This window comes from Heteronotia binoei, chromosome 3 (assembly GCF_032191835.1).
Source record: "Heteronotia binoei isolate CCM8104 ecotype False Entrance Well chromosome 3, APGP_CSIRO_Hbin_v1, whole genome shotgun sequence".
Taxonomy (NCBI): Eukaryota; Metazoa; Chordata; class Lepidosauria; order Squamata; family Gekkonidae; genus Heteronotia; species Heteronotia binoei.
In genome coordinates this window covers 38,266,147-38,410,325 of record NC_083225.1, presented here as the reverse complement: position 1 = coordinate 38,410,325, position 144,179 = coordinate 38,266,147, and the positions used below count along the sequence as shown (strand labels likewise).

The 144,179-nt window shown below is 44.7% G+C and overlaps 1 protein-coding gene across 2 annotated transcripts; it reads left to right on the top strand.

Moving 5' to 3' along the window:
- The first annotated feature begins 28,828 nt into the window (after positions 1-28,828).
- On the top strand, positions 28,829-74,928 carry NDFIP2 (Nedd4 family interacting protein 2). 2 transcript variants are annotated; one of them, XM_060233630.1, is made up of 9 exons: positions 29,046-29,196; positions 46,713-46,872; positions 48,295-48,431; positions 50,041-50,100; positions 55,415-55,502; positions 66,345-66,469; positions 69,018-69,084; positions 72,745-72,850; positions 74,630-74,928. In XM_060233630.1, the coding sequence occupies exons 1-8, from the start codon at positions 29,158-29,160 to the stop codon at positions 72,846-72,848; spliced, it is 780 nt and encodes a 259-aa protein (XP_060089613.1). In that variant the 5' UTR covers positions 29,046-29,157; the 3' UTR covers positions 72,849-72,850; positions 74,630-74,928. The 2 variants fall into 2 exon arrangements, with proteins under 2 accessions (XP_060089614.1, XP_060089613.1); XM_060233631.1 differs by lacking the exon at positions 50,041-50,100 and having other exon boundaries at positions 28,829-29,196.
- The last annotated feature ends 69,251 nt before the right edge of the window (positions 74,929-144,179 follow it).

The following is a 144,179-nucleotide window of genomic DNA, read 5'->3' as shown; positions in this document are numbered from 1 at the left end:
AAAGCTTAACCTGTAAACAATCATAATGGCGAAATGTGTGGGGAGTCCCTCACTAGATACCTAGACACATAATTTAGTCCAAAAGGGTAGCAAGAGCAGGGAGGGGAAGAGGGGGTTTAAATCTCATTCCTGATAGCTACCATAACTGTTCCCACCTGCAGCTGCTATTTTTGCTCCAATGAAGAAAAAAAGGACCCATATCATGTCTATCTCCCCCCCCCCCCCCCCCACAACCATAAAAACAGCCAGGACAATGTGTACATGGAAGAAAAGGTACTTTATCTCTTTCTAAGATCCTCTCCCCTGATCTGGAGGAGGAATGAGGATACTGGATTTATATCCTGCCCTATACTCTGAATCGCAGAGCGGTCACAATCTCTTTTACCTTCTCCCCTCCCACACAACAGACACCCTGTGAGGTGGGTGAAGCTGAGAGAGCTCTTGCAGCAGCTGCCCTTCCAAGGACAACTCCTACGTGAGCTATGGCTGACCCCAGGCCATTCCAGCAGGTGCAAGTGGAGTAGTGGAGAATCAAATCCATTCTCCCAGATAAGAGTCCGCACACTTAACCACTACACCAAACTGGCTCTCAACATCTGTGGCTAAATCAGATGTTGGGAGACTTGCATGTCATTGGCCCTAAGAATCTCCCCAAACCAGTATTTTGTACAGAACAGAAGAAATGTCCTCTTTCTTTCAATATATGAGACCTACCAGCCTAAATCCAGAAATTTATGGTGAACAGATGGCATGAACAGAGACGATGTCTTTCAGGTCTCCATTATCCTAAATCCTCATTGGGCAGGGCCCAGTGATGTCATAGGAGAGGCCCAGCAATCTCATTGGGTGGGGCCTGTTGATGTCACATTAACTAGTATTAACACTGGTACTTCCACACTCTGGTAGGTATATGCCATACTGGCATCTGTGGTTGGTCACAGGCATGTGCCTTTGAACAGATGGACTAGTTACAAGACTAAAGTAAAAACAATATGGACATTTAACTGTGCTAGACAGGGCTTTTTTTAGTAGGAATGCACAGGAACACAGTTCTGGCTGGCTCGGCATCAGGGTGTGTGGCCTAATATGCAAATAAGTTCCTGCTGGACTTTTTGTGCAAAAAAAAAAAAAAAACCAACCCTGGTGCTAGATGTAAAATGTAGTTGAGCTCCTATATAAATGAGCAGCAGTTTTCACATAGAAATCTTGAAAAAGATGCAATACAGCATGTCATCAGCCATCCAGAGAAATGAAGGAGCTTGGTGGAGATGTGATGCCATAGAGTCCACTCTCCAAACCTGCCATTGCCTCCAGGGGAACAAATCTCTGTAACCTGAAAACTGTTGATTCCAGGAGAATTCCAGGCCCTGCCTTAGGGTAGGTAACCCTAAACTATGATGTCATCAGGTCCAAGCAGGGGCCTAGAAGGTTTTTTATAGCATCCCAGTTCTTGTGAATACTTTAGCCTAGGGTTTCCAGACCCCCGCCCCACCCCCGGCCATCAACAGGGGATGGGGGGGTAGAGTTGCCAGATTCAGGTTGAGAAACGGACCTCAGTGGGGTACAGCTCCATAGAGACCACCCTCCAAAGCAGCTGTTTTCTCCAGGGGAACTGATTTCCATAATCTGGAGATAAACTGTAATTCCAGGAGATCCCTAGCTCCCACCTGGAGGCTGGCTTGGGCCACCTGTTGATGGCAAACAGATGCTCAGAAGTGGTTTTTGCAAATGATTGGACATTTTAAAAATTCTGTTTAGCCAGAGTTTCCCAGCAAAGCTCATCTTCCAGCTTCCAAATCTCATTGCTTTCCCAAGCATCTGAGTGCGCCAGAACTGCTTGGAGACAGCAATCTTCTTTCAAGACAGTGCTGTGTGTATATTATACCATGTAGACATGACATTCTCAGAAGAGATAGGAGTGACTCCTGAGACTGTAGCTATGACTTTCCTTAGTAGTCCTTGAGCCTGCCTTAATCTTCTTGTTCCTGATTCAAAACAGTTATCTTTGGAGACAAAGATAGGTGGCTTCTGCAGTCATCACAGTCTCTTATTTACACTGACTGAATATTAAATCATTCACCATTGGTGGTATATAGCATGTACTGTCCTGGTTTGGAGTGCAGTTTCAAGTTTTGAAGCACTCCTACCCCTCAGAAGACATGTGCCAGCCTCAGTACAAAGTTACTTAGCCCTGACAAAAGGTGTTCAGGACAAATTTTGAAGCAACTTTCATTTTATCTTTGCCTTTTAGGCTTGCCAGTCCCCAGATCCGGGTGGGGGTTTGCCTGGTTTTTCCAGCTCCTTCCCACCACCAGCCAACTGGCCAGCAGGGGGAAGCCCCACCCCAACAGCCACCATGTGCTTTCAAACCTTGGTAAGTTTAGAAGAGGCTTGCAACTGTTTATATTTCTGAATCTGTGTGTGCCCTTAAATCTAACAAGAGGAAAGCTGCAAGGCGGTGGGGTGAGCAGACAGAGCCACATCATTCTCAGTCCCTCAGTTTGTTTGGAGAGAACTCCACCCCTCTGCTGTTCTTTTGTTTTCCTAGTAGTCTAAAGAAGTTGGTTGAAATACAACAGATGGTTATATTCAGCAGTGTGAGTAAATTGCCTCAGTGAGATTACAAAAGAGTGTGCTTGCTAACTGTGTTTATTTTGGCTGCAACGTGAGAATGTGTATGTGCATTTTCATTTAGTGGAAGTTTAGCAGCTGGGGAACGAGGAAATGAAGATTGTATTCAGGGGAACTACACTGTTGTACCTTTATTTATTTATTTTATGGAACGGGAAAGTCTCCTGGCTCCACCCCCAAAGTGTTCTGGCTCCATCCCCAAAGTCCCCAGATATTTTCTGTTGGACCTGACAATGCTGTTCCTCCTCTATGTCAGTGCTTTTAACCTTGTATTTTTGATCTTATGGTGTGCTCACTAGGGTTGCCAGGTCTGTGTTGGAACATACCTGAGACTTTGGGGGTGGAGCCAGGAGAGGGTGAGGGTTGGGGAGATGAGGAGCCTCAGCATGGTACAATGCCATACACTATCACTTCCAGCACTTTCTTTCTGCCTAGGGTTATCGGGTTTCAAGGTTGGGCCTGGAGATCCCCCAGAATTATAACTGATATCCAGATTACAGAGGCTGGGTTTTTTTCTGAAGATAATGACTCCTTTGGAGGGTGGGCTTTATGGCAGGGGTCCGCAACATGATGCTCACGTACGTCATGGCACCTGCATACACCTTTCATGGTGTCCACCAAGTGTTTTTAAAAAGCATACAGGGCGATGTGGGGCTTTGGCTTAGCAAGGCTCTTGATTGGCCACTGGAGATTACATTGCTTGTTCAGATTTTTAAAAACATTGCTTTGGCAGCAGCTGCTCCTGTAACACAAGGATCTTCACTATGTGACTTAGGGTAAGCTGCATGTAGCAGCCATTGTATGACAAGCTCCTAGGTCCGGGCAATGGATCCCCCAGTTTTGCAGGCTCTACTCCACCCCCAGCCAGCTGGCTGGCAGGGAAACTCTGCCCCAACCGCTATGATGTGCCTTTTAAATCTTGGCAGGTTTAAAAGAAGCTTGCAAATTCTTTGTGTTTTTGAATGTGTGTGTGTTTTAAATCTCAGCAGGGTTTGAAAGCTGCATGGGGCACGAACAGCCAGAGCCACATGGCTGTCCCTAGTGAATATGTGAGAGAGGAACAGTGCATAGTTCTTCAGTTTGTTTTGCATTCCTTTCAGAAGTTGTTTGTATAGCAAAATGGATAGTAAAGAGATAACTAGAACCTGATTATGGGATGGAGGAAAACTCTGCTCCCTGGACCTCTTTTTCCCTTACATTCATTTTCCTCTGTTAGCTTGAAAAAGCTGGTTGAAATACAGCAGATTGTTACATTCAGCAGCTCCCATGAGTAAAGCGATTGATCATTGTCCCAGTGAGCTCACCATAGTGTGGGCTTGCAAACTGTTTATTTTGGCTGCTTTTTGTGTATGTGTTTACTTTCATTTAGTGGAAGGGTAGCTGCTGGGGAACCCTTTGAAGGGAAAAAAAAGGAGGAAATGAAGACTGTATTCAGGGAAACCACACTGCTGTATTTTGTTTATTTATCTTGGGGAATGGGAAAGTCTCCAGACTCAATCCCCAAAGTCCCCAGGTATTTCCTGAGTTGGACCGGGGAACTCTACAAGCTCTTCCTTTTGTTGCATCCAATTTGTGGCAGCCATTTTGTGGCTTTGCCCACCATGCTGTGTCAGAATTCCACCAGTTCCCACAGGCTTTAAAAGTTTGGAGACCCTTGTTTTATGGTATTATACCTGCTGAGGTCCCTCCCCAGGTCATTTTTCCTGGGGGAATGTGGTGGAACAGAGTTCTAGAACCTCTTCATGGAAACAAGATTCTAAAAAAAAAAAAAAAAGTATAAAAGTTCATGAGGGGCCTATGAACATCTCCTTCATTTCCCTCTTGAGACTTCCAGCACCTCTTAAAAAAAAAGCCCTGTCCCTTCTCTCCCAGAACCCCACCCTTCCCAGGCTCCAACCCCAAATATCCAGGAATTTCACATCCCAAAGTTGGCAAACCTAGTACTGGCCCATACCAGCTTCCTCTCACCCCCATTCCTATCCATCTTATATCCCATGGCAATACCTCAAGCCCTCCCCGCCCCAATGAATAAAGTCTCTGTGTATGAAGGACACTTATCTGGCTATTCTTCAAAACAAACCAAGCCTGCCCACAGAAGTATAAGGGAAGGAAGTGTGTGTACTGTAAACTGACACAATGTACAAATAATATGAAGCATTTGGCAAGGGTCCAACATGGAACAACGCTATACTGAGAAATACTATGAAGGATTGCATTGGAAGCGCATGGAACCAAGCGTGAATTTATGCAAATAGTTGTTTGGTAGAAACCTGTTTTTCTTGCTTACCTGAAAACTGTCTGTGTGGACATCAAGGACAGATCTGACTGGTAATCAGATGCCCACCCAGCTGTCTGCTGTCAACCAAAGAGCTCTGCTAGACTAGATTGGAGGGTGTTCGATTTGCCCTTTCAAGTAATCCTGCTGTGGAGATCCTTGGAAGCGGATAGTCTTCCCCCAAGGAATGTCCTGGCTTAAGAGTGGGTATCAGGCTTTCTGTGTGTTGCTTTTAAGGTTTGAAAAATTCTGCTTGTTAAAAAAAATATCTAATTGACAAAAGTGATATAACACTATAGTAGGGAAACAGCTATATTGTATGCATGTCTCTTTAGCTCATAGTAGCAAAGCTTTTATTTTCATACAATTAAAATAATGGAACTGGTACTTTCAGGACCCGCCCTGTCACTAGGCAAACTAGATGATTGCCTAGGGCGCTGGCCTTCTGGGGGTGCCACCCATGTGACTCAGTGATATTATCAGTGTGGGGGAAGGGGCACCAGAAGTTAGTCTTATCTAGGGTGTCAGACGGTCTAGGGACGGCCCTGGGTACTTTGCTTTCTGCTGTAGTAGACACATTCTTAGCTGGGAAATGTTTAGTTCTTAGTAGGAAATCTTATGCATATTTGCTTTAGGTTCTGTCTCCCGGCATTCAGTGGGATGTCCTGTGAAAATATGCATAGGGTTGTTAGATTATGTTCATTGTAATCAATATGTTATTTATTAATCTATTAATCTTATATTAATACTGACGATTAATTAAGACAATTGTGCTGCATCTGCAGAACAGGCTGAAGAGAATCCATGACATCCGAGAATAAATAATTACATTTCAAATAATAAGCAGAGTTTTTTAAAAAACGAAAATGTGGTCCAATTAATTGGCATACTTTCAAAGTATTTTTATTAGCTAATTAACCAATTAATTTACTAACTTTTGTAGCACCATGATTTTCCTTTGAGATTCGGGTACTTAATTAGCCATGTAGTTCTTTAGCCCAGCCTCTGCAAACAGATGGCAAATAGCTCCTAAATTTTGTTATGTTGAGATGAGGAAAGAGGCTGCATTAGAATTGGGGGACTTGGAAGGTTCCTTGCCTACCCCTGAGGAACAATACATGGCCTTCTGGATCTGGAATATAATTTCTCATGTTTCTTATTTATCATATTCTTAGCTAGCTATCAGGTTGGACGTCCGAACCTATCAGGTTATGTGCCATCTCACAATGTATCCTTGTTGTAACATGTTCCTGTAATATATTTCAGAATACAGTTTTGCTAAACAAATGTTTCTAGCTTGTCCATCAAGGAAGTCTAACCATTTTTGGAATGCACTGATGCAGGGTGTGTTTTTTTTGTTGTTGTTGCAGGAACTCCTTTGCATATTAGGCCACACACCACTAATATAGCCAGTCCTCCTGGAGTTTACATTAGGCCCTGTACTAAGAACCTTGAAAGCTCCAGGAAGATTGGCTACATCGGGTGTGTAGCCTAATATGTAAAGGAGTTCCTGCTACAAAAAAGCCCTGCACTGATGTATATTCACTGACATAAAACAATTATTTTTGAACATATTTTGTCAGGCAGTAGTATGAAACGAATTTTAACAAATCTAAGAGGCGCATTTTGAACGGAGTTCTCTCCTATCCTCACGAAGCTTGAGACAACCACATTGTTGTTATTAACACATTATCCCATCTGCTTCTCTAACTCAGGCAACCAAATGATGTGGCGCAGGGGGAGGAAATGCACCACGTGATGATGTCTCAACACAGCAAAGTGATCTTAAACGTTATAGACAAGATATACAGAGGATGCCCTGCTACCTTTCCCCAACTACAGGACAGCTAATTGGCCATTGTGTAAAAAGGGATGCAGCCACATGGGATAAGGATTAGACTATAGAGTTGCCAGATACCACCCCTCCAATGAGGGATGAGGGGGCAGAGTTGCCAGATGCAGGTTGGGAAATTCCTGGAGATTTGGGGGTAGAGCCTGGGGAGGACAGAGACCTCAGTGGGGTACAAGGCCACAAAATCCACCCTCCAAAGCATTCATTCTCTCCAGGGGAACTGGTCTCTAGTAGGGTTGCCAATCCCTAGGTGGGGGCAGGGGATCCCTCGGTTTGGAGACCCTCCCCCCGCTTCAGGGTCATCAGAAAGCAGGGGGAGGGGAGGGAAATGTCTGCTGGGAACTCTATTATTCCCTATGGAGATTTATTCCCATAGAAAATCATGGAGAATTGATCTGCGGGTATCTGGGGCTCTGGGGGGGGGCTGTTTTTTGAGGTACATGCACCAAATTTTCAGTATAGCATCTAGTGCCTCTCCCCAAAATCCCCCCCCCCAAGTTTCAAAAAGATTGGACCAGGGGGTCCAATTCTATGAGCCCCAAAAGAAGGTGCCCCTATCCTTCATTATTTCCTATGGAAGGAAGGAATTGAAAAGGTGGGCCGTCCCTTTAAATGTGATGGCCAGAACTCCCTTTGGAGTTCAATTATGCTTGTCACAGCCTTGATCTTGGCTCCACCCCCAAAGTCTCCTGGATCCACCCCCAAAGTCCCCAGATATTTCTTGAATTGGATTTGGCAACGCTAGTCTCTTGTCTGGAGATGAGCTGTAATTCCAGTGGATCCCCAGGATCCACTAGGAGACTGGCATTCCTACATTGGAATGTTTGACATTGTTCCTACTCAACCTTCATGGTACTTAAGTCTATATAATGATTATACACTGGAGAAGTTCTGGAGTAGCTGCAACGGCAAGAAACTGTTGGCTGAGACTTGCCGTGGTACTTGGAGGCTGTTATTGAGTGGATGAGGATAAAAGATGAAGACTGAATCTATAAAATCACAATGCTGGTGGCAGATCTAGAGGAGTGGATCTTATGAGAAGGCCATGCAACCCGGGAAGGATCAGACATACAACTGGCAGATACATCAGTATCTATTGCCTGCAATACTTCTCATCATCTTCATCTGATACCCAGCAGGCCTTGAATTCAACAGGAGTTCACAGGAGCGCAGCTCCTGAACCTTTCTGAGGGTTCCACCTCTTCCTCCCCACCTACCTTATCCATTGAATAGTAGGTGCAACTGCATAACAACTCCTGGATTAGGAGAGCAGGCAGCCAGTCAGCCACCAGGAGCTTTGCCACGCCCCCAGCAGCCCTCATTAACCCCTGGATAAATTCACGCCACCTTTCCCCACTTCTAATGTGATTTTGGGTGGCAGGTGGCTTGCTGGCTTTTTGACTGGGGGGGGGGGATGGCCAAGGAGAGCCCCAGGTGAGTGAGGCCTGTTTGGGCTGGCTGGCTCTCTAGCCAGCCCAAGTAGGCCTTGCTCATCTGGGGCTCTCCTTTCTTATATCAGGTTGCTTTTGGCTGGTGGGGGGACCAGCATATGCTAATGAGTTATGCTAATGAGCTCCACCACCTATTTTTCTGTACCCTAGCCATTCTTTCCCCTAGAGGACAGAGTTCAGGCTCTGTTTACCCAAAACATGGGACTGTCATAAGAAAACTAGTCCAGTCAGTAGCTTCCCTTCCTCTAGTAATGAAAACATATATTCACACTGTGTGTTTCTGCGCCTTCCTGCCTGCAGTGGTTGATGATGAAGAACAAAAGCAGAAAAAAACAGTAGCTTGGTCCATTCCCACATGTTATTGGGAGATGGAAGAAGAAGGAATCTGACACAAGCCTGAGGTTTTGAGTAAAAGCCTGAAAAGCAGTTCCCTTTTCTCTCATGCTTTTGCAGACTTTATAATTGACTAGGTATTAAAATAATGACCTCACCTCTCAGTTTTGTTATTAAAGTAAATAAGGGCCTATTAAAAGCCATGTAAAAGCAGAATAGCTGCCACGTACATATTAATAAACCCACAGAGGAGAACTGAAGCCAGCAAGAAAAGTGGGTGTGGCGGGAGAAGCAAAATCTATCTAGTCATCAAAAGCTATCCGAAAAGGCCTTGCCTTTTCTGGATACTGACAGCACAGTAAGGGAGTGAGGGGAACTTCCCTTAGAGCAGTGGTTCCTCACCATATTGTATATTGAAAAACCTGGATCCCACCATGATAGAAACAAAAAACCCTTCCTTTCCAAGAAGGGCTTTTATATATTTAGGAGCATTCAGTTATTAGTGTTCTTTATTATTTATCATATGGCAAAGTTACACCAAGAAATATACAGCAATATATAGGTGTTAGTTACTAGTATGCCACAAAGTCACAGATGGATAATCGGTGGCAAGTAGAGTCAGAAAGAGGCAGCACATCACCCTTACAGGTATACATGGAGACTGAAGGAGAGTGAATTCTGCAGACCCGGGGAACGCAAAAGCAGCTGGGTGGCATGTGTGCTCCAAGGAGCCTGCATTCCCTTGTGGAAGGCAGGCTCTGAGGAGTGCACTTAGCTGTAGGGCACCCCCATAGGTCAGGTGGTGCCCTAGGCAGCCGCCTATCTGGCCTACTCCCAAGGGATCTAAAGGGATCTGTTGAGGCTGGGTGAGTGGGTGTCAACGTGGCAGATGAGGTTCAATGTGGCCAAGTGCAAAGTAATGCACATTGGGGCCAAGAATCCCAGCTACAAATACAAGTTGATGGGGTGTGAACTGGCAGAGACTGGCCAAGAGAGAGATCTTGGGGTCATGGTAAATAGCTCACTGAAAATGTCAAGACAGTGTGCAATTGCAATAAAAAAGGCCAACGCCATGCTGGGAATTATTAGGAAGATAATTGAAAACAAATCAGCCAGTATCATAATGCCCCTGTATAAATCGATGGTGCGGTCTCATTTGGAATACTGTGTGCAATTCTGGTCACCGCACTTCAAAAAGGATATTATAGCATTGGAAAAAGTGCAGAAAAGGGCAACTAGAATGATTAAAGGTTTGGAACACTTTCCCTATGAAGAAAGGTTAAAACGCTTGGGGCTCTTTAGCTTGGAGAAAGATCAACTGCGGGATGACATGATAGAGGTTTACAATATTATGCATGAGATGGAGAAAGTAGAGAAAGAAGTACTTTTCTCCCTTTCTCACAATACAAGAATTCGTGGGCATTCGATGAAATTGCTGAGCAGTCAGGTTAGAACGGATAAAAGGAAGTACTTCTTCACCCAAAGGATGATTAACATGTGGAATTCACTGCCACAGGAGGTGGTAGCAGCTACAAGCATAGCCAGTTTCAAGAGGGGGTTAGATAAAAATATGGAGCAGAGGTCCATCAGTGGCTATTAGCCACAGTGTGTATATGTGTGTGTGTGTATATATATATATATATATATATATATATATATATATATATATATATATATATATATATATATATAATTATATATATATAATTATATATATATAATTTTTTTGGCCACTGTGTGACACAGAGTGTTGGACTGGAAGGGCCATTGGCCTGATCTAACATGGCTTCTCTTATGTTCTTATGTGTGCTCCGAGAAAGGCTTTGAGGAGTGTGCTTCCCTTTGTGGAAGGCAGGCTTTGAGGAGTGCACTTAGCCGTAGGGCACCCCCATAGATCAGGGGGTGCCCTAGGAAGCCGCATATCTGGCCTACTCCCACACACCACCTGTAGTCAAACAAGCTGGCTTAAAACATCAACCATTTATTTGCAAGGGGACTCTTGCAACTAACAACTACAGCTAATATACAAAACTGGAAACTGAAACGAGCTCCATTCCCTAGAACCAAACTAAATCACACGGATATTAAGGGGAGGGGGAGGGCAGACCTATATACCCATATACCAGGGGTGGCCAATGGTAGCTTTCCAGATTTTTTTTGCCTACAACTCCCATCAGCCCCAGCCATTGGCCATGCTGGCTGGGACTGATGGGAGTTTTAGGCAGAAAACATCTGGAGAGCTACCGTTGGCCACCCCTGCTATATGCAATAAATATACCACACGCATAAGACAAAAATTTCGGTTCCTTAATTTTGATGTAAGCAGAGAGTTGATAACGGGGGCCAGATGAGCTTATCTAGGGAGGGCCACAGCTGGTGAAATGTCTGAAGCTGCTTAAGTTCAAACCATGGACAACACCGTGGCATGTATTTTCAGGGACAGACAGGAGTGGCCCTAGATCAAGGGCGGCCAAACTTGCTTAACATAAGAGCCACATAGAATAAATGTCAGATGTTTAAGAGCTGCAAGATGTTAGATGTTTGAGGGCAGGCAGGCAGGCAGGCAGGCAGGAAACAAGGAAGGAAGGAAAATAGATGGGGCTGTGTGGAGGGAGGAGAGGTGGAAAGAAAGCGACTTTAATTTTAAATGCATCCTGCAATCCTCTGGCTGGCATGGCTTGGAGAAGTGATTTAAAGAGAGAATGCCTTCTCCAAGCTGGTTGATGGGGCAGCGGGAGCTTCGAGAGCCACACAATATGTGTGAAAGAGCCTCATGTGGCTCCCGAGCCACAGTTTGGCCACCCCTAGACTGTCTGGCACCCTAGGCAAGGCTAACTTCTGGCACCCCTCCCCCTGCACTGATAACGTCACTGAGTCACAGAAGGCCGGCACCTGACCCCAGGCGATAGCCTAGTTTGCCTAGTGGCAGGGCCGGCCCTGGGTACAGATCAAGCAACACGACCACAAAGATATAAAACGTTAGATGCCCAGAAACCAATTAGCAGACAGGGCAGTTGTTGTGAAATTGGCATAATAATGAGTTCCAAGTAACAATATGGCAATCACAATCTACTCTAATTGGGGATTGCCTTTGAAGCTGGTTTGGAAGCTTTAGCTAGCAGAGCTATGTTGTGGCTTGTTCCTGGCAAAAAAGCAAAAGCATATTCAACTTGTTGTGTTGTTGAGCACGGTATTATGAATGGCGACAGAGTTCCATAATTGCAGTGCTCTCTGTACTGGATATCGGTGCAGTTGCCGTATCTGGAGTTCTTTTTGACATGATTGGGGCCGCCTTGTAAGACTAGGAGCTGGACCAAAGTGTTTGGCTGCCCATCTGCAAATCTCACCCTGACACAGAGATTGCCTCTTTTTCTCAACAAGAATGGACATTTATTTCGTGACAGAATGTATTTCATGACAGCGCCTTATCATCATGGTGCTCAAGTTGTGTTGACAGCTACCGGCCTACATGCTGTTGCTTGGTTTGTTGCAAGGTCTGAGCTACGGTTTACCGTTTGTTGCCTCTGATCTGAAAATACCTGTTTTATGATGTTGTTTTAATCCTTGATATGTGGTTTTAATCTTAATGTTGTTTTTAATGTTGTAAGCTGCCCTGAGCCCACTTGCGGGATAGGGTGGGGTATAAATTGAAAAATTAAATTTCACAGGATAGCTGTAGCTCTTATGCAGGGCGCTTTTTTTTTTAGCAGGAACGCACAGGAACGAAGTTCAGGCCGGCTTGGTGCCAGGGGGTGTGGCCTAATATGCAAATATGTTCCTGCTGGGCTTTTCCCACAAAAAAGGCCATGCACAAAACAGAGGTGACATCAGGGGGTGTGGCCTAATATGCAAATGAGTTTCTGCTGGTCTTTTTCTACAAAAAAGCTCTGCTCTTATGCATTGATATGGTCCCCCTCCTCCCCCCCCCAGTTTTGCTCCAACTGTAATGTGCAGTGCATATGAATTTCACAGGCTGGTTATTATCCTAGGTGCTGTGATGCTACCACAGCATCATCTGAGAGCCTGTGTGGTATAGCGGTTAGGGTGTTGGACTAAGACTTGGAAGACCCTGGGTTCAAGTCCCTACTCTGCCTGAAAGCTTGTTGAGTGACTTTGGGCTAGCCACCCTTTCTCTAGCCCAAACAGGTCTTAGAATGAAGCAGAGGGGGCAAAATCCCATGAGCTCTTTGGAGGAAGGACAGGATAGAATGGTGACAGATAGATTACATCACATTCCTAGAGTATATTGGCAACAAGGTGGAAATGGGGTTATTTGTTTTGGTCACATTGTGTGTGGTTTGCTTGTGGCTGGGCTTATATAATCAATACAGATAGACATAGTCATTACAGATAGACGGTGAGTGGACGATGCCATTCTGTAGCACAGACTTGTAAGGTTGTTGTCTTTTTAACGGGTTTTGTACACAGTCCTCATACCAGAAATAACTTTGTCTGCTTTAATGTTTGTTTTCAAAGCTTCTGTAAAGGTATTTATTTAATTAAAATATTTATATCCTGCTTTTTTTCCCTCATGGCTCAAGGCAGCTTACAGTAATAGTTGAAAACATTTTCAGTTTAAACCAAAATAAAATAGCAAATCCCAAATCTCTCCTCTCCCCACCCCCTTAAAAGATACCTGGGCTGCAATCACACACATTACATATTGCACTTTCGATCCACTTTCAGTGCACTTTCTAACTGGATTGTACTGTGTGAACTGGCAAAATCCAGTCTGCTTGCGGAGTGGGTGGCATATAAATTTAAAGTAAATAAATAAATTTTAAAAAATATATTCAGGGAGAATTGGAGGCCACTGGGCTTTTTTTGAGCATGAACACACAGGAACACAGTTTTGACTGGCTTGAAGTCTGGGGAGGTGCCCTAATATGAGTTCCTGCTGGGCCTTTTCTACAAAAAAAGCCCTGTGTGAAACAATGGTGACAGCAGGGGGTGTGGCCTAACATGCATACTAACATCAGCCAGAACCCCAGAGGGCACTGAGGTCAGTGGGTAAAAACAAAATGACCATCCCTGGGCCGAGAGAGGTCAAACTCCAACATACTAGAGTACGGGCCTTTTCAGCGGCTGCACCGGCATTGTGGAACCAGCTTCCGGAGGAGGTGCGGGCCCTGCGGGACCTCGGCCAGTTCCGCAGGGCCTGCAAGACCGCCCTTTTTAGGCAAGCTTATAACGACACTGACTGCTGAGTTGCCTGGTGTAAGAACCGCCATCTATAAGACTACCTAAACTGGCAGAACCAGCGCCATAACAGCTCAATCGCTGCCAGATACACTCATATATATCTAGGCTAACGGAAATCATGTATTTTAACTTAACTGACTGGTTTTTATGCTTAATTTTAATTGTTAAATTTAAAGTTTTATCATTTATGTTAATGTCTAAGTTGTTGTTAGCCGCCCTGAGCCGCCTAGGCGGGGAGGGCGGGATAGAAATAAAAGTTATTATTATTATTATTATCATAATGCCCCTGTATAAATAAATGGTGCGGTCTCATTTGGAGTACGGTGTGCAATTCTGGTCACCGCACCTCAAAAAGGATATAGCTTTGAAAAAAGTGCAGAAAAGGGCAACTAGAATGATTAAAGGTTTGGAACACTTTCCCTATGAAGAAAGGTTAAAACACTTGGGGCTCTTTAGCTTGGAGAAACGTCGACTGCGGGGCGTCATGATAGAGTTTTACAAGATTATGCATGGGATGGAGAAAGTAGAGAAAGAAGTACTTTTCTCCCTTTCTCGCAATACAAGAACTCGTGAGCATTCAATGAAATTGCTGAGCAGTCGGGTTAGAACGGATAAAAGGAAGTACTTCTTCACCCAAAGGGTGATTAACATGTGGAATTCACTGCCACAGAATGTGGTAGCGGCTACAAGCCTAGCCAGCTTCAAGAGGGGATTGGATACAAATATGGAGCAGAGGTCCATCAGTGGCTATTAGCCACAGCATATTGTTGGAACTGTCTGGGGCAGTGATGCTATGTATTCTTGGTCCTTGGAGGAGGCAAAGTGAAAGGGCTTCTAGCCTCACTTGTGATCCTCCTGATGGCACTTTTTTTTTTTTTGCCACTGTGCAACACAGAGTGTTGGACTGGATGGGCCATTGGCCTGATCCAACATGGCTTCACATATGTTCTTATGGAAATGAGTTCCTGCTGGGCTTCTTTCTGCAACCCCCCCCCCCGAGGCCACATATTGTAGTATGTTGTGTCTTTTTAAAAAAATGGTTAAAATTATTTTCCCATAAACCTTTTCTAACCTAACAAATGACTATTTTCCAACACCCCCCCTCCCCAAAAAAAAGCTCTCTCCCAGACCGCACCAGTGATCATTATGGAATTGACTTTCCATACATCAGATGTTATGACTCAGTATTGCTAAGGCCAGCAACCAATCATGACTGTAAACAAAACTGAGGGGAAAGCAGTGCCTACAGTATAAGTAAGAACGAAATGAATGTGCCCAATGGCCTTGAACAAAGCAAATGTGTGGGACGGTACAGTGGGCGGCGAGAGAACTTTTGTCTTCAGAGGTGGCCTAACTTCATTTTCCACTGCCTCCCCCCTCATGCAGTCATTTGCACAGTATGGCAAAAGTGCGTATGAAAAGGTAGCTGCATGCATGAGAAAAGACCTCTGTTGCTATGGTATTTAAGGCAACTGTATGGTATTTAAGGCAACTGCATCCCTGTAGTGGGATGCAGAAGAGGGTCCAGAAACCCCTTAAAAGGAGTATCAGCAGATAAACAGCCCCCAACTCCCAAGCATTATTCTGTCAGACTAATAAAAGCAAGGCTGCCAAGGTGGGATGGAGCAGGAGCTAAGGGTACAACATGGGGGTGGGGGCTGAGTCCTCCCGGGGGCCCCAGAAGACAGGCACAGTTCTGTTGTAGTAGTAGGAGTACATCTTTTCAGGGCTTTTTTTTTTGTAGATTGGGGTGGGGGTGGAGCCTGGAGATTGTAGGGCTTGGGGGAGGAGAGGAACCTCAACAGGGAGGGACCTCAATACCATAGAGCGGGGGTGGCCACACTTGCTTAATGTAAGAGCCACGTAGAATAAACATCAGACGTTTGAGAGCCACAAGGAAGGAAGGAGGGAAGGAAGGAAGGAATCCGAATAGATGGGGGAGGGAGAGATGGAAAGAAAGCAACTTTAACTTTAAATGCATTCCCCAAGCGGCTGGCTGGCTGGCTGGCTTGGCTTGGCGAAGTGATTTAAAGAAACAAATGCCTTCTCCAAGCAGGCCAATGGGGCAGTGGGGGCTGCAAAAGCCACATAATATGTGTGAAAGAGCCACATGTGGCTCCCGAGTCACAGTTTGGCTACCCCTGCCATAGAGTCTGCCCACCAAAGCAACCACTTTCTCCTGGACAAATGATTTCTGTCCATCCCCACATGGAGGTTGGCATACAGGTCCGTCTGGGGGCCTGTGGGGGGTCTGAGATTATAAATCTAGTTAGTGCAGGGCCCCGCATACTAGAAAGGGCTGGACTCCAGCCTTTTAGCAAGTTTAACTTTTGCTTTTGCTAGCAGCCTGTTCACAGCTAGGTTTCCACCTGATGTAATCTTTGTGGTTAAGATTACGTTCCTGTTGGTTCTGCATAGTCTGCTCTTCATGATACACAACTCTGGCATTGAGGATCGGAATGGAACCCTTATCAGGCACACAGGGTGGTTTGTTGTGAACAAGAGAAAGCACAAGTTCAGGAGTTTTGTCTAAACCAGGGGTGTCAAACATGCAGTTCAGGGGCCGAATCAGGCCCCAGGAGGGCGCCTATCAGGCCCCTGAGCAAGTGGCTGTCATCTGCTTCCTTCTTCCTATATCTTGCTTCATCCTGCATAACAGCTTGCTTTGCCAGGCTTGCTCAATTGTACAGGAGCTACAGAACAAAGCCTCGGTTTTCTCCATTGGCTGAGGCTCCTCCTTTGGGGAAGGAAGGAAAGGGCCAGAACTTCCTTTGCCCAGTTCCCTGGATCCCCTTGGAGAAATACAAGTAAAGCATCTTTAAGACCAATGAGTGCTAATGTTTTAAGCATGTTTTACTTTAAAAAAAATATATTTGTGTTTGTCTGTGTTCTGTATAAAATTTATATCTCTGCTACCTAATCTTAAATAGGTACACACGTGACCCGGCCTGACATGGCTTGGCCCAACCCAACATGGTTTGGCCCAACAAGGTCTCATTTATGTCAGATCCATCCCTCATAACAAATGAGTTTGACACTGCTGGTCTAAACAGTGTCCCGAGATGTGTGGGAATGACTTCAGAGCAAGTCTGGAGCTTTATATTGTGACCAATGGTATCATGGGCCCAAACAGGGAGCTTTTTGTATTTACTCAATGCTTCTTAGCCCAGGTTCTCCAAGCACCAGTAGCTTGCTAGCAAGCCATGTGGGGATATCTTGTCTATCTTAAAAGAGCCTTTCTTTATGGCAGCCCTGAGAAAGTGCAATGTAATGTGTTTTCAAGCATAATCAGAGTTCAAAAGAAAGTGTTTCTGCATATATTCTTGAACTACGGTGTGTGTTGCAATTTCCCCATCTCGGAGGAGATCCTGCATGTTTGCTTGGTTTGTGATCTGCATGATGAAGCACTCCAGACTTATCAGTTTGGACAAAGAAAAGGAGCTCATATTCCAAAAGCACAGGAGGAAGTACTGGCTGCTGAGACCACACTTTCAAGGATCCGTGAAGTGCATCTGGCAAGAAATCTACTCTGCCCGATCAGACATCCCAACCACAATCCACCTTGCTGAGTGCCTGTCCTGTCATTGAACGATCAGACGGCCTGGTCTTTGCCCATGCAAATAAATGCATGTGCATAGACAATGCCATTGATTGGCTCACCCTTGTAGGGACTGTTTTCTAGGAGCATGGACTAAATAATGATTGTGTTACTCAGGAGATTCAACCTAATTTTTTTTTTAAGCATTTGCGGTTGTTTGGAACGCATCATTTGCAGCGCTTAAGGCACTCACAAGCTCCTGCTGCCAGTTTGGTGTAGTGCTTAAGTGTGCGGACTCTTATCTGGGAGAACCGGGTTTGATTCCCCACTCCTCCACTTGCACCTGCTGGAATGGCCTTGGGTCAGCCAGAGCTCTGGCAGAGGTTGTCCTTGAAAGGGCAGCTGCTGTGAGAGCCCTCTCCAGCCCCACCCACCTCACAGGGTGTCTGTTGTGGGGGAGGAAGGTAAAGGAGATTGTGAGCCGCTCTGAGACTCTTCGGAGTGGAGGGCGGGATATAAATCCAATATCTTCTTCATCTTCTTTCACTGATTATGCGGTTATGCGTGTACTGCTAAGATTTGTGTTTTTTTTTTAAAAATGGCACTGATCTAGGATGTATATTATTATTATTATTAGTTTATTTATATTCCACCCATTGGGGGCTCCGGGGGCTCAGGGTAGAGTACATCAATATAGATAAAATCACAATAAAATCAGTTACAATAGCGTGTTAGTAGTACAGCAGGATGGCCCAACAGAAAGATATAGTAGGATAGTACAGTAGTGTGGTAGCACAGTGTGGTACTGCAGGGGAGGCCAACTGATCTAACAAGTAGATGCCCGCCGCCTCATCCAAAAGCCTGGCAGAACAGCTGTTTTACAGTACCTACGAAAGGCTATCAAGCTATGTAGGGCCTGGATCTCCATAGGGAGCTGATTCCACCAGGCTGGAGCCAGAACCGAGAAAGTCCTGGCCCTGGTGGGGCAAGACGGGCATCTCTTGGGCCGGGGTTGTGATGATTTGCTAACGCTGATGCGATCAGACGGGGAAAACCCATTTGTGGCCCATTGTCATGTGTTTAGGGATCGGATTTTTTCCGCTATCAAAAAAGTCCAACTGTAAGTCATGGCACGATGGGTTACCCCACAGCTCCCTGACTATCCCCCAATGTTGTCGTCTGGATGTGCACTTTAAATCTGAAGGGCATCAGCTGCTGTGTCAGATAAAAATGGATGTCTGATGGCAGCCAAGGTATCCTTGGAAGTTAAGTCTCATTGTATTCAATAGACTGTACTCTAGGGACAGTATTTTTAGGATGACAGCTCACGAGAGCCAAGGAGAAGACTGTAGTGTATTAGCCCCTCTTATCTTACTGTACTAGGAAGTGCTGGAATTCAGCCTCTTGGCAAGAGTTGTTCATCCGGTCAGTTTAGTTCTTGCTGACAGCTAGGGAAGCCAGACTCTAGGTGGGAGCTGGGGAATGTGGGGATTCCCTGGAATTATAGCTCATCTCCAGAATACAGAGATCAGTTCCCTTGGAGAAAATGGATGCATTGGAGGGTGAACTCTATGGCATTGTATCTCACCGAGGCCCCTGTCCTCTCCAGGCTCTATCCCCAAATCTCCAGGAATTTCCTAACCCGGATCTGGCAACCAATGTTCCTTCTAAGCTGCAGAGTCTTGTGGGCAAAAATTCTACTTTGTGAGCTGTTGGCATTAAAGTTGTGAGCTACTGCATCAATTAGTGTGCCCTGGGGCCATTTTTCCTGAGCTAAGACGAAAACGTGTGAGCTGGAGGCTCGAAATCTGTGAGCTAGCACATTCTAATTCAGCTTAGAGGGAACACTGCTGGCAATCCTCCCCCGCCAGTGGCCAAGGGGAACATGGCAACCATCCTGACAGCCCCTTCAGTTTATACCTGCTGTACCTTTATGCACCTGTACCTTTATAAAGTTTATACCTGCTGTACTTTTGTGGTCAGAATAAATTTCCTGTCGTTTATGCACTGTCTGTGTGGCCTCCTTTTTCTGATATATAACAAGGAGCAATTATTTATTCAGCCAGAAATAAAAGATTAGACATTTTGTTACTAGTATCCTTTCAAAAGCCGGCTTAACAGAGCAGCTGAAAGTCAGTACAGACATTGCTGCAACCCATTTATTTGTTCATAGGGGCACTCAGGAGGAGAAAATGACTTTTTCATGATTGCAGTTTTTGCTCACAGAAAAAGAGAAGCAAATTGTATTATGCAAGCCTCCTCTGTATAATTATTAGCCTATGGAACCACAACCTGAACTTCCATTGATCCTCGAGATTTCTGTGCATGCACAATCCGTGATGCAAAGGTGGAGATGAGCAAAAAGCAGTGTGGAAAATACCTCCTTTTATCTCAGGAGAAATCTCCAGACATGGCTGTTTTGCTGCTTGGGAATGAGCAAGCTGCCAGATAAACCAGGCTGCCTCTCTCGTGGTGAATGTAGTTGCATCTTCTTGCAAGTTGCCATGGCTAAGGGTCTGTTCACTCATTACTCGACCAGTCTTATAACAGGTAGATCTACCTAGGCTTGCCAGGACCTTCCTGGCTAATGCCAGTTAATGGGAGGTGTGGGAGGGAAGTTTGCCAGCTGCAAGCTGGGAAACGCCTGGAGATTTAGAGATGGAGTCTGGGGAGGATAGGGCCTTACAGGTAAAACACCATAGAATCCACCTTCCAAAGCATCCATTTTCTCCATGGAAACTGCTCTCCAGAGTCTGGAGATATCCTGTAATTCTGGGGGAAATCCAGATCTCATCTGGAGGTTGGAATCCCTGACTAACAGAGGTGGTGGATTTTGGATGCTGGCAGGGCTTTTTTTTTTTGAGCAGGAACGCACAGGAACACTGTCCTGGCTGGCTTGGCATCAGGGGGTATGGCCTAATATGCAAATGAGTTCTTGCTGGTTTTTTCTATACAAAAGCCCTGGATACTGGCTGCAAACAGGCAGTTATTTAATTATTATTTCATTGATGGGATGATGATGCTTGAGCCTTATTATTATTATTATTATTTAAAAAAAACATGACGTGTAAAGACCTGAGAAAGGTTTGCAAAACTAAGAAAGGTGGAGACCAGGAAATTTCCTTTCTTGTGGAACTCAGGCTTGTTTTAAACCATTCTTAGCTTGGAATTCTAATCCCTTAAAGTGCATGGAAGATGGGTGTCAGAAAGAAAACACACACTGATTGTTGAGGAAATGGGGGTGCATTTCTTCATGGGTGTGCTTTCTTCATGGATAGGTTGCCAGTCTCCAGGTGGTGGTTGAAAATCTCCCAGAATTACAACTGGTTTCCAGATGACACAGATGAGTTCCACCCTAGAGAAAATGGCTGGTTTGGAAGGTGGACTAATAAATGACATTGTGCCCCACTGGTGTCCCTCCCCTTCCCTCCAAGACGCTGTCTTCCCTAGACTCCACCCGCCCCCCCCCCAATTCTCCAGGAATTTCCCAATCCAAAATTGGCAACCCTATTTGTGGATATCTTCCAAGAGCACACATTCCAGAAATGAGACTGCAACTAAAAAAAATGCTTTCCTGGGAGTAAGCCCCTATTTCTGAGTAAACTTGCTTAGGCTCAGGGGTGGAATTCTAGCAGGAGCTCCTTTGCATATTAGGCCACACACCCCTGATGTAGCCAATACTCCAAGAGCTTACAAAAAAGAACCTTGTAAGCTCTTGGAGGATTGGCTACATCAGGGGTGTGTGGCCTAATATGCAAAGGAGCTCCTGCTAGAATTCCATCCCTGTTTAGGCTTAACAGTGTGTGTATATTGGGAAGCACAAGAAGCGTGCTAGTAATTTCACGGCTTGAAACAAACAAAAGATACTGTCCCAACAACAAATAAATTGCAAACAATCCCAGTAAAGTATAACAATTTCTGAATGTCCTGATAACAAATAAATTCCAGGAAAGTATAATTAAAACATAACAGTTGCAAATAAATTCCAGTGAAGTACAACAACCTGCTGGCTAATGAAGGCACTGTGTCAATAGCTTTTTCAGATTTTTTTTTTTCTGTCGCAGTCCTGTTTTTCACTCGGTTTCACTGTTTGTGCATAGATGTCTGTGGTGGATAAGGCTTTTATGACACTTGCAATCGTGAAAGAGCACACTGCAACAAATGAATCTAAAGGGCACAGCTCTCTTGGTCTGCTTGGTTTCTGAAGAACACAATTCTAGAATCTATTACTTAGATCCATTTAAAATGAAACAAACATGAGATGGTTTGCTTCACAAAGGAAATGCATTCTGCATTGATTCCTTCTGTTCTTTTTTTAAAAGCAGGGATTGGATGCACTCTCAGGGGAAATGCACTCAGCAGTTATCCCTAGGTTCTTTTCTTGAGATCCGTCTTTGCTCTCTTAAATGGGAAGGCCCTCTCTGAACAATATGAGACTAGCTTCCTTGTACGGAGTCAAATCATTGGTCTCTCTGGCTCAGCGAGGTCTACTCTGATTGGCAGTGGCTGGCTATGGCCTCAGGTAGGCAATGGTCTTTCACATTTCCTGAGCCCTGGTTGGCACATGCAGCAGCATGAAGAGGTAGAGAGCCAAAATGTTGGACATCAGGGGAAGGAATACATTTTTTTCCCCAGCGTTCTCCAATATTGATACTTCCTTGAAACTGGAATATTAGCATAGCATGGGAAGGTCAAGGCTAGATCTTTTCTCCTTAATGAGCAAATGTTTCTTATTTGCAGGGAAACGAGACAAGAGTTAAAACTGTGCGTTTTGCCTCTTGCCGTTTGAATGATACAGCCCATCCCACCCCTTGATTCTGTGGGCTGGCCACATATTTGGGCAGAGTTCAGCAGGGCTGGCCCTGCCACTAGACAAACTAGGCAATTGCCTAGGGTGCTGGCCTTCTGGGGGCACCGAATTGGGTGCCCCCCCATGTGATGCAGTGTGGGGGAGAGCACCAGAAGTTAGCCTTGCCTAGGGTGCCAGACAGTCTAGGGCCGGCCCTGTTCTTCAGTATACTCTGGCCCTTTCCTGTGCAGATGCTTAAGCCCTAGACCTGTAAATTGAAATTTGTGTGCCAAAATTGTGGAATCTTGCCGTGCTCTGATATGGTTTGAAAAGCTGGCTAAAGCTTCTATCAAAACAGAGGAAGATAAAAGTACTACCTCGTCGCTGTGTTTTTGAGACTACTGTACGGGTGTTTAAACGTTGGAAGAAACTTTACCTCCACATGGTCCCTACAGGAACTGAACCGGGGACTTTTGCTTCAAGTTACAGGACTTTTCTTCTGCACTCCGGAATTGGACTGTATATATGAGTATTCAGGTCCTTTTTTTGCACACTTGAAAGTGTTTGTTGTCAGGGTATGACTCGTGAACTATATTGTGTATGAGAGGGAATAGATTATATCAACTTTAATGTAAGTATTTGTATCAGTTTTCTTTCTTTGAGAGGCTGGTTGTCATGGGGCTTGTATCTTTCTACTCTCAGCTCTGATTCTCTGCTTGGATTGCACAATCCCCAGGTGGGGGCAGGGGATCCCCTGGTTTGGAGGCCCTCCCCCTGCTTCAGGGTCATCAGAAAGTGGGGGGAGGGGAATGTCTCCTGGGCAGTCCATTATTCCCTATGGAGACCGATTCCCATGGGGAATAATGGAGAATTGATCCACAGGTATCTGGAGCTCTGGGGGAGTGGTTTTTGAAGTAGAGGCACCACATTTTCAGCATAGCATCCGATGCCTCTCCTCAAAACACCCTCCAAGTTTCAAAAAGTTTGGACCAGGGGTTCCAATTCTATGAGCTCCCAAAGAAGGTGCCCCTATCCATTATTTCCAATGGAGGGAAGGCATTTACAAGGTATGCTGTCCCTTTAAATGTGATGGCCAAAACTCCCTTTGGAGTTCCATGATGCTTGTCACACCCTTGCTTCTGGCTCCACACCCAATGTCTCCTGGCTCCACCCCAAAGTTCCCAGATATTTCTTAAATTGCACTCGGCAATTCTACGTTTTAGGATTCCAGAGTTGGCAGTTTCGTAGGTTAACAAGGGCTGATATTAAGACTTTTATGAGAGCCAGTGTATTGTAGTGGTAGAGGTGTTTCTGCATGGATCTTCCTCAGGCTCAGTGCTGTTGGTGTGTTTCCCCCCACTTCCCTACAACATTGTGGTGCATTTGTGTACCTCCCAGGGCTTACCCCGGCTTTTGTCTGATCTTTCTCATCCTGTGTCTCTGCAAAGTTTTCTGAAAGATCTCAGCAAAGCCTGGATAGCTGCCCTGTGGGTAGAAAGTTTGGATTTCCTGGTCCCACCCACATGACAGCCATTTCCTCTTTCTGCTGCAAAGGGTTTAAAAAAAAAAAAATCACCAGGCTAAGACTGTTATATTAATACAACATGATACTATAATATGCATCAGGTTCTCTGAATTCCCAGCTTTCATTCTTTTTGGGTTTTTTGCCTCTAGTCCCTTTCCTAGTGGAGATACGGTATATGGAAAAAAACCTTTGCAACAAAATTGGCTAGAGACTCATTTTTTTTTTTAAAGAAAGCTTGGTCCCCACGCGCCTTCCCCGACAGCGCCCGCGATGCCTGACCGGCGCTCCTCCAGCCACCGAAGGCGAGGGCAAGGCAGGAGGCAGGGCCCCAGGGAAGCGCTGCGGCTCGCCTCTAGCTCCAGCCACGCTTTCGGAAGCAGCAGCAGCGGGCAGCCAGCCGGGAGTGAGGCGCGCCCGGTGCCGCCGCCAGCTCTGGAGCCACTGGCTGGGCTGCCCTCAAGGGTGGGAAGGGAAGGGGTGAGGAGAAGCTGCTGGGTGGGAAGGGCCGCCATTCCCCCCGCTTTCCAGATTTTTGGCGAGCGGGAGGAGAAGGCTCCAAATCAGGGGTCCCCTGCCCAGGCGGGGGATTTGGGAAGCCTAAAACTGATGCATATTTTAGTGTAACATATCAATATAATGCAATTAAATTGCTGATTAAAAAAATAAGCTACAAGGGAGTAGGGCCGGATTAACAAATAGGCCGAGTAGGCAGCAGCCTATAGCCCCCACGCCATTAGGGACCCTGGGCTGGCTTCCCTCTCGGTTTTGCCTGGTTGTTAATGTTTGTTTTGTGTAATAAAACTAATACCTTGCAACAAATTTTGTTAGTCTTTAAGGTGTTACTGGACTCTTGCTCTTTTCTACTGCTTCAGACAGACTAATGTAGCTACCCATCTTGATCTATCTCCATAGAGATGAGTTCTGATTTCAGGCGATCGCCAGGTCCCACTTGGAGTTTGGCAACTCCTGTGCACTGCCTTGAACTCGGAGAAAGGGATGAGATTAAAAATGCCTTAGAAAGATAGATTGTAGATATGAGGAGAGGCATTCAGCAAGATTTAAAGATTTGTTTTTAGAGATATTTGAAGGTGAACTGCAAAAAAAAAAACAATTTAAAAAGTGCAGTTAGGGAGCATTCATTGTTGTTTTCTTTATGCTGTGTAATTGCAGCATGGATACCAACTTTTTAAAGTGTGCAAGGGTGCATATAGAACTACATGGTTGTTTTGTGATAGCCTCCCAAGTCCAAAGCTCCTGCCGTAAAGGCACATTAATTGGTGCATTTACATAACAGACTCGTTTTGGCTAGAATGGAGGCCCAGAGCTATACTAGCAGCTGCCTAAGCCATCACCCTCAACTATGCTCATAGTTTTAGAAGGGCAACTTGGTGGGATATAGCCTCTGTAACTTCTTTTTACTTTTTGTTAGTGCCTGACCTCTAGTTGCCTGGGAGGATGGCTGGCAGGCTACCCCCACGAGTTTTGGCTATGTGTCTCATCTAGGACTGCTGATGAACTGTCCATGTTTGCGTTTTGTCACAGAGTGTGATTATGTCACCCAGAAGTGATGTAATACACACTGGGCACATTGTGCAGGGACACACTAGCATTTGGGTAAAAAGCTCTATGGTGCCATAGAGTATTTTTTTCCCAAATGCTAGAGCATCCCTGCTCAATGTTCCTGGCACTATTAAGTCTCTTCCAGATGATGGAATTGTGCTGGGCATGTTGTGTGCCAATGGAGCTCTTGGGGGTGGGGCTTAGGGTTTCCAGGTCTATCTTGGAAAATACCTGGAGACTTGGGGGTGGATCCGGGAGAGGGCGGGGTTTGGGGAGGGTCCTCAGCATGGTATAATGCCATAGAGTTCACCCTTCAAAGCAGCCATTTTCTCCAGGGGAGCTGATCTCTGCCAGCTGGAGATCAGTTGTAAAAGCAGATTCCCAGGTCTCACTTGGGAGGCTGGAAACCCTAGAGGGGCTCTCCCACTGACCAATCCTGTGCTGGCGAGTTGGAGGATCCAAAATCAGGGAAAACCTTGCCCTCAGTGGGAGGATGGGAACCCTAAGCTGGTAGGGGACCAGGGGTGGGCTTACCAGAAGTTTATCCCATGTTTTAGCCATGTGCCCACATGACTTCAGCATGACCCAGAAATGATGTAGGCATGTCAGAGTGATGCTCTGTTGTTGTTTTTTTTTTTGGGGGGGGGGGAAATCTCTATGATAGAATTAGCTTCTACCATAGAGTTTTTGCCCCAAAACCAGAGCATTGCCCTGATGTGCTCCTCCCCTTTTGGAAGGGTAAGTCCCCCCTGCCAGCCACCTGATCAGCAGCAGGTGGCAGTCGGGGGCCCCTCGCTCCCACCGAGGGTTTGGCATCTCTAGTCTCATCTTGAGTTTGGCTAGCTTCACTGTGTGTTGAAGGCCTAGTGGATGGGCGTTAGCCTGCTCTTGCTGTAAGTTCTGATCATGTATTAAAATCTCCTTGTAAGCTAACCTGAATCTTACCTATCATTTTCTTGGGATTGTTGCAAACCTCAGAGCTTCTGGTCAAGGCTCCAAACAGGCAGCATGTGATATTTCTGGAGCACCAACCATAAATCTTCTGATCTCTGTCCTGATCATTTGCGAAGAGGAAGCGTGCTAGTCATTTGCAGCAAAAATAAAAAAAGGAGTCCAGCGGTTTCTTAAAGACTAAGATCCCTCCCATCATACTTCTTCAGAGGTAATGGTTTATTCATGTCACTTCTTCCACTCTCCCCCCCTTTTTTCTGTTGCTTGGACTATTGAGCATAAATTTAGCTGCCTTGGATGGACATTGTGTGTCTGACAAAGTGAGCGCTGACTCGCAAAAGCTTATGCAGGAATAAATTTTGATAGGCTTTAAGGTGCTGCTGAACAGCTGTTCAAAGATGCACTGGAAGTCTCTCACTGGACACACCTTTGGTTCAGGAAGCATGCAAAAGACTCAGCAGTGGAGTCAAAGAGCCCTGAAATATAGGAAATACAGGGAGAAATATGATTATGTATAATTCAAATCTATTCACTAGTTATGTTTCACTAATGTGGTAAAAAGATACTCATGACCCTGAGCTTCCTTGGTGGTCTTCCATCCAAGTACTAACCAGGGCTAACCCTGCTCAGCAGCATTTTTGTGATGAGATCGGGCTAGCCTGGGCCATCCAGGCTGGGGCAAACTAGTTAACACTGCCTCACACCAAAGGGGTTGTTTTCACTCCCAGCATCCAAGGAGGTTAGAATTTCATCTCATATTCCGACTTTTCAGTGGCATATAGAAAAGGTCATCCCTGGTTATGTTGAGAGGAAGAGCCAAGTTTAGAAGAACCTTTGGAAGTGAACCTGTTGTGCTGTCTGATAATCTGACGATTTTTTAACAAAACCTTTCCTATCTGTATAGACGAAAATGGCTTTGAGCCTACAGTACGAAAACGAGGAAGCGCATTTAAATAAACAGTTGGTCTGAAGCAACAGAACGAAGTTTGAGTCCAGCGGCACCTTTAAGACCAACAAAGTTTAATTCTGGGTATAAGCTTTGGTGTGCATGCACACTTCTTCAGATATACAAACAAGACTTCTTCGGCCATTTTATAGTGTTCGTTGCCAGGAAGTGCTAGTTAAGAGTCAAGTGGCCAAACTTGCTTAACATAAGAGCCACATAGAATAAATGTCAGATGTTTGAGAGCCACAAGAGAGAGGGAGGGAGGGAGGGAGGGAGGGAGGGAGGGAGGGAGGGAGGAAGGAAGGAAGGAAGGAAGGAAGGAAGGAAGGAAGGAAGGAAGGAAGGAAGGAAGGAAGGAAGGAAGGAAGGAAGGAAGGAAGGAAGGAAGGAAGGAAGATGGGGGATGGAGAGAGAAGATGAGGTGAAATGGTAAATCACTTCACCAAGCAGCCGGCTGGCTTGGTGAAGTGACTTAAAGACAGGAATACCTTCTCCAGTCTGGCTGACGGGGTGGGGTGAGGGGCTTCGAGAGCCAGTATGTGTGAAAGAACCACATGTGGCTCCCGAGCCACAGTTTGGTCACCCCTGGTCAAGAGGTATAAGCAGGGGTTGTTTTGTAGAAAAATAGGTAACTCATTAGCATATGCCACCCCCGCCCCCAGCCGAAAGCAACCCAATGCAAGAAAGGAGAGCTCCGGGGCAAGCAAGGCCTGATTAGACTGGCTAGAGATCCAGTCAGCCCAAGCAGGCCTTCCTTGCCTGGGGTTCTCCTTGGCCGCCTCCCCACCCGCCCACCCCCATCAAAAGGCCAGCAAGCCACCCAAAATCACATAAGAAGTGGGAAAAGGGTGGCACGGGCTTCTCCAGGGGTTAATGAGGGCTGTTGGGTGTGTGGAAAAGCTCCTGGTGGCTGGCTGGCTGCCTGCTCTCCTAATCTAGGGATTGTTATGCAGCTGCATATTAAGAACATAAGCGAAGCCATGTTGGATCAGGCCAGTGGCCCATCCAGTCCAACACGCTGTATAACACAGTGGCCAAAATTTCTGATAGATGATGATAGATAGATAGATAGATAGATAGATAGATAGATAGATAGATAGATAGATAGATAGATAGATAGATAGATAGATAGATAGATAGATAGATAGATACACACTGTGGCTAATAGCCACTGATGGACCTCTGCTCCATATGTTTATCCAACCCCCTCTTGAAGCTGTCTATGCTTGTAGCTGCCACCACCTCCTGTGGCAGTGAATTCCACACGTTAATCACCCTTTGGGTGAAGAAGTACCTCCTTTTATCCATTCTAACCCGACTGCTCAGCAATTTCATTGAATGCCCACGAGTTCTTGTATTGTGAGAAAGGGAGAAAAGTACTTCTTTCTTTACCTTCTCCATCCCATGCATAATCTTGTAAACCTCTATCATATTACTATTTAATGGACAAGGTAGGTGGGGAGGAGGAGGGGGAACCCTCAGAAAGGTTCTGGAGCTGTGCTCCTGTGAGCTCCCGCTGAATCCAAGGCCTGGGCATAAGCAACTGGGTGATACGCACAGCTGAGACTGCATCAAAGCAGTAAATAAGAGCTGTGAACAGTATTAAATTGAGTAAAGAGTGCGAAATCCCGATCCTTTGTCCAAGCTCTGGAGGGGAGGCGGCGAGGAATTCACGGGCATTGTCGCCTGCTATAACGCTTGACCAGGACAGCACTGCCTCGCAGCACCGTGGCAACCCGCAAGAAGTGCAGGTGTGAGCTGAAGGGCGTGTCGTGCGTGCGTGTCTCGGGGAAGGGGCTCCTCGCGCGTCCCTTCGCAGCCCGGCCGCCCTCCCTCCCTCCCTCTTGCCCTGCGGCTTCTCCAGCCTGCCTGGCTGAGGCAACAGAGAGCGGGGCGGGCCTGGCAGAAGGCGGGCGCGAAGGAGAGGAGGAGCCGCCGAGGTTCGCCCGAGAGAGAGAGAGAGAGGAGGAGGAGGAGGAAGCGAAGAAGAGGGAAAAAAGCGAGCGGGCAAAAGCAGGGCGGCCGCGGGGAAGAGCGCCGCAAAGCCACCGAGCTGAGGGAGGGAAGCCAAGCCGCCGCCGCCGGGCCGGAGTCGGCCGCCGCCATGGAGCACCACCACCAGCCCGCCAGTCGGTACCAAGTGGTGAGTGGAGACGGCGGGGCGAAGAAGAAGCGCAGGCCTCGGAGCCGCCCAGGCCCGGCCGGTTGGCGACGGAGGGGGGGGGGGGGAGGAGGAAGGAGCAGCCGCCTCAGCCTGCCCCCCCCCCATCAGCCCCACTCGGGGCGCCCAGGCCTCTCCCGCCGTCGCCGGGGGACGAAGGAGAGGAGCCCTTTCCCTCTCGACAATGCCCAGAGGCGAGGTCGGGCCGAGCGCTTTCGGCGTGTGAATGGGCAGCAGGCAGTCATCCGGGTTCTTCTTCTTCTTCCTCCTGAAGGGAAAGGAGGCTGGGCGACCCTCTCAAGGACTAGAGGCGCGACGTGTCCTCTATGTGGAGAGACCCCGGGTGAAACCCGCGGGGGCGAGCCTGGCCTTTCCCCCCTCCCGGTTCCTGGGCCGAGATTGAGGCACTCAGCCTGGGGATTGCACTGTAAACACAGGGGGGGGGGGGGGGGACAGAGGCGCTTGCTTCCCCGTCGCTGTCACTCTCCATTTTCCTCCTTTCCTCCCCTTCAGTAATAAATAGATGCCTTCTTGTGGACGTTGATTTGGGAAGGGAGCCGCGATGGACACAGCGGAATCATGAATAGGAGCGGGGTGTGTGTGTGTGTGTGTGTATGGGTCATTTTGTAGAGAAATAGGTGGTGGAGCTCATCCAGGGATTGTTATGCAGCTGCACCTACTATTCAATGGACAAGGTGAGGAGGAGGAGGGGGAACCCTCAGAAAGGTCCAGGAGCACAGCTCCTGCTGAATTCAAGGCCTGTTGTGTGTGTGTATATATATGCATACAGTGTGTGTGTATATCTGTGTCTGTCTCCTTCAAAACCGGGCCCCTCTCTGATGAGTTGAGGCGAGTTTAGTCCCCAGTGTATGTGTGTAGGATTGCTGAATAATTGGCTTGGTTGATTTTTAAGTAATTGATTAGTCATGCAAGATGTGTTTTAAATTGAATTAATAGCCCCCCCTCCCCTCTCTCTCTCCCCGAGTTACTGAAGGAAGAGAGAAAGGAGACTAGCAGTGACACTGAAAGGAGATTTTATTCCAGCATAAATTAACGTGGCCCACTTCTTCAGGTGCAGTTAGTCGATCCTGACTGTGCAGGACTTTTAAGCGGAAAGTAACCTATTAACCCCCCCCCCCCCGCAAATCCTAAACAGAGGGTGTGAAATGCTGCTGCTTCATTCTTCTGAGCAATATCTGTGTGTTCTGCTATTCTACCATCCTGTAAAACGCTATGAAAACAGATGTTTTTATTCAAAGCGGCATTTACAGTTTGGAACATCGGATACCAGTGTTCTGATACTCAAAATGATCAATTCACTGTGATTGTGTTATGATTATTCTGCCCCCCCCCTCGGCCCGGCAACATTAAGAGCTTTGAGGGGGGACCGTAAATCTCAAGGATATAAATTTTTAAATTCTCTTAAAAGCCTTCTGGCAACTCTTTGTGGATGTTATTAGTCATTTTTCTTTGCTAATATATGTTTGCTTCTTCTGGTGGATGTATGGGGTGACTAAAGTATGATTGTATACTAAATCTGCTTAAAGGAGATTCTTTAAAACAAATTAAGCAATTTCTGTCCATGTTGAAGATAAAAATATGTTGGAACATTTCACCCCTTCACAAACCTGTCCTGTGAGCAGATCAGGGGTTTTTTTTGGCAGGAACGCGCAGGAATGCAGTTCTGACTGGTTTGGCATCAGGGGGTTTGCAAATTAGTTAATGCTGTACTCAGAGGTCATTTTGTAGAAAAATAGATAGGGGAGCTCATCCAGGGATTGTTATGCAGCTGTACCTACTATTCAATGGACAAGGTAGGTAGGTGGGGGGGAGGAGGGGAGCCCTCCGAAAGGTTCAGGAGTTGCACCCCTGTGAGCTCCTGCTGAATTCAAGGCCTGGCTGTACTTTTCCTACAAAAAATCCTGTGTGAAACAATAATGATGTCAGGGGTGTGGCCTAATATGCAAATGAGTTTCTGCTGGACTTTTTCTACAAAAAAAGAGAAAGCCTTGGAGCAGATAATAGCATATACTAATGTTGGAAAGCTGTAGGTGGTTACTTCCTTGGGGGAGGGAGTTGTGGTTATATCATAGGTGCTTCTGTGAACTGGCTGCTTATGAGGCTTAAGGAAATAACTTCATCTCACTTAACTTGCTTGTCTGCTTGATGACTGGCAGTTTCAGAATTTGGTAATGGTATTTATAGTGAACTTGTTCACCTGCATTGTTACTGTTGTATTTTTGTTCATCAGGTGTCTGGGAAGAAAAAGTGTTCACATAAATGTATTTAAAGTGTCTTGGCAGGATTTTCACTTGCACTCAAAACGTTGAAAGAACGTATGAGCACTTCTCCGTATGTCTAACTTTATATGTTGTGTTTTTGTTGCCGAGTACTTATCTTAGGGGCATAGTTCAGGATACGTAGTGTGAGATAAATTTATCGGTGATTGCAGTTATGTCAGTTAAGAGCGCATGATTGGTGCATGCTATATAAAATTAAAGAAATTATATGCTAGGGAGCAAACTGTATCTCAGGGTGCTTGTATAGTGAGAGTGGTGAGACTTTTGTGTGTTTACATCTGCCCCTCTTAGACCAGATGTTTGCCTTGCTCTCAAAAAATCAAGAATAAGAGTAACTGGTTTTTATTTTCAGCTGAAACCAGCTGTGCAGCGTGCCAGTTATGTTTGTATGTTCTTGCGCATATGATTGTCACAAGGGCTTGTTAATCATTTTAAGCTGTTAAAAAAGGCAATGAATTATTTTTTTAAGGGTCCAGTAAATGTTTTACTGTATAAAATGTGTCAAAAGATGAAGTTGCCCAAGTACAGCAAAAGAGGAGTAGGTAAAAGATTAGTGCTGGGTTTGAATTTAAGTACTTGTGTTATTAGAAAAGTACAGTTGTGGGAAGAGATCACTATGTATCAGAAACCCCCCCAAAAATATCTGTGCTGCCTTCTCCAGGAAGGTATGGCCTTTGCATTGTCATGTTAGTTTTATATTTTATGTTTGTGTCAGAAGCAAATAGGGCTTAATATGGTTAAAGTTTATATAAGAATTATGCATCTTTCAACAAGTCAGTTAAAACCAGCTGAAACCATCCTGTATCATTTGGATCACTTCTGCACAAGCTGCCTTCCTGCTAAGTGGTAAATGGGAACATTCCAGTGCAAAAGCTTAAAGCATAGTATTACCTTTGGGCGCAAAGTCTTAAACATTTTGTTGTGCCCACAAAGCTTGTGCCCCCAAATGGTATCTTTGATGTTTTCTGAGTTTAGGAAGGGGGGGAAAGTTACCTTGATGTTACAGCAAGAAATTTGACTTTTTGCCATCCAGTTTGTGTACCAAATTTGGGTACACACACTGAAAGAGCTGAGTGCAGTTGATTATTGTGAAGGTCAGTAGGAATTGTATTAACAAATCATGCCTTCAGAACTATTTGAATATAGCCATCTGAAATCTCAGTGTCCTTGCCTTTATAAATATGGCAACATTTTTTATGGTGTGTGTGTGTCTGAAAGAAGTGTCTAATTGCTTTCTTAAAATTCTCTGCCAGGACATTGGAAAATCCTGTGGTTAAAGTGAAGCTTATGAACCCAGAGTCTGTCTTGGAAAGAATAAATATATTGTCACCTTAATTCTCAATGTGTTTTTCTTGGAAATAAGCCCCAGTATAATTACTGTTGTTTACTTACATTTTGATCTTCAGGACACAGTTAAGATGCAATAGTACATGTACAAGTCATGACTGGTTTGCTGTTCTCGGCTTTCCAAGGAACTCCATCTCCACCTGTACTGTGAGCTACATCTTTTAAAACGTTACGCCAGCCCCTGTGTGTGCATATAATGGGCTAAAAATGTGTTAGATGCTTCAGAAGGAAGTCTTTGATACTTCCTTTTTCAGAACTGCACAGAAGATGCCTTTTGCACAGCACAGCAGCTGGGATGCGCAGCAGGATTCTTGTGGTGGCTCCTGAGAACTGCTTCTGTATACAAGCTCGTAAACACTGTCATTAGCTGTGTTTATGATTACCACAAATGTATAAAGCTGCAAGTCGGGATTCTTAACCCAGCTGATGGTGCATTTTCATGCCACCAAAAATGAGGCAAGCAAAATGTGTCATAATCCTGCATACAGGTTGGTGCACAGTTAGGTGCAGTAGTTGGAACTCCCTGGCTCAAATCTCAGTAGACCTGTGAATTTCCTGGGTGATCTTAGACCAGGGGTGGGGAACCTCAAGGGCTGTATGAAGCCCTTGAGGTCACTTGGTGTGGCCCTCGGGGGTTGCTGGGCCGAACCAAGCCATGTGGCAGCCTCCCTGGGGCTTGGCTGGCCAGCAAGGATCGTGGGGCCCAGCTGCACTGTGTAGCAGCCTCCCTGGGGCCAGGCAGGGATCACAGGGCCCAGATGTACTGTGTGGCAGCCTCCCTGGGGCCTGGCCGACCGGCCAGAATTGCTGCAGGGCCTGGAAAAGTTACTGTCACAGTTCAGTTTGCACTTGATAATCCCAGATGGTGTGGCCTAATATGCTAATGTGTGTGTGGCCTAATATGCTAATATTAAGGGACGTGGTCTAATATGCTACTGAGTTCCTGCTGGGCTTTTTGTACAAAAAAAGCCCTGGACCTATGCATTTGCCTAGGGCAGCGGGCCGGGTGTGTGCGTGCCAGATTAGGCTCTCCCCACATGACTTCAAATAGAAAAACAATTATTTGCATATAATTTTGCTGGCCTGAATCATTCTCCCTCGGCAGAGCACTGTTTTTAAAGTTGATAATTTTTTTATGGCCCGCAAATGTTATAAATATCCATATGGCCCTTGGCAGAAAAAAGGTTCCCCACCCCTATCTTAGACCACACCTGTCTCTTCACCTTAGCTGCTACAGTGATAATATCTATCTACTGAGAGATTGTTAATTAGCACTGTACATACACTGTTGTACAAAATCCAGGACATTTTTTGAACAGGAATGCAGTTCCAGATGGCTTGGCATCAGGGGATGTGGCCTAATATGCAAATATTCCTGCTGGACTTTTTTTTACAAAAAACCCCTGTGTGAAACAATGGTGATGTCAGGGGGTGAGACTTAATATGCAAAGGAGTTGCTGGGCTTTTTCTAAAAAAAAAAAAAAGCCCTGACAAAATTGTTATTTTACTTTTGTAAACTTGTCTTTTACTGTTGTAAGTCTTTTTCCCCCCTGTTCTTGAAATGTCTGCTTACTGCTGCCTCCTCTAGGGATTATATCTCCAGGTATCTTTGTTCCAGGTAACCCAGTAATTTTCCTTCTCTCTTTTTCTATAGTAATGTTTCATGTACTGAACTAGTTTTCCGGGCATTTATTGAAGAAATGAGTTGGCTGCTACTGCACTAATTTGTGGTGACCTTAGAAATGAATTGGGTAATCAGTTGTTGATAAAACAAGGAAACAATGCAGAAGACTATATCCTGTTCTTCCAAGCTCACATACAAAACAAAAGAAGCGTAACTGTGAGAGACATTGCTTCTACATTCCAATGCTTTAAAACAGAACTCCCCCCCCCCTATGTATAAGTCTGTAAAGCTGAGTACTAAGTCCACCATTTTGTTTTTTGACATAGCCCCCACCTGCATAGCATAACATTACGTGGTAAGTCACATAATGGAATTGGGAGCTGCAGCTAGTGCATAGTATAATATATAGCTATGTTAATAATGGCATTTTCCTCACATAAATCTGTACTGAATTTTGGTTATTGCCATGAATTCAGAAACTTCCATAATTTTTCTGGTAAACACAAGCAGTCATGCCATGTTTGGCATTTATAATAAAAAGGGAAGCAGTCCCAAGAAAGTCTACTGAGAAGTAAGCACCCTTTCATTGAATATCTAATAAGTGTAGCCAAGATTACCTATTTTTGTCCTTTTAGTAGCAGTGTTTCTTACTGTCTTTTGGGGAATCCTACGTTCCTTGGAAGCATATTGGAAATTTTCACAATAAAAAAGATCTGTAATAGTATAAAGGCTTCCCTGCAAGTCAGCTTTTCTGGTGCTTCTGATGTTCCCACAAGGGAGTTCATGTGTGTGTACTGGAAGTAATCTCTTTCGCATTGAGCCAGCAAGATTGACCCAGTAACATGAGTATGTCCTAAAGCAGGAGAGGCTGGATGTCAATCATGTTGAGGGTCTGGTGTTTGTTAGTTTATGTTAACTGGGCTGAAACACAGTTAACATAAACTAACTAACATAACATAAACTAACAAACACCAGAACCAAACTAACAAACACCAGACCCCAATTTGTGACTCTTTTAATCTGCTAAAAAAACATTTCCATGACTCTGCTTACTAACTCACTGCCCACTACTTCTATATTTAGGGCAGCTTGCCAATCCATGCTTTTGTCTGATGAAGTGTGCTTCTAGCACACGAAAGCTTATATTCTGAATAAAACGTTGTGGGTCTTAAAGATGCAACTTGACTCTTGCTTTGTTCTACTGCTTCAGACCAACACGACTGCCCACCTGGATCTATTCCAGACCTAGTCAGCAGACTGGTACTAGATGTCCTTCTCTATTGACAAAATTGTGCATGCCCTGACTTGACTTCCAAGGATGGTATTCCCATGTGGTTGTACTAAATGTATATGTGTGTAGCTCTCCTGGCTTGATTCTAAAATAGGCCTTCCCCCCGCCCCCACATGTCGTACTGTCATCTGGAAATTCAAAGTGCTTCCCCATTCCTAATCTCTTATGTACTGCAGTCTTCATAGTCAGGAGGATGTTGCAGAATTCCGGTTCCACTGTATTGCCTGTTTCCCTTGAACAAAGCAGGACTCAAGGAGCACCTTTAAGATCAACAAAGTTTTATTCAGAATGTAAGCTTTCGTGTGGGTCTCTAAGCACACTTCCATCAGACGAGAGGATCAGGTATTCAGAACGTAAGCTTTCGTGTGCTCTCTTTGTTGGTCTTAAAGGTGCAGGTTGACTCCTGCTTTGTTCAACGGCTTCAAACCAACCCGGCTGCCCTCTTGGATCTGCCTGTTTCCTTGTTCTCCCTCCCCCTGCCCCTGTCTTCACCTAGGCAATTTTCATTGGTAAACACAATAATTAATAGTTGCGAATTCTTGTTTAGCGATCACTTTTTTTCTTTTTTTTTATTGGCAGGGTATATTCTTTTTCTCCCAAATAACCGTTTGGTTTAATTAACTTCCATAATCACAGGAGTAGAAGGTTGTGATTTGAGGCACGCTTCGCCTGACTGTGGCATAGGAATTAACCGCATAGATAATTACAGGGACAGCAAAGCATGCGACGCTCAGTTTGCATGCTTGGAAAAAGTTCACTTTGCATATTATTATTGTCTGTGTCGCACTGGTTAGACTGGATGGCTTTGGAGCTGTATTCTGATTAAGAGCTGGGGTCAGATGGACAACATGGCTGCCATTTGGGGGTGTAGCTATAAAGCACCTACAAAATTCACACCTAGCATTATGCGGGTGTGAATCTTTCTCTCAAACTAATTTGTCCCATAGACCTATATAATTATTTTCCTGTTAATATACATATGCAGTATATGAACAAGAACATGAGTCACCTTTAAGTCATCACCAACTGGGCCAGGCTTATGTTCATATACGTTTGCTTAGCGATAACGTCTCTTTTTTCTCCTCTCCTCCCAATCTATATTTTCCCTACTGTGTATAAGCAGGTGATGTAACAAAGTCTAGAAATAGCACTGATATTTTTAAACAGGTTGGGCTTACTGTTTGTCTACGGGCTGGAACCTCTGCATTTGATGCCTTGATGTTATTTCATTAAGACAGTAGAAGTGACGGCTTCTTGTAAGAGACAAAATCCAGGATGTTTATTTTAGCTGTGATTTGGAAGTATAGTGGTACTAGATGCTTCCCTGCCATACACCCCCTGCCCCTTCAATTATAGAAGCAAAGGCAGAAGTTTGTGTTCTTTTACATTACATACATATATTTTTTTTTAAAAAATTAAAAATCCTGCAAGCATTTCTCTTACTGGGCAGTGTGAGCAGGGCCGGCCCTGGCACTAGGCAAGTTAGGCAATTGCCTAGGGTGCTGGCCTTCTGGGGGTGCCAAATTGGGCACCCCCATGTGACTCGGTGACATTATTGGTGCGGGCACCAGAATTTAGCTTGGCCTAGGGTGCCAGACAGTCTAGTGTGAGCCCTGAGTGTGAGTAGGAATGACCAGTATTATTTTCTTCCACACTGCAGATGTGAAGGGAAGAAGAGGCTGAGAGAAAGATTATTTTGACATTGAATGTCAGGTCCAGAGATTGCAGATATATTAGAGGATGATACTGAGGTAGTATGACAAATTTATGATGTAATCCAACATAATTTTTTTTGAGGGGGAGGGGAAGGGAATTTCAACCTCCCTGTATTTAAGTCTTCATAGTCCAGACAAATAAGGTACGGTATATAGATTTTTGAAATACACAACATCAACCAAAAAATCCTTACCTAAATCAACTGAAATCTTTGTTCATTCATCTTGAAAATGGACAGTGTAGCAAAAATAAAAATAAAAATCTTCCCCTCAAAAATATCTCTTTAAGTTTCATCAGCAATGCTAAATTTAATAGAAACCTCCATATATACCACTGCTGGCAGTCAGCACTAGATGGGCGGCAGATCCGTTGTACTCTGTTTGCCTGTGCTTTTGTTATACTTGTAGTGTAATATGGAATTCCGGATAAAACAGGAAGCTAGGATATACGTGTTGTTCTAGTTTTTGGCTATTTCTGTTATAGTGAGGCAATGTCTCAACAGGCTAGAAATCTGTAAGACCGAACTAATATCAAATTGGGCAACACCAGTGGAACTCTGGCTAATTGGGTTTTTATTTGGCTGAACTTTCAACATGCTGGTATTAACACACATTGAAAGCATTTGTGCTTATTTATTATGCTCATTTGAAAAACAGTTATTTCCCTCTTTTGCTACGTTGAGGCTGAAAGTGGTTTATTGCATAATTCTCCCCCTTCTACCATATCCTCACAACAACCACCGAACTGCGAAGAAAGATGGACTGAGAAAGTGGGACAGGCCCACAGTCACCTGATGAAATTCCATGGCAGAGCAGGTGTTTGAACCGGATTGTCCCAGGTCCTAGTCCAACACTATAACCACTACGCCATACCAGAGTTTAACATGCTTGAGAGAATTGTACTATCTTGGGTTTTAACCCAGAAGAATGTCTGTTTCTCCTTGTGAGTGCTTCAGAATTTCAAGGCTGCCTGGTAATACCCAGGTCTATGTGAAGAAGGCTGCAGATTTATACCCAGCCCTCTCTTAATCAGAGACTCAGAGTGCCTTACAATCTCCTATATCTTCTCCCCCCACAACAGATGCCCTATGAGGACAGCTTTGTGAGAGCTGTGGCTAACCCAGGGCCATTCCAGCAGCTGCAAGCGGAGGAGTGGGGAATCAAACCCGGTTCTCCCAGTTAAGAATCCACACACTTAACCACTACACCAAACTGGCTCTCTGTTATAGTGAAGATCCCAGACATCCCCAGCCCTTCTCCCTAGCTTGTGTGAACACTACAAATTCAGAATGAAAGAACTGCAAAGACTACTGGAAAATGGTGGAATGTGTCTCGATCATAGAATATTGACAAGAACGTAAATATCTGAGGGTGAACAAGGTGAAATTGAATTCTGACAAGACAGAGGTAATGCTTGTTGGGAATGCCAAGATCTTGAAGCACACTTTTGCTTTCTGTGTTTGATGGTGTCCTGCTGATGTTGGCTGACTTGATTCAGAGCCTAGAGATTATTAGTAGAGAAACGAAGTTAATGTAGCTGCAAAAAATGCTTCTATCTTCTTTTGGCCCAGAATGTGCTCCCGACTTTATTTCAGCAATGGCAAAGAGGAAGGGCTGTGGCCTAGTGGCAGAGCATCTGCTTGGCATGCAGGAGATCCGAGGTTCAATTCCTGGCATCTCCACCTAAAAGGACCAGGCTGTAGGTGATTTGAAAGACCTGGACCTGATACCCTGGAGAGTCCTGTTGCATTGTTACTGGAGGGTTTGTGGTATCTGATTGTTTTCTGTATTTTGTCATTTGCCTTGAATCTCAGTGACATAGGCACACTGATAAATAAAAGGGAAAAAAAATTCCAGCAGTCAGTAATCTTTGCTGACCCTTTTGTTGTGGACCCTTTTGTTGTATTTTTGGCTTTTTAGTACATTTGAATTAAATCATATGATTTTGTGATTACAGTAATTTATTGATTTTATTTTTTTTTTTTTTAAATGAAGATAAATGTGCTGTTTGTAATTCCTATGGCCCAGTCTTTAGGGGAATAGCTTTTCTAAACAAGTTTAATTTTAAATATTGTGTTGGCTTAAAAAAAACATGCTTCCAGAACTTCTTAAGCTTTTTGTTCATTCATAATCACTGAAAAAATTTTCCTAGTCATAAGGCTTAGGAAAATGTTAAAATGCGTTTTATTCCCCCTGTAATGATATGACTGTGATAGATAGCTTAATTCTTGTGACTTGTGCACATTGGTCCATAAACATTTGCCGTTACTGGTATTCTTTGTGTTCTTATGTTGATGTTTTGATACCTTGATTTGTTAGATCAAGTTTGGCAGTTATTGCTGACAATAAGTCCTGTGGAGCAAATACCCCTGACTCAATCCAGCATATATTGCTTGATTGTTCTTTATACCATAACCTCCGTAAAGATTTATTTGGCAAGCTTTCTTTTTCTCCAGATTTGTCCATTCTGCCACCCTGTTATTATTTATTGAGTGATACTGAGGGGGTGGTTAGTGAGGCTGTGGCAAAATTTCTGGCTGACATCCTTAAATTTAATTCTGACCATATTTGAATGCATCTGTAAGCTCGGTTTTATCTTGATTTTATCTCCAATGTTTAAATTTTTATATTCTGTGTATTTTTATCTGAATCTATTATGCCATTAAAGGTTTGGTATGGTATGGTAATAAGTTTGGAAGGGACAAAAAAAGTCCCAAAAATTCAGAAACAAAATTATCTATATTAAAGTAGAAAATCTAAACATATAGCAGAAGATCCATAAAGTAGAATATAATGCCGCAGTCCACCACAAGTCCAGTAAACAAAATCTGAAACAAAGCTGACATAGATGACTTGCACAATGTGCAAAGAATTCCAGCAACTTGTCTTCCACAGTTAATTCAGTGTCTATGAAGATATCCATAATCAATAGAGACTGATTCCAAGGCAAAGCACCTATTATAATTTACTCCATCTCCTGTGTAAAATCTCTCTACTGCGGTTTGATAGCAACCATTTTGGATTATTCCTTTTTCAAGAGGTTATAATACAACTTCAAAAAATGGAATCAGAAATATGGTCAGTAACCACTGAATATAAGCAATTTTCATATGGAGCACAAACACCTATGCAGACTTATAAGGCACAATAGCAATGTTTATGAACATATGAAGCTCTTTTATACTGAATCAGACCCTCGTTCCATCAAAGTCAGTATTGTCTACTCAGACTGGCAGTGGCTCTCCAGGGTCCCAAGCTGAGGTTTTCACGCCTATATGCCTGGAGCCTCTTTAGTTTGAGATGCCGGGGATTGAACCTGGGACCTTCTGCTTATCTAGCAGATGATCTACCACTGAGCCATCATTCCTCCCCGAGCCACTGTCCCTCCCCAGACTTGTGGTGGGCTGTGGTGTTCTACTTTATGAAACTTTTGCTATATGTTTTGACTTTCTATTTAAATATAGATTATTTTATTGCTGAATTTTTGGGAGTATTTTTGGTCTTTCTGTACTGTTAACCTCCCCACCCTGTTTTTTTTTTAAATTCACAGTAAGTTTGGAGCTGATCTCTTCTCCATATGGATATTTTTAAATATATGTGCATTTGTGCATGTATGTGTTTGTTCGTGTGTTTGTGTGGCACTTGGAAGTCATGACAGTCCCTGGTGACTGACCTGTTCAGGGAGGTGGCTGAATAAAGCCTGCCCTGCCTCCCAACTCCTGATATTCCAAGGAGGTCTCCCATCCAAGCACTTGCCAGGGTCCACCCTGCTTAGCTTCTGAGATCTAATGAGATCGGGCTTGCCTGGGCTATCCAGGTCACGGCCCATAGACCCATTTTTAACTTTCAGATGCAGAAGTAAATCTCATTGTATCCGGTTTCAGAGGGTAGTTGTGTTGGAGTGTGGTAGAACAATTAGATTCAAGTCCAGTCTTAACTTGAAGAGCCAGTTTGGTGTAGTGGTTTAGTCTGCGGGCTCTTATCTGGGAGAATCAGGTTTGATTCCCCACTCCTCCACTTGCAGCTGTTGGAATGGCCTTGGGTCAGCCATAGTTTTTGCAGGACTTGTCCTTGAAAGGGCAGCTGCTGTGAGAGCCCTCTCAGCCCCACCTACCTCACAGGGTGTCTGTTGTGTGTGGGGGGAGAAGATATAGGAGATTGTAAGCTGCTCTGAGTCTCTGATTCAGAGAGAAGGGCGGGGTATGAATTTGCAGTCTTCTTCTATTCAGATAGATCCAAGTGGGCAGCCATTTGAATAAAACTTCGTTGGTCTTAAAGGTGCACCTTGGCTCCCTACTGTGTCCCTATTCAGTTGAACTCAAATTCAGCAATCTCTATGTTGTAATTTCCCCTTGAAGTTTCTTTGTTTGAGAATGGCCACCTTAAGTCATCAGTGGAATGATGGGGAAGATTAAAAAGTTTTCCCACTGATTTGCATGTTGTGGTTTTTTATGTCAGTTTTATGTCAGTTTTATGTCCATTTATTCTTTTTTTATAGAGACTGACTTGTTCTTTCAATGCAGAAAGTGGAAGGGCATTGCTGACATTTGATGGTGTATATAATGTTGGAAGATGAACAAGTGAATGAACCAGAGATGGTGTACCTGGTGGTCTTAAGTCTGATGATTGTGCTGTCAGAATGGATACAGTGACAGAATTGGCATCTTGGTTTGTTGCAGGCCCTAGTCCCAGAGTCTGTCCATCTATTGCTATGGGTGAGAAGTTGTTTAAGGTTAGGAGGCTGTCTGTGGGCCAGAAATGGTTTGCCTCCCAATGCCTGTGAGTGGAGAGTATTGTTGTCCAGCATAGACTGTAGGTTGTTAATGATGTGGTGAACTGGATTGAGCTGAGAGCTGTATGCGACTGTGGTGTTCTGTTGTTGTTTCATTTGGGCCTGTTTTGTAGCAGATTATCCCTTATCATTCTTGTTGTGTTGATCTGTTTCCTTACTACATCAGGTGGGTATTGTAATTCCAAGAATGTCTGATGTAGATCCTGCAGGTGAGAATCTCGGTCTGAGGGATTGGAACAGATGCTGCTGTAGCACAGAACTTGAGTATAGACAATGGATTGTTCGGTGTGTTTAGGCTGGGTGACTGGAGGCATGTAGGGGTGTTTGGTGATAAGGAGGTTTCTAGTATAAGGTGGTTCTATGCTACCATTATGTATTTGTACAGTGGTGTCCAGAAAGTGCATTTTTTTGGCTTCAATTGGTTCATGGTCCAAATGATAAACATCTAAGTCTCAGGTAAAAAATGGTTCATGGTCCAAATGATCAACATGCCATCAGTAAGTCTCAGGTAAAAATGTAGTGTTAAACGGATGGGAACTGAGGAAGTGCTGTTCCAGATTAGCCATGAAAATTAGCCATGAAAATGTTGGCATATTGTTGTGCCATGTGGGTGCCCTTGGCTGTACTATTGACCTGAAGAAATAAATCTTTACCAAAACTGAAGTAGCAGCAAGCAGAATGGATAAAAATCAATGGGGGGTTGTTGTTTTTTTAATTAAATTGTATTTTTAATTTTAAATTGGATTTTGTTTGATAAAATGTTTTAAGATACATTATAGCCCATTATGAAATGATTATTTTTTTGTTTATGCAGTGTGAGATTTGTGCAAGAGAAGTGATCCCTGCCAAGTGAAAAGAAGGATAGCTCTTAAAAGAGGAGTGATCCTTGGTCTGTGCATATAGAAGGATTTGGGGAACTTGATTGTATGTTCCTGCAGGCTAGACTTTAAGAGTCAGTGAAACTAAGAAACCTGTTCTTGCAGGCTAGACTTTAAGAGTCAGTGAAACTAAGAAACCTGTGCTTGTGTGTTTAAGCAGAAACTGAAAAGAAAGCTTCTCTAAAAGTTTTAAAAAAGCTTTCTGAATAGCAGAAACACTTAACTTGTTGGCAACAAATTATTTGGATTTAGTGTGATTGCAAAGTTCCCTTAGTTTCATTATAGGCTCACCTCATACATCCTAGCCCTGATTCCACCTTACTTTTCCCCCTCTAAGTTAAATAAAACTCATTTATTTTGAACTTTCAAAAGCCTCTCACATGCTGTTTCAGAAGCTGAATATGATAAGGGGATTGTATTTCTTCCCTCGGTTCCCTGGGCTGGGCAAGCATCAAAATACATATATTAAAGTGACTAGGTGGGACAGCCCGTAGACACAAACAGATATAGTCCCAAACAGATGAGAAGAAAATAGATGTAGGGGCTGCTCAGCAAGAAGGAAGGTTGAGGGGAAAGAGAAAATCCTGTGTGTAAGCAAGGGAAGAGGGCAAGATCACCACAGCCTTTATGTAGAAAACCGGAATATAAATAAAACCTTAATGACTAGTGATTTAAATCACAATTTGATTTAAATCAAATCCACCCTGGTTGTGGATAAGGACAAACTAGCAGTGCTTGGTAGCAAGGTTGGCTCTGGTTTGAGGGTTGGTGTTCCTAATAGATTATAGTCCATCATTGTGGGGGTGTTGATGTATAGAGTGTCATCATCCATGATGTCAAAATAGTGTTTCCTGGACAATTGTTAACTGAGATTGTACTTTTCTCAGGAAGTCTGTGGTGTCTTGCGCATAACTAGGGGCTTTGATGGCATAGGGTCTGAGAATAGCATGGTGACTGTGTCTCACAATTGGGCACCCTAGGTGGCTGGGCTTCTGTATTTTGGCCAGAAGATGTCTGGTCAAGGTTCTTGTGGCGTGTCCATGTATGTGTGTGGATAATTCCTTCACAATTCCTGTTACGCAGGAGACCCACTTATTTTAAATGATTCCAATGTACTTGTGATTAATTTACTTATTATGCATTTACTTGTTAAATTTTGCTGAGTTTTTAGTGGCGAGGGGGAGGGAAATCTTGCAAAAAGAACGTGCAGTTTGATGAAAGTTCAGAATACAATTCAGAAATTTTCCAACTGGCTGCATTTTTTTGGTGTTTACATATAGCAAATTACCTTTTTGAGTTGGACATCATTAACAAGAGGAACCTAGACTGCATAAGTAAAAAATAGAATCTGAACAGAAAGAACATGAGAGTCAGAAAGACCAGTTTATATAACTCTCCATGCCTGTACATCTTCAGAGTTTGCTGACTTAGAAATGGAGAAACTAGAACTCAGAAATTCCCTTATTCAGATAATCCCACAATTCCAGACCTCTACTTCTTAACTCGTACACATCCTAGTCTTATTTTTGCTTTTGTTTGCTCAGATCTACACTTTGCATGGTTATTATGTTTCTCTACAAAGGTTGCAGAATTATTTTGAATTCAGAATTGAGTTTAATCTGCATGCAGCTATTTTTTCCAAGGGACAGGTTCTTGGAGTTTGATACATTTTGGGCAAAATCTACTTGAAATCTGTCATCGCACCTAACATTCTCTGAAAGTTGAAAAGCATAACAGATATACAGATATCAACAACAATGTATAAACATTTATAAAATCCCCAGGGCAAATAAATAGGCTGGATATATTTTCTTTTATTTATTTCTTTTATATATTTCCCGCAGCTGCTGGTTGGGTGGACAACTATGGGTCAGAAAACAAGTTGAAGTTTATTATTCTGCAACAGCTTGGTATTTGTGTTGTGTTTGTGTTGAGCTTTTGGAAAGTCTGGAGGCGTTGGATAGTTTCTCACATTGTATTCACAGCAAGGTAATTGTTTTGTGAGCCTTTAGCGCATAACTTTTGTAACTAGTTATAGAGGATGGTGGAGGAATTTTTTTCCTCTGTTGAAGCAAAAGTTTATTTATAAACCATCAGCCTGTGACCGGACATTAGTTATTGCAAGATCACCCTTGGCTCATAGTGTAAGTGATAAGTAGTTGCTGTTAATGAACCCAATAGGGGGTGAAACCATCTTTTCTGATCACCATTCTTTCCGCTGTCACCTGTTCCCAGATAATTTTTCTCCTCCTTGAACGTACTGTTATCCTGGCTGCCATTGACATTCATTTCCTCCTAACCCCTAGAACTCGCTTAGATGTTTTTATTACATTTGCTGTTTCCTGAGGGACCTTAGTGTATGTGGGGCTATCCAATTTTATCCTCAGCGGTTTTTGAAGTAGGGTAGGTTGAGGCATAGACGATCTCAAAATCACCTGAATAGAAGTTTGCACCCAGATCACATATGTCCAGATCAGATATGTTTCCAGTATAACACAGTGACTGCTCAGAAAGCCAGTACATGAATACGCTGTGCAGTTGTTCCTGTAAAAATTCTAACTAGGGAAGAATCTCTGAATTGGGAAAAAGAAGCCCAGGAAGTAATTTGGAGTCATAGTCTGACATCCTTCCTAACTATAGCTGGTGGAGTGAAACCTGCCATGTGGTGTTTGCCACCCCCATTCCTATTCCTTTACTGAGTGATTGTAGTTAGATTTAAGTTTTGTTTGTTCCCTGGACCTAAAAACTGGAGGGTTATGGTTATGGAACTGAGCTATATCTTGGCAGAACTAGTACATTTTATGATGTAATGGTGTATGCAGATACTGGCATGTTATAAAATGTAAGGCATTGTTTGTGCAAGTGAAGAGATGAAGGTCTGAAGGCCCCTTTCAGATTATGTTGGTGATGTGACTCCTCCCCGCACTGTTCAGATAGCAACAGAATCATGGAGTTGGAAGGGACCTCCAGGGTCATCTAATCCAGCCTCTTGCACAATGCAGGAAATTCACAGCTATCTCATGCCCACACCCCCAGTGACCCTGCTCCATGCCCAGAAGATAGCAACCCCCCCCCCCCTCCAGGATCCCTAGCCAAACTGGCCTAGAAAATTGCTTCCTGACCCCAAACCCATAAGACCCTGATCAGCCGCAAGAACTGAGCACTGATGCAGCCCTGGCTCTCATGGGAGATAGCCACATTGTGGTTCTTTCCTACATCAGTGTTGCTTCAGTCTACAGAGAGAGAGGAGGGGCACTTTTGCATGTGCTAAATAAAGCACTTTTAATCCACTTTCAGTGCACTTTCCAAATGAATTTTGCCAGTTTGCACAGTAAAATCAAGTTGCAAAGTGCATTGAAAGTGGATTGAAAGTGCATTATTTAGAGAGAGAGAGCGCACAGTACAGGGAGGTGGTGATTCCTAAGAGAGAGAGTCCCAGATTTCCTTTGCCCATGCTGAGAAAAACCCTATGCCGTGGCATTTCAAAGGACGTGTTGTGTTAGAGTACAAGAGCATTCTCTGACTGAATTTGTTTCTTCTGTCTCTTAAAGCTTCATAATGAAGATGATCCCTCAGAATCATCAGTGGCTGAACAGCCATCCACCTCTACAGAAACTGCACCTGCAGCGCAAACAGAGGCAGCATTACCTGAAGCAGATGCTTCACCTCCACCTTACTGTAGTATTGCTGTTGAAGCAGCTGCAACATCAGGTATTTCCTGTCGGTGACATAATCCCTTTAGTTATTTTTACCATTTATAACCTTAATAGGTATTTTTAGCATCGTCGGAGGAGTAAATGGGGCTTGAATAATCTCAGCCGGAAGTGCATGGTGTTGCCATCTCGTTATGTCTCCTGTCTTTGTCCTGTTTTAAAAGATGACCTGCAAAACGTCTTTTGTGCAGGAGCTCAGATGGCTTCCAAAACAGTGCTTTATATGCTTAATGGCTACACTCAAATAGCATTCGTGACTTTTCTTCATACAAGTGAAACTGCTAGTCCTAGTGAAATCCAAACCATAGTCTTGTCACTTGAACTTAGTCGATCGATTGCATAAATTCTGAATTTGTATAGGATGGAAAGCAGTTGATCTAAAAAAAAGAAGCATGCTTTCTTTGGCTCGAGAGGATACATGTATGTGTCATAACAAGCACCAATTTGCAACAGAAGGGACAGAAGGAAAACACACAGCAGGCATAGCTTCATTTGTAAACTAAGGTCTGAAGTCCCAGTTTGTTTTGAACCTCTGTGCTCTTCTTCATGAGAGCTGAAAGTCATGTGCTGTGTAGAGAGTCAGTATGGTGTAGTAATTAGCAACGCTTTTTTTGAGCAGGAGCACAGTTTTGGCTGGCTTGGTGTCAGGGGGTGTGGCCTAATATGCAAATGAGTTTCTGCTGGGCTTTTCCTGCAGAAAAACCCTCTGTGAAACAATGGTGACATCAGGGGACATGACCTAAGGCGTTCCTGCTGGGCTTTTTCTACAAAAAAAGCCCTAGGCATTAGAGTGTTAGACTAGGATCTAAGAGACTTGGGTTTGGATCCCCCCTCTGCCATAGCAGCTCACTTGGTAATCTTGGACCAGTCACGTACTCTCAGTCCAACCTCCCTCACAGGATTGTTGTGGGGATTAAATGGAGGAGACAAGATGGATGTAAGCTGTTTCATTTCCCCATGGGGTAAAAAGGCAGGATATAAATGAAATATATCGATGTGCAATTTATAGAAGAAATGATCGGCTCACATATAGAAATTAAAATACAGAGTGTATCTTTATATAAAGGCAATGATAAGCTTACAAACAAGCTCTTGAAAAAAAGCTATATTAATTACGAATGCTATTATGCCTTGTAACTGGAAATTTTGATGTTGGTTCTCTGAAGCCTTCCTCTGTTTTGTGCCAGTCAGCAAATCTGTGATTCCTCCAAACTCTTACAAAGTGAGGAGTCACAGACATGGTAATTTACACAAAGCAGATTATAATGAGAATGTAAAACCACACATTGGAATTTCCCATGAGAGCACTCAATAGCATTTGTGATGAATACTGCTTTTTCCAGAGCATTATGAATTGTGATTCTCCAGGTAATTGAATATTTGGCCTGCAAAAAGTGAACCTCTTTGTCTTCTCTTCTAGAAATGGAATCGCCTAATGACTTTTACCCAGTGCCACCTCCGTACAGTGTAGCTACCTCTCTTCCCACTTACGATGAAGCAGAAAAGGCCAAAGCCGCAGCAATGGCGGCTGTTGCAGCGGAAGCAGCGGCCCAAAGAGTGAGTGAACCATTTGTGAAAAGCACACATACCTATGGACATGTAGTTAAGGCTGGCTTCAGGATTTGCATGTTGGCCGCATTAAGATGTTATGGAGAATCTCTATTGTGGCAGGAATAAAAAGGCTTGTTTGCTCCACTCTCTTCTCCTGTTGCATACGGAGCATGATTGAACACTTCCTGCCTCAGACAGCTTTTCAGTCCCAGTTTAGAAATCTCAGTTGGTGAAGGAAACCCAACTCCCCTACACCCAAATACATCCTGGCAACTTGGAGTGTATCCAAAGCTTCCTGAAGCAGGAACCGTTTAGTTGTGTTCTGCATGCACAGGGGCAAAGGAAGGAGTGTTTGAATGCAACAAACAACTTGCATTTGTGCTCCTCGTGAACAAGCCGAGGTTTGCTTTGCCTGAATGTGGCCATTACCTCATCATTCTTGCCGTTTGTTAAGACATGTGTTGGTTATCCAGAATAATAAAGGCTGAACTTGTTTTTAATAAATCTGTGTGGAGAACACCTTGAAAATGAAGTATGACCATTAAGTGCTTTCTGTTAATTAAAACTGGCCAGCTGGACAGCCTTGAGGTTATCTTCATGTTGTATATATTTGTTAGCCCTGACATGTGCAGTGAGAGATCAAATAAATCACATACTTCTGCCAACCACCTATTATGGTGAAGAACAAACCCAGGAAGTCTCCCTGCTTTTCCAGTCCTTTGAGTTCCTGCTGGACCACAATATACTATGTAGTTTATGTTTTGGTTGACAACAGTTGCTCAGCATAAGTGGCAGAGCAATATTGCAGGTGCTTTGCAGTCCAGACTAGAACCTAAGCTGTTAAAATGTGCATTCTAGCTTTATATGCAGCTGGCACCCAAAAACCTGTTATTGGCACCTAAAAATAGCAGTGCTAGTGCTCAAGCAGAGATTTGGTGGGTTGTTTTTTTTTTTTAGCGTTGGTGATGCCCATGGTATGGACTAAAGAATTTTTGTGGGAAGACTTTTCCAGTTTGGGGGATCCCCATGATGTTTTAAAAGAAGTGTTTACTCTGAATGAAAGCCCATTTCAAGTATAAGTTTCTTAATTGGGCTAATATTTGAAAAGTGCAAAAGAGAAGCTATGCAATCATCTAAATTTAATGTAGACCCTCTACTTTCTAGTAACAATTGAATTGTAACCTTACCCTGACTAGTTCTCTATTTTTCAGCTTCTGTTTCCCATCTATAAAAGAGCTGTTGTATGTTGCATAGCAATATTAATGAGGCATGGAGGCCAGTATACATTTGGGGATATATTTAGAATTACATGGGACAGTGTTAGAAAACTCGTTTAAGTTTGCAATAGATATAATGTACCAGCAAATTCTTAAATATGGGATTCTTTGGAACATGGTGACAATTTATTTTACGATCCCCCGTATATATTAAATACAAATAGATTATTGTCACGCTTGCTTTTCGGGATCTGGATACTTCAGTTTCAAGGTTTCTCTTTTAATTCATATTTGAACTATAGTTTTAGCTGAGTAGAAACAATGTTTGAATGTTTGTCTTTAACTGAATGGCTTAACACTTCTTCAGTTCTTCTGTCTTATTTTCTTTACATGCTTAGCACGGCCAATTTAGGGAGTCTAGGAGTCTGTTTGATGAAATATTCCTGAGCCCACCAGAGGTATGGTACAGTTCTACCAAGTTTAGATTTTTGCAGTGAATTTCTTGGCTCGCAAAAACCAATGAGATCCTCGATCACTTTTTGCTCTCAATGAACCACCACTATCCAGATCCTAAAATGATAAACCAAAAGCCTGATTTCTTTCCTAAAACCCCCTGACTTAGAAAAATATTCTTTAAACTTCATCATGGTGGAGCTATGTTTGAAAACACATAGGCCTTTTACCTGCAAGGCATGAAACTACTTTCCAGTAAGAGAGGCCACCATTTGGAATGAGGACCTGAGGCCTCCCAATTCAGGAAGCTGACCAGAGCAGTTCTCCTTACTGGAACAAGCCTTAGAATTGGTCAACCGATATAATCTTCTGCTGTTCGTGGGAGATGAAACGCCCCCCCCCCCCCCAATTCCTTGTGAAACAGAAACCTATGGTAGGAATGAGGGAAGGAAATTTTATATTGGATGCAGGATTTGCCTTCAGTGTGTTAACTTCCTGGTTACAAGACTAGCCTCATCAAGCCTGAATTGCATTTTGTGCTTTTAATCTGGCAAAGCTTAAAGTCTTTGGCAGGGCTCACAGTTCAGTGCCAACACTTCGCATGATGCATTAGTCAGGCGGTTGCACCATTTTACCTTTGCACCTTACAGCTGCTGTTTTCTAAAATACTGAAGAATGTGTTTTAAGCTAATTTGTGGCAAGTGTTCATTCATGATGCATTCCCCCCCCCCCCCACACACCTGGAATGCTAAACAGAAATATACGTAATGGTAGAACATCATATAAAAAATATCTAAAGTAGGTACCTTTCACTTTTCTTTAATGCTCAAGGTACATACTGAAATGGAATGTCAGAGCAATAATGGGTGAAGATCCTGTCCATGCAGATTGTGTGGTGTATTGCTGACTAAAATACAAAATCTTACATAGATTTCATTTGTTCTATAAATGAAGTCTGCAGACAAGCCAAATCACACTTGGGACTGGGAATGCACGGGGAAAACCCGCATGCTATGACAGTGGGTTTAGACTTCAGTTTCATAAGAATCCAATCTTATTCAGTCTTGAGAGCCAGTTTGGTGCAGTGGTTAAGTGTGCGGACTCTGATCAGGGAGAACTGGGTTTGATTCCCTACTCTTCCACCTGCACCGGCTGTTATGACCCTGGGTTAGTCATAATTCTCTCAAGAACAGTTCTCGAAGAGCTCTCTCAGCCCCTGTTGTGAGGAGAGGATGGGAAAGGAAAGGAGATCGTAAGCTGTTCTGAGATTCCAAGTGAAGGGCAGGGTATAAATCCAATCTTTTCTTATTGTTCCCATCCCCCGCATACACCCCCGACAAATAAGAATCAAGTTTCTAGCCCTTATGGCGGTATAGACACGCTTCGAAAACATGCATGTAGTGCCTATTAATATTTCACAGGTTGGAGAGGCAAATGAAGATATTTAGTAGACCAGGGCTTCTATGTCCTTCCATGCTTATTCATGCCAGAATAAAGTATAACAAAAATTGTAAAGGTGCAAATCATTCATTTGGCGTAATTTGTAGGGATTGCAAAAGTGAATAATGTATACCTTTTGCTTGTACATATGTGTGCAAAGATGGGGAAAACTCCCATGAATTAAGGCAGTGCAAGGTGTAGTGTACATCAGAGTTTGAAGATAGATCCAAGCGGGCAGCCGTGTTGGTCTGAAGCAGTTGAACAATGCAGGAGTCAAGTTCACCTTTAAGACCAACCAATTATTATTTAGAACGTAAGCTTTTTTGTGCTCTTAAGCATACTTAATCAGACGAGGAATCTAGCACTGTGAGCAAAGCCATACATAGCTGAGCAGAGCCATACACAGCTGGTAGGCAGTGGCCCAGAATGCAACATGGTACAGATTTAAGAACCAATGACAGTGAAATAAAATTATCTGGTAGGCAGTGGTTTAGAATGTAAAATGGTACAATGACAGTAAAATTAACAAATTGAGCAAACCTTTGATCTGAGTAGCATGAGCATGCGAAAGCAACAAAACAGTAGTATGTAAAAATGTGAGATTGTCTGTCAATGACAATGGGAGATGGGTTCAATATATGTAATGGGATAAGCAGCCAAAGTCTCTGTTTGAATGTGTCAATACAGATAAAAGAAATACATTGGATAGTGATGTTCTTGTACACATAATTTACTTTTTAACATGTAAACATAATTCTAGTTTGCCATAGGAAAAAGGAATACAATAAAATATAGTAAAAAAGGGTAAAGCATATGTAATGAGATATACGGCCAATATCCCTATTTTGAGTATGTCAGTACGAATAATTCTAATACACACATTCTAAAAGATTACAGATGCTAAATCCACTCTCAGTGAGTATAGCTATACATCCATAGTATTCCAGTGTGTTTCTCTTTTAGAATTGTGTATCAGTATAATTATTTGTATTGACGTACTCAGAATAGGGATATTGGCCGTATATCTCATTACATATGCTTTACCCATTTTCACTATATTTTATTGTATTCCTTTTTCCTATGGCAAACTAGAATTATGTTTACATGTTAAAAACTAAATTACGTGGACAAGAACATCAGTATCCAATGTATTTCTCTTTTAGCTGTATTGACTCACTCAAACAGGGACTCTGGTTGCTTATCCCATTACATATATTGAACCCATCTCCCATTGTCATTGACAATCTGACATTTTGACATACTACTGTTTTGTTGCTTTCGCATGCTCATGCTACTCAGATCAAAGGTTTGCTCAATTTGTTCATTTTACTATTCTGTCATTGTACTATTTTACATTCTAAACCACTGCCTACCAGATAATTCTACTTCACTGTCATTGGTTCTTAAATCTGTACCATGTTGCATTCTGGGCCACTGCCTACCAGCTATGTATGGCTCTGCTCAGCTATGTATGGCTTTGCTCACAGTGCTGGATTCCTCATCTGATGAAGTGTGCTTAAGAGACACGAAAGCTTACATTATAAATAAAAATTGGTTGGTCTTAAAGGTGCGCCTGACTCCTGCTTTGTTCATCGGAGTTTGAAAACAGCTGAGAATTTTCATTTTCCTACTGTTAACATCCTCCCATATGATTAATAGCTTAGCTTCATGATTCACTTAATATTCTGTTTTGAAAATTGGATAAATATGAAATGCACACATCTGTCTACCCATACACATATAGGTTCCACTGATACCTTTATTTTTAGATATTGAAAGTTAAGAGCCAGTCTCATTAAAAAACACTGTGCAAGTCCGTGTCTTCAAATTAATGTAGGTATAAAATCAGGCTGGAACTGGTGCACCAGCTACCTTGGGAAAGCGCACGTTCTCTGGATTGGCTTGTGTACCTTTGCGGAGCACATGTTCTATTTGAGTCCTGTCTTCAGGTGCACCTCTTTCGGCCTTTTAGTTGCAGTGAAACACAGCCCCAAGATAAGTTGTTGCAGAAGAGTGATGCCCTCTGTGGCACATTGCTGATTTTAGCCCTCTGAAACTACTTGCCTGTGAACATGGCATTTGTGATTCTGTAAGTGAAAGCCCCTTCCTCAGCTATAGCACTTTAGTTGGCAGAATATGGTTCGTTTGAGGAATTTTAGTGCATGAGCACCCTCTGGTGTCCAACCAATGGCAATACATTTGGCTTGGAGCATTTCTTGGGAGTCCTGCTGCTGAACTGCTCTGTCTTTGGACTTGGTAGATGTTTATAATTTCACTGGAACACTATTACAACTAATACAACATGGATGTTGTCCCAGTGTGTACCACCAGATTAAGAAGTAGCCCTTTCAAAAATCTACCAGCACCAAGGATTCTCTTTTCTGGATGAGGCTTCTACATAAACAGAAATATTATTAGGATCTCTTCAAGAGCCTGTGTGGGCCGTTAAAGCATCTGATTATGCAGATCCTGTTTAGGATTCCATTTTAAGCGTATTATGTGAACAAAATATGGCCTCTTGGTTATCACCTAAATATTGATTTGTGGCAATTATATGCTACCTTTCTCCCAGAAAAGATTAAAAAATGACTCACGATCCCTTCCTGCTCTGAAGCAGAGTACAATAATACTGTAAAACAAGAGAAACAAGCCCAGAGGATGGCTAGTGCTGATGGGTGAGGCTGGCAAATGCCAGTCCTGGGTAAAGAGCTAAGCAAATAGGGCTAGGGGGGAATTGCAGCCAAACCTTAACCTTTTGTTGGTTTGTGTTAAAACATGCAAGTACCTATAATTGTTAGGACCATGTTTGTTTTGCACTGTTATCCAAACGTGTATCTAGACAAACGTGTATCTAGCTACATTTAGGATGGTGCTGTAGGTCAGGTACAAGTGCTTCAGGCTTTTGCTGTCCAGGTAATTATCTCATCAGTCTATGCCTGATACCCACTCCAAATGCAGCTATAACTATTTGTGTGGGGGTGGGGGGACCTGAGGCATAGTCTGTGAGCACTGGATACAGCCTCCTTTGCTGGTTTAGGTCCAATCAGGATCTGAATGGAAAGACCACGTGGGGAGCCCTTTCTACCCCTGTGAGCTCCCCAAAGGAAAGGCCAAAGTTTTTAGAGATATAATCTGAGCATGTGGCTAGTCTTTCCTGCTGCATTCTGCCACGTGAGACAGGCTTGAGCAAGTGGCATTGTAAGTTCCGAATGAATTTGAACGCTTTGAGTCTTGCTTGCTTCTAACCACCACCTAGCTTGAGTTCAGTCATGTGAATTATGAAGAAAGCCATCCCCCTGCAGGTTTTCATAAAGACGCTGTGGCCGACAGTTGTTTCAGTAACTTCCACAGGCACAGTAGCATCTCTTCTGATGAACAGCTTTTCCATCCGCAGAGGAGGGGAAGAGTTTTAATGATCCGCCCTCCCCCACTCACCTAATACAGGCTTCTGGTTTTCCCCCCACACTGTTTCCTTTGGGCCCACTGAGCTGCAGGAGCTACAATTTCAGGGGACAGAAGGATGCTGGGAAGGGGGGCGGGGCTTGCAGCTGGGATCTCAGTCTGGGATCTGAGCCATTGAAGCTCTGAGAGGGACAACAGCACTGATTGTTTTTCCTCATTTCCCAGCCCCTCCACCCCAGAACAAAACTTCGCTAGCCGCTCCGTCTGCGTAAACTTTGGCTGGACTGAGTTTGCTGATAAATACCAGTTATTACTGAACCCTGTTACAGTCAAGCAGTTTGAATGGCAGAAGTGTGCATGTGTTCTCTTTACTCTTGTGCTGTAGTTGTGTTCTCCTTATGTGTTGCTTAACCTGGTAGCTTGCGAGATCCTAATCTTATGCACGGTGTGTTAAGTACAATTGCCATCACCTTAAAGGAAGAAGAATATCCCCCAAGGGATGACTTCAGCGATGCAGACCAGCTTCGTGTGGGCAATGATGGCGTCTTCATGTTGGCCTTTTTCAGTAAGTAGCGCTTGGTCACAGTCTCTCTAAACTGCACTGGTTTAGTGTGTGTGCGGTTGGGTGCTACATAGAACTGGGAGAGAGGGTGGGCAAATCTATTCTGTTAAGAGGAGTGCTTACTTCTAACACATGTGCGTTAGTTTTTGTTTCCCATGGCTAGATCTTATGGAAGTTAAAGTGATAATGTCCACAAACCATTTGTTCTGTGGCCTGATGCTGTAAAGGGATTCAGGTTTCCTGTTGTTGACTCTTAATAGCTTCAAGGATTGAGAGAATGCCTTCAAGAGAAACCGTCTCCCCCTGCTTTCTGTATTGCATTTGCTGAAACTCACAATCCTCATCCTATTTTTAAAGGCATCTTCTATGTTTATGTATCGGTGGTTATAAATTCTTCATCATCCCATAACTCTATGTTCAGGCTGCTAATAGTGGACCAGTATTTGTTGTTCCTACCTGGTGGAACTCTCTGCCAAACAACACACACCCTGCAGGGACCTTGTGCAGTTCCGCACGGCATGCAAGGCAGAGATGTTCTACCAGGTCTTTGTTGGAGGATAGCCAGGTTTGTTTTTTTTTAGCAGGAACACACAGGAACGCAGTTCCAGCTGGCTTGGTGTCAGGGTGTGTGGCCTAATATGCAAATGAGTTCCTACTGGGCTTTTTCTACAAAAAAGGCCCCGAGGATAGGAATGGGTACCACCTTATTTGGCACTCTCTTCCCCTCCTCCAGCATGCCAAATTTGATTTGATGTCATCCGATGTTGTTCTAGCTATTTTAATTGTTCTGGATTTTAATTTCTTTAGTCTTTTGTTGTTAACCAGCTCTGTGAATTCAGAGAAGGGTGGTATATAAGTCTAAATTATAAATAAATAAATAAAGGGCATAGAAAGCGCTTCTGTATCCTCCATATGTCCCGCATGGAATAAATGTTGCTTTTTGTGTAAGAGGCCTGAATTTAGGAAACTGATACACAAGTGTTTGCGTTCTTTCTGTGCTAAAGAAGATGCTCATGAAGGCCGTGAGGGTGATGCTGATATCAGGAGGGCAAAGCAGATCAAAAGGCTGCAGAAGTCAGTACTGAGTGCTAAGCAGGCTATGCAGTTGTTACCTGTTTTGGATCCATATGCCTGCCTTACTTTTTTGCTTCATCCATTTGCACCAGTTTTCTTTCCCCCTCCTATGCTGCATGTTTCGCACATTTCACTTTGGACCATTTTATTTATATCGTCAGATATTTTGTTAATAGTATGCATTATTCAAGCTCATCTCATCTCAAACTTCCCTGATTTTTCACTTCTGCCACTTCCTCTTTGTGATCTTATATGTAGTTTATATCCAATACAATATAGTGGTTAGAATAGTGGGACCTAAGAGACCCAGGTTCGAATCCCCACTCTGCTATGGAAGCTTGCTAGGTAAACTTGGCCCAGTCATTCTCTCTCAGCCTAACCTACCTTACAGGGCTGTTGTGAGGATAACAGGGGGGGAGACAACTGTTAGGTCTTCATTGGGGAGAAAGGCAAGGTTAAAATTAAGTTAATAAATAGTTTGTTTTGCCTTTTCACCCTGTGCGTATGCTGATAGTGGCCATCACTTGTTGGCCTACGTAGATATGTAATAGGAGAGACTCTTCAGCTTTGCAGGAAAATAAAGAACAGCCTCTAGCACACATATGTCCTGCTAATCCTTATTAGGATAGGGTCCCTGGGATGGATTCCCTTGCATCTCCACCTGACGGTTTGTTGGAATATAATGGTGGGCAGGGGTCGTTTTGTAGAAAAATAAGTGGTGGAGCTCATCCAGGGGTTGTTTTGCAGCTGCACCTACTGTTCAGTGGGAAGGAGGAGGGGAAACCCTCAGAAAGGTTCAGGAGCTGCTCTCCTGTGAGCTCCTGCTGAATTCAAGGCCTTGTGTTGGGCACCCAGAGTGAGGCATCCTTCGTCTCCCCCAGTAGAGATCTTCTGCAATGACATCATATAGTTTTGAATTTGCAGCAGTGAAATCATTGTACTTCCAAGTCCAGCACACTACCTGTGGACAGGGAGCTGTTATTTCTTTGTTTCCCGGAGGTTGAATTTGTGTCTGAACTTGGGTTGCAGAGCTGATTTATAGATCTGCCCATGATCTGTTTGTGATGCATGGCTGCCACCTCGTGGCAGATCTCTATATTGCAACAGCTGGTGTTTAATGTTTGAGTCATGTGGAGCAGATGGCGTTTTGCAAGTATCCATGCTGGTACCTGAAATTAGCTTCAATGAATCTGAAATTCGATATAAAGATATTCTGATTTTTAAAACAACCCCTGAATATTACAGATGTGCTATTGGTGTGGGTGTGGGTATTATTCAAAGACAGAAACCACTTTGGAAGCTGTAACATTAACTGGACAGTGGCTTCATGTGGCTGGCACAGTAGCCTGTGACACACCAGCCAAGCAGAGCCTACTAGCTGTATGTTGATATTGCCAAGTGATTCACCACTTCTTTTTACAGGCCAGGACAACAGAAATGGGACGTTTATTGAGCTCCTAGCAGAGGATCTGGCATGACACTTGTCATAGGTTCAGTTTGTGCAATTCAGGTGTAAATGAAATACTATTTGAAGAGTAAAATCAGTACAAAGTAGCATTTAGTGCTGCTGAATTTTCCTACCAAAGTAGAAATTTAGAATAGGGAAAGTTGCCTCTTTTGGACGAGGAAAGTGTGTGTACCTGCTTTGGAGCAATATAGAAAGCCTGCTGCTGTTTCCAGTAGTCAGCAGATTTTGGGGGCAGTGTTTGAGCAAAGCTTGAATAGACAGAAATGCAGGGACTGATCCTGGTGAACTAGCCCTCTGTTGTCGGACCGTAGTCAAACTGATTAGATTTATAACTCACCTTTGGGAGATACGGTCATATTTATGTTGCTTACAGAATGGCAATGGGACCTACTGGAACTGCGGGCAGAACTGAGTTATTAAACATTTGGAAGTTCAAGCAACTTGAAATGCAGAAGATAAGAAAGGATTTCTGTAATTTTTCCTTCCAAGAGCTCAGTACTTAGTAACTGAAGACAAAACGATAAGCTTCTGTGTGCATTACAGAAATCCTGAAAGCACTGAACAGTCCTATTACTAAGCCTGATTTTCTAATAGCCCTTCGAAGAGAGAGAGAGCGGCTGACTAGTTAAAATAGTATGGAAGCTTATGAAATCATCACTACCCGGGTCAGATTTTGAAATTATTTCTTCTCTTTGATGCCTGGCCAGGCTGAGTCTAACAAAAAGGGGAAAAAATGAAAGAATTTATTAAGGTACAAGAACTGTCTAGAATTTAGGTTTGCTTTGTGTATACAGACTCGCTGTGCACTGTTAGATCTTCATCGTGGTCTCTGTGCAGTCACACACATGGGTTATCCGCCAGGATCGATCCCAACCTCGGAGAATTCAAAGCAATCTTAGAACGTTAATTTTGGCACGCACTTCCTCTCATCCCGGGGAGGAGGCATCCACTGCTCATGCCTAGATGAGAGGGAGGCGCTTCACCCACCCAGTTTCTTCTTTACCGCCGCCCGGGATACACCTACCTCACTGAGTCTCCTCTATTCACTGCGATCTTCACCTGTTTTTCCTGCATTTTTCTCCTCATCGTTTGTCTTCGTCTTCTTCTCCAACTTCACCGGTATCGTTATACAAAAAAAGAAAAATTATCTTTCTACCCTCTTTCTACCTTCTTCCCTTCCCTTCCCCCCTCCCCTGGGCGGATGGAAGGGAAAGACAAAATCACTTTTAAGAAGTGTGTTCGGTGCACCTCAAAAATCCCATCCACAGACGGACATTCTTTATGCCTTTTTTGTCTGGGTGAGGCCCATCGTACCGACATTTGCCTGCATTGTAGTCAATTTGGAAAGCAAGCAAGAAAAAACTGTGCGGCTAGACTCAGAAGCCATTTGTTGGAGTCGTCACTGCGCCCTACTATGTCCCATACTTCGGGATCCCAAACCTCGCCATCTTCCCTATCTACTCAAAAGGAAGTGGCTCGACCGACAGCTTCCGTGGCTTCGGTTCCCGGCAAGCTTAAGTCCGGGAAACACTCAAAAAAGTCTGACGATTCTAGAAAAAAACATCGCACAGAATCGACTTCTAAAGATCCTTCGATTTCAACATCACCGAAAACCAAATCTAAGATGGGCCATAGGTCCTCGGATTCGAAGTCTCCCACCTTCTACATCGCACCCGATTGTCAGCACCTCGGCCTCGATATAGACAGCATCGACTTCATCAGAGGTCTCGGCGCCCATTGATACCGTACCTCTCGAGGTCGTCCATATCCATTCTCGGTCCCCATCACTTCATGGGTCTTTGCCAGAAAATATCCTCAACACCGAATCTCCAGAATCACACAGAAGTCAGCGTGCTAACTTTCTCGGCGCACACTCCTTCTGGGAAGTTTCGATACCTAGTAGACAGACACCTAGCAAACAACAGACGGCGACACCCGCATCTGCACTCTTAAGAGAACCCTCAACACCGAGAGAACCATCCACTCGAGTCCGAGTCGAGAGATCTCGACGTCATCATAGGGAACACTATTGCTATTATAGCCCATCGCGGTCCAGATCACCATCTCCTCGCAGGTACCGACAATATTATAGATCACCTTTCTTGGATTCCCATCGGTATCATGAAGACTGTCGGTACCGTGAGGTGCTTTATCATCCTACACATCGGGAGCACGCATACCATGAGGATCGTCCTCGGTACCGTGAGAACGTGTCTTATCGACCCCATGAAAGTCCCTATCGACGCCCTAAGCATTACACTATGGTATCAAAACCATTGTCTCCAGCTAGATCAACTTCGATGTGCTCGGTCTCTCCTAAGCAACAGGCAGAACAGCCTCTCCTGCTGACCAAACAGATATCAATGCCTACCAAGTCCATTGATACACTCATTGAAACTCAGAAAGAATCTGAAGCGGAACAATTGGATTCCTTCCATTCTACAGCCTCAGCTCCTCCTTCACCAGCCTCCGACATCATCAAACCTGCTGACCTCTCACCCTCAGAGGGTTCTAAATCTTACCTAGATTTACTATCCAACATGGCATATTCACTCAATATTAACTGACTACTGACACACCTAGAGTTTTGGATGTAGTCCACGATTTAATACATGCAGACCTGCCGGCAGGCTCTTTTCTCCCGATGCTTCCAGTTCACTTGGAAGCCTTGAAAGAGGCATGGGTCAAACCCATTTCAGTGCCACCGACATCTAAACGAGTTGAATCCCTCATCAAAATTCATGCTCCTGAATCAAAATTTCTCTTCAATCATCCAGCACCAAATTCCATGATCATGCATTCGTCCTCAAAATCCAAACAAACACAACACCCGGTCCCACCTGAAAAGGAAGGGAAGAAATTGGACACTTTAGGAAGAAAGATCTATTCACTTACCACTGCTACTTCCAAAATTATTTGGCCTATTTCTCGGCATATGCTTTCAATCTGACCTCCCAACTTAATACCTTGGTCCGTTCCCTACCAGATGCAGCACAGAAGCAGGCTTCGCACATTCTTCAGGAGCTCTCTCATGTCAGCAAGCAACAAATTTATACAGTGTGTTATGCTGTGGCATGCTCATCTAGGACTATGACTACATCAGTTGCTCTACGGCGTCATGCCTGGCTCAGGTCCTCGTCACTGCAACCTGACATCAAATTCAAGATAGAGGACTTACCTTTCAACGGACAGGGTCTCTTTAATGCCACCACAGATGATATTTTAACCACTGTTGATGACAGTAGGAAAAGGACCAAAAGATTGGGAGTTACTCAACAGCAATCCCAACCTAATCGGCAGAGAACCTGGAAACCGTCATACTACAAACGTTCCCGATCTCCCCAATAAGCTGAATTCTGGAAACGTAAGGCTCCTCCGGCTCAACAACCATTTCAGCAAAGAGCACGTCCACAAACCTCAAAGAAGACAACACCGGCTCCAAAGCAGTCTCTTTGACTCCTCTCTTCTACCTCTCAATCAGTTACAACACCATTCAGACACCACCAGACTATGACCATTCTACCCCATGTGGGAATCCATAACATCGGATTCATGGGTCCTGGCGATCATCCGCAGGGGCTACATCATAGAGTTTGATTCAATTCCAAAACTCCACAGGTTCATACCTACACCCCCATCTATTCCGCTTCAAACGGAAATCGCCGCCTTGTTGAACAAGGGAGCTATATAACTAGTTCAATCGCAGTTCCATCACATGGGATTTTACTCCCGCTATTTTCTAGTTCCAAAGAGGAACGGGGGGCAGCGCCCTATACTGGATCTTCAAAAACTCAACCTCCATATTCGCTACAAAAAATTCTGCATGATTACTCTGCAATGTGTCCTACCACTGATTCCAGAGCAGGCCTGGATGGCGTCGATAGACCTACAAGATGCCTACTTCCATCTCTCCATCAATCGCCATCACAGAAGATTCCTCAGGTTTGCTATCGGAGATCAACACTATCAATTCTGTGTTCTCCCCTTCGGTCTTTCGACAGCACCGAGAGTTTTCATGAAATGTATGGCAGTGGTGGCAGCCATACTCCGGCAACAACAGATCTCCATTTACCCTTATATAGACGATTGGCTGGTCGTATCTCAAACAAAAGAACAACTTCAGAAGGACATTTCGTCTACTCTGTCCCTCCTGTCTGCACTAGGTCTTCAGGTCAATCATGCAAAATCCAACCTGAATCCCACTCAGAACATACAATTTATAGGGGCACATCTGTCGACGATATCACACAAGGCCTACCTTCCAGCAGACAGAGTGCATCATATCCCATCCCTGGCCAATACCATAATCACGCACCGTACCCAAACAGCCTTCATTTTCCAACGGATGTTAGGTCTCATGGCGGCCACCACTGCCATTCTGTTTTGCAAGACTTCATATGCGCACTCTTCAACTGTGGTTTGTCCGGACATTTCATCCACACCAGCAACACCAAATGACTTTACTTACGGTCCCATCTCACATTATCCCATCTCTAAAATAGTGGACGGTGGATCGTCATCTCCTGGCAGGAATGCTGTTCGTACGAACACCGCCCTCTGTGATTGTCACGACCGATGCCTCCAAGTGGGGATGGGTAGCCCACTTGGGAACGTTGACAGTTCAGGGACAGTGGACCGATTACAAGAGATCCCTTCTCATCAATTGCCTAGAACTCCTGGTGGTCCACAGAGCTCTGAGATCCTTTCTACCGTCTCTTCACAATCGCCACATTCAGGTCACCTCCGACAATGTAGCCACTGTTTTCTACATCAATTGGCAGGGAGGCACAGCCTCTGTTTGCTTGTGCAAACGAGCCCTATCCTTATGGCACTGTCGTTCACGGCATTTTCCTGACAGCGGTGCATCTGCCAGGAGTCCAAATCGTCCAAGCAGACACACTGATCGGACCAATTGCATCCTGATTACACTGTGGTGGCCCCATCAACCCTGGTTCACCACTCTCCTCCTCCTCTCGGACAGCACGTGCCTCAGACTTCCTCAAGTTCAGGACTTGATTTCCCAACAAGAAGGCAAGGTTTTGCACCACAATCTGGGATTTCTACGACTGACTGCCTGGAAAATCAGTTTCTGAATTTTCCTTTGGACGTTCGTCATGTCTTACTCAACGCCAAAAAACCTGCCACCAGAAAATCTTATTCTTTAAAATGGAAACGTTTTTTGGCGTATGCTGTTCTATATAACTTCAAGCCTGAACTCTCCACTGTAGCTCAGATCCTGACCTACACCTTATCCCTCTCTAACTCAGGTATGTCGTACTCTTTTCTGAAGGTCCACTTAGCGGCCATCTCTGCATTCCATCCACATATCGAAGGGTGCACTATTTTCTCCCACTATGCTACTAAAGCCTTTATGAAAGGGATCCTCCACTTTCATCCTCCAATCCGCCAGCTTCACCCCACCTGGAGCTTGTCTCTTGTGCTGAGCCAACTAATGAAGCCATCTTTTGAGCCCATGGCATCCATTCCTATGCATCTCCTGTCCTGGAAGACAGCTTTACTGGTAGCGCTTACTTCTGGCAGAAGAGCCAGCGACATCTGCGCTTTCAGAGTAGACTCGCCATACACTATTTTCCATTATGACAGAGTTATTTTACGGCCTGACCCTTCTTTTCTACCCAAGGTAGTCTCACCGTTTCATCTAGGAAAGTCGTCTACTTTACCTGCCTTTTTTCAACGTCCTGCCGACGCAGGTCAACGGACTTTACACAATCTGGACGTACATAGGGCCCTTGCTTTTTACATTGAGAGGACACGTCCATTTCGAAAAGACACTAGACTCTTTGTAGCATATGCAACCCACAACCAAGGCACTAAAATCTCAATGCAGAGATTTTCAGAATGGATTGTGACTGCTATTACATTATGCTATCGACTGGCTAAACAGCATATACCTGAACATTTACGAGCTCATTCTACTAGAGCCGTTGCCACTTCATCAGCCTTCTGTAAGGGCGTTCCGATGGAAGACATCTGTGCTGCTGCGGTCTGGTTGTCTCCATCTATGTTTGTCTTGCACCACGTTTTAGACGTCCGTGCTCGGCGTGACGCATCCTTCAGGCAGGCTGTATTACGATCCATTTTCGACTGATATCTCCAATCGTCTACACTGTAAGTACACTATTGCTTCTTATATGCATACCTAACCTTGTCCTTTGGTTACAGATCCAGCACCCGCCTCTGGACAGATTAGCTTGCCAGTCACCCATGTGTGGGACTGCACAGAGACCACGATGAAGATAAACAGGTTTCTTACCTGTAACTGATGATCTTCGAGTGGTCATCTGTGCTGTCACACACGCCCACCCAAGCTTCCCCGCTGCTGGTTCCTTGTTCCTAATTCAAAAATTTTCCTCCTGTATGGTGGCGGGAAGAAACTGGGTGGGTGAAGCGCCTCCCTCTCGTCTAGGCATGTGCAGTGGATGCCTCCTCCCCGGGACGAGAGGAAGTACGCTCCAAAATTAACTCTCTAAGATTGCTTTGAATTCTCCGAGGTCGGGATCGATCCTGGCAGATGATCCATGTGTGTGACTGCGCAGATGACCACTCAAAGATCATCAGTTACAGGTAAGAAACCTGGGGTTTTTTTTAGCTTGTAACACATTTTTTAAAAATATATATTATTGCAGGGCTCAACAAATCCCAGGTGCCATGGTACCTAGAAATTTCATTGAGGTGCTTGGTATTTTCAGCAGTCATTTATTGTATGTGCCCTTTGGTGTTTCTCTGTAGAAGGACAAAACTTATTTAGGTTCCAGATAGATGTTAGCTTTTTTGTCATGATGACAGCCAGGGTTATCCCATATGTATTTATAGGCCTCAACACTTGGGCTGTAGCTTTTTTTAAAAAAAATGACAAGGAACTGTGGAGCATTTAGGATTAGGGGTTTTTGGCAGCAATAATTACAAAGTATGGTCATTAAAATACAAATCCATGAAGGCTGAAAAATAAAGTCTGGTTCCTAAATTTTCAGGGTGCCATGTAAAGTCCAAGAGCATTTGGCAAGGCCTGAATTAGAATACATTTTTGAAATTGTATGTAGGTTCTTTTTTTTGTATGTGTGCCTCTTACGAAAAAGTACTGCAGTATTTTTAACCAAATAAAGGCACTGGAGGTCACCAAATAATCTAGAGTACCTAGCTGTCTCCCTTATGAATATTCCCAGATATACGGTATGTTATTTAACCTAGGTGCAAAAAAAAAAAAAAAAGTAGGAATTCTCAGAGCTGCAATGAAATCCCTGTTCCACCCTTGGAACACAGCTAGACTTTGTTGGTGATGGTACCATGGAATGCTCTCCTGAAATCCCATGCAATCTGATTTCTTCAGACTGGCTAAGCTGTGTTTGGTCACGTTTGCAATTCACTGAGTTAAATGGGAGACTAAAGCATCCATAGTAAGATGGGTATTTTATTGCTTAGGAGTTGGGTACCTGCCCTTCCTTTTCTTTGGTAGCTTATTTGCCATCTCCTTTATGGGCAGTAGGGTTTTGCTCCCGTGTTTCACAGCAGACGTAAGCAGTACAATGAGTCGATCTGGTATAAAGGACTTGCACTAGCTAAAATGAAGCGCTTTCAAATTCCATAATGTTAAAATACATGCTTAAATCTCTCCATATTATTATCAGTGAGGTTCAGAAGTGCTTTGGCTGGGTCCCATCCCAAGTGATTTGATAAGTATGCTTCTGTTGACAGGACACTTCATTCATGTGGTGATAAAAACTGTTTCATACGGGTGAGGCTAGGATGTGATACTTGCAGTTTAGCAAGCGATACGCCTGGCTGCGTAAATTACTCCACAGTGAGTGTTGAAAGTGAGAAATGGAATCCTGTCCCTTTGGGTATTAAAATACTGCTTACCTTTATGCCCCCTTTCACATGGGACTCTTGCTATATGAGATGTGTGGCTGTGTCCTTAACAACAAGATCTTTATGTCCAGGCATTTCTCCCCCTGTATATAGAATTAGATAATGGTTACATCACAGCTTTACCCATTGCATGTACATCAAAACTGTGTCTGTTAGGCTTTGGGATATCTCCATCTTTTACTGCAGTTCAGTAATAACTTTCCAAGGACTGTGGCCTACTTTGCACCATACTGATGAATCCTTTTTAAGTTGTGTCATTTTTCATGCCCGCTGATGGGAAAACCTGAAGTTTGGAAGGCCCTTTCTCACATGCTAGTTTGAAAGTGTCTGAAATAAAACTGAGTAAGTGCAGTACATCTTCAGCTTAACTGGAACCCAAATGAATCTTAACCCAAAGTTTGTTTCTTTTGTTTCAGTGGCATTCATTTTCAACTGGATTGGGTTTTGCTTATCGTTCTGCATAACTAACACCATAGCAGGAAGATATGGCGCTATCTGTGGATTTGGGCTGTCCCTCATCAAATGGATTCTTATTGTTCGAGTAAGTAGTTTAGTGTGGCTTTTAAAAAAAACAAAAACCTTTCAGGTTTGTTTAGAATGAGATTCTGTAAAGTGCATTATGTATGGTCTTGAATCCAAGGGTGGTCTGGCCTTTTAATTTACTGGGGAAGTTCCAAACGGGCCGCTAGCAGTCAGAAGCAAGCCAAGCCAGCTGCTGTGATTATTGTACTGCAGGGTATACTTGGATTAGATCCAAGATCTGACAAGGGTGGTAGAGACCACCACACCCATTGCTATCATTGCCATAGCCTGGGACTAAGCCAAAGTGTCCCCCGTGGCATCACCAATACAAAGTGAGTGGTTTGGTTTGGCCAAGCTGTCAACATCCCAATTTTCTCCTCTTTCAGATACATAGAAATGGAGGTTAATGTTTCTCATATATTGCCAGATGCCTCTACATAGGTGAACAGCAAATTGGCATGCAGCTTCATGAAAATGTTTTGACATATTCACGTAGCACATGAAAGCTGTTACCTCGAATAAACTTTTGTTGGTCTTAAAGGTGCCCCTGGACTCCAAATTTGTTCTGCTGCTTCAGACTACCACAGCTGCCCATCCGGTTCCATAAAATGGGTTGTGCGTGTGTGTGATGCCGGTATGCCTGCTTTTCATCCGTTTGCTCTGTTGGCCTAGGTGTAGTGATCAGATCCCCACCTTAATACCTGCTGCAGGTTCAAGCCACTGTTCTCTTGGTGTGCTGTTGTCACAGAAGCCAGTTTAATTTAATTTAATTTTAATTTTGCAATTTATACCCCGTCCTATCCCGCAAGCGGGCTCAGAGCAGCTTACAACATTAAAACAACATTAAAAGGAATCATTTCAAAAACATCACCTGCCCTTCAATCAGATGCGATCAGAATTGTCGATCAGTTGCGAGAGCAGTAATCAGTAGTACAACAAACCACACAACATCGTGTAGGCTGTAAGCTTTCAACACAGCACGAACACCTTGATAGTAGGGTGCTGAGTGCTGGGGAGCGATGACTTCATAGGACGCCCGCTGGATCAAGTTAAAACCTGATGGAAGAGCTACGTCTTACAGGCCCTGTGAAATTTGGATAGGTGTTGCAGGGCCTGAATTTCCAACGGGAGTTCATTCCACTAGGTAGGGGCCTGGACCGAAAAGGCCATGGCCCTCGTCAAAGCCAGACGGGCGTCTTTAGGCCAAGGGATCGCAAGAAGATGTTGTGTAGCTGACTGCAGTGCCCGGGGGGGGGGGGGGTGCTGATATGGCTCAGCTTCTTGGGGAAGACAGGTGGAGCTACCCAAAGATAAGAGGTAGTCACAAGACTGTTGTACTCCTAGGCTGCAGTCAATGGAACTAGGAGATGGTTGTTTTGTAGAGCTACCAACTTCTCATTAATATGCAGCAGTACTGAAGAAGCTTGTCTTGTGTCTGTTGAATTACGTACCCTAATTTTTTTTTTTTGCGGATGTCACGAACTACCAAACTTTTTAAAAATGCCCCATTAAATACTGTCAGTTATTAATGTGCAAACTTATCTAATCCTTGATCACCTGTGGGCCCTACGTTGTGTATTAATGTAAATGTAACATGATACGGTACTTTCCCCAGGCATGCCAGCTAGTTGTGGGTATCAGAATTGACTGATGTGTTGAGCCAGTCATACTGGCGTTGGAGAAGAAACGGTGAAGCAGTTTGACTGGATTGTTTAGACACACACACAACCCTTTGCAAAACTGCCGTGAGGGCTCTGTGGTTTTGGAAGCGCAAGTCTGTATCTGTGCTGAGTTCTTGGATCCATTTGATTAGGCCCCCCCCCCCCCTTTTTCTTTTTATCAGTGAAGCATGCAGTCTGGAGTCTGCTCCAGGCAAGATACCTGTCTCCGAAATCCTCACGCCCTGCTCTCCAGCTGCCTGTTCGAATTCCCACATCACAAGAGAGGACAACAAAAACTGTCTGCCATGGTCACTAACAGGGAACAACCGAATCAGCCCTTCAAGGTTCATTTAGCCCCCCGTTCAGCTCTCTGCTTGGGAACTGAATGCAGGAGCATCTAGTTTGAAAATGAAAAGAGTTTAATGAATTGGGAGCCTTTATGGGACTGGTATTCCTGGCAGCGATTATCGGTAGGGGGTATACAGAAGGTCAAAAGCTCTCCTTTTGTGGGGTCAACCAAACATCCCCATCTGATAAGATTAAACTAATGTGACTTTTGGTGTTAATATCGAAAGCAGCAGGCTGCTGTAATGCATTTGGGATGGCAGGCTTGGGGGGGGTTTTACCCCAACAGAGGATTCTTTATGATGTTGAGTGCCGGATGGTTCTAATGAGTAAATGCTTAATACGCTTTTTTAAAAAACAGGTTGGCTGAGACTTTATTTAGGAAGCACAAAAAACAATTTTTTTCCCATAGTTGTACATTTCAGAGTATATGTTTTCCAAAATGCGTTCACTGTGCTTTCTTCTTTATCATTCTGTATTTTTGTATTGGCTTAAATGTGCACTTGCACGGAGTCTTTTAAGATGTTTTGATGCTTTTTTCCCCCCTCCCTTTTCTCCCAGTTCTCAGATTATTTTACTGGCTATTTCAATGGGCAGTACTGGCTTTGGTGGATATTTCTTGTGCTTGGTAAGTCCTAATCCAAAACTGTTTTCAGTTTTGATATTATAGTAACTTGATGGCTATAGAGAAATTTTTTTAACTCAGATTTAAAAAGGCTGAGGGTGAATTTCCACCTCAACAGTACGTTCGTATGTCTGAAAGAAACAATCATGGATCAAAAAAACCAAAAGATGGATAATGCTTCATGCCATGTAGTTTTGAAAAGAGGCATTTGGTGTATTTATCTGTGAGTCATTAGTGGTATACCTGAAATCAGTTCTCAAGATAGAAAAGCACGAGCAGCGAAATATTTGTGTCCACACTATAAAACCCTGCTAAGATACCTCAGCACTTAAAAGGATTCTGTGATATTTTTTCTTCAAAAGTTCTAACCCTTTTTTTTAAATTTCAAAGTCAGAAAAATAAAGTTCTCTGTTTATACACCTGCAGGCTTTCTGAACATTTTTACTACATCCTTGCTATTTTTTTGAATTGTTCTCATTGCATATAAAATGCATCGCCACGGCCACACCGAGATCATGCCAGTATAAAGGCTTAAAGTTAAAACGTGTAAGCCTGAATTTATGATTAGAAATCATTTGCAGCGGCGCTGTGAGGCAAACCTCAAATGATTCTGAATGCGAGCACGTCTGTCGCTTTGCATTCGCCTTAGAAATGCACCATGCATTAATCATTCTTCACTCTGGCAAAGGGGAAGGGCTTTATGCTTACTGAACACAGTGCTTCTGTTCCCTCGGTTTTCTTTTGAAAAGCCTGGCTGCTGAGCCTGCAGGCTTGGGGAACAGGCTTCTAAATGTATTCAAGTAACTGTGTAACCACCGCTTAGCTGGCTGGCTTGGCCAGCCAGATGGAGTTCTGCCTTGTGGGTAGGAATACTCTCTGGTCTGAGGATTCCGATATTATTGCTCGGTGTTGAACACACAGTTGTCTCAGTCATTCTGATGATTTTTTGTCTTTAAAACTGGTTTGGCTTTTTTGGGGGGGAGGGAGTGTAACTGTGGACATTCACAAATTAATTAAAACAATGTAAAATGAAAGCAAAAGTAAGCAGCAATTTTACACTGCCAAATAGCAGCAATGTGTTTTTAATAGCTGAAAAGGTGAATGTCTTTGGCGCAGGTAAACAGACACTAAAGCAAAAAAGCCAAAAACCATCCCACTGCAATATTAAAACCTGGTTTTAAGGAATGTTTAGATGATTTAGAAGAAGAAGAAGAAGAAGAAGAAGATATTGGATTTATATCCCGCCCTCCACTCCAAAGAGTCTCAGAGCGGCTCACAATCTCCTTTGCCTTCCTCCCCCACAACAGACACCCTGTGAGGTGGGTGGGGCTGAGAGGGCTCTCACAGCAGCTGCCCTTTCAAGGACAACCTCTGCCAGAGCTATGGCTGACCCAAGGCCATTCCAGAAGGTGCAAGTAGAGGAGTGGGGAATCAAACCCGGTTCTCCCAGATAAGAGTCCACACACTTAACCACTACACCAAACTGGCTCATGGGGCTCATTTATCATCTGCCCTTTAAACCAGGGGTCCCAGGGCCACAGACCGGTCCCAGTCTGTGGCCTGTTAGCAACTGGGCCATGAGTTGTATAATTATTTCATTATATATTGTAATCTAATAATAGAAATACAGTGCACAATTGTGTCATCCCGAAACCATCACCCTCCCCCGGTCCGCAGAAAAATTGTCTTCCACAAAACCGGTCCCTGATGCCAAAAAGGTTGGGGACCGCTGCTTTAAACTGATCATTCAGTTAAATTCCATGAACCCTTTGTTCTGAAGAAGAGTGGGAACTTACCGCTGGGTGAACCAAAACTGCTGCTTAGCACTAGAAGGAAAGGCTATCATCAGTGATTTCTTCTCTTTTACATTAATGGGAGTGTGCCTTTAACTTTTAGCCCCATGAGTTAAAATTGGCCCCAGCCAATTAATCAAACTGAAGCTCTAGTTACTGATCTGTCAGTCAAAAGGATTAAAGCATTCACCCCTACTGAAGAAAAAGGAGCTAAAGGGGGAAAGATCAAAGGCTGTAAATTTAGGAACAAGGTGTAAAGTACTTACACAGTGTTTTGAAGGCACATAATTATTACTTGCTGTCAGTGGAAGGCCATCTAGAAGTGTGTCCATAAGAGATCATTTTTCTTCCAGGCAGCTACAGAGAGAAAAACTTTATAAGAGGATACTTTGGTCTTTTCCTCTCTTGTCACACTTGGATGGTCTGTGCTTGTCATTGGCGGGGGTGGAATTCTAGCAGGAGCTCCTTTGCATATTAGGCCACACGCCCCTGATGTAGCCAATCCTCCAAGAGCTTACAAAAAAGAACCTTGTAAGCACTTGGAGGATTGGCTACATCTGGGGGTGTGGCCTAAAATGCAAAGGAGCTCCTGCTAGAATTCCACCCCTGGTCATCAGCCTATGAAAATGTGTCCCTCCTCTGTTTGAGATGAGAAACACTGATGGCGGCGGAACAAAGTTCGACTCCAGCAGCACCTTTTAAGACCAAAAACGTTTTATTCAAGGTATAAGCTTTCGTGTGCTTGCACGCTTCTTCAGGTTGGCCTTAAAGGTGCCGCTGGACTCGAACTTTGTTCAGCTGCTTCAGGCCAACACAGCGACCCACCTGAATCCATTGGGGGTGGTGGAAAATGCTGTCAAGTCACAGCCGATTTATGGCGACCCCATAAGATTTAGAGGCAGACAACGGCAAACCACTGCTGTTTTCCTTAATAGGTAATATTACGTAACTTATGAAGAGGAATTGTAATATGATTCCCCTGTGCCTTATTTGGTTGCTCTGTAGAACACAGGACCATCACCCAGGCACATTTTACTGGATGCCTTGGCTTTTGCCCATCACGGTGCTGTTGTGCATGACATTTTCTACCTTGTATAATCTTTCAGCCAGCTCTTTGTTTTGTTTTGTAAAACAATGAAGGAGCAGCTTGCATTTAAGGGCGGGGCGTCCCCTGCAAGGGAGGAAGTGATGTGTATATAGTTCATGCATGATGAGAGCTGCAGGACTATGTGTTGGCAGGGCTTTTTTTGTAGCAGGAACTCCTTTGCATATTAGGCCACACACCCCTGATGTAGCCAATCCTCCAAGGGCTTACAGGGCTCTTAGCACAGGGCCTACTGTAAGCTCCAGGAGGATTGGCTACATCAGGGTCGTGTGGCCTGATATACAAAGGAGTTCTTGCTACAAAAAAAGCCATGTGTGTTGGAATATGCAAGGAGGTAAATATGCCTCATCCATTACAAGTTTTGTTTGTACCTGGCCCATTAAATATATTTAGGTTGCTAGAAAGTGACACAGGCATAGCAGTCCGGCCCAGATGTCTGCATAAGTTCCTTGCCCGCAGAAATCTATTAACCTGTTTGCCCACTGATATCTTTTGGGGCACAGTGATGCCTCCAGATGAACTGTGTTCCTGCTCAAAAATAGCTCTGCTTAAAGGTGCTACTTGACTTCTACTTTCATGGTATGTGGATGTGACTTTGACTAAATACTAGCTGTTTGTATCTGTGGAATACCAGATCACTGAAGACTTACTGCCTTATGATCAGTTCCAGATTGGTAACCAGGGTAAGTCCGTTGCAGCAGAAACAATGACGAATCTGACGGCAGATTCTAATAGATACGTTCTGTATTACCTCTCTGCTTTTAGGCCTCCTGCTATTTTTCCGAGGTTTTTTCAATTACCTGAAAGTCAGAAATATGTCTGAAAGTATGGCAGCCACTCATAGAACAAGATTTTTCTTTTTGTACTAGAGGTAAGTCAGCTCCTTCCCATTGCAGGTAACTACTTAAGATGTATCTCCAAGGAAAATGCTAGCCGTTAATCCACTAAAAGAGACTTCAGAGGCATCAGAGAATATTTTCAGCAAATAATAATAATAAAGGAGATGGTGCATTAATACTGTGTTCCATCAGCTGTGGAATTTCAGATTATTTATTTTGGGTGGTAATTAATGAAATCACTTTTGAAAAGAACTGAGGTCTCTGCAGTATGGGTGTAGGAGGTCCCCCCCCCTCCCTTTTAAAACTACATCTCTAATTCTCAGATGTCATGGGCAGTACTGACATACATTGTTGCAAGGCTGTGCTTGGTGAATCTAGCAGGATTACGAGCTAATGCTAAATTTCCATTTTCCCCTGTCAGATATCATGGGCTGTCCTTCACCAGTAGACCCCATACCTTGAGCAGCTTCAGAGAGCAGCATCTGCTGAATGCTTTCCATTATCTTTAGTAGTAACAAAAAAACCCCCACTCCTATGGAAAACTGAGTTTGCAATATGTGTGATGTGTTGCTTTTCCAGCTTTTGCAAGGGCATATAAGAAGGAGGTTTGAACCTTCCATTAGACATCACTAGATGTTACAAATACTCCTGTAGGTTGCAAGGTGTTTCTGATTATTTTGCAATTGGATTAAAGCAGGCTTTTCTTTCCATAACTGACAAGCTTAACCAGCATGTATCTCACTGTGCCTATGTATAGCACCTGAGATTTGACCCAGGGACTTCCCAGCTCACAACTGGAGAGACGCTAGTTCCTGTCTTTGTCTCAAAGTATGCTCTAAACATACATGAAAAAACTCTTGCCTCCCCAAGAATATATTTAAATGTAACCAGGTGGGGGAAAAAACCCACACATTTAAAATGTTACTGCCTGTTGTAATTATATTTCATTTAGAGTGGTAAAGCTGCAGTACTGCAGTCCGAGCTCTCTGCTCACGACCTGAGTTCAGTCTCAGCGGAAGCTAGGTTCAGGTAGCTGGCTCCAGGTTGACTCAGCCTTCCATCCTTCTGATGTCGGTAAAATGAGTACCCAGCTTGCTGGGGGGGAAGTGTAGATGACTGGGGAAGGCAATAGCAATCCACCCTGTAAAAAGTCTGCCATGAAAACGTCATGATGCAACGTCGCCCCAGAGTCGGAAATGACTGGTGCTTGCACAAGGGACTACCTTTACCTTTCTTTTTTTTTTTACCTTATAAGAAGATAGATTTACTGTGGTTTAGTGGTTAGAGTGTCAGGAGATCTAGATTTTGACCGATTTCCCACTAGCCTTATGCCGCACTCACACTCCTCTTCTCCGTGGGGCTTCCGTCGGATTTCACACTATCTGCCCCAGGGCTGCAACTAGCTTTGCCTTTTTCATGCGGAAAACAGAAACTGGGTTTTAGAGGATCTTGTTTGCTGCGTGAAAAAGGCGGAGTGAGTTGCAGCCCGGGGCAGATAGTGTGAAATCCGACGGAAGCCCCGCAGAGAAGAGGAGTGTGAGAGCGGTGTAAGGCTAGTGGGAAATATGTCTCAGTTCCCCACTCTGCTGTGGAAACTCCCTGGGTGACCTTGGGCCTGTCACACACAGTCTAACCCTACCTTTCAAGATTGTTGTGAGGTTAAAATGGAAGAGAGGGGCACAACGTAAGCTCCTTTGTGCCCCCACTGGAAAGAAAAGAGAGGTATAAATGAAGTAAATAATTTAGTTTAGTCTACTACTGCTTGATGTCAAGTATGGGAAATGAACTAATTGCATGCTCTTTATTTCTAGACTGCATCGCCCAGGCATTCCTTTCTTGTACCAATGTGAACTTCCAGCCAATCTGTAACCTTCCAATTGAATAAGGAAAGACGACTACTAAAAACCGAAGACAGATAGCGAAGCAGGATCTTTCCGGCGCTTAGTGAATGGCAGGGTGGTTTTATGCTTAAAAGTGCCATTTCTGTTCATTCTAGTAAATATTTATATAAAGCATTGCCTTTTGTCTTGCACATATGCATATGTGCTCGTTAACAAGAACTTTGACAAGAATAAATCCATGCATATAGTCTGCTAAGCAGTTGAATACAGCCGGACTTGACTAATCTGTGTTTGTATCTGAAAGACTTTTTCAAGTGGTAGTTCCGCCCCCTACCCGCATTGCCCTCTCCTAGTCAGTATGTACATACTGTCGACATTCTGCTCTGAAGTTTTGTCAAGTACAGATGGTAGATACTGGATGGTTGCTACAAAACTGCTCAGACTCTGCTAGCAAGTATGCAAATTATACTTATTATGCACAGATGACTTTTTTTCTCACCTGATTAATGATTTCGATAAGTGCACATTGGTAAGTATCCTCTGAGGACTGAGCCCAGGTGTTCCAGTGCATTCCTCTTACGTTGTTTTCATAGGTATGTGCAGGGCTCTTTATAGCAGGAGCTCCTCTGCATATTAGGCCATGACCCCCTGATGTAGCCAATCCTCCTGGAGCTTACAGAAGGCCCTGTACTAAGAGCTCTCTAAGCTCTTGGAGGATTGGCTACATCAGGGGTGTGTGGCCTAATATGCAGAGTAGCTCCTGCTAGTAGAAGAGCCCTGGGTATGCATTTTCTTACATAAAGAAGCAGGCAATGACTGCAGCGGCCTCTTTGCCTGGTAGAAGCTGCATACTCTGCTACTCAGCAGCCTCCATCTAAATTCAATTTCACTTGTTGGAGGAAGTTGGTATCTCTGTCTCAGCTGAGCATAATCCTGTGATTATGCTCAGCTGAGACAGAGATACCAACTTCCTCCATCCTGTGATTATGCTGAGGTAGTTTGCTTAGCAGAGAACTGTGAGACCAGACCTCAAGGGCGTAACATTGGCATCAGCCCTTGAATTCGTGACAGACGTCTACGCAAGGTACCGGTTTATACAAATAGTCCGATGTGCACATGTCTCTCTTCAGTCATCCAATTTGTAAAAACCCTGTAGAAATCTTTGGGCCTAAAGCTGTAAGCATCCAAAAGTATTAAAAACGCACATCCAAACAATAATATTGCCTAACGACATGAGTCTGGAGAATGGATTTGAATCCCATTTCTGTGGAACAACCTTAATCCCAGCAGTCATTTGTTCTCACATTCATCATCTCATCTGGAAGGTCTAGCCTCGAGAGTTGCTAGCCTGATCCTGCACTTTTCTAGGTGGGCGTCATTTCTGCCTTGCCCTTCCGTTATCCCTCCCAATCCTAGAATGATTAGGTGTGATTATAGTTCGAGAGTGTACATTATCAAAGCACTTAAGCTGCATAGGCTTCAATTTTTTTAGTCAAGTTGGCGAGGGAAACTCTTTTGGTTCCTTCTGGATCGAACAAAAGTCGCATAGCACTGGTGGATCGACGTGGCAGTTTAGAGCATCAGTTTTCACGGTTACGATGTCATGCACTTAAGGAGTATCCCTAATGGTGCTTCGCTGTGCTTCTCTGCAGGAGCGGAACTGAGATCGGATATGTTCTAATAGGCGTGTTTTCGTGTGTCCCCTTCCCTGAGGCTCTGATAGCAACATATAAGCAATGCACTATTAATGGTATTCACACAATAGTAACGATGTTCCTTCTGAGTAACCAAATACATCTGGGGCTTTGTGGGGATGCAAGTATTCTCTTGCCTCAAGCACATAGCATTCCTTCCCTAAACATCTCTGGGACCGCACATTCTGGCGTGAAGAGAGATGCGATCTCTCAGACATCTGCAACAATGCTCATCTCAGTTGCTGCCAATCACCAGTGCACACTGCATTGGGGAAGGGGCAAGGGGTGGGTGGGCAGGGGAAGAATGCACAGTTACTCTTATTTCTTCTTAATTTGAGCTCTTGCGTTTTTAATACTAACACATAAAGGAAATTATATGTTGTCTCATTTAGTGCTGTATCCGATTTTGTATCTATTGTACGCATAAGGTCGATGGTTTATATTCTTTAATATTTCAGGATTACTAAAAGATTGCTTAACACTTTGAGGACAAATGCCCATTCCTGCTTTTTATGCAAACAAAATTCTCTGTTCTGAGTTCCCATGTGTTTTCCCTCTGAATTCATCAGTATTTTTTTCTATGTTTTTTCTTCTCTTTTTTTCTTTTTTTTCCTCATGAGAGAAAGAGAGAGAAGTGAATAAAATTTTGTTTTTGAATAAAGGCTACTGTTTTTTTAATTGTATGCTGGAGGAAACTGGGCTTCGGTCTCTGTTCCATTTCTGCCGACTGTGTTATACTATTTATTTATGAAGCGGGCTCAGAGCAGCTTGCGGTATAAAACAATACAATAAGTACATTATATAATACATTATCTCTAAAAACAAAAATTAAAAAGGCAAAGGTAGTCCCCTGCACAAGCACTGAGTCGTTACCAACCCATGGGGTGATGTCGCATCATGACATTTTCTTGGCAGACTTTTTACGGGGTGGTTTGTCATTGTCTTCCTCAGTCATCTACACTTTACCCCCAGCAAGCTGACAAACTGGATTCGTTTTAAATAAAAGGTAATTCACCCATGAGGAAAAACCTCCTGCTTGCCAATGTGGTGTAGTGGTTAAGAACAGTGGACTCTAATCTGAAGAATCAAGTTTGATTTCCTGCTCCTCCACGTGGAGTCTTCTGGGTGACCTTGGCCAGTCACAGTTTCCTCAGAGCTCTTTCAGACCCACCTACTTCACAGAGTGTCTGTTGTGTGGAGCAGAAGGGAAGGTGATTGTAAGTCACTTTGAGATACCTTGAAGTAGAGAAAAGTGGGAAATAAAAACCAAATCTTTTTATATATGGTTTCCCCATTTTGTAACATTTCTCATACCAGTAGATAGAATAATTGTCCCTTCAGAAGTGGAAAGATACAGTTGTACATCAATATAGAGCAGAGGTAGCCAAACTGTGGCTCAGGAACCTCGTGCCTCTTTCACACATGTTGTGTGGCTCTTGAAGCCCCTACTACCCCATTGGCGGCTTGGAGAAGGCATTTGTCTCTAAATCACTTTGCCAAGTCAGCCAACAGCTTGGAGAATGCATTTAAAGTTTCTTTCTTTCTGCCTCTTCCACCCACCTATTTGCCTGCCTGCTCTCAAACATCTGATGCTCATGTCTTTCAGCTCTCAAACATCTGGCGTTTATTCTGTGTGACTTTTACATTAAAACAAATTTGGCCACCCTTGACATAGAGCCTTTTTTCGTCGAACTATTAAGCGCAATGCAAAGTCTGTGTTGAGCAATGTCAACAGGGCTGCATAACCAAAGTTGTCTTAAAGGACTGATGGGGGAGGCAATTGAGAAACTATATTTCAGTTGATTCTTTTGGGGCCCATGGAAAAACAAGGCTTGAAGACTAAAATGCACAGAGGTTCCCAACATTTTCGGAGTGGTGAGTGGTGACCCAGAAGTCCTAATATACTTGGTATGGTGACCCATCCAAAGCTGGCCCAAGGTTCTTTGACACTGACAAACTATGACCTGAGCACCCATCTAGTTCAGAATTCCATGTTCTACAGTGGCTCACCGGATGTTTCTGAGAAACCAAATCTCTCACAAAGAACGCAGCTGCCCCAACGATGGACCCCAGAATGCCAGACAAATGGCATTCTGACTTACACAGCCTTTGCACATGGGAGTTACATTCCAGCTTTCAAGCAGCTTCTCATTTTCCGTTGCTTCCACTAATCCCCTCTTAAGATAATAAGAAACTCCTTTTAGTAACCATAAGGGCACATTTTACCGTATCAACCTTGTTATGCGTAATGAATAAAAAAAATGCCAGCCAATGTGTGACATGGATGGTGCTTCTTCCAGGGTTCTTGGGTTCCAGAACACAAAAGAGCAGTGGAAAGGGCAAGGGGTGGCTGTTAGGGAGGGCTGCTCCCTCCAGCCCACTTTCAAAGGTTTTGTGTCCCAAACCACAGGCTGGGAAACACTGGTGTACTGAACTTTCCAGCAAAATGTGGCTAATGTTTACTGGCCAATACTGCATCTTGCTATGAGGTATAAAGATCTAGTCTAAATATTTGCTACTGTACCAACCTAACCTAGAAACATCATACAAATGTGTTGTTTGAGACTCAGACCTGGGAGGGTTTTTTGCTGCAAAAGACTAGTGCAGCAGCCCCTCTACAACACAAGGACTTTATGCAGCATTGCTAGAACAAGCAACTCCAGCCAAAACCCATTAAAAGTTCACAAGATACCATCATAAGGCCTGTTTATTTAATTTTCTTCAAATAACTCTTACAAGAACAATACCCGCTAATCTCTTGGCTTGGTCTGCAAAGCACAAAATGAACTCGGGAGATAAACACTGGAAATCGTAGGTGGCCATTATCATAAATCTCCCTTCTTGAATTTTACAATGAGCTGATTCAGGTTAATGCCATTCTGACGCATGATATGGAAGGGTCGAAAAGGATGCTGTCACTAAGAATTGGGTCCTGTATAGTCTTAAAGAGCAGGGTCTATAGTCAGAGTGGACAAAGAACTGGGTTGGGTGGTTGGATGCTGTGGACCCATAATACTAACGGTGGCAGTTCCCTTGTGTCCTTAGAAGGCACCTTGTGCCAGTGGAGGTTGCCACTGTTAGCAGAACAAATCTGTTGTATCCAAATCAATGTTTGCTTTTCAAGCTGCAGTTATGTTAAATGTTTTTTTTAAAAAAACCTGCTTTCTCAAGCTGGGAAGCTTCAACTAGTGTAGAATGCTGCAGCCAGGCTATTAATGGGCCTTCCCTCGCAGGAGCACATTCAGCCTGTGCTGAAAGTGCTGCACTGGTTGCCCATCGCATACCAGGTTCATTTCAAGGTGCTGTTTTTTACCTTTAAAGCCCTATATGGCCAGGAACCTGCATACCTTAGGGACCACCTTTCCCCACATGTTCCTCAGAGAGCACTTTGGTCAGGGTCACAAAATCTACTCTCAATCCCTGACCTTAAAGAGGCCAGGCTCATGACAGCTAGATCCAGGGCCTTTTCTGTTGTAGCCCCAAGCTGGTGGACCGAGCTCCCTGAGGAGGTTAGGGTCCTGCAAGAGCTCGCACAGTTCCACAGGGCCTGTAAGACTTACACCAGGCATTTGTAAATTAAGACCACAGGTTACCACAGACTCCGAAACAACTGGACCACCTTGAACATGCTAAGATCGATCTTTCTATAGAGCACCCAGCTGGAACAACAAATAGAAAAATTCAAAGATCATTATAGCACATGGAATGATGTTATGTTTTTATGTTTTTGTATCTTTTTTATATCTTAATGTGGTTTTATGTTCCATGTATTTACATGAAGTGTGTAAGCTGCCCTGAGCCTGCTTTCGCCAGGGGTGGGGGTGGGGTATAAATTGAAGAAAATAAATAAATAAAATTGGAATTGAAAAATAATGCATCCCAAATCCATACCTGCAATCTGTTAAAATGGCATTTGTGGCTGTCATAAATATGGAGTTGGCCAGCATCTCTTAGTGGAACAGTTGTTGTGAACTCCATCTTTTGTACTATGAATTCCTTGAAGACATGTATTTATCTTATGTAATCAATGACAGCATTTTATCGTGATGAATGACCAATGTTTATGGCTCTTCCCATCAATCAGTATAGATCAGGGATGTCAAACATGTGGCCCGGGGGCCAAATCAGGCCCTCAGAGGGTTCCTATCAGGCCCCAGAGCAACTGGCTGTCATTTGCTTCCTTATCCCTCTTTCTTGCTTCCTTCTACAATACAGCTTGCTTTGCTAAGCTTGCTCAATCACACAGGAGCTACAGAGCAAAGCTTCTATTTTCTCCATTGGCTGAGGCTCCTCCCTTGGGGAGGAAGGGGGAGGGAGAGCTTGCTTTGTCAGGCTTTCTCAATCATGCAGCAGAGCTACTGATCTAAGCCTCTATTTTCTCCATTGGCCAAGGTTTCTTCCTTGGGGAGGAAGGAGGAAGGGATAGCTTGCTTCAAAGGAAGCTCTGGCTCTTTCCTTCCTTCTCCAGGGAACCAGGAGGGGAAGGAGCCTCAGCCAATAGAAGGAAGAGAGGCTTGGCTCAGTAGTTCTGCTGTGCAATTGAGAGAGCACCTTTAAGAGCCACAAGCACTAATGTTTTAAGCATGTTTTATTTTAGGTTTAAAAAAATCTTTGTGTTTGTGTCTTTTATAAAGTTCATATATCTGCTACCTGACATTGTTTTATGACACATATGGCCTACTCTCATTTATGTCAGATCCAGCCGTCATAACAAATGAATTTGACACTCCTGAAGTGTCCTTATGTGCCTGGTACGTCTGAAGGTTCGGGGTGTGGTAGCTCCCAGCAAATAATTAAAATGTGGAATTGGCACCCTGATCTAGATAGCCCAGGCAAGCCAGATCTCAGAAACTAAGGAGGGTCGACCTGGTTAATACTTGGATGGGAGACTTCCTTGAAATACCCAGTTGAGAGGACAGGGGCAGGCTCTATTCAGCCACCTCTCTGAATATCCTCCAGATCCCCAGTAGAGGTTGACATGGCTTACAGGTGCAAACACACGCACACACACACACAAAATATACAACATACCCCAAATTGTGGAATTTGCTGCCAGAGGATGTAGTGATGGCCATTGGCATAGACAGTTTTAAAAGGGGATTAGACAGATTCGTGGAAGATAGGTCTATAAGTAGCTACTAGCCATAGTGAGTAAAGGGAACCTCCACATTCAGAGGCACAAAACATCTGCATCCCAGGGACAGGAGGCAACATCAGGGGAAGGCCTCAGCCTCTATGTCCTGAGGAATTTGTTGGTCACTGGCTGAATGAGACAGGATACTGGACTAGATGGATCACTTCTCTTATACAGCAGGCCTCTTCTTATGCTCTTATGTAAAAAGTTGCCCTCTCCTGCTCTGTACAGGATTGCCTAGCATTGCTTGGTAGCTATGACAGTAGTTTGAGGCAATATATTTTCAAAGAGGCCCTCATCTTGTAACTGTTTCCTCATCTTAGCAGTTACCTAATAGTTTATGAGATCTGTATAACCATGCTGCATTGGGAGAACAAGAGGTACTATTTTGATTCCGGTTACTGTCTCTCCCCCCCACCCCCTTGCACTATATTATTTAATAGTTCTTTTAGTGGGTCAGAATGACCTGTACGTTTGGCAAGCTTATTATTTTTTTTTTTGCCTTTTTGGTTAGAGTACAGAAGAACACTTCAGTGAGTCCACAGATACCTTCACAGGCTAAACAATAACCAGTTACTTATGGAGTGTTCCAGTGAGTACCGGAAGGGCAATGAGTTTATTGGGAGTTGGTTTCTCCAGGACCTTTGGGCCCACCCAGAAGGCTCAATAAAACCCCTTCTTCCGTTTGCTCCAAAGAGAAGTGGCCTTCCTGCATTTAGCTATAGAAGTGTTTAATGAGTGACCAATTTGTCAACCGTCTTCCCAAGTTGGTAAAAATGAGGAAGGGGGGAGATAAAGAATGCCCAAAGCCTTTTCCCTTTATAACATCCTCTTCCCTTGTGTCCCCTCTGGATAGAATGTTGCTACCAAGACAGAAATGGGATAAAGTTGAACAGCTGCCCTGCCTTTTTCTCCTACATCCAAGTGAGGAAAAATCAGGCAATGAAGCATATGTCGATTGGATCTTGGATGCCAACTGATCAGAAATCTCTCAGCTTGAATTCAGCACCTCTGTATAAAAGTTGGAGCCTAGGATCGCAGATTTTTTTGCGTTTTCACCCCACCTTATTTCACAGCCTTGGAACTAGTAACATTTTATTTATGTCCCCAAAACATTTCTATTCCGCCTCTCTGCTGCAGTACTGCAGTCCAAACTCTGCTCACAACCTGAGCTCGATCTTGGCGGAAACTGGGTTCAGGTGGCTGGCTCAAGGTTGACTCAGCCTTCCATCCTTCCGAGGTCAGTAAAACGAGTACCCAGCTTGCTGGGGGTAAAGTGTAGATAACTGGGGAAGATAATGGCAAACCACCTCATAAAAAGTCTTCCGTGAAAACGTCGTGATGCGACATCACCCCAGAGTTGGAAACGACGCAGTGCTTGCGGAGGGGACTACCTTTACACACATGCACATAAAATTTCTGTTAAGTATTTAATCCCAGTATTTAACAATTTCCCTCATGATTTATCGAACAAGTTCCCCCAACCCTCTCCAAATGATCTGACCTGTTCCAAAAATGAGGGAAATGAATGGGAAAGCAGATCAGTATTAACAAAGTCGACAATGGGGTACCTTGGAAGCTCAGAAGGGACGCCTCAGCTGATGGTTGAAAGTGCCATCAAATCATACCTGACCTATGAACCCTGTAGTGCTTTCAAGGCAAGTTGATATTCAGAGGTGGTTTGCCATTGCCTGCCTCCGCCTCACAACTCAGGTATTCCTTGGAGGTCTCCCAACCAAATACTAGCCACGGGCAACCCTGCGTAGCTTCTGTGATATGTCAAGATTGGACTATCTAGGTCAGGTCAGTTGTCTTATGTCAGTCTTTGTAGGGGTATATGGCTGTTGAGCAGCATGACGAGGTTCATTCTAGGTTATTTCCCAGAACCCTCTAGTTTCCAAGACACAGTCACGGAAAATCCTCCACAAATAAGTCAGTGTGGAAACAGTTCCCTCAAGGTTTAAAGGTTTCTGAGACCTCAGCATTTTTCTCTACTGTAACGCCCTCTACATGGGGCTGCCCTTATACCGAACGCGGAAACTGCAGCTAGTGCAGAACGTGGCGGCCAGACTGTTAGTGGGACTACCTCGGTGGGAACATGTACAGCCTAGGCTGCGGGAGCTGCACTGGCTGCCAATTGTGTACCGAGTTCATTATAAGGTGCTGGTTATTACCTTTAAAGCCCTATATGGCTGAGGACCTGCCTACCTTAGGGACCGCCTCTCTCCATATGTTCCTCAGAGAGCACTGAGATCTAGTTCTCAAAATCTTTTAAAAATCCCTAAACCAAGGGAGGCCAGACTGAAAACAATGAGGGAGCAAGCCTTCTCAACAATGGCTCCCCAATGGTGGAATCAACTACCAGAGGAGGTGCGAGCCCTGCAAGACCTAAATCAGTTTCGCAGGGCTTGCAAAACCGCCCTCTTTCAGCTCGCTTTTAAGATGGAACCCGGTTAATGACATCTAGCCATCCTATACATATTTTGAACTGTAGCACCTTAATTGATAATCTATAATGGTTTAACTGTTTTATTTAACTTTTAACTTAATTTATGAATGTAACTTAACTATATTCTAACTGTTTTTATAGTAATGATTGTATTTTACTGTAATCATGGTATACACCATGTCCTGTGAGCCGTCCTGAGCCTGCGGGGGAGGGCAGGATATAAAAATAAATTTATTATTATTATTATTAACATGGGAATACTTACATACCTATTCATGCAAAATGTGAGCGCCTAAGGATGTCCTCCTCACAATGCTCCCTTTAAGCTGTGGAGCCTTGTGAGAAAAATTCTACTTTGTGAGCTACTGACATTAAAGGTGTGAGCTACTGCATAAATTAGTTTGCTCTGGAGCCATTTTTCCTGAGCTAAGAGCTGTATGAGCTGGAGGCTAAAAAACTGTGAGCTAGCTCACACTAACTCAGCTTAGAGGGAACATTGCCTCCCGATGCCCTGCCATTTCATGAATGCTCTTGTTTTATGTTTTATTATGGCATATATTTTGCAAGCTATACACTCTTCCTCTTTGGCACTGTCTGCTCCCCTCAAAGGACAAAGCTTTAATATCCTCCCTTTCCACAGTGAGGAAGTAAAATGGAAAAGAGAATGACAGCTCCCCCCCTTCTGTCCTGTTGGGACTGGATGAAGTACTGTGGGGGGCTTGCGGAAGGATCACAGGACAGAGAAAGGTGCAATTACAGCATACTTGCTGGATGTCTTGTTGATAAGATCTGTTGAGAAACCGAGTTGCACAATGCCATGTGAAAAACAAGAGGCAAACAGCCAAAGCTGTTGCAATATTTTTCCCCTTTCAACTTTTTCTGGGGAAGGCAGGTTTCCTTTTTATTTCCCCCTCTCACTTTCAGTCTCTAGAGATAGAACGTGAGTAGGGAAGCATCAAATAATTCTCCCCAAACACCTTTTAATTCTTCTCACTTGCATCACAGAAGGGCTCCTTCTGTTGGTGGAAAGCACCCTCAATAGCAGAATGGATTTTGGGATTCAGTCCATTGATTGGTTAATCCTTCCATTCATATATTCCATTCTGCAAAACCTTTGGTGAACATGTCACAGGAATATGCTAAATATTCTCCTGTTAACGTTTGCTTTTTCTTCCCTTTCTCAGTTATCTCCCTCTGGTTTTTAAAAACACATATTCTGTTCCGTTCAAATGCTAATAATGGGGCAGGGAGCCCTGTTTTGGTTAGTGAAGCTGAGTAGCACTGGAAGGATAAGCCCCGCACAGCCTGGTTGCAAATTGAGGCTGCCTGAGCATTTGATTTGCATTTTATAAATGGATGGAAATGTGCAAACTTTGTCCCATTTGTTCTTGCCCTTATTCTATAAGATGTTCACTGCAAGGTCTTTCCCCTTGTTTTTCAAACTGCTACTTAAGTGGTGGGCTATATCGAGAATAGCAATATTTCTTATTAATTGCATTGTGTCCTGTCCTTCCAGCAAGGGGTTCAGATCAATGTACATGGTGGTGTTTTATTTTTTTCTTCTTCTGGGAAATGTATGATAGGTTCAAGGCCAACCTCTGTGTTTTATGGCTGAAAAGGGATTCAAGCATAGTTTTCTTCAGGGCTTTTCTTGTAGCAAAAGCCCAGCAGGAACTTATTTGCATATTAGGTCACACCCCCTGACATCACCATTGTTTCACAAAGGGTTTTTTTGGTAGAAAAAGTCCACCAGCAGCTCAGGCCACACCTCCCTGATGCCAAGTCAGCCGGAACTGTGTTCCTGTGTGTCCTTGCTCAAAAAAGCCCTGATTTTTCTTCAGCCCAACGTTTTAACTGCTATACCAGAAACCCCCAGCCTTGTTGAATGCATGGGGACATTTGGAATTTGGAAGAAAACATTTAGGTGCCACTAAAAATGATTGCCAGGGAGATGAGGCGAATAACAAGAAATTTGGATATTCCAAGTCAAGCATCCTCGTATGGTGAGGGCAGGGCTTTTTTTGAGCAGGAATGCACAGGAATGCAGTTCCGGCTGGTTTGATGTCAAGGGTGTGGCCTAATACACAAATGCATTCTTAGTGGGTTTTTCCTCCAAAAATCCCTGTGTGAAACAATGGCCCCATCAGGGGGTGTGGCTTAATATGCAAATAAGTTCCTGCTGGGCTTTTTCTACAAAAAAGTTGTGGAGGTAGTTGTTTCTGAATAGGTGTTATGGACAAACAAAATTTGATGCCTCCTGGGATCTTCTGAAGCTCCCCCTGTTCCAAATGGAGTAGATCAGGGGTGTCAGGCCCCCGAGCAACTGATATCATCTGCTTCCTTCTCCTTATATCTTTCTTCCTTTTGCATAACAGCTTGCTTTGCAAGGCTTGCTCAATTGCACAGGAACTACAGAGCAAAACCTCTTTTTTTTTCTCCTTTGGCTGAGGCTCCTCCCTTGGGGTGAAAGGGGAGGATGGAGAGCTTGCTTTGCCAGGCTCTCTCAATTGCACAGCAAAGCTACTGAGCCAAACCTCTCTTCCTTCTATTGGCTGAGGCTCTTCCCCCTCCTGGTCCCCTGGGGAATGAAGGAAAGAGTCAGAGTTCCTTTGCCCAGTTCCCTGGATCCCAAGGGAGAAATACAAAGAAAGCACCTTTAAGACCAACAAGTGCTAACGTTTTAAGCATATTTAAGCTTTTAAATATATATATATATATATATATATATATATATATATATATATATATATATATATATATATATATATATATTTAATTGTATTTGTGTCTTTTATAAAGTTTATATCTCTGCTACCTAATCTTAAATAGGTATACACATGGCCCAGCCTGACATGGCTCGACTCAACCCAACATGGTTCATCCCAACAAGGTCTCATTTATGTCAGATCCAGGCCCCATGACAAATGAGTTCAACACCCCTGGAGTAGATGAAAGCCAGGATTGAGTCTTTGTTTTGGGGGAAGAGGAAGTACATGTCAGGAAACACATTGGTGGGAACCCATGGTGCTCACAGGTACCATGCTGGAGATTGCTGCAGTATATCATATTGACTGTAGTTAATAGCAACAGAGTTTGATACCTAATGGAAAAGGGAAAGCAGTTACCAATGTTCACCCTTCAGCTGTGCTTTTGATATGTAGTAAAACTGGACTGAGGGTCTCCAGTTTGGTGTAGTGATTAAGTGCACTGACTCTTATCTTGGAGAACCAGGTTTGATTCCCCACTCCTCCACATACACTTGCTGATGTGATCTTGGGTCAGCCACAAGTTCTCTCAAGGCTGTTCTGCTCAAGAGCAGTTCTGGGAGAGCTCTGTCAGCCTCACCTACCTCACAGAGTGTCTGTTGTGGGGAGGGGAAGGGAAAGAGATTTGTAAACAGCTCTGAGACTCCTTCGGGTAGCAAAGGGTGAGGTATAAATCCAATCTCTTCTTTTACTTTTCTAATGTTCACACAACTGTGGGGACTCCTGCTGCTCTTAGCAAATGGCTGTAGTCCTGTTCTATTAAAGATTAACTAGAGCTTCATTTGCATATTATTAGCTATTTCACTACTATTGTGTGTTACAGTCATTGACAACTGGATTATTTTATGTGGGCAAGACAATCTAGTTGCCAATGACTGCTGTAGTGGATTATCCAGTGACACATGGCTGGAGCATGGAGACAGGGGTGGAATTCTAGCAGGATCTCCTTTGCATATTAGGCCACACACCCCTGATGTAGCCAATCCTGTAAGAGCTTGCAAGGCTTTTTTTTGGTAACCTCTTGGAGGATTGGATGCATCAGGGGTGTGTGGCCTAATATGCAAAGGAGATCCTGCTAGAATTCCACCTCTGATCTGAGGTAACATCATTTAACATCTAGCAGGTCTTTGGAGGTTCGACTGATGAGTGCCTCCCTTGCTAGCAGCTTGAAGGAGACTCTGGGTCAGATCCAATCAGCTTTTGTCCTGCTGAAAAAGTGAGGAAAGATGAGTTTTGATCACCCACAAAGGGTATGTTGGGGATGGTGGGACCAACATGGATCTGTAGTCAGTTGGGATGGGGGCTGTAGTAAGAATTGGGTTAGATAGAGCAAAAAAAGCTGGCTGGATCCAATCTTCTGCCAGAGCAAAGGTCCTTTTTAAAAGCAATCTGCCTACTATAAATTATTAACTTCTAACATGGTGTTTCTCCAGACTCTGGACATTGCACTGATTTTAGTGGTGAATCTGGTGGTACTTGGAGAAATGAACTAACAGCCATTGGTGACAATGAGTGTTTTGCATGTGAAAAGAGGGTGTGTTGAATGGAAACCTTTGGCCAGAACCCACCACCACCATGACAGCCTCAAAAACTGTTTCTGTTATCTGATGGCCATGTTTAGGAAATTATATTTGAAGAATGCTGTGATGATTTTCCTATGAAACTCATTTTTGTAATGCATGCTTATTCACAAAAGCATGCACACAGATCATGCTATGGGAAAGAAGCAGATGATATTTCCTCTGAGGGCATTACTTGACAGGCCATGAGAAATCTCATGTCCACGCTGTTCTGACAACCCTGGTCCCTGGCAGCGGGCTAGAGCAGTTCTAGAATAGCAGGCTGTGTATTTTGAGAGTGCTGTATGTTTGGAAAAATTGGATCCCAATTTCCATACCTGGAGTTTGTTGCAGAAAAATAGATGCTACCTTGTCGCTAAAAGCCCTGCAGTATTAGGACCCTCAGGAGAACCACAGACTTCCTGTGTGGTGTCCTTTCCATCCTCTGTCACTTGTCTGCACTTCGAGGATAGTCATATTGGCCTAAATCACAGCATCGCTGAAAATCAATATAGATTAGAGCAGGGGTGTCAAACATCTGGCCCGGGGGGGGGTGAATCAGGCCCCCAGAGAGCTCTTTTCAGCCCCCATGCAACTGGCTGTCTTCTGCTTCCTTCTCCCTCTCTCTTGCTTCCTTCTCCAAAACAACTTGCTTAGCAAGGCTTGCTCAATCACACAGGAGCTAAAGAGCAAAACCTCTATTTTTTCCATTGGCTGAGGCTCCTCCCTTGTGGAAGTATGGGAAAGGCAGAGCTTGTTTTTCCAGGCTCTCTCAATTTTATAGCAGAACTACCGAGCCAAGCCTCGTTCCCTCATTCTGGCTGAGGTTTCTCCCTCATCCGTCCCCTGGGGAAGGAAGGAAAGAGCCAGAGCTTCCTTTGCCCAGTTCCCTGGATCCTATGGGAGAAACACAAAGAAAACACCTCTAAGACCAACAAGTGCTAATGTTTTAAGCATGTTTTACATTTTTTTTTAAATTCATTGTCTTTGTATGTGTCCTGTATAAAGTTTATATCTCTGCTACCTAATCTTAAATAGGTATACATATGGCCTGGCGTGACATGGCCCAGCCCAATATAGCCCGGCTCAACCCAACATGGCTTGGCCCAACAAGGTCTCATTTATGTCAGATCTGACCCTCATAACAAATGAGTTCAACATCCCTGGATTAGAGAATCAGATTTGGGAGACTCAAGGACAAATACGGTGCTGTGGTGTAGGTCACCAGGTGACCTTGGGCTGGTCCTGAGGATTCGGTTTAACTTATCTTACAGGTTTGTTGTGAAAATTAAAAGGAGGGGAGAACCATGTGTGCCACTCTGACCTTCTTGGAGGCGCGGCAGGATGAAAATATACTCAATCGATCCAGATCAGTGATTTACCAAGAGATTATTTCTCAAAAAGTTCAACGGCGGTTCCTAATCAGAGTGCAGCTTGAAATCAGAGAGGAATCTTACATTTCAGCAAGCAACACACTCCTCTGAAACTGCTTCTGATGTTTCTTTTCGCAGACTTCAAATAATAAAAGGATGAGTTGAAAAGGTCGTTTTCACATGTTGTGTCCACCAGTGGAAGACATGTGGGGGAGATACTTGTTGATTCTTTTCTCCAGGGGCGGGATTCTAGTAGGAGCTCCTTTGAATATTAGGCCACACCCACTGATGTAGCCAATCCTCCAAGAGCTTACAAGGTTTTTTTCGTAAGTTCTTGGAGGATTGGCTACATCAGGGTGTGTGGCCTAATATGCAAAGGAGCTCCTGCTAGAATTCCACCCCTGCTTTTCTCGCACTGAGAGCTCTGCAGTGGTGCTCCTGGAGAACAGGGCAAGCTCTTGAACAACATGAGGGCTGCAGTATGTGTGTATGTGTTTGTGTGTGTAGGGAGAACTGGGAAAATTGCTCTCCACTGTCAACTGGTGAAGAACGACTTTGGATTCAACCCAGCATCTTTTTCCCCCGTAACCTTCTTAACAGCCATATGTATTTTTATTTTTATTGTATCTGTGGAGGACTCTGGCTGGTGTGATTTACAAACCCTGTACTGAAAAACAATCTGGGAACATTCCTCTGTCAAATGCCGTGCATTGGCCTTGCCAAAGTTTTCATTGCCTGAAGCTTTTACCTCAGACTGGTTGGGGCGGATGTCCTACAAGAGTTTGATCATTTATTTGTGCGTATCTTAAAACCACGACAGCACTTGGCAGGGAGAGAGGAATGGCAAAAGATTTTACAGGTTGCAAATGGGGTCAGTTGGCAGAACTTGGAAAAGAGTTTGTGGAGTTCCAGAGCCGATGCACTTCTAATGTGCAACCCGTGACATGGTGCAATCCTGAGCAAAGCTGCTCCCTTTTAAGCCCACTGACGTCAATTAATGTAGAGGGTGCAACTCTGCTTAGGATGGCACTGTAAAGGCATGCAACAAATAAACAACTCGGGGCGCTGGTTGAATGGTCACTATCACTACTTCCATTGCTTGTTTAGCTTTGTTTGGAATGGTGCCTCTCTGATCCGCCTAGCTAACTGGTCTGCTCTCAATGGAGAGAAAAGAAAGTGGAATCTTCTCTTTTCTATCGCAGCAAGTTTTCAGCTTTTAAAGTGAGAGGCCACTGAAGCTGTTTCTGAAAGAGCAGTGCAAGCATTAGCAGTCGATCCTATTTAGTGTTGCTATGCTGTGGGGGAAAAAACCCCAGTTTGTCAGGCTGCCGTTAATGGGACAGGAACAAATCGGGCCAGGGTGTCCCCCACCCTGGGCTGGTCATTTGGCATCTCAGGCAGTCTTGCCATTTGCCCACCCAATCCCTCTCTCTCAATCTTCTCCCCAATCCCTCTTTCTCAAGAAACTAAAGACGGGGAGGGAAGATGGCTGGGAAACAGCCTCTATAGTGATGATCTAGGAAATTTCCCCACATCTCGATGGTCTTTATCATAGAGATTAGGGAAAATTCCTAGAGTGTCACCCGAAGTAATGTTGCATCCTTCCCAAAATTCACCCTCCCCAGGCACAACCCTCAAAATCTTCCAGCATTTGCCAAGGCAGTGTTTGCAACCCTAATTCGACATGTCTCCTGAGTCAAAATGTTCACATGTTTCGTTTGGCCTGGCTTTTGACGGGCATATTGGTCAGTTCCTGATAAACCAGATTTATATATGTGAGCCCCCTTTTGTACCATCCCCAGAGGATCAGATCTAAAGGTTCTATGCTGTTAATTCTGGAATTTTTCTCTGGGTGAATTCCTTCACTTATACTGCATCCATTGATTTGATGTCCCAGATAGTCACTTGGTGTTGGCCTGAATTTGTGTGGCAGCAAAAAAGGGAATATGCTGAGTTCTCAAAGGTCCTTGGTTCCAATCTCACATGGGCCATGAATTCATGAGATGAATGCATGAACTCATACATTCTTGGCCTCTGACGCCCATTTGCAATATGAGGATGAAGCTAATATTGGCTGCCAGTATAGGGTTTTGTAAGCATCACCACAAGATAAAATATGTGAAGTGCTGGACAAGGAAAGTGCTATATAAATACTAAATATAATAATTCAAATAAGTTTAATTTATTATTCTGATACAAAGGCATATGATTGTTCGGTACAACCTCAACAAGCCTTCATATACTTTTGCAGCTCAATATCTGCAGACTTATGTGTTTTTTGTGGGGAGGGGGCACCCTAAGAATTAGGGTTGCCAGGTCAAATTCAAGAAATATCTGGGGACTTTGAGGGTGGAGTCAGGAAACATTGAGGGTGGAGCCAGTAACAAAGTTATGAAAAGCATAATTGAACTCCAAAGGGAGTTCTGGCCATCACATTTAAAGGAACTGCGCACCTTTTAAATGCCTTCCCTCCATTGGAAATAATGAAGGATTGTTATTATGGTTCAATCTTTTTGAAACCTAGAGGGTGTTTTGAGGAGAGGCACCAGATGCTATGCTCAAAATTTGGTCACTCTACCTCAAAATACAGCCCCCCATAGAGCCTCAGATACTCATGGATCAATTCTCCATTATACCCTATGGGAATTGGTCTCCATAAGGTATAACGGAGTGTCCAACAGACATTTCCCTCCCCCTTGCTTTCTGATGACCCTGAAGCAGGGGGAGGGCCGCAAAACCAGGAGATCCCCTGCCTCCACCTGGGGATTGGCAACCCTACTAAGAATCTCTGAGAATCATGAATGCAATCCCGTGATCTTTTTTCTGTGCAGGTACAGAATTGATCATATATTTTTTGTCTCTATCACGATTGTTAACAACAGAAGTTCACTGGATTCAGAACTAACAAAAATTCATAGGAACAGAATCCAGAAAACATTAAGCAACTGAAAGGCCTATAGAAATTTGCACGGAAGCACTATTGTCACCCAAGACAATATTCACCTTTAGAAGGCTGAACGCTTCTCCGTCTTTTAGAATCAATGCCTGGTTCCTGCGTTGCTCTACAACCGCAAAACAGCGATAGCCAGTCATGAATCATTGCTGTTATCAAATTCTCAGAGAGCCCGGTTTCAACAAGTCAAGCCTCTCTTTAACCTACTATTTTCAGCTGTCTGAATAGAAACCCTTACCTGCCAGAACAACCCACTTTTGCATGTAGTAGGAACAATCCCTTATTGTCTGCAAAGATAATATGGTGTCAATAAAAAGGTAAGGTCTGCGAGCCAACTTGGTGATTCAGAACTGGCAGTAACTCTATCGCTGTCACATACGCCTCTTGGAATATACACCCAGAGCGTGCAGTTTTCCTCATCTTCGTTTCTTCAGCTCTTCTAAGAACGGTAACATTTATGTCACAACATTAGGTGGTTTTCAGATGTCAAGAAGCCCTTTTCACCTTGTCTTGTCTGCCAAGGGGCCCTCAAATGTCTCTGAGGAATCCCTGGGCCTGAAAGAAGGTTTTAGGGCAGAAATGGTTGATTCTTGCTGTGTGATACACACAATCAATGTTTCCTCTAAGCTGCAGAGTCTTGTGAGCAAAAATTCTACTTTGTGAGCTACTGGTATTAAAGTTGTGAGCTACTGGCCCTATAGTTGTGAGCTACCGCATAAATTATTGTGTTCTGGGGCCATTTTTCCTGAGCTAAGACAAAAATGTGTGAGCTGGAGGCCAAAAATCTGTGAGCTAGCTCACGCTTACTCAGTTTAGAGGGAACACTGGACACAATCTGTTGGAATTTTTTTGTTGTTGTTGACCCAAACGAACTCTGAATGTATCATGCACAGGGTTGCCAACCTTCAGGTGAGATCTCTTGAAATTGCAGCACCCAGATGCAGTTACTTTCTCTTACAGTTCTTAGATGCAAAGAGACCTGATTTGGATTGGGACTACAGCACATGGGGAGAAGGGATTTCACCCTTTCCTTCTGTACCATTTCCCCAATCTGAACAGCCTGTGGAAGCTGTTGTTCACCCTGAAGCCATATGTACATGTTAAGCTTCCCCAACAGGGCTTTTCAGATTGGGGAAATGGTCCAGAGTGGAAGGGTTAAATCCTTTCTCCCCATGTGCCATAGTCCCAGTCCAAATCAGATTCACATGTGCTTGGAAACTGAATTCCCTCAAGGAACTCATAGTGCGCATCAAGCAGAAAGGAGTGTGTAATGTATAGTAGAGCCAAACTAGATGTGGTCTATGACAGTGGTCCCCAACCTTCTTGGCACCAGGGACCAGTTTTGTGGAAGACAATTTTTTCATGGACCGGGGGGGGGGTGGGGGTGGGCATGGTTTCGGGATGATACAATTGTGCACTTTATTTCGATTAGTTTGGTATGGTAGTTAAGTGTCTGGACTCTTATCTAGGAGAACCAAGTTTGATTTCCCACTCCTCCACTTGCAGCTGCTGGAATGGCTTTGGGTCAGCCATAGCTGTTACAGAGTTTTCCTTGAAAGGGCAGCATCTGGGGAGAGCTTTCTCAGCCCCATCCACCTCACAGGGTGTCTGTTGTTGGAGAGGCAGGTAAAGGAGATTGTGAGCCGCTCTGAGACTCTGAAATTTGGAGTGGAGGGCAGGATATAATCCAACGTCATCGTCTTTTTCTTATTGTTGTAATATATAATGAAATAATTATACAACTCACGGCCTCGTTGCTAATAGACCACGGACCGGTACTGGTCCATGGACTGGGGTTTGGGGACCCCTGGTCTAGGAGGTCTGTGGTCATGGCCTCCCACATTTTTTAAAAGGAGAAAACTGGCCAAGGAATGGGCTTTGGATCAGTATTGCCAGATTGGACAACTGGACTAACCCTTTTACTTGCACAGTTAATATGTTTCGTCCTGCTCATAAATTCTTGCTGTTTCCTGCAGTTGGAAATTCAAGAGGTGGTTTTGTTCCAGAGAAAGAATCAAAGAATCGTCTGATGTCAGGTTTGTTTTTAAATTTACATGCTCTCCAACAGTTCACTGGTGACCTTTGACCCTGCTCTTCACAATTGTTTCCTTCAGTCTGTTTAGTGATGACCAACTACATGTGCCCTTAGGGATGTGCACTGGGGGGCAGGGAAGGTCTTTTCCAGATCTGGATTATAAGGAATGGTTTCCATACAGGTATTCCAGATTATCCAGTTCCCAAATATTTTAGGATTTGTATTTTTAAATAGAATTTAAACTAAAGCTCAGTAGAGGCATTTTTTTTTAAAGAACACAGATTGGAATATGGGTTTTGTACAATGCCAGTCAAATCTGATAAATCCTCTCTTGTTTCATGGTACTTCTGAGTTTTAAATTTAGGGAAGTGCTTTTCCCCCAATTCCCTGATACAGAGAGGACACGAGTACAAGCATATGCTCACTTCACTCACCCTCAAAGTCCAAAGCTGGGTAGTTGAAGAGTGACAAGTTGACCTTCAGGAAAATGAATTGCTCAACCCTCCTGGGGAGCACATGTGACCAATATGAGGTGACAATGTTGACTGTCTATGGAAAAGTGCTCATTTTGCATGCTGCTGCTGATATTGGATTTATATTCCACCCTCCATGCTGAATCTCAGAGCGGCTCACAATCTCCTTTACCTTCCTCCCCCACAACAGACACCCTGTGAGGTGGGTGGGGCTGAGAGGACTCTCACAGCAGCTGCCCTTTCAAGGACAACCTCTACCAGAGCTATGGCTGACCCAAGGCCATGCTAGCAGGTGCAAGTGGAGGAATGGGGAATCAAACCCGGTTCTCCCAGATAAGAGTCCGTTTACTTAACCACTACACCAAATTGCTCATAGGAGGAGCCACTGAGCCACAAGAGAGAGGCCCAGCTAGACCAGGGGTGGCCAAACTGTGGCTCAGGAGCCACATGTGGCTCTCGAAGCCCCCACTGCTCCATCGGCTGGCTTGGAGAAGGCATTTCTTGCTTTAAATGTCTTCTCCAAGCCAAGACAGCTGGTGGCTTGAAGAATGCATTTAAAGTTCAAGTTGCTTTCTTTCTACCTCTCTCACTCATCAGGGGTGTGTGGGCTAATATGCAAAGGAGTTCCTGCTACAAAAAAAGCCCCGTGAGCAGGGATTGTGTACGAGGGGTAGGGGTCTTGGAGCAGCCTGTGGGACCCAGCATCTTCTACAACGGAAAAGGGCTGCCCAGTTTCAGCAGTTATCTTGCCAGTAAAGAAAGTAATCTCTCCTACTAACTTTTGCCCACTCCTGGGCATGCCACTGCCAGTCGCACCAATAGCCTCTGTCAGATATATTATTTATATTGTTTTATTAAATTTGTGGATTGCCCATTCCTTGCTATTGCAAGGCTCTGGACAATATACGTCATTTCATAAAAACATCACAACCATAGAACACAAAACAATAAGTCAGATGGCAAAATTTCTTTCAGTTTCCTATTCCAGACCCTTGTGTGCGGGTGGGGGGAACAGAGCAGCCTGAGGAAGAAGAGAGGGTGACAGCCAGAAGAAGAAGATATTGAATTTATACTTTGCCCTATACTCAGAGACCGATTTCACACTCAGCTTACCCCGCTGTCACATTCCTCTTCTCCGCGCAGCATCCTTCGGATTTCCCACTATCTGCTCTGCAGCTGCAGCAAACATCATGGTTTTCATGTGGCAAACGGAAACCGCTAAAAACCAGTTTCTGTTTGTCACGTGAAAACCGCAATGTTTGCTGCAGCTCCGGAGCAGACAGTGGGAAATCCGAAGGATGCTGCGCGGAGAAGAGGAACGTGACAGCGGGGTAAGCTGAGTGAAAAATCGGTCAGAGTCTCAGAGAGGCAGAATGGAAGCCATTGCTGTCCTCAACCATTCTGCAGAATGCCCTGCAGAATACTTGACCCGGGTCTTTCCCTCAGCTCAGCCTAACCCTACACAACTGGCACCATGCAAAACAAAGGCCTTCCATCATCTGGAAGTGCTTCCAGCTTGTGGAGGGATTGGGGCACTGTGACAGACATCTGCTGATTCTGCTCTCCAAGCATCTCAGCAGATCCTTGCCTACAGGAGGAGTAGGCAGATACCAAGAGGCATCAGCCAATGAGAGAATCTGGAACCTCGAGTAGGCGGGGAAGAGAGTTAAGTGGAGGGAAATCTGTCATTGTCTCAGAAAAAGCTTGAGGAAGCAGCAGAGAATTAGGGGAAACTACCATGAGTACCCAGCTTGCTAGGGGTAAAGTGTAGATGATTGGGGAAGGCAGTGGCAAACCACCTCATGCAGTGTGTGCAGCTTGCAAGTGAGCGAGCTGGGGAGGAGGGCAGGCAGCGGGGGGTCCTACCAGAACCTTTCCCACCCCCTAGCTGCACCACTTCAAGGTATGCTGATGCCAGCCGTGCCTCCAGTCTACCGAGCAGGCAGCAAGAGACAGGCACAGAAGGGAGAGGAGGGCTCCAGGCCCTCCTGCCCCTCTTCAGGGCAACCTCTGCTGCAGGTGAGCCCCTGGTGCTTGACTATAAAATGGCAGAGAAGAACCTTTGGCCTATGAACTCTGAGGCAAAAAAACAACAAGGCACCCCTGGCCCACTTTGATCTCTGTGCTTGCTGCAACCTTTTGCTGTTGCTGCTGCTCACTTGACCCTCACTCGCTGGGAACTGTCAGTCATTTGTGTCCCTCCGGTACTCCCTCCTACACGAACAAAAACTCTTTTGTATTTTGCAAAACATTTCACCACACCCAACATCCTGAGTTTTATTTCCTCACATGCACATCACACACACACACACACAGACACACACACAGTGTCTTTCTCTGTCACCCTTAGCTTTACCTGTTTTCACTGGGCATTGTGAGCATCCCCTTGCCCTTTTTTGGGGGGAGGGGGGTGGCATTATAGTAGCATTACCAGAGCCAGATAGCCCACCCTTCCTTTTCTTGAGGAAAATTCAGATTCCAGCCTCGACTTATTATATGCCAAGCAGCTCAGCTATTTGAGATTAGACAGTGTTATCATAGACAAAGGTACACCTTTCTTAAACCCACTAAAGCCAGTGGGATTAGACTTGTTTAACTGTGCTTTGGATTGCATTGTAAATGGCTGAGCAGAAATCAGGATACTGAGTTTTTTAACTCTCATTTCTATAATACTTTGCATCAGGGTTTCTTTTGTAGCAGGAACTCCTTTGCATACTAGGCCACACACCCCGATGCAGCCAATCCTCCTGGAGCTTACAGCAGGCCCTGTACTAAGAGCCCTCTGAGCTCTTGGAGGATTGGCTACATCAGGAGGCTGTGGCCTAATATGCAAAGGAGTTCTTGCTACAAAAAAAGCCCTGCTTTACATCGTAACGTCCTCCATTTATAACTAGCAAACCAAAGGAAATGCAAGGTAAATGGTTGGATTTTCTTGGCATTAGGGCTTTTTTTGTAGCAGGGACTCATTTGTATATTAGGCCACACACACCTGTTGTAGCCAATTCTCCAAGAGCTTACAGGACCTTAGTACAGTGCCTACTGTAAGCTCCAGGAGGATTGACTACATCAGGGATATGTGGCCTAATATGCAAAGGAGTTCCTGGTACAACCCCCACCCCCGTGTTTCCAGGGTTGTCATAACTTGTCTGTGATTTGAAGGCGCCTTCTACCATCATGGGGCTGGGTGGGGAAATGTGAGAAGGGGCTTAACTCTTCCCCTCCCTGTGTGATTTTGCTGATCAAACCCAACACCAGCATGCAGGTTTTAAAGGGAAACAAGACAGGCGAAAGATGGGGTGCCTGTCTTTTCCCCTCTGAGAGACAATGATAACATAAAATGGAGAACAAAATTTGAGTCCAGTGGTAACCTTTAAGACTCATGAAGTTTTATTCAAGGTATAAGTTTTCTCGGGGCTTTTTTCTTAATAGAAAAAGCCCAGCAGGAAGTCATTTACATATTAGGCCACACCCCCTGACAGCACCATTGGTTCACACAGGGCTTTTTGCAGAAAAAAAACAGCAGGAACTCATTTGCATATTAGGCCACACCCTTGACAACAAGCAAGTTGAAACTCCATTTCTGCATGTTCCTGCTAAAAAAAGAGCTCTGACAGTTCATGTGCATGCACACTTCAGATATGGAGAGTGCACTCTGTAAGTGTGCCTGCACACGAATGCTTGTGTCTTGAATAAAACTTTGTTGGTCTTAAAGGTGGCCTTGGACTCCAACTTTGTTCGGCTGCTTCAGAGCAAAATGGCTGCCCCACCTGAATCTAGCATTAAAAAGGGGTTTGCTTTCAATCAGTAAAACCTCATGGGGGAAACAATAAAGCCAACTTTCCCTCAGCATGGCCCCAGTCTGGATCTCTCAGCATTGTCTGTTTTGACTCTGTGTCTATACTCTGGGCAGCCCATGGAGATCAGAAAACACATGGTCAGATCACCTGGAAATATCACCCAGTTTACAAGCTGCTAATTTGACTCTGTGGCACCTCTGTTGAAAGTACAGGAAGCAGCTCTCTCCATAAATTTTAGAAGTGACAGGCCCTAGTTTGGATCCACCCTCATAGCACTTAATAGCCCCATTCACCACTTCAAAATTCTCTGGGGAAGTGGGGAAACCCCAGCTGGGATGACTTCAAAAACAGAAAACAAATGTTGTATCCATCGGTTTTACTGATATGTTCTTGCAATATTCTCAAAAGCTAAACTAACACAGCAGCATGGGATCATTGTGGGAGAGAATCAGCAGGGATACTTCTTCTCTTCTCCTCCTTCATCGCCCCATCCTGGCTAGTGCCAAGCTCTGGATGATTTACATCAATAATACAATATATGATACAAGTTAAAACATTAAAATAATGTGGATAAGAACATTTTATAAAGCCTGATGGTGCCCTGCTAACTTCCTCTGTTCCAGACTATAGGCATCATATTGGGGGAACATGGAGGGAATATCTTTTTTCCTGCCTACCATCCCCCCCCTCCCAGCAATGTTTGTTTTCAGTTTTGGAACCCATCTGTTAGAAAGATGCAGAGGATGAGGGTGAAGGCATGTGGCCTCCCCACTTCAGGGATTACCAGCCTCCATGTGAGGGCTGAAGAGTTCCTGATATTGGGTATGGCCTCCCTTGCTTCACTCCATTCTCCATGTTCCAAATATCTATTCCATCAGCCACACACACAACAATTCCTGGGAATTTTGTGAAATTGCTCATGTTTTGCCACTTTAAATCATGGGTTTTCTAATCCAATCATTATTTTATTTTTAATGCTTTTATTGTGGACCTTTAGTAAGCTTCCCTGAGTCTGCTTGCAGGAAAGAGAGGGATATAAGTGTAATAAATAATAATAATTAAAAAAAAATTGAGACCGATTTCGCACTAGGCTTGTTCCGGGTGGAGAGCCCTTTTGCTCCCAGGGCTTCTCTCCTTTTCGCACAAGTTGCCCCGGAGCTGCGAGTTGGCGCGCTGCTATTCTCCATCCTCTGACAAGCGGTTTCTGCTTGCTGCAGAAAAGTGGTGCACCAACTAGCAGCTCCACGGCAGCTTATGTGAAAATGGAGAGAAGCCCCAGGGGCAAAAAGGCTCTCTACCCGGAACAAACCTTAGTTCAAAATCAGTCTCAGTGTATCTCTAGATGACAGAGGTTAGTTCTCCTGGAGAAAATGGAGGGTGCAGGGCTGGCCCTAGACTGTCTGGCACCCTAGGCAAGGCTAACTTCTGCCCCCACCCCTGCACTGATATCGTCACCGAGTCACATGGGGGGCACCCCCAGAAGGCCCGCACCCTAAGAAATTGCCTGGTTTGCCTAGTGGCAGGGCCAGGCCTGGGAGGGTTGGACGCTATGACGTTATACCCTGCTGAGGTTCTTCCACAGGATCAACTCCCCTCAAATCTCCAAGTATTTCCCATCCCGGAGCCAGCAGCCTTCAGAGCCGCCAATTCTCCCCTACAAATGGCTCCTCTGCAAACGGAGGATTTTTTATTTGCTCGTCAATGCGAAATATGAGGTTCATTCTGTCACTTTGTCAGAAATTGCAGTTCTGGGTCTTTTTGAAAAGCGATGCCAGGCATTGCCCCCCCATTCGGAATAAAGAGACATACAACTATGTTGGATAAAGGGCCACTTTATTGAACTTGACGGCAAAGGGAAAAAACATTGGGGTCAGGTTGAGCCAGGGGTCAAACCGCTGACCACCTCCTCAACCTGAAAACTGGGCGAGTCCCAAGGCCCCGAGTCTGAGCCAACCAAACGGCTCAGACCCGGCCAGCCAGGCACGAGATCCCGTTCACGGAGCTCCACACCGTCCCAGCCGTGCAGCCTGGGATGTGGAGACTCCGAGCGGCGTGATCGCGAGGCTCCCTGAAGCCAACCTTGGGCCGTACAGCTTAGGTCACCCCAGGGAAACTGTACACCCAAACGGTGCGTTGCCAAGGGAGCTCACCGAAACCCCCGAAGAACATGTTCCTAACATAACAAACTGCCAGTGACCAAATTAAACGGCCCACCACAAGCCAATCAGCCAACACTCCCTCTGCAGTGCAAGGTAGGCGAAAACACTCCCCGGTCAAGCCAATAGACAAGAGAGCGAAAAATTCCTACCTGGCCCCTTAAACCTGGCGACCAGCCTGTGCCTACACTGCATGACGGGCGGGCGGGCCGACGATCCCTAAAAGCAACTGCGCCACGAGGGGCTGGGCCAGCCTATATAAGGCTGCCCGCCCCCGGCCGTTGCGATATGCTTCAGGCCTGACTTGTGAATGCGAGCCCTCACTTCCAGGTCCTGATCAACCCAGCAGCTGTATTTAAAGTTGGCCATGTGGTCGTTCTCCTCTTCCATGCCACTTATGTTGTTGAACAAAGCAGGAGTCAAGTGCACCTTTAAGACCAACCAATTTTTATTTAGAACGTAAGCTTTTGTGTGCTCTTAGGGGAGGGACGGTGGCTCAGTGGTAGAGCATCTGCTTGGGAAGCAGAAGGTCCCAGGTTCAATCCCTGGCATCTCCAAAAAAGGGTCCAGGCAAATAGGTGTGAAAAACCTCAGCTTGAGACCCTGGAGAGCTGCTGCCAGTCTGAGAAGACAATACTGACTTGGATGGACCAAAGGTCTGATTCAGTATAAGGCAGCTTCATATGTTCCCTTAAGCACACTTCATCAGACGAGGAATCCAGCTTATATTGTTGCTCTGCGGTTGCTTTTTATTGCAGTTCATTAAGGATAATTGGGTTAAGATTCTGTTGTGAGCAGAAAGGTAAATACAACCACCAAGGAATGACTAAGAGAGAAACAATCAGTGGCTGAAAGCTTTATACACTCAAAAGTCCTATATCTGCATTTCCTGTGTGGGATTACTTAATGTGAACAAGGCAGGAAACTGCTGATCAAACATTCAATTAACCACAAAAGTTCTGTATTCTTTGGCTGAGGATAAAAATATATTGCACAAAGGTAACTACTTTTCATTCTATTTTTTTTCCTGAATTTTCTTTTGTAAACTGACATTTACTAACTCAGAGGAGTTACATCACACATTATGTTTTTAAGATGTATCAACAAATAATTTGGGCAGGTGTCTAAAAATGTATTTTCATGCACTATAGATCTTTTTAAACACGGCAGAACAAGTATTTGTGAGCCAATTTGGTGTAGTGATTAAGTGCGCGGACTCTTATCTGGGAGAACCGGGTTTGATTCTCCACTCCTCCACTTGCACCTGCTGGAATGGCCTTGGGTTAGCCATAGCTATCAAGGAGTTGTCCTTGAAAGGGCAGCTGCTGTGAGAGCCCTCTAAGCCCCACCCACTTCACAGGGTGTCTGTTGTGGGGGGAGAAGATATAGGAGATTGTATGCTGCTATGAGTCTCTGATTCAGAGAGAAGGGCGGGGTATAAATCTGCAGTCTGCTTCTTCACAAGAAGTTGCCTGAGTCATACCACTGGCCTATCAGGCTTAGTATTGTCTACTCTGGCTGGTCATGAACATCTGGGGTCTTAGTTCAAAGTCTTTCCAAACACACTCCTAGATGGAGATGTCAGGGAGTGAACCTGAAGACGTGCTGCATGCCAAAATAGGGTTGTCAGGGCCCATCTCCTCCCCTGTAGGGGACTTTGGGGGCATTCCTTGAGAAGAAGAAGAAGACTGCAGATTTATACCTGCCCTTCTCTCTGAACCAGAGACTCAGAGCAGCTTACAATCTCCTATATCTTCTCCCCCCACAACGGACACCCTGTGAGGTGGGTGGAGATGAGAGGGCTCTCACAGCAGCTGCCCTTTCAAGGACAACTCCTGCAAGAGCTATGGCTGACCCAAGGCCATTCCAGCAGCCGCAAGTGGAGGAGTGGGGAATCAAACCCGGTTCTCCCAGATAAAAGTCCGCACACTTAACCATTACACCAAACTGAGGGAGTGGGGACATCCCCAACATGATGACTTAATGCAGAAATGACATCCTCATGTTGGGGATGCAGCCCCATGGAAGGTCCTTTTAAATCAGGGGTGTCAAACATGCAGTCCAGGGGCTGAATCAGGCCCCCAGGCAACTGGCTGTTCATCTGCTTCCTTCTCCCTCTCTCTTGCTTCCTTCTGCATCTCAGCTTGCTTTGCAAGGCTTGCTCAATCGCACAGGAGCTACAGAGCAAATCCTAGATTTTTTTCTGTTGGTTGAAGCTCTTCCCCCTCCTGGTCCCCTGGGGAGGGAGGGAAAGAGTCAGAGCTTCCTTTGCCCAGTTCCCTGGATCCCATGGGAGAAATACAAAGAAAGACCTTTAAGACCAACAAGTGTTAATGTTTTAAAGCATGTTTTATTTTAAGGGGCTTGAAAAAAAAATCTTTAGCCGTACTTGTCTGTGTCTTCTGAAGTTTATATCTCTGCTACCTAATCTTAAATAGGTACAGACCCTGGCCGGGTCTCATTTATGACACCCCTGCTTTAAATGCTTTTTGAATGCTGTAAATGATGTTATACATTGATTCAATATTAAATTGCCCTCCCATATCAAGTAGAGGCAGTGAATGGGGACCCAGGCCAGGTTATATTCCTTATCAAGGGATATCTTTCCACCTATTTTAACCAGCAGAGAAACTAGCTGGGTCCAACCAAAATCCTACTGAAAAGAGAAATGTCTTCTAAAGCTGCAGTTCTATACCACGCTCACTTTGGAGTAAAGCACACTGACTTCAGTGGAGTTTTTAAAAAGGCAAAGGTGCAAGAACCAGTCGTTTCTGACTCTGGGGTGACGTCACATCACGACATTTTCATGGCAGACTTTTTACGGGGTGGTTTGCCACTGCCTTCCCCAGTCAAACATGAACATATAAAGCTGCCTTATACTGAATCAGACCCTTGGTCCATCAAAGTTAGGCTTCCCAATCCCCAGGTCCCAGCGAGGGATCTCCTGGTTTTACGGGCTTCTCCCCTCCCCCAGCCAGCTGGCTGGCGGGGGAAGCTCCACCCCCACAGCCATTATGCACCTCCAGGAACGATTCCCATAGGGAATGATAGGGAATTGATCCGCGGGTGTCAGGGGCTCTGGGGGGGCTGTTTTTTGAGGTAGAGGTGCCAAATTTTCCGTATAGCATCTAGTGCCTCTCCCCAAAATACCTCCCAAGTTTCAAAAGGATTGGACTGGGGGTCCAATTCTATGAGCCCCAAAAGAAGGTGCCCCTATCCTTCATTATTTTCTATGGAAGGAAGGCATTCTAAAAGGTGTGCTGTCCCTTTAAATGTGATGGCCAGAACTGCCTTGGAGTTCAATTATGCTTTTCACACCCTTGCTCCTGGCTCCACCCCCAATGTCTCCTGGCTCCACCCCCAGTCTCCTGGCTCCACCCCCAAAGTCCCCAGCTATTTCTTGAATTGGACTTGGCAACCCTAATCAAAGTCAGTATTGTCTTCTCAGACTGGCAGCGGCTCTCCAGGGTCTCAAGCTGAGGTTTTTCACACCTATTTGCCTGGACCCTTTTTTTGGAGATGCCGGGGATTGAACCTGGGACCTTCTGCTTCCCAAGCAGATGCTCTACCACTGAGCCACCGTCCCTCCCCAGTCATCTACACTTCCCCCCCAGCAAGCTGGGTACTCATTTTACTGACCTCAGAAGGATGGAAGGCTGAGTCAACCTGGAGCGAGCTACCTGAATCCAGCCTCCACGGGATCGAACTCAGGTCATGAGCAGAGTTTACTTCTTTATAAATGTGCATTGTTTGGGGCTGAACGGATCGCAGTCTTGAGCTCACCCACTAGGAAGCAGGGTATCTGCGGATTACATCATTAATCCTCTCTCCAATCACTAATTGATTGCTTACATGTATGTAAATTTGTATATTACCCAAACCCTGAATATACCACAGAAATGTGATATAATACCATTAATTTCAGAAGAACAAGGTTAAAACAACAGGCCCTCTGATCTTTTCCATAGTTTATTTGTGTAATACTCTAGAAATGAAATAATTTTCAAAAATGGAGAAACATTTCTTATTCTCCCTTTCATTAAAGTTTGGCCCCAGCTATTGGTCAACAAATCAATTAAAAGACTGCAGAGTCTGCAGGGCATTTCCAATTACCCATGTCTACTGCTGGGTTTTTAGAATGAATCGCTAGAAAAACATTCCACTTTGGAATGGCTTCCGTTTTCAGTTCATGGTGTGTTATCTCTTGGTTGTTATGTACATCTAGGTCTCATCTGTGGCACAAAACAAGAAGCATACGTCTCATTTATTTTCCCTTATACTCCACAAAACCATATATACATCTGTATGCCTGTCAAGATTGGGGTAGTTGAATTACTGCAGACTTTCAGTGAAGTTCCACATCATATATTTCATAATTTCTACAATGCTCCTCTCCTCTTTGATCAGGTTTTAATTTCTAAAAGATGGTCAGAACTTCGAGCCCTTTCCCACAGAAGGGCAGTCTTGTTCCTGTTTTCCTCTCTTCTGTTCAGTATGTGTTATGAACAAAAATTGGAGGGTCTGGGGCGGGGGTGGAGGAATATGGGTCACTCGTCTTCCTTAAATGCAATTCCCTGTTATTTTCCTGGACAATAACCTCCTTCCTCCCATCCAGCTGTTATTTTTCTGCTGTACTTTAATACTGAGCACAGAGCTGCTTTTGTGTTCCTGACTTCCATAGCAGATGTCTGTCTGACTTGATTGTGCCTGAACACCTGCTGGGGTACATTCCCCCTCCCAAAGATCTTACTTTAAAGAGCCCCTCAGAGTAAACACACATCTGGATCTTTGTGTGTGTGTGGGAGAGCAAGTTGTAATGGGTGATTGGAAAAGGGAGGTAAAGGGTTAAGCACCCTTTTCCTCCCCCCCCCCCCATCAAAATCATAGGATCCTGAAGCAGTAGTCTCAAAATGGTGCTTCTTTATATGTTTTTGCATATACGAGGAAATGCAGCCTTCCATCTGGTCAACAGTGCCAACAATTACCAGATTGTGCTCACATCCTGGTAGCTGGTCTTCTGTAAACTCTAGGGTTGCCAGATTTGGGTTGGGAAGTACCTGGAGATTTTGGGAGCAGAGCCTGTGGGTCAAGGGGAGGGGAGAGACTTCCACAGGGTATGATGCCATAGAATTCATTTCCCAAGTCGCCATTTTTTCTAAGTGAACTGATCTCTGTTGCCTGGAGAACCAAGGGTGGAATTCTAGTAGGAGCTCCTTTGCATATTAGACCACACACCTCTGATGTAGCCAATCCTCCAAGAGCTTACAAAAAAGAGCCTTGTAAGCTCTTGGAGGATTAGCTACATCAGGGGTGAGTGGCCTAATATGCAAAGGAGCTCCTGCTAGAATTCCACCCATGTGGAGAACCAGAGGAATAGTGGGAGATCTCCAGCCACCAGCTGAAGGTTGGCAACTCTAGTAAACTCCTCCCTTCAGAAATGGTTCTTTTTGCCTTCAGATGATGCACAAATAACAAAACTGGGGGAAGACCTAAGGTGGTTTACAACAAGATGGGGATAACAATTTCATACTAAAAAAAAATTTGTAAAAGGAGATAAAGACAAAGAGAACTGGAGAACAAGAGAAAAGGTAGCTAGTGTATCCACCAAGGACTCTTTTGAGCAGGAACACATAGGAACGCAGTTCCGGCTGGCTCGGCATCGGGGGTGTGGCCTAATATGCAAATGAGTTCCTGATAGGCTATTTCTATTAAAAAAAACCCTGGGAAGGACTAATTAAAGTCAAGATGCATATGTAACTGAACAATAAGTATAGCTAAGATTGGATGAATGCAGTTTGTAAGACTTGTGGAAAGCAGCGAATTAACATACAGATAATAAAATAAAGGCAGATTGTAATTGTAGTATTGAGTGTCTTTGGTTCCACACCCTGGCACCACAAAGTTCCTTTTTCCTTGCTTTCTCAGGCTTCTTCAGCTTATGAAAGATTTCCCCATTAATCTGCATCCCCCCAGTGCCATTCTGGAAGCTCTCCTGGAAGGCACAGTGGAATGGGGGAAGAAGAGGGAAAAGGAGAAGTCTCACTGGGTAAGCAGAGCACTGCTTGTGCCACTTTGGTCCAAATCAATGCCTTTCCAACAAGAACATCCACACATTCAGCTCAGGGGCATCCAATGTTGATGATTCATCAAGTGATGTTAAGTCCATGTGTGAATTGTCTGGCACCCTAGGTAGGCTAACTTCTGGCACCCCACTCCTGCACTGATAATGTCACTGAGTCACATGGGGGTGCCCAATTTGGTGCCCCAAAAGGCCAATGAACATGCCCCTTTAGTTTCTGATCCAGTCTGTCATTCATTGAGAGCAACTTCATTTATTCACGAGTTGGGGTGGAGCACCTAGCTCAGTTCAGGATGTTTTAAATGTACGGTTCCATTCCTCTTTACCTTCCTCTACAAAGACCGTAAATCTGCTTTCTGCTAGTACATCTGTTCACAGCTTGCAACTGTGTTCGTTTTTGGATTATGACATCAAGAAGGGCATAAGTGCCCTTTAAGAAGTTACCTCTCTATGAGATTCTTTGATCTTCACCCATAACTCTTTTTTTTTTTTTGAAAAAAAACAGCTTAGCTGAAAAAGACAGTTTTAAAAATGCATCTGGAACCAATCCTGCTGCTGAGATGCCTACCTATAATGTCAGTTGCCTCTGATCTTGGCCATGACGGGCTCTTGCCTCAGCCCTTCTTCCTGTCCCTCCAGCAGACTGTCGGAGATCCTCCTTTATCCATTTGTACATCTGCCAGTCAGTGTCACGAGGTGCTTCCTGTTTCATCCCCCTTTGACAAGGTTAAGCTGGGCTGATGATCTTCAGTTGTGCTCCACTTCATGTGTGTGTGTGTGTGTTCCTGCAGAGATTCCTTGCTAAGCAAATGTGAACTCCAGGATGTGTAAGGAATGGAAGGCAGGCTGAGTGCTAAGAATGAGCCTCTGCAGTTTTCCATTTGCTAATTCTCCAGGGAATAAGAATGGAATGTCACTGATGGGGGAGGAAAGGTTGAAAGGGGGAGACCTTAGGTGTGATTTTAAAAGGTAAAGGTAGTCCCCTGTGCAAAGCACCAGTCGTTTCCAACTCTGGGGTGACGTCGCATCACGATGTTTTCACAACAGACTTTTTATAGAGTAGTTTGCCATTGCCTTCCCTAGTCATCTACATGTCCACTCCAGTAAGCTGGGTACTTGTTTGACCGACCTTGGAAGGATGGAAGGCTGAGTCAACTTTGAGCTGGCAGCTTCCACCGGGATCGAATTCAGGTTGTGAGCAGAGAGCTTGGAGTGCAGTACTACAACTTTACCACTCTGCACCACAGGGCTCATTAACACAGTACTGCAGCTTTACCACTCCGCATCACGGAACTCATTAACACAGTTGCAAATCCCAAGTATGTCATTGGCCGGAAGAGGGGAAATGAGGGAGGGAATTGCAGGATTTTCAGCATGACCCAGAGGTGACGCCACCATGAAGGGTCAAAACACACTCTATTCACCTCAGACTCTATGATTAAATTTATAGAATTATAGATGAGTGCAACAGGAATGCCTTACTTGATTATGTCACTTCCAGGCTGTCCCAGAAGTGACATCACCTCATGGCTGTTGCCATCATGAATGTTGCCAGACAGCCCCCCCCCCCCCATGATAAGTTTGTCTTGCTCCCCAGGGGAGGTCATTTACTGGTGTCAACATTTTAGTGTGATATAAGTGAAAAGAATCTTGTAGGCGGGAACAGCCGGCTACCTGTTCTACATGACTCTTATTGGGCAAAACAAAAGATTTTGACAGAGATAAAGGAATACTTGGGAGTTGGGCAATTTCTTAGAAAACTACAGAACTGACTAAATGGCACTGAAGAAGGGCAGCAGGAAGGAAAGATTTTCATTGAATTGTGATTAAGAATTACAAGACATAACGTTGAGTCATATATTTTGCAGGAACTTGGATGGCAATCAGAAGACTTGACTTGGAGGTTCCAGGCTGTCACCAGGTACTAAACATCCTAATTGTGTTAACTTGTCACTCATTGCATATCATTTAAAAGATAATATAGGAAGAAGCATCTTTGGCTTCTAGCCTGGCGTGGCTAATTCCTTTCCTCCTGTGGAACTCTCAGAAAGGTTCAGGAATTGCGCTCCTGTGAGCTCCCACTGAATTCGAGGTCTGCTCTTAGAACATGCAGAAATCTCCTGATGGATCCAAGCCATTGTTTCTTGGGTATATGCATCTTTTCAGTCCCATTATCATCCCTATTAAACAAGCCTTGAATCACTGCCAAGCCCTGTGAACAGCAACTATATGGCCCACCATGAGCAATAATGCCAGTATCCCTCCATGCCCTGGAAAATGATAGCCCATCTCCAGCCTTGTTCAGGAGACAGGACCAGCCCTCTGTTGTCCCATTCCTCAGTCTCTCTTCGCAGCACAGTTCTGGTTCGGGCCCTTTTGAAATGGTGTGGCCAGGTGGCCAGCTTTGAGAACTTTTGCTGGTTTCTCCCAACAGACTGATTGCCTCTCTTACAAGGCTCATTCTGTTTTTTCTCTCCCATTTGGGTTATCATGTGGGAAACATGAGACATTCCGCTAATCTTCAACAGGCGAATTCAGACATTTCGATCCACTTATAGCCTTGTGATGAATTACTTCACTGTTCTAGCAAATATGAAATAACTTCTTTTTTTGTTGTGGTGGTGGCGGCGGTGCGTTGCTGTGGAAGGGTCGGTGATCCTCAGGCCGCAGCTGGCTGCAGGATTCTTTTCTGCTTAGCTTCAACTCGCCTGCCTGCCTCTTCCTCTTGCTCGCATCCTCCTGTTGAAACGCAGCTGGCTTGCATTCGTCAGGCTGGATCGAGGGACGTTAACCAACTGATATCTGAAGTCCAGAGATGTGTTGTACAAACAGGAGGTCTTCAGGCCCCACTTGGAGGTTGGCAACCTTATTTAGCATAAATTAAATAAATAAATGCTTCTCTTTGAATTGGTGCAGAATACTCTCTTTTAGGGCTGGTTTTTGTTGTCGTCGTTGAACACCTTTATCAACTGATTTACATTGAAGCAAACAGGCGTATTGCCAGATCCTTGAGACAGATATTTTAGGATACCAAAGGAAGTGTGAAATAACCTGTAAGTGAATAAATAAAGGCCACCACTGATGATAAGAACAGGCTTTCTTTAATTCCCCCCCTCCATTTAATTCTATCACAACATGCCCAAACCATTTAGCTACAAACCATTCAGCTACATCAATTGAAATTTGCTCTCAATAATTAAAAACAGGGCATTTTTTGAGCAATAATCCACAGGAATGCAGTTCTGGCTGGCTTGGTGCCAGGGGTGTGTGGCCTAATATGCAAATGAGTTCCTGCTGGGCTTTTTCTACAAAAAAGTCCTGATTAAAAAGGTCCCTGCCAATGCATCAACTGAAGAAACTATACAATACACCAATTAAGTAACATGACAGGCATCGATTGGTCTAACAAAAAATAACTGAATGCTTATCTGTATCTATCTGTTGAGGCAGGCACCTAGCTTTAAAGCAACCAAATCAGAAACCGGCAGGTTAGAAACATGGTAAGCTTCTGACCTCCCACTCCCCCATTTCTGGGTATCTTATTTTGATGGGCATGGAGCAGGGATAGCAAGTGGAAATGAGAACGGTGCCACCCCCCCCCCCACCCTCCCCACATTCTTTTACGCTTGGCCTGCATGTTAGCCAGCAAATGCTCTTATAAAGCCGTGTTGCCTTCCTGCTATGCTTGGCCCCTTGACAGGTTTTGGATGGTTCCGATCTCAAATCGACGCTGCTACAGCGCTAAGTGCTGTCTGTTAAAATAAGTGATAATCTTTGTCATAGCAGTGTCTTAATAATTCTTGGAGTTCATTTGCTGGTGAGGGGGGAATACCTGGCAACAGTGCGCCCAGCCATGAAACAAAAGAGACATAGGTTGTCCCATCTTTCTGAGAGAGTTCCTTGCACATTGCTGCTTCTCGGATTCTCTCATGTCTTGGGTAGGAGTTAGATCCAAATAGACAGCTGTGTTGGTCTGAAGTAGTACAACAAAATAGGAGTCAATTGCACCTTTAAGAGCAACAGTTTTATTCAGTAAAGTAAGCTTTCGCGTGCATGCACACTTCTTCAGACAAGGAATGAGGTACAGTAAGCAAAACCACATATAGCTGGTAGGCTTTGAAATGCCAAGTGGTATAAAGTTAAAAACCAATAGCAGAAAAGTAAAATTAACAAATTCAGAAAACCTTTGATCTGGGTTGAATTAGCGTGGGAAACCATAAAACAGTAACATGTCAGAATGTGAGAATGCCTGCTAATTATTCTACTGCTAATAAACCTGGGTCAAAAAGAAGGCATTTCTTTCCCAGAAGAAGAAGTAGGAGCTGTTCACCAGCTGTTCTCTGTAGACTCTCCTGGTTTGTTTCCTGGCTGTCTTTCCCCTTATCTCTGGATCACACTGCTTTCTCTAGGATCTCTTGGACGCTAAAGAGATGCTGATGAGCAGGGGTGGAATTCTAGCAGGAGCTACTTTGCATATTAGGCCACACACCCCTGATGTAGCCAATCCTCCAAGAGCTTACAATGCTCTTTTTTGGTAAGCTCTTGGAGGATTGGATACATCAGGGGTGTGTGCACAGGAGCTCCTGCTAGAATTCCGCCCCTGCTGGTGAGAAGATGAATAATCCCACAATCCCACCCCATCCTGTCCCGTCTCATACATAACATTTAACAAGACATGGGTGGTGGTAGGGGAAATGCCTATAAGACATGCTGAGGCCCTCAACTGTGTCATGCATAAGAGGTCCCGGAGCATTATCAACAAATCACCATTTAGTAATTTTTAGTTGTTTGTACCCAGGGCTTTTTTTTTTTTGACATCCCAGTCTGAAACTCCACACCAGGGCTTTTTTGGAAGAAAAAGCCCAGCAGGAACCCATTTGCATATTAGGCCATACTCTTGATGCCAAGCTCGCCGAAACTGTGTTCCTGTGTGTTCTTGCTCAAAAAAACCTCTGTTTGTACTGAGAAATTCCTCATAATCTGAGGCCTTGCAGATTTGTGTATAAATCCAACTCTGCAGAGAGAGGACTCTACTCTCCAGAATGCTTCATCTTTGAGCCAAAGCCTTCTATGCTGCTTCCTGTTTCTTCCAAACTCCAAGCACTCTACACACCTTTTGTGTAGCACAGCAAACAACAAACATTCAGTTCTGTTGGTCTGAAGCCCTCTCTATTAACAGTCACTGTAGGGCAGGTAACTTGGCTATTGGGATAAGGAATAACAGTACTTAACTAACTTGTGTCTACCTGGTTCTGAAGACTCTCTATAGGCCCCTAGGGATGCCACCCCCCAGGTGGGACCTGGGGATCCCTGGAATTGCAGCTCATCTCTGGAGTACAGAGATCAGTTCCTCCTCTGGAGCGATTGGATGTTTTGGAGGGTGGACTCTGTGGCACTGGAGCCCATTGAGGGTCCTGTCCTTTCCTTACTCTGCCTCCAAATCACCAGGAGTTTTTCACTCTAGATCTCATAATCCTACTGCCCATCCCCTGCTGGTGGCCAGGGGAGACCTGGCAACCCTACTTTGCACTCCTGCAGGCTGCTAGCAGGGAGACTGAGAAGAGAAGCACTGAGTCCCTCCTACTCGCTCTGAGGCCTACTGGGACAGCCTCTTAAAGAGGCAGTACACAACACCACTCTCACATGCCCAACTCCTCAACTCAACTGAGTAGTTCTCCAAGCTCTGCTGATTCCTTGAGTAAGAAAGTGGTCTAACTGGCGGTTCCCAATGCAGACAACTATTCAAGACCAGAATAAGCATTCTTCTGTGGTAGACCAAGAGCTAAGGTTGCCAGGCCCCTGGTCTGGCCCGGGGATCCCCTAGTCTGGGGGGCTCCAATCTGTCACACCTCCCAGCTGGCCAGTGGGGAAACTCCACCCCACAAATAGGGACGTCATCGCGTGACATCCCTGATGCGACAATGTCACTTGGAAGTGACAGCATCACATTGCTGATGTCACGTGTTGACACTCTGGGTTTTGGGCAAACTCTTTGCAGAACAATCCCAGACCAGGCCCAGGATCCAACTGCTGGCAGTGAGGTAGGATCGGGCAACCGCATCAAGAGCAGGTGCCTCGTTTTAGGCCAAGCGATAGTGATAGACCAATTCACAATAATCTTATAGCAAACCTAGAACAAGCCTTTCTGTTGAAAGAATAAAATAATCACATTCTGGGAAAGAACTGCCATTTCCCGAAAGGTATCTTTGCTTTTACAATCTTCATCAATCTCCACACTTGTTCTCTGTCCCATGACTCCAAGAATGCCGTTCTGAATTCCTAGAAGAAGAAGAAAAAGATATTGGGATTTATATCTTGCCCTCCACTCTGAATCTCAGAGTCTCAGAGTGGTTCACAATCTCCTTTATCTTCCTCCCCCACAACAGACACCTTGTGAGGTCGGTGGGGCTGAGAGGGCTCTCACAGCAGTTGCCCTTTCAAGGACAACCTCTGCCAGAGCTATGGATGACCCAAGGCCATTCCAGCAGGTGCAAGTAGAGGAGTGGGGAATCAAACCCGGTTCTCCCAGATAAGAGTCCGCACACTTAACCACTACACCAAACTGGCACTACACCAAACTAGCAAAAATTGACTTATTCTTTACTTTTACTTCTGACTGTTTTTCAACCTGAATCATAAATAGCAGTAATGGACTTATTCAAACAATTCCATGATCTACCTGAATCTTTCACAGTCTTATTTTATATATATGAAAAAGAGTTTGGATCCCGGTGTTTTATTTTTTATAGAGATAACAGTCAGTGCTGTGTAGTGGTTGCAGTGTTAGGCTAGGACAAGGGTTCTCAACATCTTTCTCACATACTCAAGATCTTGTCCCTGGCACTTCCAGCTAAAAGGATCAAGTGGTATTCTCACAATTTTTATTGCTTAATCTCACAATTTTTAAAAAAATAATTAAAATTTAAAATAAAAATGCAAATTAAAAATGTAAATAGTTTTGTATAGTCATTTCTCCTACAATTCTGTTTTTTAAATTTTTTTGGGGGGGCACTAGTGGGCAGCTCGCCAAGGGCACCAAAAACCCTAGCACTGGCCCTGGTCAGAGCTCTCTGCCCCACCTACCTCACAGGGTGTCTGTTGTGGAGAGGGGAAGGGAAAGGAGATTGTAAGCTGCTCTGAGACTCCAACTGAAGGCTGAGGTATAAATTCAATATCTCCTCTTCTCCTTCTTTTCCTCCTCCTTCTCCTCCTTCTTGGAAACCCAGCCCCAAACAGCTATGTTATGTGGTGATGTCCCTGATATGATGATGTCATATGGAAGTGACATCATCACACTGGGGGATGTTGCATGGCAGCACTCTGCTTTTTTGGCAAAACTCTATGGTTTGGGGGTGATTTTACCAGAGTTTTGTCTCAAAAGCAGAGTGCTGCTGTGCAACATCCCTTATGTGATGTCATTTCCGTGTGACATCATTGTGTCAGGAAAGTCATGCAAAGTCTCCTCCACCTCCAGGAAGACCCTCCAAATTCCTCTGCCAGCAGAAAGGTAAGACCTGTCAACCTTAGAGTGAGGCAGAAGCCCTGAAAATGGGGGGAATCCTCACCAGGACCTGGGAACTGGCAACCCTAGACAAAATATGCCCATGTCTTCCATCCTGAGCTGACAGAAAGGATGGGATATACAAAACGGAAGGTGGGGTGAAACAGTAAAGTACTTCAAGGGAGTTTTTGTGCAGAGCATAACCCTATATTTCTATACAGGGATTGTTGTAGAAATCATAAAGCTTGAACATCACTAAAGCAATGATATTCTAGTATGATGATTAGCAATTACTTCATGCGTTTGGCCTTCACTAGCCAAATGAAATTAGAAACCAACGTGCATTAGTACAGTTAGGAGGCAAAAAAAACCCCACCCCGAACCTGAAGGGTCACATTGATTGACACAATGCAGATGTCTAACGTTTTATGAGGCCTTGGTCTTAATAGCAGCTGTCTTTCCCACATGGTATTGGTTGCAACCATCTGTAGATTAAACCAGTCTGCCAGCTTCTTTCTGAAGTGAAGACCCCAAACGACATGACCATGTGAAGTCTGAGCACTCTGGCCTGCTTCATGTCTTCGAGGACTGGCTTCAATTTTCATTGAGGGCTGTTCCCAAGTACAACACACACGAGGCACAGGGCTCTGTGGATTATACACTGGAGAGGCAGCAGCAGAGCCACAGTGTGAGAAACAGTTAGCTTGTGTCATTTACTTTGTGTCATTACTTTGGTATGTGGTTCAAACCAGCTGCAGCTGACTTGTCTGCATAACAGGGTCGCCAGCCTCCAGGTAGGGCCTGGAGATCTCCTGCTTTTACAACTGATCTTCAGACCCCCTGGAGAAAATGGGTGCGTTGAAGGGTGGACTCTGTGGCATTGTATTATGCTGAGGTCCCTCCTTTCCCCAAACCCTGCCCTCTCCTGGATTCACCTCCACAGTCTCCAGGTATTTTCTATCACAGACCTGGAAATCCTACTGCAAAGACACATCAGCAGCTTGCTGTTATTGACGCATTATCTGTACTGAAGCGAACAATTACTTTGTTGGGCTACAACAGCCATGACTGCTCTTGATCTGAGAGGGAAAGAAGGCTGCTTGGAAGATGCAAAATTGGACTGTGGTTGGATTCACATGGAGAAGAAGAGTAGATTTTTATACCCTGGTTTTCTCTAACTTAAGGAGTCTCAATGTGGCTCACAATTGACCTTCCCTTCCACTCCCCAAAACAGTCCCCTTGTGAGGTAGGTGGGCTTGAGGACTCTGTGTGGCCCAAGGTCACACAGCAGGTTTCATGTGGAGGAATGGGGAAATCAAACCTAGCTTTCTAGATAAGAGGTCCACCACTCTTAACCACTACACCACACTGGAGTGCCTGTGATTGCCTTCACGGAAGAGCTTTGAAAAGATGGGAAAACGTGGGAGACAGGTTACAGTTAGAGGGTAAGAGCAATTCTAAAACTTGTCAAGAAGGCAAAGGTGTGGAATAAAGTTTATACAAACTTTGATAAAATGGCAAATCCCCTCACCCTTGTCATAGTGCAGAAACTGCTGCACGGATGTTGACATCATTGCCTGTATGGGCATGAATCCATCCTGTGCTGCGTGAACTGCACTGGCTACTTATTGAGTACCAGATTTGGTTCAAGGTTTAAAGCCAGGGGCCAGCATATCTTTGGGACCACCTCTCCCTGTAGGAGCCCCGTAGGTCTTTACAATCAGCGACCCAACAACTTTTGGTAATACCCAGCCCCAGAGACGTCCATCTGGCCTCAACAAGGTCCAGGGCCTTTTCAGCCCTGGCCCCTGCCTGGTGGAATCAGCTCCCCCTGGAGATCTGGGCCTTCCGGATCTGCTCCAATTCTGCAGGGCCTGTAAAACAGCTGTTTCGTCAGGCTTTCAGCTGAGGCAGTGGACGCCACTTGTTACCAGCCTTCCCCCTTCATTCCATCCCAGTGCTATAAGATCTGCTCGACCTGGACAATAGGCCATGTCTGTGAGGCAGAACTTTCCATTTTAATCCCTATTGTCACTCTGTAGTTTTATATGTTATATTTTAAAATTGTTTCTTACTGTTGACTGTTTTTATGATGTAACCCGCCCTGAGCCTTTTCTACGGGAAGGGTGGGCTAAAAATCGAATAAAACAAACAAACAAACAGCACAGGGTTCAAATGTGGGAGCCGAAACAGCTATTTCCCCTGTGCTCTTCATGGTTGCATCTACATAAGAATGTAAAGAACGTCATCAGTGCCTCCGGATGAAATCTTCCGGCCCATCTAGAGAAGCATCCTGTTTCACAAAGTGGCTGACCAGTCCCCATGGAAGGCCAACAAACAGAGAACAGAGACTATGGGCTTCCCTTGATGATGCCTCCTAGCACTAAATTAGGGTTGCCAGCTTCCAGGTGGGGTCTGGAGATCTGGAATAACAACTTATTATCAACCTACAGAGATCGCTTCCCTTGGAGAAAATGGCTGCTTTGCAGAGTGGACTATATGTCATATAGTTCCAGACCCTGCCCTCTCCTCACCAAATTCCTAAGAATCTCCCAACTTGGAGTTAGCAACCTTAGCATTACTATTCAGAGATCTACTTCCTCCGGACAGGGAGGTTCCCTTTAGTGATCATGCCTAGTTGCAATTGATTGACCCATCTTCCATGATAATCCCCTCTTAAAGCTATCTGTGTAGGGTTGCCAATCCCCAGTTGGGGGCAGGGGATCCCCCGGTTTGGAGGCCCTCCCCCCGCTTCAGGGTCATCAGAAAGCGGGGGAAGGGGAGGGAAATGTCTGCTGGGAACTCTGTTATTCCCTAAGGAGATTTATTCCCATGGAAAATAATAGAGAATTGATCTGTGGGTATTTGGGGCTCTGGGGGGGGGGCTGTTTTTTGAGTTAGAGGCACCAAATTTTCATTATAGCATCTAGTGCCTCTCCCCAAAATACCCCCCAAGTTTCAAAAAGATTGGACCAGGGGGTCCAATTCTATGAGCCCCAAAAGAAGGTGCCCCTATCCTTCATTATTTCCTATGGAAGGAAGGCATTGAAAAGGTGTGCCGTCCCTTTAAATGTGACAGCCAGAACTCCCTTTGGAGTTCAGTGATGCTTGTCACAGCCTTGATCTTGGCTCCACCCTAGTGTCTCCTGGCTCCCCCCCCCCAAAGTCTCCTGGCTCCACCTCCAAAGTCCCCAGATATTTCTTAAATTGGACTTGGCAACCCTATATCTGTGCTACAGGCCATTGCCCGCTTGGGAAAGGGTGGAATATAAATTTACCAACATAAAAATAAAAATTGCTGCGTCCACTGGTTGTCAGTTCCATAGTTCAATTTCTCATAAGTGAAGAAGCATTTCCTTTTGTCTACCTGGGGCATATTGCTTGAATCTATTCTTGTTTCCCCCATAAGCACAGATATTCTCTGCTTCATTCCTAATACAATACGTTGATAGAAGCAGCACACAAAGACTGTAATGGTATGAACTGGGCAGGGTTGCCAGGCCATTCCTGGCAACTGGCAGGACTTTGCAGAGAAGAGAGATGGGCTCTACAGAGGTCGAATGCATTGTGACTTCTGGGGGAAAAACAGAAGTGACATCATATAACTCTAGCAATTGTCATAGAGTTTCTGGCAATTCCTAGAGCAACATGATGCACTTCTGGGTTTTCCCCAGAAGTGTTATTGTGCCACATCCAACAATACCACTCAAAGTGGTGGCAGGCAAAAAAGGATGCCGGCAAGAGGTCTCTCAACATAGTGGGCAACCAGACTTTTTTTTTTGAGCAGGAAAGCACAGGAACGTAGTTCTGGCTGGCTTGGTGTCAGGGTGTGTGGTCTAATATGCAAATGAGTCTCTGCTGGGCTTTTTCTAAAAAAAAAAAAAAAGCCCTGGTGGACCATAACTATTTACTTACCTATTTATACATGCATACATGTTTCTTCCCAAAAGGTATCCAGACTGGCGTACAACGTTGTTCTCCTCTTCTCCATTTTATCCTTAAAACAACAGCCTGTAGAAGTAAATTGGGACTAACTAACCCATGAACACCTAGTGAGTTACTAACCCATGAACACCTAGTGAGTTTCCATGGCATAGGGGCCTTCAAACCTAGTTTATCTTCTGTCTCTCAAAAGAAGAAGAAAGTTGACACAACACAACATTAACTGAATTGTATCCAAGGACCATGGAAAGGATATCAGGCATCTTTCCTAATATTCAAGCCCATATCCACATAGGCTTACATGTCATATTTATCATGGTTTTCCTTTTTTTACCTTGCTCTTTCTCAACAGGCACTGTACATGGTTGCTCACCCCCACTGTGTCTTTTGGACAAGTCCATGGAATATGCTAGGCTGAGAGAGCAACAGAGGCCCAAAATCACCCAGTGAGGTTCATGACTAAGCGCAGGGATTTCTCTAGTTCTAGACCCATGACTCCACTTCGCCAGCTCTCATAGAGACGACGCCTATTTCGTCCTTTTCGTCACTTTCTTTCAGTTTGGCTCCCACGGTATTGTATTATCAAAAGATACCACAAGGCCCAGTAGCGTAGGGAGGGGGGGGGCGGGTCGCCCCAGGTCTGGGGGGTCTGGGGAGCCCCCGCATTGCCAAGGAGGGTCCCCGAACAATGGCCGTGTTGCTGCGCTGCATAAGCTTTCAAGAAACACATCGTGAGATGCACTGGAGACTTGTTTCGGCTTATGCCTACAACTAAATGCGTTAGTTTAAAAGGTGCTACTGGATTCCTTACTCTGGAGATGAGCTGTAATCCCGGGAGATCCCCAGGAGGCTTGGCACCCACCCCTACAGCTGCAAGGAAAACCGCCATAGATGGGTAAAAAAGTGGAAGCTGGGATGGAGGACGGGGAGGGGGTGTCCCAGGCAGCCGTTTCCCATGGCCATTCCCCGCCCTATCTCTCGCTCGCCGTCTCCTGCCCGGTCCGCCAAACTTCCCTCCCTCCCCTCGCCCTCCTCAGAGCGCATCGTTGGGGGGAAGCCGGAGAGGCCGCCTGGTCGTCGGTTGGGGAGCCAGGCCCTAAGGGGGGGGGTGCTCGTGTATCGCCTTCTCTCTCCCCCGGCTCCCGCCTCTGCCATGAGGGCGCAAAAAGGCGGGCAAATCCTCCCCCCCCCCCGTCGGCGCCACCTCGGCCCTGCCCGGGGGTCCCCTTGCCTGCGCGCCTGACGGGTTTTCCAAGGGGGGAAACGAAAGTCTGGGGATGGGCCGCTTTGTGAAGGGATGAGGGCGGTGGGGAAGGAGCTGAAGGAAGGCAGCTTCTTCTTCTCAGGGACGCAGCTGCTCCTGGCCCTGGGTTTCTGCTGCTGCTGCCTCCGGGCGGCTCAGCCCTACAACCTGGACGCACCCAGCGCCCTGGTCTTCCAAGGGCCAGAGGGCACCTTGTTTGGCTACTCGGTGCTGCTGCACAGCTACGGGCCCAGCGGATGGTAAGTTGGGAAGACAAAAAGGACGCTGGCGGGTGGGGGGGGCAGCCCTAGGGGTGCCAGCCTCCAGGTGGGACCTGGAGACAACTCCCTCTAAACTGTGGAGGCTTGTGAGCAAAAACTCCACTTTGTGAGCAACTACTGGGATTAAAGTCCTGAGCTACTGCGTAAACTAGTTTTCTCTGGGGCAGTGTTCCCTCTAAGCTGTGGAGGCTTGTGAGCAAATATTCTACTTTGTCTCAGGGGTCTCCTCTGGATTGGGTGACTGGGAACTCTGCCAAGAGGCATTGTTTCTGATTAAACATGTAGGTAAAGGTTCCATAACTGCTTCATACATGCGTACATGGGGACCTCCTTATAGCTTTGCTTGTTGAAAACCACATCAGCATGCCAGTTTTTGTTTTCCTTGTTTTTCTTGTAAGCTTGCTTAATATAGAAGTCCCACAAGTTCAGGGCACAAGGGGAACAGCTGGGCCAGCAGGCTGCTTGTGGCATTTCTCCCTGTCACATGGTGTGGTGGGGTAATCAGGTTATCAATCACATGACCTAGATCGCACCAGCAGTGCCATCTTGGGGGGGGGGTGCCTCCCCCAAAGTGACACCACTTCCTGTTTCCCCCCCACACACAAGTGGTGGCCATTTTGGGGAAGTTACATCACTTCCTGTTTCCAGCAGGGCTCCCTCGCAAGTGGTGGCCAGCCTGCGGAAGTGACATCACCGGAAGTGACATCATATCCTGTTTGTGGCGGCGTGCACACACATAGGGGGGCCCACATAAATCTTGGGCCCCAGGCCCCCAAAGCCCTAGCTACGCCCCTGACAAGGCCCTTCTAAAGCTGCCATTGCTATAGAGACTGCTTAGCTCTTCTATTTTTGGCAGGTTTTTTTTTTTTTAGAAAAAAAGTTTATATAACTTTTTACCACAAATATCTGTGCAGTCATATATTTTTGTGTTTGCTATCACAATCTCCTCCCCAAACGGAATTTATAATTCCAGAGGGTTCCAAGGGTCCAACCACAGCATGTGTTATAATTTATCTGATGACTGGGATATATCATGCAAATTGAAAATCACACTTCCCTTCCTCATTATGCCAGATTTTCCTGGGGAGGCCGGGGGGGGGGGGGAGAGAGAGAGTCCAGCAACATATTTTCAGTTTAATGCCATGTGGCATTTTGTGGATTTGGATGACAATGTTTTACTTTGGGAAAACGTTAGTGTGGTCGTGTGGTTTTATACCCTGGAATTGCAGCAGGGCTCAATGGATTACTGCAATATTCCTAATTCTCATCTAATCACAGAGAAACAAATTCCGTTCCTACGGACAGACCTTCTCCTGACGAGTATCTAGTCTGTGTTGCATATGCTCTTCATATGAAAAACGGGAGCCAAACAGCATTTCTTTGGGCCACCCAGTAAAGCTGGGTTTTGGCAGATAATCATGAACCAGTGAACTTCAGGAATGGCTCAATTTTTTATATTATTATTGAGCTCCTCTATTGGACCTGCAAAATGTCATCCAGATTTTGCTAGGTTCTGCAATGACATCAACCCCCCTCCCCGATTCTGCTCTTACCCACCAGATTATTCCTTATTTCAACTCCTCATCCTTTGTGTTCTATCCAGGGCTTTTTCTTTGCAGCAGGAACTCCTTTGCATATCAGGCCACACCCACCTGATGTAACCAATCCTCCTAGATCTTACAGTGGACTCTGTACTAAAAGCCCTGTAAGCTCCAGGAGGGTTGGCTACGTCAGGCAGGTGTGGCCTAATATTCAAAGGATTCCTGCTACAAAAAAGCCCTGGTTCTATCCCTGGCTTTTGGGTAGGGTTACCAGGTCCCCCTAGCCACAAGAAAGGGGATGGGGGGGGGGGGTAGGGTTGCCAGATCCAGGTTGGAAAACTGTTGGAGTTTTGGGGGTGGAGCCTGGAGGGGACAGGGATCTCAGTGGGATACAATGCCATAGAGTCCACCCTCCAAAGCAGCCCAGGGGAATTGATCTCTGTAGTCTGGAGATCAGCTGTAATTTTAGGGGATCCCCAGGTCCCATCTGGAGGTTGGCATCCCTATTCTGAGTCTACTGAGACGGAAACACTCTGTCTGTGTTCTGAGTCCTGTCAAGTTGCTTCCAACTTATGGTGACCCTATACATTAACGACCTTCAAAATGCCCTATTATTAACAGTCTTGCTTTGGTTCTGCAAACAGAGGGCCATAGGGTTGCCATGAAATTTCTGGGGGCTTTGGGGTGGAACCAGGAGACTCAAGCACAATTGAACTCCGAAAGGGGTTTTGGCCATCACATTTAAAGGGACCATACGTCTTTTAAAAGCCTTCCCTTCATTGGAAATAATGGAGGATAGGGGCACCTTCTTTTGGGGCTCACAGAATTTGACCCCCGGTCCAATCTTTTTGAAACTTGTTTTTTTTAGGAGAATTACCAGATGCTATGCTGAAAGTTTGGTGCCTCTATCTTAAAAGAACAGCCCCCCAAAGCTCCAGAGACACACAGATCGATTCTTCATTATACCCTATGGGGACCAATCTCCATAGGGTATAATGGAGTGCCCAGTGGACATTCAATCCCCCCCCCCAGTTTCTGATAACTCTGAAGCAGGGGGAGGGCCTTCAAACTAGGGGGTCTCCTACCGCACAACTGGGATTGGCAGCCCCAGAGGGCCATGGCTTCCTTCACTGAGTTAATCCATCTCATGTTGGTCTTCCTCTTTTCCAACTGCCTTCAACTTCTGGCATTATTATCTTGGAGGACAAATTTCTAGGGATCCTGGTCCCCTGTGGCCCAGGTCCTGTGATTTGTCATCAGTGTTTGGGTTGGGTCTCAGTGTGAGGAGAGCCCCATGGTGGCTTTTGGAAGTCCTGTTTGTAGCTCACTCTGTCTGCGATCCAGGTTTTTCTCCTGTTTTTTAAATCAAAAGTTGGCAACGCTTGTTGTAAATTGTACCTATTTCTTGTTCTCTCCTGTCATAGAAAGGATGGTGAGGAATTGTTTTCTGTGGCCCCAGAAGGTAGGACCAGAACCAATTAGTTGAAATTAAATCAGAAGTGTTTCTGGCTCAACATTAGGAAGTACTTTCTGGCAGAGTGGTTCCTCAGTGGAACAGGCTTCCTCGGGAGGTAGTGAGCTCTCCTTCCTTGGAGGTTTTTAAGCAAAGGCTAGATGGCCATCTGACAGCAATGAAGATCCTATGATTTTATAGGGAGGTATTTGTGAATTTCCAGCATTATGCAGGGGGTTGGACTAGATGACTCTGGGGGTACCTTCCAACTCTATGATTCTATGATCTCATCAAGAGCCAAACTACATACAGGGCTGGAATTCTATAAGTGGAACACTAGATATGTAATTTTGCTCCCAATATCTTCTCCATGTGCTGTTCACTCTCTCCTTTTGCTACCCTTCCCACTTCTCAAACTCTTCTTGCCAGGGAAAAGGAAACCAGACAGTAAGGCTCTGGAATAAAGGTCAGATCAGAGGGCTTCAGACCATCCCCAAATGTTAGAAATCATCCCATTTGGATTCAGAGCATTTACAATGTTCGCGAACGGGAGTGGTTCGTTTCACATCTTGATTAGTGAATTTCTGGCTGCACATTCCCAGTTGCAGCTTCAGGATACTCTTCCTGCCAATTATTTAACAATTACGCATTCCTCGTGTGAAGCGTGATTATTAAGGGGAAAGTATGGTTCCATTCATAAGTATAATGACCGAAGAACACATTAATCAGTCTGCATTTTTCATTACATTTCATAGGAGAATCTACCCAAACCTCAGACATCCAGCTAAGTTTCAGGCAACAGAATGAGCAAGTACTGAATGAACTGCTGCCCAGTGGCAAATATTTTTCCATTGTGACAGATGCATATTCCAGATATCCGTTATTGGCATTTTTTCATCTGCTTCACTGGATACTTTGCTTCCTGCTCTGGATCCAGTATTAAGCACATGCATTATCCCATCTTTTATCAAAAGTGACAGTAGGCCAGCGTTCAAGCATCTAGGGTCCCCCCCCCCCCCTTCAAAACTTTTTGGAACTTTGAGGACTCCAGTCAAAGGAAGATCACATCTTACTGGCTATAAGCCAAAGGACACTGTATGCAGAACAACTTAATGTGCAGATTACAAGAGGAATTTTATTAAACACATTCTCTAAATCCATTTTGAGACATTGCAGGCTCACATCACGTATTCTGCATGGAGAAAATGTCTGGAGGATGCAGTCTTTGAATAGGAAAAAAAAAAAAAAAATATATATATATATATATATATATTACTTTTTGGAGGAAAAAGCATGGCAAAGCTAATTGGGGCATTTGCACAGGGACTCGGTTGTCAGTCGTCAACATCAAAACGTAGAGAAGGGTGATGCGAACATTTTTGTTTCTGAAACTGATGCTCTTAACACCTGGCTGAAACCTGGCCTCAGAAAGATGCTGCTTCCTCGACTCCTTCCCTTCCCAAATTATTAATTGCTATGGAACAGGTTTAGTGTAGGGTCTGGGAGTAAAGGCAGATGTGGAATGGAACAATGGTCCCAGCGGATTCTTTGCAAGGCATTGATCTATTCCCCACCAGTTTCAAACTAAAATATCCAATGCTCCAGAAAGCTGCACAAGAAGCTTTTTTTAAAATTTTATTGTTATTATTATTGATTTGATTTATTAATCACCCTATCCAGGCTTGCATGGCCTCTGGGCAATGTATAAAAGAGGCATGATGCTATAAAACAAATACAAAATATTAAAAATTCAGTATAACAAAGCTAATAAAAAACTGAGGTAGATGAAATTAAAAGATATCCAAGATGGTGTTCCCTGAAAGTTTCCATCCTAATTCTGGGCTACTTGGCCATTTTCTGGGCAGGGAGATGGAAACAAACAACCAAAAATCAGAAATTAGGGGGAAGGAAAGGAGACAGGGTGCCAGCCACAGTAGAAAACTGTTGCTGTCTTCAACCAAAAGCATGGTGGAACATCTCTGTCTTACAGGTCCTGCAGAATTGCATAAGATCCCATAGAGTCCAGATGGCATTAGGCAGAGAGTTCCACCAAGTCGGGGCCAAACTGAAAAGGCCCTGGCCCTGGTCGAGAACAACAGGACATCTCTAGGGTCACGGATCACCAGAAGGTTATCTGTAGAGCATAGGGCACTCCTGGGGACATACTAGAGGAGATGGTCCTGCAGATATGTTGGTCCCAGACTGCTCAAGGCCTTGACGATCAATACTATTCTAAAAATATATATTTAGCTTGAATACAGTGAGGGTGCTTCCAAACCATCCTATGGTTCTACAAAAATTCTTAGGAATGTGAATTTAGCATTATTCGCGGACTTGCATTTTCCCATCAACCATGAATTTACCTGTGTGGCCTTAGAAAAACAGTTATTTTCTCAGTCCTCCACTAGCCTACCATCAAACTAACCCTTGTGCTTGTCTTCTCTGGTAACAGCCCCAGCCCTTGACCCACGGCCAGCCAGGCACCTGAGCTTCCTGTCCTGTAGACAGCAGAGTAGGAAATCACCTCTCTCATCCCTTGTTCCTTTAATTAATTGGGTTCTGCTCTTCAACTCTATTTCCTGCATCTATTGTGGATGGAAGGCACTGGTTTCATAACCCTGCTTTCTCCATCTTGGTGCAAGCAGCATCCAGGTGGAACAAATTCCAACTTCTCAAACAGGTGTTCTCAGCAGCTGAGAACAGGGAAATCCTCTGAGCAATGGCTCTGTTGGAGCTTCCAAATATGGTTTGTTCTTTCCTGTGGGGATGGCTCCCTCATCTGCCTCCCTTGCCTGCTGTAGCTAATTTTATTTGCTGTCTCTTGCCTTGTTTAATGTCTGGGGGTTACCTTGGGGGTCTTGCATTGTCCTTAAGCAATGGATGAGATATCCTTTCTTTGTGTATCCAGATTATCACTGATGGAACCTTATTTCTCATGGAGGCATTATATGGCCAGAAGGGGGTGGGGGAAGGACTCCAGAAGCCAGGGGTGGAATTCTAGCAGGAGCGCCTTTGCATATTAGGCCACACCCATCTGATGTAGCCAATCCTCCAAGAGCTTACACAAAAGAGCCTTGTGAGTTCTTGGGGGACTGGCTACATCAGGAGGGTGTGGCTTAATATGCAAAGGAGCTTCTGCTAGAATGCCACCCCTGCAGGAAGCCATGGCTCTTTACACCTGCTTGATATGGATGTTGACAAGATTTCTGAAACAAGCTATGTGAAGTACATTGAACAGTTGAAGCGTACTGTATAAATACTAAATTTACCATATAAGAGCTAAATGAGAGCCAACAAGTGCGGTACTTAAGAGCTGTAGACTCTTAGGGCCTTTCTACATTCTGTTTTTACTCCACAGTAACTCAGTAGTGAAGTTGGATCACTCTCTGCGGATTATGCTTTCTGTATTTCCACCCCATGGTGGGGGATTTGCAGCTGGCTAGTCTGGGTGGAAAAGTTCCCACTGCCATGGTAGCAAATAGAAAGCCAAGATCACAGAAAGAGATGCTGGAAGGGACCCTTTTCATTTTAAAAACCCATCAATAAAACTATTAATGAGGGAGGGGAGAGCTGAAGAGGATTCTGGTTGAATGTTGATGGCTTTTTCCTAAGACAGGGCATGAGAAGAGAGAATAGGAGAACTGGTTTGATTCCCCATGCTTCCACATGAAGACTGACCTGAATGTGGAAGTGACTGGCTCCATGTGGAAGAGGTGACTGGCTTCATCTGGAAGAGGTGACTGACAATGATCAGTCACAGTTCTGAGAAACACAAGGGCCCACAGGCTTCTGTGGAACAGTTCTCTCAGAATGCTCTCAGCCCCACCTACCTCACAAGGTGCCTGCTACGAGGAGAGGAAGAAAAAGGCAATTGTAAGCCAGTTTGAGACTCCTTGAAGTAGAAAAAAGGCAGAGTATAAAGCCCTGTCTTTCTTCTTCTTCAAAACATTATTATTATTGTCTATTTATACTTTCTTAGCCAAGCAGGGGTGGAATTCTAGCAGGAGCTCCTTTGCATATTAGGCCACATACCCCTGATGTAGCCAATCTTCCAAGAGCTTACAAGGCTCTTTTTTGTAAGCTCTTGGAGGATTGGCTACAGCAGGGGTGTGTGGCCTAATATGCAAAGGAGCTCCTGCTAGAATTCCACCCCTGCAGCCAAGCATTAGAATTTGGAAACAAAAAAAAATTTCTTTCTTTCAGTCATTAGGTAACAAGTCTGAATAAATCTACAGAAGTTCAGTCCTATTTTCACTTTGTTTTGGAGTAAATTAAAGTGTATTCTTCAGAGAAGTATATGTGAATGTTTGTTATATTGTTATGTTGAATTTTCTTTCAAAAATTATTGCAAATCTTGCTGGAAGGATTGGTGATCAGAAACAGTTACAAATGTTCAATACAAACAGAAGATTTCCACCAGATTTAGCAGGCTACCATAATATTTTCCACATATCTTCTTGTACAGGTATCTTTCTATCGAGAATGTCAAAATTCTCCACTTCCTGCGGTCTACAAAGGCAACTTGGTGGGTGGCTGTTTTCTGTTTGAACCTGTAGGGAGTAAGTTCATCTCAAAAGATTTTATGCAGAACATATGTGATTGGATCCTTAAGCTCTTTGGTGCCAGCCCATCCATCTGCATTTCTGGACAACTAGTTACATAACAATGGAGAGTCCCAGATGTGGATCCTTGGTGTGAGAACTGGGGCAATTCAAGTTCAAAAAGTTGTTCCTGTTTTCACTAGTGAAATGTTAGAGAGTGTTCAAAGACAACTTTTGAGTTGGGAAAGTGCCTGGTGGTTTGTAAAGTGCATAATAGTTTATAAGGTGCCTGATGTTTGACTGGCATTTCAGGGCAGATGATTGTAAAGCAGCAAAATCCACACAGGCTTCCTCATGAGCACAGTTCCCTTCCCCTGCCTGTTTCCAACCTTCAAACCTCAAGAGATCAAGCTGTGCCTCTGTCTGCGGCATTTCCACCAGGCCTGTCTCAGTTTGGTGACCTTATCTTGTGTCAAGAGTCACTCCATTTTGTTCCTCTTGCCATAGGTATCCAAACAGTTAACCAGTATACAATGCTAACACTTGTGCTTTGCTATGCTAGCTTTGAAGCATCCCTGCTGCTTATCGGGAGGGAGGGTGGTATGTCTGGGAACTTGCTAGTTGCTATGTAACTAAGGTCAGGAGAGCGGGAGGAGATGTAACCAAAGGGTGATAACAAGCACCTGGGTGATGACTAAATAGTAGTGAACCCGCGCAAAATCTGTGCTTTAGCTTGGCGTGCTTGACTTGAATTATAATGGTCAGGGCAAGGGGTTATAAGAGCAAGGAACTGGCGGGAAAGCCAGTTCCGACAACGCCTGTATCTGCCTATGATGCTAGAATAAAGTTCTTGAACTCTACTTGTCTTTTCCTTGCCTCTGGGTCTGACATTTTGTCAGAACTCCTAACCACCCCTGACTGGCCTGAACCTAGACTAACGATGGCTGGTGAACAGGACCAGGCTACGGGGGCAACCACAAGCACTACCACCGAGGAGGAGGAACCAAAGCCTGAAGGGCCGAAGGTCACTCCTGCCACAGTGACGGTTTGGAGAAAAAAGTGGGGCGCCATGGATTTCCGGGAGAGTATTATCAGAGATCTGAGAGAAGACCCCCACCAGCGGCTCTGACTCTTGGGGCTATAAAGGTCCTACCACCCGTGGGGATTCCAGGGTGACAAGAGTGGAGGGGACTACCTCCGGGGGAGTGGCGCGGAAGATGGTGCTACCGAGTGGGTGCAAGAAGCCCTCGCCAGCCAGAGCAGCCAACTGTGTGAGGAGATGCAAGCCATGCACGCCTTCTTGATCCAGGAGGTGTGCAACCTCGCTACAGATGGTAGTGGAATGCGTCGCGGCCGCACCCCTACCCCAACAAGTCCCAACAGGGGCCAGCCAGTGGTTCCTGCGGGAGAAGAGCTGCTGGTGGGGGGAGAGCCACCCGCCGGGGGTGACCTAGCCACCCAACCCCAACCTAGACCAGAGGAACCTGTCCTGGTACCAGGCGGACTGCGAGTCAGCAATGCGAGGTTCAATGGAGATCCTGCAGAACTCGCTTACTTTATAGTGTTGGTGCAGGGCCACCTCAGCAACTTGTGGGCCCGCAACTTCCTGATGGAGCAATCATGGGTAGTATACATTGGGAGCTGCCTTCATGGGGTGGCCACCCAGTGGTATGTCACCCTGTTTGAGAGCCGATCCCTGGCCCTCAACTCAGCCACAGACCTCCTAAGGGCCCTACGCCGCCACTTCGAGGACCCCTTGCAGGAGACCAATGCCATAATGGCCCTGCAAGACCTGAAGCAGGGCGCCGGGTCGGTGTGTGACTACCTCATTGAATTCAGGGTGCTGAATTCCAAGGTTCACCGATGGGATGAGGGAGCCAGGGTTGAGCAGTTCAAGAAGGGCCTGAACTCCCACATCTATGGGGAGGTCCTGAAGATGGGGGAGCCGAGACACCTGGTCAGCTGGATCCAATTAGCCTGCAAGATAGAGGACCGCAACAAGATGATCACCCTCCATAAGAAGCAGCAGGGTGGGGCCCCCAAGGGAGACCGGGATAAAACCCGAGCCTGCCCAAGAAGGCCCCCAAGTCGCTTCCCTGAGAGGAGTGGGACCGTAGAGCCAAGGCTAAGCTGTGCTTCAAGTGTGTGTGGGGGGAATCACATCACCAGCGAGTGCCTGAGTAAACTGATGGAACCGCGAATCTCCATTCCAATCAAACTGCTTATCGGGAGGGAGGGTGGCATGCCTGGGAACTTGCTAGTTGCTATGTAACCAAGGTCAGGAGAGCTGGAGGAGATGTAAGCAAAGGGTGATAACAAGCACCTGAGGTGATGACTGCATAGTAGCGAACCTGCACAAAATCCCCGCTTTAGCTTGTCGCGCTTGACTCGAATTATAACAGTCAGGGCAAGGGGTTATAAGAGCAAGGCCTGTATCTGCCTATGATGCTGGAATAAAGATCTTGAACTCTACTTGTCTTTTCCTTGCCTCTGGGTCTGATATCTTGCCCCAGGCTCCAGTCCCTCCTTTAGGTTCTTCTTTCCTCCTTCTTTGAACCTCCTCAGCTTGATTTCCTCTTGACCTCCCCCATCTCTTCTGACATTGCCCTTTTTATCCCTGGGGCTCTGCCCATGCTGGTCAAGCCCAGCTTCACCCCACTGTTCTCAGAGTCTTGTTGCTCTCTTAATCCCTTCTTACCTTTCCCTCCTCCAGCTGGGTTTGCATTAGGCAGCTACTGTCTTCTCACGAGGTGCCCTGCCCTATCCTGGACCATCTGCTGTCTTTTGACCAGTAGGTGGAGCCTCCTCTGGCCTCTGCTGTCACCTTTCTGCCACAGCAAAAGGTTCTTGATTCAGTTCCCGGTATGTCTACTGAAAGGTTATCAGCTGGCAGATGCTGGAAAAAGATCTTACTTTGCCTGAGATCTTGAAGAGCTGCTGCCAGCCAGAGTAGACAACTCTGAGGTCCATGGTTTGACTTGGTATAAAACTGCTGGAGTAAACACAGAATTTAACCATTCCCATGACAGAGAAATTTGGGTTAAGTCAAAGGGCTCCCAATAAGTAAATGTATGGTCAGTAGAAGAAAAGTCTTCATTCAGTTAACTACAGTGAAGGAAAGTATCTATTCCTTTATAGGGTGTGTCTGTCTTGGATAACCCTTTGGAAGCAGTGGACTGAGAGGTCCATGCCTTGGGGTTAAAGTTCAGATCTCCAAGCAAGGAGGAGGAGGAGATTGAATATATACCCCGCCCTTCACTCAGAGTCTTAGAGTGGCTCCTTTCCTTTTCTCTTTCTCTACCCACAACAGACACCCTGTGAAGTAGGTGGGTCTGAGAGAGCTCTTTTGTAATGTAATGTAATGTAATGTAAAATTTTATTTATACCCCGCCCTCCCCCGCCAGAGCAGGCTCAGGGCGGCTTACAACATTTAAAATGAACAATACAATAATAAAACATTAAGAACACATTAAAACCAATCAGTCTTTTGAGAACTGCTCTTGAGAGAACCGCTCTGAGAGAACTGTGGTTTGTCCAAGGTCACCCAGCAGCTGCATGTGGAAGAGCGGGGAATCCTCCCAGATTAGAGTCTGCACTCCTAACCACTACACCGAACTGGCTCTGTACCTTGCAGACTGTAACTAGAGATGACTGAACTCCCATTCACCCTTTCTTTATCCTTCTGCTTCCTTCACCCAATGCATTCTGGCAATTGTAGCTCCCTGAAGGTGAGGCCTCGGATTCAGCAGTAGCTCATAGGAATGCAGCTTCTGAACCTTTCTGGCAGTTCCACCTCCTCCTTCCCACCTTGTCCATTGACGAGTAGGTGCAGCTGCATAACAATCCCTGGATGAGCTCCACCGCCTATTTTTCTACAAAACGACCCCTGTTGAAGCCTAATGTTAATGAAGAAAGGGATGTCCTGTCTCCATTAAGTCCAGAATCTGAAATCACCCAACAGTACCATTGTTTGGCAGTTCCTGACTGCTTGCATCACCCTTCCCCAAACTGGACCAATACTGGCATGGGGAGCAGCTATGGTCCCTTTCCTGAAGCTTCTGATGTCCTCCCAGTGGTGTGGAAATCCCCATAAGTTTAAGAACATAAGAGAAGATTGCCCATCTAGTTCAACACTCTATCACACAGTGGCCAGAAAACCAGTTGCCATCAGGAGGTCCCCCAATGGGGCCAGGGCACTAGAAGTCTTCCCACTGTTGCCCCCCCCTCCCCAAGCACCAAGAATACAGAGCATTACTGCCCCAGGCAGAGAGTTCCATCAATAAAAAGGCAGAGTTCCATCAATACCCTATGGCTAATAGCCACTGATGGACTTCTGCTCCATATGTTTATCCAATTCCCTCTTGAAGCTGTCTATGCTTGTAGCTGCCACCCTCCCTCCCCATGGCAGTGAATTCCACATGTTAAACACACTTTGGTGAAGAAGTACTTCCTTTTATCAATGAAATTCAACAATTTTCATTTAGCGCCCACAAGTTCTTGCATTGTGAGAAGGGGAGAAAAGTACTTCTTTCTCTGCTTTCTCTGTCCCATGCATAATCTTGTAAACCTCTATCATGTCGCTGCTCAGTTGAAGTTTCTCCAAGCTAAAGATTTTCACGGTGCTATCACATGGGTTCCCACCACAAAGACTAGTGAATCCTGAGCTATTGCAGAATAGTTGAAAACAACAGATTTTTTTTTAAAAAAGCATGGTATGAATGAACTCAGTATTGATGAGTGCCATTTCAGCTTTTTGGGAGGAGAAGCAGGAAAGATGGAAAGGAGCCTAGAATTTCAGCAGACCATATGTGTCTGGATGCCTTTATGGTCTCCTAACACACAGTTAATTGTGAAGTTCTGCACTGACAATGAAATTAGTGTCACGTTGTTGGGTTTTTTGTTTTTTTTTAAATAACAGCTTTGCCCTCTGGGTGCACCTGTTTACTGTGTCTTGGCAGACTTGGTCAGGAGGTTACGGGTATGTATGGACGGCTGTGTCTGCCTCTGCAGCTGTTCTGTTGCCATCAAAACACTCCACTGATTTTGCCTTTCTTAACCCACAGCTCTGGCTAAGTGAAAAACCAGAAATGTTTTATACAAATAGGTTCTAATGGAAGGCGAGAATGGTACAGAGAATGCAGATCCTGCATGCAATTACTTTTAAGACGATCGGAAGAAAGTAGTATCGAGTGGCACACAGAACACTGATGAACACAATTTGATTGGCAGGGGATCCTTGAGTTTTTCAAAACGCTTTAAAACACATCACCGAAAGCTCCTAAGCACATTAAGAAGAAGAAGACTGCAGATTTATACCCTGCCCTTCCCTCTGAATCAGAGACTCAGGGCGGCTTTACAATCTCCTATATCTTCTCCCCTCACAACAGACACCCTGTGAGGTGGGTGGGGCTGAGAGGGCTCTCACAGCAGCTGCCCTTTCAAGGACAACCTCTGCCAGAGCTATGGCTGACCCAAGGCCATTCCAGCAGCTGCATGTGGAGGAATAGGGAATCAAACCCGATTCTCCCAGATAAGAGTCCACACACTTAACCACTACACCAAACTGGCTCTTATGCGTATGTGGGAGGACAGGGATGCATCTGTTCGTGGCCTAGGCTGTTTATATGTTGTGATTTCATGGGTATGCCTAAAAAACACTTGAGCAGTTATTTGTCAATGAACATACAAAAGTCATTTGCTAGGTGTCGGGATGAAGTCCACATATATTGTCAGATACAGGATCATTACAGAATGTAAGCAAACCTCCCTATTAATTGATTTAGCAATCTGTACACAGGTCCCTTGGGGGAGGCAATAGGGACATTTAAGGGATGGGGGATGGTCACTGCACGGACCCAGAGGGACAGAGAAGTCAAGCAATTTGCTGTTGTGTGAAATTTGGGTTGGCTCTGGGTGGTGCAAGGGGGCAGACAGAGAATGGTGGCTTTCAGGTACAGAAACAGCCTTGGCTCTCCAAGATCATACAAGGTCCCTTCCAACTCTATAATTCAGGGGTTTAGAGATACCATATCTGCCCCTGCCCCCTGCTGGTGGCCAAGGGAACCTGACAACCCTTGCTTGCTCTTCCCACTATGCTCATCTTGGTAGCGGTGATTACATGAGAATGGCTGCGCTTAAGATGTGGCTTATGGGACACCAAGATCATTATTCATCTGTAGAATGGGATGTACAGAAGGGCAGGGCTTTTTTTTGTAGGAAAAAACCAAAGAGGAACTCATTTGCATATTAGGCCACACCCCCTGATGCCAAGCCAGCTGGAATTGCGTTCCTGCTCCCCCCCAAAAATAAAAAAGCCCTGCAGAAGGACCCTGCAATGGAACCCATAGCAGACCCCATGGATACTTCTGATGCTGAACATCTATTTAATCATTGAGATGTAGAGCGATTCCAGGGATAGTCTGGTCTGTTATACCAAGAGACTGATCACATGTGGTTGAGAGAGAGCCCGAATATTTCAATATATATGACCGAATTGAACAGTGCAATTTCAAGCTTCTTTCTAGCATTCTTTCCCTTTGTGTTACAGTTGAGGGAGAACAGAAGCCTGTTCTGATTGCCTTCAGCTTGACACCATCTGAGTCTCCTTCCAACACCTTCTCATTGACCTGCTCTTTGTTCTCTCCCTGGATCCACTAAATTTAGATGCCAAGCCCTTACAAAAAAAATCTGGCTTTCACTCATTAGGAGACAGTTCCAAACTGGTGGTCACTAAATTCTACAGCTTAAATCAAACCATTTGGCCCAGATCTAAATTTAACCATCTTTCAGCTGCCCCATTCTAATGAAAAATTGGTTCCTGTGTTAAAAACTGGTCAGAATTTTCTTCCAACATATTTTACTAATCCTGTCCTTGCCCCAGACTGTCCATATTAAATAGTGTATTTAGGGTTGCAGTGAGATAAAGCCAAATTCATTCTTCTTATGCATGGGTTGAATCCAAACCATGTGTGAACTTTTAGGGGCCTGAGCAAACTTTTGACTGACATGGTTGTTGTTTTGCCGTCAAGTCATAGCTGACATATGGTGTGTCTCTGTCCCTGTCTGTCTCTCTCCCCCCCTCTCTCTAACCTAATTCACAGGAAAAAAGTGGGGAGAACCATGCTGTAAGGAGCTTTGGGTGCCTTTTGGAGGAAATAGTGAGCTATAACTATAAAAATAAATATATAAATGTCTAAGGAGTACTGGCGTGGTTGACTCAGGCTAGCCTAATCTGGTTAGTGTTTGGATAGGAGATCACCCAGGAAGTCCAGAATTGTGACGCAAAGGCAGACAGTGGCAAACCAATTCTGAACATCTTTTGCCTTGAAAACCCTCTGGGTTTTCCATAAGTCAGCCACAACTTGATGCCACTTTCCACTATCATATGTCTTAACGCCTTTTTTTTTAGGCATGTGCACTACGCACATAGACGCCCCGAGGCACAGAATGGCAAGCTGCAGTACTGCAGTCCAAGCTCTGCTCATGACCTGATTCCGATCCCGGTGGAAGCTGGGTTCAGGTAGCTGGCTCAAAGTTGACTCAGCCTTCCATCCTTCTGAGGTTGGTAAAATGAGTACCCAGCTTGCTGGGGGTAAAGTGTAGATGACTGGGGAAGGCAATGACAAACCACCCGTTAAAAAGTCTGCCATAAGAACATCATGATGTGACGTCACCCCATGGGTTGGTAACAACTCAGTGCTTGCTCAGAGAACTACCTTTGCCTTTTCCACTACACAAACAGCAGCAACAAAAACATGACAGCTCCACCCATGTGTAGGTCCCATACCATAGTGTGAAGATCACTGTTTCAACCAACTTCCAACTGTTCTGTTAGCCTTCTTTACTCCTGCTCTAAACACCTAAAAGGAGCTATTCTCCTTCGGGAAGGTGTTCTCTAGAGTGGGTGCCACAATCAAAGAGGACCAATGTCTTCTAACTACCAACCTGGCTTCAGAACAGGGGTCTGATTTGATGAGCAGCATAAAAAGGAGAGGACTGTATGGAAGAAGAAGCTCCATCTTCACTGTTGAATGTGTGGACAAACTTTCACACAGTACACAATCAACTTATGATACTCATTTCTACCGGTTCACTGAGTGATGGTAAATAGGTATGGAGGAATCAGCCTTATGTAACTTAAAAAGGTAAAGGTAGTCCCCTGTGTGATCACCAGTCATTTCTGACTCTGGGGTGATGATGCATCACAACATTTTCATGGCAAACTTTTTTTTACGGGGTGGTTTGCTATTGCCTTCCCCAGTTATCTACACTTCCCTCCCCCAGCAAGCTGGGTACTCATTTTACCAACCTCGGAAGGATGGAAGGCTGAGTCAACCTTGGGTCGGCTGCCTGAACCCAGCTTCCGCCAGGATCGAACTCAGGTTGTGAGCAGAGAACTCGGACTGCAATACTGCAGCTTTACCACTCTGCGCCACGGGGCTCCTTTATGTAGCTTACAACTCCGATTTTGCACTATCAAAATGTCACTGGAGTCTGCAAAGTTGCTGATGAATTCACTGACTGAACTTTGCAACGTTTGGACCCAATCCAAATTCCTGTATGACTTTCCGTTCTCTTACATGGGAGACTATCTCTATAGGGAATCCCTTGTGAGTAAAAAGTGTTTCCCAGCATACAGAAGAGAGTGAGGAAGCTCTGTAATTGGCACAGATCTCCATCTTTACTTCACAGCCTCTGAGTAGTAGCTTCAAACTTTGAAATGGTCCCTTCCGGCCACCTGGGAAGCATATTTTTAACAACTGGAACTAAATGTTAAAAATATAGAATTCTCACCCCCATGTTTGCCAGGAACAAAGTGGTGGATGGTGGATGACTCAGCTATGCTGGACTGAATAAGAGCTTGCACTAGGAGAGCTTGAATATTGGCAGAAGCAAATTGGATGTTCCACAGGCAGGCTATGCACAAACAGGAAGGTGTCAGCTCGAGCAGACCAGTTATCTCCCCAAGCAGCTTCTCTCCCCAAGGAGGGCTATAAGGATCCTTCATCTTTTCCTCCAAAGTTGGGAAAGCAGCTGAGAGGGGAGGGCGTGACAGGAAACCAATGGCAGGAAGGGAAAGCATGAAGTAGTCCCTCCCCTTATCCAGAAGAGCCCCGTGGCACAGAGTGTTAAAGCTGCAGTACTGCAGTCCTAAGCTCTGTTCACGACCTGAGCTCGATTCCCGGCGGAAGCTGGGTTTTCAGATAGCCGGCTCGAGGTTGACTCAGCCTTCCATCCTTCTGAGGTCGGTAAACTGAGTACCCAGCTTGCTGGGGGGAAAGTGTAGATGACTGGGGAAGGCAATGGCAAACCACCCCGTAAAAAGTCTGCCGTGAAAACATTGTGAAAGCAATGTCACCCCAGAGTCAGAAACGACTGGTGCTTGCACAGGGGACCTTTCCTTTTCCTTTTCCCCTTATCCAGGGGTCATTTGTAGAAAAAGAGATGCCCTCATTAGCAAACTCATTTGCATAACCAATTTGCACATGCCATACACCCCTGACATCACTGGAAGGTGTATTCAATTATAACAGCTCCGTATCTATCTTAAAATGTTTCTTGAATTATAATTATCATAATAAAACCTTATTTCCACCATACTTTTTAAATTACTTTCTCCTATGTGGCCACAGTGGCATGATGAAGATTTCCATCTGTCTGCTTCATATGTTTTGGTTATTTCCTCATTATTTGTGTGTGTGGAGGAAATATTAGAAAGTTTGTCAAATCTTAAGAGTTCAGCAAAATTCTCACAAGGGGCTTGAACAATGGAGCCCAAAAGCAAGTATTTTTTTTTGGGAGGGGGGAAAGAAAGAAAGAAAGAAAGAAAGAAAGAAAGAAAGAAAGAAAGAAAGAAAGAAAGAAAGAAAGAAAGAAAGAAAGAAAGAAAGAAAGAAAGAAAGAAAGAAAGAAAGGAGCACAATAAAATGTAGAGGTTTCAGTGCTCTGTTCCTGAGAGCTCCTGCCCAAAATGAGGCCTATCTTTATCACTCCTCTACTCCCAATCCCAGTTTTTGAGACTGTTTCCCATAAACCGTTCCTCTCCCCTCTGAAATGCTCAGAGATTGTTCACCATCTCCGGCAAAATGTCTACTTTCAGCCACCCTTTGGAATTGTTGCCACCCCTTGCCTGGGAAACTTGGTTCCCATTAATGAATCCAGCACACCTTCTTTGATTGGAAGGCTTGCAGAGTGCTGAAAAGAGTCCAGAGGCCTTGCTTCCTGCGCCAGCTGCAGGCTTTTATGCTTCTCAGTAGTTCACCTCTACCCAGCTGTTCGATCTCATTAGCAAGTGTTTGGCTATCTCTGCCAGCTAGGGGATGTTGACACTTGAAAGGCAGAGGCCAGCAGGCCGCCTGCTTTGGCAACAGGAAACAGCCCAAAGAGAGCATGGAAGAGGGAGGTGGACTGAGGGCAGCATTATACCTGCAAGAACTCCCATTTAGAGGCTGGAGGCAAATGGGTCCCCTCTTAACTGAGTCCCAGATTTCATGTTAGCATCCTCCAGGGCTTTTTCTTTTAAAGAAGAACTTATTTGTATATTAGGCCACACCCCCTGATGTAGCCCCCCTGTAAGAAGAGCCCTGTAAGCTCTTGGAGGATTGGCTACATCAGGAGGTGTGGTCTAATATGCAAAGGAGTTCCTGCTACAAAAAAAGCCCTGTCCTCCTTCCCACCTCCCTGAGCAATAGGGTTGCCAATCTAATCACAGCATTAAGCTTCTCAATTCATTTCATGAAAGAGCTCGATGTTCACACTGAAATGAGAAGCTTAATGCTTTGATTAGAGAATGTAGAACGGGGTTCCTTAACAACTGAGCCGTTAAACTGAAGAAGGAATTGAAACGTCATCAAAATCTAGAGAGACATCTTTTTAAGAAAGCGGCTGTGTTGAAGCTACACTCCTCAGGAGCATCCACCTTGTGAATTTCAGTTGGACTATTTCCAAGTTTAGACTTATATCTATTCATTTGGGGATGGGTTTTTTTGGCCCCTTAGGGTTTCTGTTACTTTAAAGCCCTAGCACTGCCGGCCGCTATCATTATTGTATTGTTTATTATGTGTTGTACACAATCCTTGTAATATAGTTTTGCAGACTGAAAGACGGTGTATTACTTGGTGGCAGAGTGTAGTATGGCTGGCTGAGCACTGCAGAGGGCTTTAATGTTAATGCACACACAATTTTATGCATGGGCACCAGAGACAAGAAGCTTCCTTTCTGCCACCACCCCAGAAAGATTTAAGTCCTAGTGATCTTGGAAGTTGCTAAATCTCAGGGCTTTCTTTGTAGAAAGAGCCCAGCAGGAACTCATTTGCATACTAGGCCACACCCCCTGATGTCACAATTGTTTCAAACAGGGCTTTTTCTACAAAAAGCCCAGCAGGAACTTATTTGCATATTAGGCTACACCTCCTGATGCCAAGCCATCCGGAATTGCATTCCTGCTAAAAAAAAAAAAGCCCTGATAAATCTTAAAGAAAGACAACCGTTGCATCTCATACAATATGGTAATTGTAGCATCTCATACAACATGGCATCTTCCCCAAGGACATAAACAGACAGTTTAGATGTATACAGGAATGGCTAGACTGGGCTTTCTTTCTGGCAGCTCTATCATCATCCAGAACAGCCTACTAGAGTGGGAACAGAGAGAGCCTTCACTGGCTACATTTAGGAAGGCACAGAAGACAGTTCTGTCTCAGAGAGTGTTTGGAGAACAGTGGTGTGTCTTTAAGTCAATGTGTGTTTCTAAATCTCTGTATTGTTTTTCTCCGGTAATGCACTCTTTTGAGAGGGAGGTTGTATTTTGTGTGTGTGTGTGTGTGTGTGTGTGCATGCATGCCTGGAAATCATGGCAACTTCTGGGGACTCCAGCTGGGACATGGAAGATATTCAGAGAGATGGCTCTATTGCTACCTCTGCCTCCCAGTCCTGGTATTCCAAGGAGGTCTTCCACCCATGTACTTGCTGGAGTGAGCCCTGCTTAGCTTCTGAGATTTAATGAGATGGGGTTTGGCTGGGTTATCCAGGCCTGGGCATCTGTTAATGCAGTATTGAAGGGGGAAGAGTTGTCCTTGCATGTTGTGGTTGCACTGTTAGCCAGCTTGAGTCCAAGGAAATCAGGTGGGATTTAAAAATTCTAAATAAGAAAAATAATCTGAGCAAAGCTTCCAGAAATGAATTTAAAAAGGAACTTTTAAAATTTATGTTATTTACAGTCTACCTTTGTCAAAGATTCCACATTGTGAGCCAATACAATCGACAAATTTGGGCATTCAGTAACCAACGAGTTAGGATTTTATTAGTCTGGATGGAACCCCCAGAAAGAACTGCAGCATAGCAGAAGTGGTCACATGACACATTAAGTGGTACAGAAATTGCATAATAAGATCCTACTTAAAATAAGCTGTGTACAGTAGCATAGCCCACGGTACCTAATCATTTATCCAAGCGAGTTCGTAAAACCATTTTTGTGCAGTGCAATCCTATTAGCTGTGCAGAAAAGGTCTCTTGAAAACAAAAACTTAAAAAGCCTTTCCCCACTTCTGCCCTTAAATCATACTTCAGGACCACCAGAAATAACAGGGGGGAACAGGGGCTATAGTGGGAGAGGCGAATTGGCAAAAACATGCCCCATTTTCTCCTGGTGGAAACAACGTCTATTATCAGAAAACCATTAGCTGCACTTGTGACATGTAAATTTTTGCTCCACCACTGAAACCTACAATTGCCCTAAAATGCTGCTCCCTGTGGTCAGGGAACCCGCCTTCCCCCCCGGCCAGCTCTATACTTTCTGGCATCTTAGGCAAGGCTAACTTCTGCCTCCCCCCCCCCCCGGAACTGATAACATCACTGGTGCCCAAGCTGGTGCCCCCAGAGAGAAGGCCAGCGCCCTAAGCAACTGCCTAGTTTGCCTAATGCCAGAGCTGACCCTGGTGTCCCCCCACAACTAGCAAGTTGGAGTTAGGAGTGAGCAGTGAAGTGGCCAAGTTTGCAGATGACACTAAATTGTTCAGGGTGGTGAGAACCAGAGAGGATTGTGAGGCACTCCAAAGGGATCTGTTGAGGCTGGGTGAGTGGGCGTCAACGTGGCAGATGAAGTTTAATGTGGCCAAGTGCAAAGTAATGCACATTGGGACCAAGAATCCCAGCTACAAATACAAGTTGATGGGGTGTGAACTGGCAGAGACTGACCAAGAGAGAGATCTTGGGGTCGTGGTAGATAGCTCACTGAAAATGTCAAGACAGTGTGCGATTGCAATAAAAAAGGCCAATGCCATGTTGGGAATTATTAGGAAGGGAATCGAAAACAAGTCAGCCAGTATCATAATGCCCCTGTATAAATCGATGGTGCGGTCTCATTTGGAATACTGTGTGCAATTCTGGTCACTGCACTTCAAAAAGGATATTATAGCATTGGAAAAAGTGCAGAAAAGGGCAACTAGAATGATTAAAGGTTTGGAACACTTTCCCTATGAAGAAAGGTTAAAATGCTTGGGGCTCTTTAGCTTGGGGAAACGTCGACTGCGGGGTGACATGACAGAGATCTACAAGATTATGCATGGGATGGAGAAAGTAGAGAAAGAAGTACTTTTCTCCCTTTCTTACAATAAAAGAACTTGTGGGCATTCAATGAAATTGCTGAGCAGTCAGGTTAAAACAGATAAAAGGAAGTACTTCTTCACCCAAAGGGTGATTAACATGTGGAATTCACTGCCACAGGAGGTGGCGGCGGCTATAAGCATAGCCAGCTTCAAGAGGGGATTGGATAAAAATATGGAGCAGAGGTCCATCAGTGGCTATTAGCCGCAGCATTTTATTGGAACTGTCTGGGGCAGTGATGCTCTGTATTCTTGGTGCTTGGGGCGGGGGGACAAAGTGGAAGGGCTTCTAGTCCCACTTGTGAACCTCCTGATGGCACAGGGTTTTTTTTTGTTTTTTGTTTTGGCCACTGTGTGACACAGAATGTTGGACTGGATGGGCCATTGGCCTGATCCAACATAGCTTCTCTTATGTTCTAACACTGTTGTCATGAAAGAGTTCTGCTCTGGGGGAGGGAATCAGGGGAAATCCCCTCCCTTTTCTGCCAGTGAAAAACAAGTGTTGAATGCAGGCCGAGGTGGAAGAGGCAGCCCTGATTAAACCTGATGAGGTTTAGTGCGCTGAGTGACATTCCTAGTGGCTTCTAATATGTAAATATTAGACTTAATAGGTTTTTTCCAGCATGCTCTTCAAAGAAACATCACAGCTATGAAAGCTGGCAGATAGAGCTCTCGTTTTTACCTTACATCCACAGGTGTGGAGTCCCACAGGCTATTATTATTGCAGAGAATGGAAAATATTTTTTTTTTCAAGTCCCATGTATGGTAAAAATCAGGCAGCCTCAGCTAAAAGTAGCTTTTTATAGTCCCTTGCGTACACTTTGTGTTTCCTGTCTAGGAGAACCACAAAACCGAAATACTCTGCCATTTGAAGTTTCCTTTCCTCAAAACTATGCTCAGCAGAGTTACGTAGGTTTTGGCCGCAGCCACATCTGCTTCCAGCTTTCTAATGTGTGCTTCAGCTAACAGGGAGGGGGAAAAAAATGCAGACGAACTCGTGCCCTGGTGTACTTTGTAGTTGCCATTTTACAACTCTTGTTCCAGGGCTCTCTCTCCTTTTCAGTGCTCAAAGGATTCTTTCAGGTATGATGAAATGGGCTCCGGGCTGGTGAGATGAGGGGATATATGCCAAGCATTCCACGACATGGTCCAGCAAAGCAGGTGCTCCAAAAATCGGTGCAATCCAAGAACATTCCACAGAAAAGCACAGAGTCAAATGTATTGATTGATAAAAGTCAGCATTAAGACCCCCTGATTTCAGTGGACAAGTTATATCAAAGCAAACTTAGGCCGTTTTCGCACTTAGCGTTTGCTCCCCTTTTTCCGCGGCGCAATTATGTCCAGATCATTTTTCTCGTTTTCCCACTAGTGACTCTTTGCGGAGTCGCCTTCCCTGAAGCCCCGGCTCAAATCGTTTTCCCACTGGCATCGGCTTGAGTCCGATGCCCTGTCAATCATTTTTTTTTTAAGCGCAAGTCTGGTTGCGTAATGACGTACTAACGTACTAACGTAACATCGAGCTGCTGCCTCCCCTTCTTTTCGTGGACAAACCGCATCACGTGTGCTGCTGCTGCTTATGGATTGGCTGCAGCTGTAGAATCCTCCACAGCCCTTCATGTATTAACAGAAGCATTCACAGTGGAGAATCCTAGCACTAGATTCCCCCCCCCCCCAAATTCTGAAGCACTAGATCCCCCCCCCCAAATTTCCTCCGCTCTCTTTCCCCTCCCCAGCTGGCGCTTGCAACGGGGACCTGACTGATTCCTGCTGCCAGAGCTCCCCCCCCCCCGCTCCATTCTCTCCTTCCCCTTCTGTGGCGCGTGTGAGGAGCTCGCTCGCGTCTACTTTCTAACCGAGCGGAATGTAGCCAGGGAGAAGAATGCAGGACTCCAACTTCCCATTTTATACATGGCGATTTTGTGCAGGTCCAGAAATCCTGGTGGCACAGCTGAGGGAGGCATTCCCTTCTTAAAACACACACACATGGACGCTTTGGCCCGCACCGGCACTACATTCCCCCCCCCCCCCAGCAATGGTCGTTTTCGCATTATCGAGATAACGCAACAGCGGAATAACGCAACTAAAGTCAATAATGAAAAAAAATTCTAATGAAACCAATTGAAGTGCCAATTGAGGCTATTCCAGGAGGGTTTTTTTTTTCTATTTGTTAATTTCGAAATATCGCTATTACGCAAAACTGTGAAGTTTAAAAAAAAAAATGGCCGTGCCGGCACTTTGGGGAAGCGCCGCGAAATGCTGATGATTGGCCAAGCGGGTGGATGGGGTGGGAGGACGGAAAGGGAGAGGGTGACGCCCCCAAAGCAGTCGATCCGGCGTGGATGGATTTCGCACAGGAAACTCCGCTGAGTGGATCCGGAGTGGATCCGGAGGTTTTCGGAAACTCCGGCAACTTGCTGAAAAACATACTCCGGCGTAAAATCCCTGAAGCGCCGGAGCAAAGCGCAGCGCCGGAGCAACATGTGCGAAATCCAAGAGAAGATCCGGAGGTAAATGGGGCGCTACGCCGGAGCAAACGCTAGTGGGAAAACGGCCTTAGCCTTGCTAAAGGCAGATGTTCACCCTTGAGTTTGGGTTTTTTACCTCCTAGGTATAGGGCTGAATATCTCACCTGCCTAACGGCCCCTTGGCAACGCAGAGCCTATTTACAAGCTAGGTTCAATGTGCTACCATCTGCGATACTTCTTGGAAGATTCCATAAAACTCCCTATGCTAACAGACTGTGCACTTGTGCATGTTCAGAGATAGAAACTTTGGAACATGTGTTCCTAAACTGTACTTTTTGTTCTGACCTGCCCTTCATACTCATTGACCCCTGTTTGAGGGAGCAGACAGCGAAGCCGGACAAATATAAAATTATCTTCTTGTTGTCAACTCGAAACCAATTGGTAATTGAAACTGTGGCACATTTTTTATATCTAGCATCTAGGAG

Coding starts and splice junctions, on each gene's coding strand:
- NDFIP2 (XM_060233630.1), top strand. CDS start 29,158: ATGGAGCACCACCACCAGCCCGCCAGTCGGTACCAAGTG. Junction 66,470..69,017: donor AATGGATTCTTATTGTTCGA/GTAAGTAGTTTA, acceptor CTTTTCTCCCAG/TTCTCAGATTATTTTACTGG. Junction 69,085..72,744: donor GTGGATATTTCTTGTGCTTG/GTAAGTCCTAAT, acceptor CTCTGCTTTTAG/GCCTCCTGCTATTTTTCCGA.